The 144,179-nt window shown below is 40.4% G+C and overlaps 1 protein-coding gene across 1 annotated transcript; it reads left to right on the plus strand.

The window, feature by feature from the left end:
• Window positions 1-3,521: 3,521 nt before the first annotated feature.
• Window positions 3,522-113,599, plus strand: ERP44 (endoplasmic reticulum protein 44). Its single transcript, XM_039359872.1, has 13 exons — window positions 3,522-3,964; window positions 4,982-5,148; window positions 7,639-7,746; window positions 14,496-14,535; window positions 15,381-15,496; window positions 78,414-78,598; window positions 82,683-82,798; window positions 83,594-83,651; window positions 91,531-91,647; window positions 101,088-101,199; window positions 101,662-101,803; window positions 108,899-109,001; window positions 111,367-113,599. Exons 1-13 carry the CDS (start codon window positions 3,522-3,524, stop codon window positions 111,466-111,468), a joined length of 1,809 nt encoding a protein of 602 aa, XP_039215806.1. The 3' UTR covers window positions 111,469-113,599.
• The last annotated feature ends 30,580 nt before the right edge of the window (window positions 113,600-144,179 follow it).

Below are 144,179 nucleotides of genomic sequence, written 5' to 3' on the forward strand. Positions count from 1 at the left end.
GGAATGGAGGCCTTCGTTCCTCCCCCTCCCTCCCACTTCCAACCATAAAGGCTTGAGGCTGAAGGAACTTGCTTCCCCTCTGTAACACAGCCCTCCTTCTCCTCTTGGACAGCACTGGGCTCAGCTGCTCCTCAGCCCTCCATAGTTCCCCATTGCCTGGAAAAGCCTCTGGATGCGCCCGAAGGCTAAAAACGGCCGTTTGCAGCTGGCACGTATTCAGAAGGCTGATTACCTCTTTTCCAGCCTTTCTTCATGGTAGGAGCCAGAAAGAATTCCAAAGCTCTGTTTTTTCGTCTCAGAGGGCTACTTGGTTTAGGGTGGAAGGGGGTGCTGGCAGCAATACCCCCAGACCTCGTAGGGCCACCATTTTGGTTGTTGCGGCCATTTTGAGTGTGGCAGCCTTTTTGAGTGTGGCAGCCTTTTTTGGTGTGGCCACCATTTTGAGTGTGGCTGCCTTTTTGTGTCCCTTATTGGGACTGGGTTTTCTTGAGGCCGCCATCTTGGGGCCTGCTCTGAGCCCTTTTCTCCCCTGCGGCCCCCATTTGAGGCCTCTGGAGCCTCAGATTGCACAGGGACCCTGCACGGCCACTGTTGCCTCAGAACAGGCCTGCTAGCCTCCTGAGGCCTACTTCCTTCATCTGCTCTAAATATAACTTTACATAACACCATTCCAAGGCCTGTCAGACCTCAGTCAGTATTTGATCTCCACAGCCACTCAGGCCTGCAATATATCCATTTCACAGCCTGCTTAGCAGCTTTGGCTCTATCTGGGTTGTTCTTTCATGTCCATTTAATCTCCTTGGAGTCAATTTCTGGGTTCTTGGTGTCTCCAGGTCTTCCCTGAAAACCAGGATTAGTCTATTGGGATCCTGAGCTTAATTATATTAACCGCTCTGTCTGGATACCAGGTGTCCCCTACCATGTGCCTGTTCTTATCCACACAATCAGCTCTATCTGGATTCCAGGCGCCCCCTATAGTGCGCCCATTCTTATCCAACTAATAGCAGTCTCCAGATACCAGGGGTCCCCTATCATGCTCCTGTGTTGCCCGAGGATGGAGGATGCTAGGCCCCCCACAAAGGATATCTTGCCGTCCTCCTCGACTGCAAAATGCCACAAATCCTCTAATCAAGAGGCCACAGGTAAGAACTCTGCCAAGGCCAGGTCTACCTCAAAAACCTCCAGTGGAGCTGAAAAACAGGCCACCAGGTGACACCAAGCCCTAGAGAAGGAATTCTCTAAAGCACAGAAGCTAGCCAGGTTGGAGACCTCACAAGTCGAAGTGCCTTCTTTTGATCTGCCCCTGGGGCCCTCCGCTTCTCCACTGGGGATATGGTCAATAGGGGAACCTCTCCTGTCTCCTGCACTGGGGGACATGGACAGGGTTCATCCGATCATTCAGCCCTCTGCTCCACGGGCTCAACACGTGGCCTTGTGGCATTTTGCAGTCGAGGAGGACGGCAAGATATCCTTTGTGGCCAAGTGAACCGGTCCCCCTCCCCACGCAGGACCGCCTGAGATGATTGCACAAGTGGTAGAGCGTACTCTTGAGGCCAGATCGCAAGAGGCTAGGTCACCCGTGGTCACCTTTCTACCCACCCACCAGCTGACTACTGAGTCCTATCATGCACCTTCTTCCCTTCGCAGTCCATTTACTCTGGGGACTCGTCATCTCATGGGTATCCCCTGCCTCTTTTCCCCTTCCATGTAGCAATGAGAAAAAACTTTATAACATTGTGCAGGACCTGGAGATGGTTCTGGAGGTACCCGCGGTAGATGAACCTTTAGGACCCCTTGTGTCTCCAACCGTCATTCCTGGCGACGTTTCTGAGGCCCTCAAGGCTGAGGATCGTAAATGTGAGCTCTTTCTGTAGAACACATCAAGCTGCGGCTTGGGCTATCAGAGCAGCTACCTCTGCATCCTTTTTTAACAGATCTGCTCTCCGCTGGTTTAGACAGCTTCAGGCCAGGATACCAGCAGAGGATATCCGCACGCATCAAGATCTAAATAAGATGGTGGCGGCTACAGAATATGCTTCCAATGCCACCCTCCAGGCCACCAGATTTTCCTCTAGAGCCATGGCATCCAATGTCACTGGCTGCCATATGCTGTGGTTGAAACATTGGCACGCTGATGCCAAGTCCAAATGGCGCTTGTCAGCAGCCCCTTATCAGGGAGGGAAATTGTTTGGTGAAGCTCTGAATCCTTATCTCACTGAGAATAAGGATAAAAGTAAGGTCCTCAATCACCTCCTTAAATAGTCGGACAAACGTCCCAACACCTACTCACGGAGGCAGCCCTTTCGCGCTGGAGCCAGGTCCAACTACTCCCAGCCCAACCGTTCTTTCCCTATCAGACAAGACAGACAGGACAGACAGTCTGAAGACAGGTTTCCAGACCCAGACAACAATTTCAGGGCAAATGGCCCTTTCGCGGGAGCAGCCACCTATTCCGCCGATCCTGGTGACTCTCAGGCGGATCCTCCCATCGGGGGCAGACTCTCTTTCTTTGCCTGCCAGTGGGAAGCCACCACCACGGATGCATGGGTCCTAAACACCGTGCGTCACGGACTGTCCCTGGAGTTTATCTCCAGCCTCCCAAATCATTTCATTTCTTGTCCCCAACTAAGAAATCCAACAAAGAGGGGCCATTGGTCACCTCTTAAACATACAGGTCATAGAACCGGTGCCATTGGATCAGAGAGCTCGGGGATTTTACTCCATCCTCTTTGTTGTCCCCAAGGTGTAAGGGGGATGGAGAGCCATCCTGGATCTAAAAGGATTAAACTATCATCTTGCATACTGCAAATTCAAGATGCAAACGCTCCAGTCCATCTTGGGAAGCATAAGAAGGGGGGACTTCCTGAGGTCTATTGACCTCACGGAAGCTTACCTCCACCTCCCCATCTCTCTCACCCACTGCCGGTTTCTAAGATTCGCCCACGGGGGACATCATTATTAGTACAGGGCACTCCTGTTCGGCATATCCTCGGCTCCGAGAGTCTTTACCAAGATCCTGGTGGTTCTAGCAGCTCACCTGAGAATGGTGCCAGTCAGAGTCCAGTGCTACCTGGACGACATTCTAATCCAGTCATTATCGATCCAGGCCGCTCAGGCGGATCTCGAACTGATAATAATGCTGCTCCAGAATCACGGGTTCTCAGTGAACTTCTCCAAGAGCCATTTGGTCCCCACAACAAGGTTATTACACCTAGGGGCCATCATAGACACAGTGGAATGCTGGGTCTATTTATCCCAAGAACGCCAAGACAGCATCAGGGAGTCGATTTTCCAATTGCACAGGGGTCAAACCAGCCTCTCCCAATTACAGGGGAAGCCTCTCCCAATTACAGGGGAAGATGATCTCGGCCATTGCGATTGTACCTTGGGCCAGGCTTCACTCCAGGAACCTTCAGTGGTTCCTGCTCCCCTTCCAGAGACTGAATATCAGTTCCTCCAATCGAAGAGTGAGATTTCCGCTTCACGTTTCGTGATCCCTCACATGGTGGCTCTCGTCGGCCATGCTCAAGAGGTCTTACTTCACCCTTATAACTGACGCCAGCCTATTCGGCTGGGGAGCACAACTTCACTCACAGTGGGCCCAGGGCCGTTGGTCCTGCTCCGACCTTTGGCACAATATCAACTGGCTAGAGCTCAGGGCCGTACACCTGGCCCTGCGCCATTTTCACAGCGCAGTAGCAAAGCGTCACCTGTTGGTCCTCATGGACAATGTGGCTGCTAAGGTACATGTGAACCGGCAAGTGGGCACCCGATTTCATGCACTCTTGACTGAGGCACTCCTGCTGGGTTCCTGGGCAGAAGCCATCCTGGCCTCCATCAAGGCCAACCATATTTCAGGAGAGGCAAACACTCAGGCCGACTTCCTGAGCCGGGCGGTGGTGGACCATTCGGAATGGCGCCTGCACCCGAGGATCTTCAGGGTGATCTGCCATCACTTTGGATTGCCAGTTCTAGACCTTTTTGCCTCTCCGACAAACACCCATCTCCAGTGATTCTTTTCCCGCTTTCCGTCTCCGGGGGCGGAACGAGTGGATGCTCTTCGGAGACTGTGGCTGGAGGGACTGCTTTACGCCTTCCGTCCTCTTCCTCTTCTTCCGGCGGTTGTCCACAAGCTTCTTCGGGAGCAGACGGAGGTTCTTCTAGTGCAGTGTTTCTCAGCCTTGACAATTTTAAGGCATGTGGACATCAACTCCCAGAATTCCACAGCCAGCACATGCCTTAAAATTGTCAAGGTTGAGAAATACTGTTCTAGTGGCCCCGTATTGGCCACGGAGACCATGGCTTGCCGACCTAGTGAACCTCTCTCTAGCGGCCCCATGGAGGATTCCCCCAGATCGGGTCTCACTCAGCCAAGGGACCCTTCTTCATCCAGATCCCCAATGGCTCCAGTTAGCCGTATGGCACTTGAGCGCTCGATCCTGTCCCAGGAGTCCTGCTCGCTGGGGGTCATTACCGTAATCCAGGCCTCCTACTAACCGTATTTATGAGGCCACGTAGGAGGGTTCTCCAACCACTTGACCATTCCAGACTTGACAATTCCACATATATTGGATTACCTTCTACAGGGTCTGGAGAGGGGCTTGGCTCCAAACACATTGCGCAGACAAGTCGCTGCTCTTTCACTGTACTTACCTGTGACTCAGTGGTTTCCCTAGGGCATCATCCCTTGATCCTCTCGTTCATCAAGGAGGCTACTAACACCACGCCCCCTGTAGTGCACAGGTATCCCTCTTGGGACTTGCTGCGAGTTCTTCGGGCTCTAATCAGACTGCCCTTTGAGCCCCTCAAGACATGTGTTATACGCTACGTATAGCACAAGGTTGCATTCCTGGTGGCAATCACGTCTGCGAAACGAATATCAGAATTAGCGGCACTTTCAGTCAGAGATGACTTGTGCTTTTTTCACCAGGACCAAGTGGTCCTTTGCCTTTCTTTCTAAGGTCAATTCTCTTTTCCACAGGACTCAAGAAATCGTACTCCCAGATTTCTGTCCTCACCCATCTCATGCCCTGGAATGGCAATGGCACCTTCTGGACGTCCGCATTGCGCTCCATTACTATATCTCACGGACAGCTGCCTTCTGCAACTCTGAGGCCCTCTTTGTCTCCTTCCATCTTTCTTTCAAGGGTCAGAAAGTGTCCTCCTCCACGATTGGCAGGTGGATTAGGGCGTGTATTGTGGGGGCATACCAGGCTGAATCATTGCTGGTTCCACGATGGGTAATGGCTCACTCAACCCGTAGCGCGGCTACTTCCACGGTCTGGGCCACTCAGGTGTCAATTGAGGACGTTTGCAGAGCAGCCACATGGTCTTCACCATCTTCTTTTATAAGGCTTTACAAGATTGACAGGTTTGCCTCGGCAGAGGCCTCCTTTGGTAGGAGGGTTCTCCAACAGGTCGTACCTCAAAGTGCCATGCCGGACCGGCCTGCTCCCCTCCCTCAGGGACAATAGGCTTTGCTATGTCCCATTGGTGGATTATCCATCTCCAGTGCTGGAGAAGGGGCGTTGTCTTATCTGAACGCCTTTTCTCAGCACGGAGATGGATAATCCACTCCTGCCATTGCAGGTTACTTAGGCCTAGGGCTAGATTTATGAGCCAACACGTCTTGCTGTCAGTCATGGCTTTGCCTGCGTCGAGACTGGGACACTCTAGCCCAGGACAGGCATTGCAACTTTGGCTGACTTGATCTGATTGGGCAGGAACACAGTCTAAACCAGTGGTTCTCAACCTTTTTATACGGCGACCCTGGTCATAAGGATGCGCCGTGCATGCGCGGCGCCACCCCATGCACAATGCACATGTGCAGCGCCATCCCCATACGTGATGCACGGCGGCGCCCCATGCGCAGCACGCATGCGCGGCGCCGCCCCTGAGGGAAAAAATGGCAGATTGCATTGTTTGGCGACCCCCGTAAAATGGTCATTCGACCCCAAATGGGGTCGCGACCCAAAGGTTGAGAACCACTGGTCTAAACTCATTGGTGGATTATCCATCTCCGTGCTGAGAAAAGGCATTCAGGTAAGACAACGCCCCTTCTGGCTGTCATTTCTGACACCTCTTTTGTGTATGGTAGGCTTCGTTCTTGCATGGTGGTCAGCTGTGTGTTGTGTGATAGTTTGAAATCTTTCTCTGTAATGACTATCCCAAAAACTTTGTATTTTGACACACAGCATCCAAACCACCACACATCACACAACTAACCACCACCCAAAAATGAATCCTACCATACACAAAAGTGGTGTCAGAAATGACAGCCAGAACTTTCTAACCCCTAGGAATAATGATAGCCCACAAACCCATAGCCACACTCCACCAGGAATTATCCAGAATCATGGGAATGAATTATCTAGTCCTTTTAACCTATAATTCTATGATATCTCAATATAGAATTTCAGGAAAAATCTTGCTTTCTCAGCAGCCAAAATCTTGAAAACTTAAATAGTTAAAATAGCCAGGAAGGGGTAATAGGAAATTATATCCAGATAGCACTAAGCCTTTCTTTGGAGGAAAATGAAGTTTTGGCAGTTTTGAGAAGGGTAATGATCTGCCTACCATTTAAGAAGCCAGCTCTGAATCCAGTGGAGATTGACAATTATTGTTTAATCTCCAACTTTTGAGGAATTGAGACAGATCAACTATATGGCATATATATCAAAAACAATTAGGAAGCAGTAGAATGCAACTTCCAATATCTGCAAGTGGGCATCTCACACTGCCCAGAGGCTACCCTACAAGGATAAATCATGCATTGCAACGATCACTTGGAGGTAGAAGATACTTCTAATGTAATTCTGCAGGGATTGCCTATGTGACTATGTAGGATAGATGGGGAGGAATCTTACAAGAACACAAGCAGTCAGAGGAGGAAATCCAAACTCATTAGTGGCCTCACATTGCAATGAACAAGATTTTGCAGCTACTAAGGTTGTTGGCCAAGCAGGGAGAAAAATAGCTAGGGAAATGATTGAAGCCTGGGAAATGGACTCCTTGTCAGTCAAAAAGAGTGCTTATTTACCACTAGCTTATCAAATACTTAGAAACATGGCCTATTGGAATTCTGTGCACTTGGGACAGCCCTTGAAAAGCATTTGGAAGCTTTAGCTGGTCTAGAATGCGTAATATTAGAGTTGCATGAGCTGCACTGACTCCCAGTATGCTTCCAGATGCAATTCAGGTACTGTTTGTAACCTTTAAATTCCTATATTGCATGGAGCCAGATTATTTATAAGGTTGCCTATCTCTGATTCTGCCCATCTTTATTAATTCTAGCAGAGTGGGCATGTTCTGAGTCCCTTCAGTGAAAGAAATTACTAGTAAGTAGAAAGTACTCTTAAGAGCACTGATTAAATAAACTTGTCTTGGTTTCCTCTCACTTTATGTATTGTATGAGCAGGAATAATAATTGTATTGTGACAGATTATATCAGTAATTTGTTTAGTGAACTAGAATCTTCGACAATTTGTGTTTCATCCTGGGGGAGGAGTCTTTCCTGGAGAAATCCATTGGGTACTGGGAAGGAGGACAAGGACAAAGCTAAACTCTCTTAATGCATGTGATATCTGAAACAATTTTGGCCATGCTAAAATGTTCTAAACTATGTATGTATGGAAGGTTAATGGATTCATTTTAAAGTGTCTATATTCTTGCAGATATCCTCTTTTTTTCATCCAACACAAAGTGAAATAACAAGCCTTGACAGTGGAAATATAGATGATATTTTAAGTAAGTATTGTTTAATGGTTATTTATTTATTTATTGCCTTGATTCATATAGTTTCCTATCTCACACTTTTGACTCTTGATGACATAGACAGGATGACACTCAACAACCAAAGAGAACAATAAGAATAAAAAACAATACTCCAATAGCACAGTCAAGGACAATGAGACTGAGATCACATAATTTTAGTCATGTGAAAGAAACCACAGTGATGGAGTCAGTCATCTATAGGACCCATGCCTAGGAAAGAGTTAGATCTTCAAGGTTAACAGGAAATTAGTAAGATTGGGCCAGATAAATAAGGCCCACTTCCTTAATACATAATAGATGGGAACCAGAACATGGTCAGCCTGCCAGATCTAGTGAGTTAGACAGAAAAGAAAATGGAGAAAAGTGGCTCCATGCAATTAAAGGCTTTAATCAGGAGTTTGAATTGCAGCCAAAAGCCTACTGGGAACCAAGGCAGTTCTTGGAGCAGTGGTGTAACATGAATAAACTGAAGTGTTCCCATAACTGCTTACACAGCCACAGTCTGGACCAGCTCTATCTTCTGAGTGCATTTCATGGGCAGCCTTAAGTACATTGCTGTAATTCAGGTGATGATCAAAGCATGAATGACCTTGAGTAATGTGTCATGGTCCAAGAAAAGTGTCAAGATGAATCTATGCAAAAGCTCTGCTCGCTGTGTCTTCTTTATATTCCCTGAACAGGAACCATGAGTATAGGAGGACCACCAAATTTCATATGAGATTCGTATATAGCAATGCAATATTTGGAAAACCTTTGGATTTGGGAGGCTTTGAAACCCAAAGTCACTTGGTTTTTATTTTATTTATTTACTAAACTTATATGGCCATCTATCTCATAATGATTCTAGGTGGTTCACAACAATGCATTAAAACATGGTTGAAAACAAAATACCCTCCAGGCCCCATAGCAAACATCCTTGCAGCTCAACCCCTACATAGACAAAGCTTGAGGGAAAGATCCAAGTCTCCATAGCCCTCCAGAAGACTAAAAGGGATCCCTTGGATCTCAGATGGGAGGCTATTCCAAAGCGCTGGGGTGGTAACCAAAAAGATGCACCTCTGAAGTTCCATTAGGTGGCAATTTTTAAGGAGGGGATTTAGAGTATACTCACCCTATTTAACCTAGCAGAATAGCCAGGTACCCTCAGATAGAGATGATTCTGCAAATAACCTATGCCCTATACCCTATGCCACGTAGAACTTTAAAGGTGTTAACCAGTACCTTGAATTGCACCTGGAATCTAGCATAGCTCTTGCAGTAGTGTTATTCAGATGAGACACAAGATATAGGGCAAAACTGCACGTGCCTCTCCAGTCTGGATCAGTTACAGCTTCTTGATAGTTTGCAATGGCAGCCCCATTAGAGCACATTGCAGTAATCTAAATGGGAGATGACTAAAACAGAGGTGGTTTAGAAAGATTTACTGTTCTAGGAATGGGTACAACTGGTGTACAAGTTGAATTTATGCAAAGGATTCCCTTGCACACTGCTACCTGCTCTTCCAGCAGAAACCTTGAGTCCCAAGAGGACTCCCAAGTTGTGCCCCAGATCTGCCAGGGGAAATGTTACTCTGTATCATCTCTGAATCAGACATGTCAACTTTTCTGACAATGAGGTTGGGGAGGGGGTACCCACAACTATTTTGTCTTTTAGGGTTGACTCACAGCTGATTTCTCTTATCCCAGAGCCTTACAGCCTCAAGGCACTGAGCTAGTACCTGCATATAATTTGCCTAATATAGGATAGAGGTGGGCATCATCAGCCTACTGGTGATACTGAATCCCGTGCTGGTGGATGACTATAGATCTTAATTAGGAGGGGAGAGACATAATATGATAAACCCATATAATAGGAGCTCTGGCTGAACTTCTCCCCCCTCACTAGCATTGACTGATAGCAATCACAAAAAACCAGCGCAGAACAATACTCCACTCCCAATCCTCGGGGCTGGTCAAGAAAATACTATGGTTGATAGTATCAAAACTTGGTGAGGGATCCAGAAGGAATAGAATGAATGAGCACACTTCCAAAATCCCAAGTCCTCTACACATCTACAAGTATGGCCAATGCTATCTTGATACTATAGCTCAGTCTGAAACTTGACTGAAAATAATCTGCTTCATCAAAGGCCCTCTGTAGCAAAGAGCTTACCATCCTCTTGCCATCCTTTGAAAAGGGAAGATTGGAATGGAAGTTATTCAAAGCCATAGGGTCCAAAAATGGTTTCTTGAGGAAGGGGGAAACCATTACCTATTTCTTCTCACATATGGAAGCATTTACCATGGCTTGAACCTGCCACCTCCCAGGACGTTGTAACCAAGTAGGAGGGCAATTGATCCAGACTACACGTGACACAGCTCATAACAGTATTGGCTATCTTAAGCTCTTCCAGATAACCAAGTGAGGCCATGTCTCAGTCATTTCCATTGGATCTACCCAGACTGAGTTACACGCACTGAAGTTGAATGGCTTTATCTGACAGATATGTAGGATAATCTTTACAGTCACCATGCGGGGGCTTAACTGTCTCTCCCCCACCATCACTTTAGTCACCCAAAACTAACTTCTGCCAGCCATCTGTGGACACAATCTCTCCCACCAGGCACTGAGAAAGAACATTAACAGCATCGTCAGCTTGGATAGAGATGTGCAGTTGATAACTAACCCCATGCTGATGGATGATCTCACCCAGCAACTTCATATAGAAACAGGAATGGGAAGAGCATGGGACTTGGGAACCCCTATAGAGAAAGAGACTTTTATCTCTTCTATTAAAATTAACTGGACCTGGTCCTGGAGAAAGGAGAAGAACTACCATCATATTGTATCTCTCGTTCTCAACAACCTGAGTCAGTCCAGAAGAATAACATGATTGATAATTGAAAGTTACTTAGAGATTAAAGAGAGTGAGGATGGGTCTACCACCCCTATCAGAAATCATCCACAAGTCAATGCTGTTTCAGTTTCCGTATGCAAATTGAATAATGACTGAAAAGGACCCAGCTAAGATCTTCCTCCAGATCTTTCTGAAGTTGCAGTGCAACAGCCTTTCTAAATGGACTAAACCTGTCCATTTCAGTTGGGGCCAGTGATGATTTTTTGGTGGGGAATCCCCTCCTTAAGCATCAGTGGAGCAACCTCTCTCTGAAGAATTAATTCCCTACATCTCGACCTAATCACAGGCCTTGGCCAGGCAGGAGGACATGAATCTAAGTTTCAGGTAACTGAACTCATAGTCCTAAGGATCCGTCCACTTCCACATGACTAATAGAATTAAACTCATCCCAGATAACAAAGCAAACTCCACTCTTGTATCTTTGTCAACTCCATAGGACCTCCCGGCCAGCAATGTCCAGCCAGCTCAGCAAAACTGGACAATTTTATCCAATAGATGACTATGTTATTCCTCACCAATGGCCTTAAATGTATGTCCATCTTATCCAGGAGGGAGGAAGTCCTGAGCAATTACTCTTTCTTATATCCTGTCAGATTTACTCTTTGTTATCATCCAGCAATGTTTAGGCATCTCTTTGGCTATTTTATTAGTTGGAGCTTCTCTGAAAAGAAGGCAGCATTAGGTTCCATGGATAACAAGAGGTAGTATAAGTGTAACTGATTCAGAGGCACAACCATACCTTCATTCTAGCAGTAACCAAAATCTTAATCAAATGGGCACCCAGCCTTTAAGAAGCCCCAATCAGATGCCTTCAGCAGATTGGCATAATAAATCCTTTTCACTGTGTTGAGCAGCCCTAGAGCGCTTAAAGCAGTGGTTCTCAACCTTTTTAATGCCGCGACCCCCAACTGGTTGTAAGTCAAGGATTACCCAACATGTCGTAAGTCAAGGACTACCCAACCGGTCGTAAGTCGAGGACTTTTCCCGGGAGCGCCGCACATGCGTGGTGCCGCCCCCTGCGGTGGCCGAGGCGTAGCTGGCAAGCGGCAGAGATGGAGCAGGCCGACCACTGGCTGGGCCACCAGCTGGCCCAGCCCAAGGGAGGTAAGGCGCCTGCCAGGCCCCACGCGCACCAGCAACCCTCCCTGTGCCCGCTGGCCTCCCACCTCCCACCCCTGGCCCTCTTTTACTTACATTTTTAGTAGTTGCTCAGCAGGGAGGGGTGGAAACTTTCAGACAGCTTGCCTTCGCTGCAGACAACTTGCAGCACTGTTTGCAGAATGAGACTTTGGGTGGGCTCAGCAGGGCAGAGACAGCCTGGCCAATTCCTATTGGCTTTTGAAAGCCAATAGAATTAGACTCTATTCAAGAGAGTCTATTCTATTGGCTTTCAAAAACCAATAGAATAAAAAGGAGTAGCATAGCTAAGGAAAAGGGGAAAAAATGGCGGACTGCATTGTTTGGTGACCCCCATGAAATGGTTGTTCGACCCCAAATTGGGTCGCGACCCACAGGTTGAGAACCGCTGACTTAAAGCAATCAGAAAGTGATAATCACTGCCACTTTCCTAAGACAAAACCTAGATCCAACACATGACCATCATGTGTTAGATCTTAGGTGATCTGGATTAGATCTATATTTGCTACTGTATGATGTCCATAGACTCTTGAGTCATATGGAATTTGCATCCAAGGTTGAAGCCTATGAAATTTCATTGACAACTTGGACACTAAAGTCAAAAATTTAGATTTGGAAGTTGCTATCTCACAGCGAGGCTGATACAGTAACAACAATTGATTCCTAAAGCCCAGCTTTATATATAGCGTTTTGCAACCAATCTGCAAGACAGCACCTATGAAACCCTCAACAGTAGCTGGAATGATAATAGTTACTCCACTACTCCTACTCTGTACACTTGGCTAATCTAATGCCACATCTGAAATCAATATGGCCAAATTTCTCAGAGAGGAAAGCTCCCAACCCCAGTCTAGGTCTTGGTAATAAACAGCTCTCTCATTTGCAAGTCACAGATGAGAAGAGTTTTATTACCAGCTGAACTATAATTCAGTAACAGTAATTAAAAGCCCAAAACTCCAACTGTCCATTGACAAGATATTGGGGGAGAGATTAGGGAGGTAGAAAGCAAGACGTAGGAGCTGCCAAGAGTTAATGAAAGATGGACAGCCATATATATATTTAAAATAAATAAACCAGTATAAGAAACTGCCTATCCTCCATGTGTGACCACCCTCATATCCTACCATGTCTCTATCTGCCCATAATTTCATGTTCCTTTTTTCCCCATGTCCGCCTCCCAACTAAACCTTCTACCTCCCTAAAACTAAATTTATGTTAAGTTCTATTCCTGAAGTTGATTGTGAATTCATTGAGATAGGCTTTGATTGAACAAGCCAGATTTTAAAATACTCTAGTATTTAATGACTACATTATTATTCATGTGAAATCTTGAGAATATTTGCACAATATTGAAGGAAAATATTTAAAAGCTAATAACATTTATAAGTAGGTAATGCTATAATGCTAAATTAAAATCAGATTGCATGAGAGGTTTTAAAATATTACTCTTTTGGAACTTTATTATTGCTAGGAAGAGAAGGGAAGCTTCCATTGGTAATACAAATTCCAAAGCAAAAACCTTATCTATGTTGTTATGCTTTAGTCACACTAAATTGGTTAATGAATCTTACTGATTTTAGTACAGCTATGGTGTGTCTAATCATGCTCTGAAAAATAATTCTTTGTAGCACCTTCAGAATAGGTATTATAGGATGACTATATGGAGCAGCTTTTTGCAAACTTTTAAAGCTGCTGTGTTTTTTCCCAGGTTACTTGTGTGGCACTAAAGTAGCTGCAGTTTTCAAAGCAGCTATATGAACTTGGAATTTTTTTTTAAAGTATTTTCACAGCCCAAATCCCTTGTTTTGTCTGACTCAAAAATCTTTGGTTACATTTAAGAGCTAAAATAGAGGATAGGAATCTATTATCTAAAATACATATTAAACATTTGGTTTTATTTTTATCCCTTGTGACTTGGTTCATGATTAATGAACCTTAATCCCATATACTATGATAGCTATCTACTGCTGGTCAAGTGAAAATGTAGTAAAGATCCTAAAGCATTCATAGGGAATTTGGGGCTATTGTTCTACTTTCTAGTCTGTGTAACTCTTAACTTTGGAGTGTGAAAGTCTATGTTTGAAACTTTGGAAGATTGGTGTGGGTGCTCTCACAAAATGATTGCCATGTTGGATATTGTGCAGTTACAAACATTTTGTTTCCCAGATTAATCAGGGTAAAATAAAGAAATCTGGACCAAATCATTATAACAAAGAAACTTAAATTCCTCAAAGCTCAAAGTTAAAGTTCCAAAATACAAAGCAACTTGTTACAACAGAAAAAAATGTGGATTCTTCTCTTTCATAGAAGACAAAATTAATAAAGTTCAGAATCAAGTAAGTTCACCAGAAATTGAAGACAAGGCAAGTTACCGCATCAAATACATGCCCCAGCAAAACCTAATTTTGATAGGCAAAGCTAATTTGCTCTGACTTATCCGTTGCTCTCTCAACCCTCCATAAAACAGATACAGAACAAAAACAACTAAATAATTAGTTTAAGTTCAGTTAACCTAATAATTCTGTAATAAAAACAGTATTACTTTTTACGAATTCTGATTTATCCAAATGTTGCTTGCTGCCCTTCTGGAAATGATAATATCATTATTCTTTTTCTGTGCTGTTGATTTAATATTTTACATGTAGGCTTTGTGATGTCACAAACATTAATTAATTTTTCTTTTTCCCAGACAATGCCGATGTTGCATTAGTGAATTTTTATGCTGATTGGTAAGTATTTCTATACAATCATATATTTTTAGTAATATAGAAATTGGGATTATTTTCTGCTTTTAAAAGCATTTATAAATGTAAGAAAAACAGAAACTTTGAAATATAAATTTAGTACTTTTCAAACTAAATATATGATCACACTTTTTCTTGTCAGTATTCTTCAAAGGTACAGTATATTGTATTGGGGTTCAATTATGAGCAATTCTAATTATACTTTATTCTTCAGGAATGTTCTCATGATACATAGGGATTTTTTTCCTTCTTATTGTCAAGAGAAATAAATAAGAGAATATAAAGAACAGTGGCTGGAATTGGGTATGTCTAGTTTAATGAAAAGAAGGACGAGGGGGGACATGATAGCAGTGTTCCAATATCTCAGGGGCTGCCACAAAGAAGAGGAAGTCAAGCTATTTTCCAAGGCGCCTGAAGGCAGGACAAGAAGCAACGGATGGAAACTAATCAAGGAGAGAAGCAGCCTAGAACTAAGGAGAAACTTCCTGACAGTGAGAAAAATTAATCAGTGGAACAGCCTGCTTGGAAGTTTTTAAGAAGAGACTGAACAGCCATTTGTCTGAAATGGTATAAGGTTTCCTGCCTGAGCAGGGGGTTGGACTATATGACTTCCAAAGTCCCTTCCAACTTTATTATTATTACTTTAAACCCCTTCTTCAAAGATTAGGAAGATATTCAGATTACCTTGGTTCATTGATTTTTCTGTATAAAGAAATCTCTTATGTAATGTACTGTAGAACATTTGCTTTCAGTAATTCTGTGTGATACTATAATGTGAAATCCTCTAATACCTTATTTTTAGAAATTGCCTCTTATTTAATATCTTTCAGGTGTCGATTTAGTCAAATGCTACACCCTATATTTGAGGAAGCTTCTAATGTAGTTAAAGAGGATTTTCCAGATAAGAATCAAGTTGTATTTGCCAGAGTAGATTGTGATCAGTACTGTAAGTAAACTGCTTTAAGAACTTGTTTATGTTTTAAATATCTAGTTGTAAAAATTTAGTTATTAGAATAAGCTAAGATCTTGCAGATCTTGAACATAGATATGTTGCTGATTTAAGAAATTGATTATGTGCCATAAATATGAATTTTTAGCAAGCAAATATATAGATTTCTCTCTGTAACAACCTGTCCCTAATTTGATATTTCAGGTCTTCCAATGGTGTATCTATCACCATTATAATTGAGTCAATCTACCTTGTTTATCATAATTACCTAAAAATTACATTTTTCACTTTTAATGACTTCTTCATTTCTTCAAAGCTGCTACTGGACTCTAGTCAAGAATCACTTCTTTCATTTTTTCCAATATTAGGATTCCACTTTTCTGTAGAAAGAATATTTAAATGTCTTGTGTTGGCAAGATAAATTTCTCTGTATTTTAGTTTTTTGAATGTGGCTTATAATTAGCATTTAGAATTATTCATTTTGGAACAAATTATATTTACAATGTAGATATCATCTTTCCCTATGCAACTGCAATGCCTACAGGAAACAGAAATAGGACCTTTTTTGTAACTGCATTCAGAATGGTCAGCGTAACATAGCTGTCTTATTTTGATGTACAATTGATCAAGTATGCTACAGATTTTAGCAACTGGTCTGCTAAGGCACAGCAAATGATAAGGAATTATTGATGACTTTTATTATACTTGATGTCTAGTAAAAAATATTTTCCTGCTTTTAGAACTAATATAAATATGTTTTTCTGTAGACCTTAATGTGATTCTAGAAAGGTCTTAACTCTTTTTTATTACTTTAATCATATTTCTAAAATTAGAATAGAAGCTGTTATAAGACCTATGTTAGTTGAAAATTAAATACCATATTTTTATTAAAACATAATTTAATGAATACAATGATAAATGATCTGTAATAGTATGGAAAAGGAAGTATTAAAAATGATATCATATTCGATAGTGAATGTTATGTCCTAAAAGTGGGTAAGTAGTAATCAAGAACAAGTCAATCAATCATGTAGTCTCCTTCCAGTTGAATGAAGTTCTGCTGCTAATGAAGTGAGTTGTGGAATACTAAAAAGTGTGCTTGGAATATAAATTTACAATGTGATGTTACTGCACTATAACACTGCACCCATTTAATTTTTCTACATATCTTTTATTAAGCATTTTTTAAAATAGATCTTTGGTCTCGCCTCCATCCTACCTGTAAAGGATAATAATGACATAACATTAGCTTGGGCTATTCTGGATAAGGATTCTTAGCCTTTTGTTTCCTGCCAGTTGAAATCTCTATTATGTCAATAATAGAGGTATTTTTTAAAACGATGCTTAGGCAGTCATTAATTCATCTTCAGTAAAACATTTAAATAATTGGCAATAGTAATAAGACTACACGCATGGCAGAGCAATTTGAATTCTGTAATACAAACTTCATGTGATACTGTGAAACCAAACGACTGTAACATTTTGTATCAGTTGAAGTTTCTGCTTTGTAGCTGCGTAACCCTCCATTGTTCTCATAATAGAAATCAAGCCAGGATTAACATTCTTAATCCACGTAACAGTATATATACCATTGTTCTGAGGTCACTTTTATGTATTTTTGGTCTTCTTCTTTACTTCCTTATTTACCACTTTGGGTGTCAAGGAGATACATACAAAGATTTGACTCTTGCACTTCTTGCGGCCTCAACCATTGTTATTTGATGCTGCTGTAGTGTGTCTTTGATGTTGTCTCTCTATCTTTTTCTGGGTTGCCTTCTCCTCTTTTTCTTTTTATGTTTGCCTTGTATGATATAGAACAATGTTTCTCAACCTTGACAATTTTAAGGCATGTGGACTTCAACTCCCAGAATTCCACAGCCTGCAATGCAGGCTGTGGAATTCTGGGAGTTGAAGTCCACATGCCTTAAAATTGTCAAGGTTGAGAAACACTGATATAGAATCCCCAGACATTCTCTCCAGATGGGCAAACTACTTCATTTGCCATCTTATAAGTAATTTAATATTGGTTCTATTCCAGTACTTTGTCTTATAATCTCACTTCTGGTTGTATTCTTTCTAGTCACTCCTGAAGCTTTCCTCAAACATCTCATTTTCGTAGTAATTAACTTTTGTTTATGTTTTATTGCAAGCGTCCATGTTTGGCACTGATATGTGGGAATGAATATGCTTTGTATGAGATGCTTCTTTGCACTAATTGGTACTGCCTTGTTTTATAGGAGTGGAGCTAGCTCTCCCAATACTTGATTTGCCTTACTGCATCATATGTTAATCTCTTCATCCATTTTTCTTTTTTCAGTAAATGTTGTTTCTAAATATTTCAACTCTGATACATGTTTTTATGCAACCCTCAATTAGAACAGAGCTGGAAAGGACCTTGGAGCTCTTCTAATCCAACCCCCTGCTCAAACAGGAGAGTTTATACCATTTCAGACAAGTGACTGTCCAGTCGTTTCTTAAAAACCTCCAGCGATGAAGCACCCACAACTTCTGATGGCAATCTGTTGCACTGGTTAATTGTCCTCATTGTTAGGAAGTTTCTCCTTAATTCCAGGTCGCTTCTTTCCTTAATTAGTTTCTATCCATTGTTTCTTTTCCTGCCCTCTGGTGCTTTGAAAAATAAGTTGACCTTCTTTTCTCTAGAAAAGGCATGTCAAACTGCCAGCCCACGGGCCAGATGTGTCACGCCAAAACCGCACCCATCCCATTGCCGGCAATGGGGGAAATGTCCCGATACATCGTGCGACGTCATGTGACGTCGCGGGCATATTCATTCTGCTCTAGACTAAGCAAAGTCAAATCCCGCAACTATTCTTCATATGTTTTTGTCTTTAGGCCTTTTTGCCTAATCTGTACTTGTATCTTTGGTTTTTCCTGCCCTAGTGTAAAATCTTGTTTTTTTCATTTTGCTGGATAGGGGCCATTGTTCAAGTCTCTAAACATGTTTTTGGATTCTGAGCTTGTCTTCTGCCGTGTTGGCTAATTCTGCCAGCTTAGTTGCAAAATCTGATGAGCTCCCCTTTTATTCCCTTATCTAAGTCAGTGCTTTTCAACTTTTTCACAGATTGTACCACTTTTAGGATGTGGCAATATTCAAGTATCACCAGTCACCTTGCAAGATGTCAAAAACTTGATGACCCCCCCAAAAAGGAAAAAAGTGATAAACTAAGGTAGTCCTTGACTTACAACAGTTTGCTTAGTGACTGTTGCAACAACACTGAAAAAGTGACTTATGACCATTTTTCATACTTATGACCTTTGCAGCATGCCCAGGGTCACGTGATTTAAATTAATTATTAAATGCTATTAAATGCTTTCTCTTGGTCTAAAAATTTATTAAAGAGATTCTTTGGTAGTCAGTATTCTTTTCTATTAGTTGTTTAAGCATAAAAATTGCATCTGTGCAGCTTCTGTTTCTTTTAAAGTCCTTCTGCTTATTGTGGTTTTATAACTGGTCTTAACAGTATCCCAGGATTATGTGATTCCCTTTTGCAACCTTTTGACAAGCAAAGTCAATGGGGAAACCAGATTCACTTATCAACTATTGTAAGGACCCACCCCACTTTTGCATCTTAAGAAGACAGAACTCTTGGAATAGTTCTTCCAACAGGCATCCTTTATTAAGAGAAAATGTTGCAGGCGTTCTAGACAGGACTTGGGGTCCAAGCTCTCCCATTCAAGGTTTTAAGGGGTTCCCCAGTAGCCCCACCCAATCACCCCTTTCTTCCAACGACAGTCTCAGGCATTACACTCCCGCCCCCTTTTCCTTACTGCCGGCTGGATGGAGACTTCAGAGAGAACTACATGAAGGTAATAGCCCCATTGTTATGGTTAGTCCTTTTGGTGATATCTACATCTAGTTCCTTTGAAGTGTACCAAAGGAAGTGAGGGCCATAAAGCCCCTTTGTTCACCCCCTTCCCTTCCTCGTAGGGCAGAATCCAGAGAAGGCAGAAATGGGGTTTTCTATAATTGATAACTAGAGATTAAATAAAATTGGATTCTGACAACCATGTTATTAATAACTGCAGTGATTCGCTTAACAACTGTAGCAAGAAAAGTCGTAAAATGGGGCAAAACTCATTTAATAAATTTCTCTCCCTTCTCCTTTTATATCCTCTCCTCTTTCCCCCTTCTCCTCTTATATCCTCTCCTCTCTCCCCTCTTTTTTATATCCTCTCCTCTCCTCCTTCCTCCTTTTATACCTTCTCCTCTCCCCACCTCGTTCTTTTATATCAGAGGTGTCAAACTTGAGGGCTGCATCAGCATTGTGGGTACTGTTGGGGGGGGAGGAGTGTGCAGCTATGTGGCCAGCTCTACATCGCTCAGGTCAGGGGGCATCTGTGGGGGGGATCCAATGCTCTCTGGTGGAGGGGGTTAGGGTTAGGCTCCTTCCCTCCCTCCTTCCCTCTTTCTCATTCCCATCTCCTTCCTTCTCTTCTCTTCTCCCTTTCTCCACATGGCTTCACTCTCAAAAAACCTTTTCTCTCTTTCTCATGCACACATCTCTCCAAAATTCTCCCCATTCTCACGCACACATTCTTCCAAATCCTTCCCATACTCATGCACACATTGCTCTAAAATCCTTCCCATTCTTACACACACATTCCTCCAAATCCTTCCCATTCTCTCTCTCTCTCTCTCTCTCTCTCTCTCTCTCTCTCTCTCTCTCTCTCTCTCTCTCTCTCTCTCTCTCTCACACACACACACACACACACACACACACACACACGTCCCTCCAAATCCTCCCCATTTTCATACACATGTTCCTCCAAATCCTTCCCATTCTCACGCACACATTCCTTCAAAATCCTTTCCTCTCTGTCTGTCTGTCTTTGTCTGTCTGTCTGTCTGTCTGTCTGTCTCTCTCTCCCTCCCTCCCTCCCTCCCTCCCTCTCTCTCTCTCTCTCTCTTTCTCTCTCTCTCTCTCTCTCTCTCTCACACCACTTCTCTGACAAAAGCCTTTTCTCTTCTGCCTCTTTCTCTGGCGTGTTTTTTCTCTCTCAGTCTCCTGGCAAAACTGCCTCCTTTTATATCCCTTCCTGTCTCTGTCCTGCGCTGCGCTGCGCAGCTTTGGCTCATTCCCTCCCCCACTATACTGGGCTGGGCAGGGCCGCGTACTACCTTCCAGATGCCAGTGTACCCTGGTCTAGGGGTTGAGAAATTCTTTGAAATGATCTCTCTACCTTTCTGTTATTTTATTCTGATGATTCTATTAGTGGTCTTCTTACCATTAATTATTTCTGTGGGGTTATAATTTTCTCTTTTCTGTATACTTTTGATTACTTAGTAAAATATTCTGCAGGCTGTTCTCTCATTGTATTACCCACTCTACCACTGAAATCTTCCATTACATACTGTATACTGTTAGCTTCTGCTTTCTCTACCTCCTCAAATAGTTCATCAAAGAAATCATCCTATTTTTCTTCTGTGTATTTATGATTACATGGGGCATACAATTGTGTATATGTTTCAATTTGCTCCCCTCTTTAAAGTATTATTATTTTCTGTCCAAATAGTTGTTGATGTCTAGTATGCATTTTGCAGACATGCATTTTCTATGACTAGATGTAACAAGATGTCCATTCTTTGCTGTGTCCCTTCTTGAGTAGATAAATGTATTCTTTATTAATTGTCTTACTAGCAGGTCCTTTGTGTCTTATATTGATTAGTCCTATTATCTCAATCCCTCTTCTTTCCATTATTTCCAAGATTTCTTCTTTTTTATTTCCCAGGCCAGTTGGTTGTATTCAGAATTCCTGTTTTATATTTCGCTGTCCTATCTCTTGGGCCTTTGACATTGCTGCAATCATTTCTTATTGGATCAGTCTATTTGTATCTCATTTGGATTTGTGTAGCTAGATATTATCCATTGCCGGCGTGCTAGCTGTGTCCCAATTTCACTAGAGCCCCTTTAGCCAGGCTGTTTTCAGGGTGACTTAGGTGTAGACATTGCTCTATAATAGCTGTAATCCCATGTAGTGCAGGGCTTTTCAACCTTTTCACCGATTGTAACACTTTTGGGATATGGCAATATTCGAATACCTCCAGTCGCCTAACAAGGTATCAAAAACTTGGATGTCCAAAAAAAGAGAGGGGGGGGGGAGTGATAAAGTACAGGTAGTCCTCGACTGACAATAGTTCACTTAGTGACTGTTCAAAGTTACAATGGCACTGAAAAATATGACATGACCATTTTTCACACTTATGACCGTTGCAGCACCCTCAGGGTCACGTAATTTACATTCGGGTGCTTGGCAACTGATTCATATTTCTGATGGTCACAGTGCCCCAGGGTCATGTGATTCCCTTTTGCAACCTTTTGACAAGTAAAGTCAATGGCTGGGTGGTGAGACCAGCTCAACATCGCTCAGATCAGGAGGCGCCTATGGGGAGAGGTGGGGCTGTGGGGTCTCCAGTAGAGGGGGTTGGGACTGAGGTGAGCACCAGGGCATCATCCACCAAAGGAGCCTCGCACCAGGATCCTGCAGCTCAACTCAGTTCAGCCTCACTTCCCCGAGGGCGCATCTGGCTGCACTTACCTCCTCCTCAAGGCTGCTACTGCTGTGCTCACTCTCCTTGGCCAGGTTGCTAATGGTGGGTGCAGGAGGGCAAATTGCATGGGTCAGAGGGAGGCCCACTCCCTCTATGTAAGGACACCCAGCTTTACAACCAAAGCATTCTTCGCGATATGATGGGAGACCACCAGGATTGGCCAGGAGGAAGGGGCAAGGGGATGGCAGAAAGGCTGCTGGTGGCCAAGTACTAAGGCAGGACTTCTCTCAGAGCTTCCCTCCCTCTCATTCCAATCTCCTTCCTTCCTTCCTCCCTTCCTTCCCCTCCCTCTCACCCTTCTTCCCTGTCTCTCCTTCCTTTCCTTTTCTTTCCTCCCTCCCTCCTTCCCTGACTCCTTCCTCCCTCTCTCCCTCCCTTCCATACCTCCCTCCCTCCCTCCCTGACTCCTTCCTTCCCCTCCTTCCCTCCCTTCTTCCCTTCCCTGCTTTTTTTTAAGTTGCCAGAGGCCAGGTTGTTCATGATAGGTGCAGGAGGGCAAATTGCATGGGTCAAGGGTGGCCTGCTCCCTCTCTATGCAAGGAGACCCAGCTTTGTAACCAAAGCATTCTTTGCGATAGGATGAGAGACCACCAAGATAGGCCAGGAGGAGGAGGCAAGGGGATGGCAGAAGGGCTGCTGGTGCCCAAGTGCTAAGGCAGGACTTCCCTCAGAGTTTCCCTTCCTATTATTCCAATCTCCTTCCTTCCTTTCCCTCCCTCCCTCCTTTCCTGACTCCTTCCTTCCCTGGCTCCCTCCTTCCTTCCTTCCTTCCCTCCTTCCTTCCTTCCTTCCCTGACTCCTTCCTTTCTCCCTCCCTTCCTTCTCTGCTTTTTTTTTAAGCTGCCAGAGGCTCCGGGCAGAGGTGGCAACAGGCAGGCATTGATTGGCAGAGGCTTCCCATTTTCACCCCTCTCTCTCTCTCTCTCTCTCTTTTTTTTTTTTGTAAAAATTTTTATTTTCAACTTTACAATACATAACAATCTTACAAATACTTCAGATAAAAAATAAAACAAATTGATACATGCCACATTCGGTCTTGCCCGCCCATTTCCTCCCAAACCACATCCCACCTCAAACCAACTTACTTTTTTCCCTCTTTTTCTTCACTCATCCCCTCTCCTCCTCCACCTCCACCTTCCTACATACTTCTCACCTTCTTCTCCTTCCTCTTGATGCAGTCCAGGGGAAATGCCCGAGCAGTTCCTCTCTCAAAATTAAAAAATTAATATTATATACAATAAGACTATTTCTACTTTATCTGAACTACTTAAACTTCAACCCATCCACCCCCACCCCCCACCCCCACCCCCAACTTCCCAGAGCAAAATACAGGATTATGCAAACATATTAAACATAATCTATTTAAGTTTACTAATTATACAATAAACAAAATCATAAAAACCCTTAACTCTCTTCAAACTTTAACATCATAAGTTTATAAACAAAATCATTACTCATAGAATAAGTGAAACTTTGTAGTTCCATATTTCTTCTGAACATATTCTATCCATCTTCTCCATACATTAAAATATCTCTCTTCTGAATGGTCCTTTAAATAAGCAGAAATTTTAGCCATTTCTGCTAGATTAGAAACCTTAAATACCCATTCTTCTAAAGAAGGCAGAGTATCCTTCTTCCAATATTGACCCACCAGTAATCTTGCTGCTGTTATTAAATTCAACATTAAAATAGTTTCTTTAACATTAAAGTCCACGAAAATTCCCAAAAGAAACAGTTGGGGAGTAAACTTAATCTTCCTTTTAAAAACCTTTTGAATGTTCCACCAAATCATAATCCAGAAGGCTTTAATAACTTTACAGGTCCACCAAACATGAAAATAGGTTGCATCCAAGCAACCACATCTCCAACATTTAGGTTGCAGGTTCGGGTACATACAAGACAACTTTTTAGGATCCAAATGCCATCTATAAAACATTTTGTAAAAATTTTCCCTCAAATTCTGGGCCTGTGTAAATTTAACATTTCTAGTCCACATTTCTTCCCATAAGTCCAACGAGATCGTTCTTGAATATTCTGGACCCATTTAATCATACAATCTTTAACTAACTCTGTTTCTGAATCCAATTTTATTAACTCATTATAAATTCTTTTAATATGGGCACATTTCTGATCCTTGATCTGAATTACCAAATTTTCATCTACTAAAGTAATTCCCACCTTCTTATCCAAAGTCCATCTCTGCACAACTTGCAAGTATTGAAACCACGATTGTAAAATGTTTTCTTGCCTTAACACATCAGAAGATTTTAATTGCCAATCAGTACCCGACCAAATAAGTAACTCTTTATACGAAATGTTGTCAAAATTCACCCCCTTAGAAACTCCCTGGATTGCTTGTCCAGGGATCCCCCAAATAGGTATTTTATAATTTAACTTATAATAATATTTTTTCCAAACTCAACGTAAAGCATATCTTAAAATATGTGACTTAAAGACCAAATCTACTTTCTTATCAAAAATTAAATATGCATGCCAACCATATAATAAATCCCACCCTTCAAGAACAAGAATATCTCTATTTGTTAAATTGAGCCAGTCATTTACTAAAGTTAAAGTGGCCACATCATAATATAATTTCAAATTTGGTGCTTTAAGTCCACCTCTTTCTCGAACATCTTGTAAAATCTTAAACTTTACCCTTGATTTCTTCTTGCCCCAAATAAATTTATTAATACCCTTCTGCCACTCATCCAAATTAGCATCCTTCTTTAAAATGGGTATCATCTGAAACAAAAAAAGAAACTTTGGTAGAACATTCATCTTCACTACTGAAATTCTCCCCAATAACGATAGTTGTAGCTTTTGCCAATCATTTAAATCTTTTTGAACTTTAACCCATAAATGCTTATAATTATTCTTATACAATTTTCCATTAGATATTGTAATATAAACTCCTAAATATTTAACCTTATTAACTATTTCATAACCGGTTATTTCAGCTATAAAATCTTTTCCCTTCCTAGACATATTTTTCAATACTATTTTAGTTTTATTCTTATTTATCTTAAAACCAGAGACCTGTCCATACTGTACTAAAATTTCAACCAAATCTTTGACTGAATCTGTTGGATGGGATGTCACAACCAAATCATCAGCAAAAGCTCTCAGCCTATAATCAATTTTACTTATTTTTATTCCTTTTAATCTAGATGAATCTCGAATTTTAATAAGTAAAATCTCCATTGTTAATACAAATAACAAGGGGGATAAAGGACAACCCTGTCTTGTACCTTTTCCTATTTTAAATACGTCTGTTAATCCCCCATTAATTATAATTTGCACCAATTGTTGTTGATAAATGGCCTTGAGAGCAGACAAGAATTTATCTCCAAAATTCATTTCCTCTACAACTTTCAATAGAAAATTCCAATCTAATTGATCAAAAGCTTTCTCAGCATCTATAAATATTAAAGCATAGGGATTTGGTTGTTCTTATCCAAATACTCTATTAAATTAATAATTTGTCTTACATTGTTTTTCATATATCTCCCCATTATAAATCCAGATTGGTCAGTATGAATCAATTCTTTCAAAACCTGCATTAATCTATTTGCCAATATCTTTGCAAAAATCTTATAATCTGTATTTAAAAGAGATATAGGCCTATAATTTCTAGGTTGGGACAGATCCTGGTCATCCTTTGGAATTAATGATATGAAGGCCGTTCTCCAGGATGGAGGTAATTCTGCTCCAGATAAAATATCATTAAAAAGTACCTTTGATGGTTCTATCATTTCTTCAGATAACATCTTGTAATAAATCGCTGTTAACCCATCAGTACCTGGAGTGTTACCAACCTTCAATTGTTTAATTGCAAAAATAATCTCTTCAGAAGTAATTAAACCATTAATCCCATCACATTGATCACTCATGAGTCTAGGAAAATGTGCTCCCTGTAAATATTTTTCTATATCTGAAGTTTGTGTACTTTCACTAGCATATAATTTAGAATAAAAATCTAAAAAAGACTTTTTAATCAAATTTTGTTGGTAGACTTCTTTACCTTTATAAATTATTTTATCTATAATGCTCGATTTCTGTTTCTTACGTAATTGATAAGCCAACCATCTACCAGGTTTATTTGCATTACAAAATGTATTATGTCTCACATACCTCAAATTAGTTGCCATTTGATCTGCTAATAACATATTAAATTGCTCCTTCAACAAAGTAATAGAAACTTTTAACTTATTGTCCATTGGATTTGATATTAAAATCTTTTCCTTACATTTAATCTCATCTTCAAGATCTTTACGTTTCTGGGTCTGTTTATGTCTGTGAGCATTGTTCATAGAAATCAAAACCCCTCTCATATATGCTTTACAAGAGTCCCATACCATTGGCATCGAAGTACCCTTATTCATATTTCAAGCAAAAAAATCCTTTAAATAACCTTTACATCGCTGTATATTCATATCTAAATAAATTCTCATTCAACCTCCAAGTCCTTCTAGTTCTTTCTTCCGATGAAATTTCCAACCATACCGGACTGTGGTCTGAAATTATTCTAGGAAATATCTTGTTATTCTTCACCCTAGAAAGGAAATCACTAGTAACCAAGAAAAAATCAATTCTAGAATAAGATTGGTGTCTATCCGAAAAAAAAGTAAAGTCTTTTTCCTCAGTATTCCGTTCTCCCCAAATATCTCTAAGTTCCAAATCATCCTTTAAGTAAAAAAAAAACAACATTAGGAAGTCTTGCATGGTTAGAAACTTTAAAAGGACCCTTCTTATCTTCACTTGAGTCTAAAACATCATTCCAATCTCCCATCATAATAACTGACTTATAATCCAAAGAAGTTAATTTCTGGTGAATCAACTTATAAAAATGTTTTTGTTGTTGATTGGGAGCATATAAACCAACCAAAAGAGTTCTCATATCATTTATTAGTAAATCAATAATAACATATCTTCCTTGTAAGTCAAAATCAATTAACCTCGGTGAAAGCTCCTTTCTCACATAGATAACTACTCCTTTTTTCTGCAAAGCAGGAGCTATAAAATGTATCCCCAGCTGGGGATTAAACAAATATTTTGGATCTTTAGAAATAATAATATCATTTCTGTGTTGTTTCAAATAATGAAAGATTTTCTTTCTCTTCTGTGGAGAGTTAAGGCCATTAACATTCCAGGTTAGAAGCTTTGCCATCCTTGGCAGGATGAAGCCTTTGGAACAAAGCCTCTAGATTTACAGTCGATGATCTCTTTGGCCTTGCTCCTCCCACCGGCTCTGAAATAGACTGTGGTAAACTTCCATCATCTGCCTTTTGTTGTTGTTGCTGTTGTTGTTGTCTTTCTCTACATTTATAAGCAGCGCGTGTCATTCTCTGTTCCCTTGGGTCTTCTGTTATTTGCAAATTCTGTTGCATAGCTTCAACCAACAATTCTTCTCCCAAAGATGGCATTGAACCTACAGACAACTGTGCTTCTGCCTTGCTCTCATCTTTCTTTAATCTTGGAGATGGTGGTGAACTTGCTTTTAAAATAGTAACATAAAAATCTCTTGCTTTTGAAACTGTATTAAGATGGTATCGTGTACCAGTGTAAGTCACCACTATCCTCACAGGTATGTCCCATCTAAATTGAATTTGTCACTTCTTAAGTTCTTCAGCCAAAAAAGCGAAGTCTTTTCTTTTTCTAAGAATTTTAGAAGGTATTTCCTTTAAAACTATCACATCCTGAGCTGCAATCTGAAATCTTTGTTTATAGAAGGCCTGTATAATTTCATTACGAAGTGATTTTCTCACAAAATAGACCACCACATCTCTTGGTAATTTCCTCTGTTTTGCAACCCACGAATTAACTCTAAAAATGTTTTCAATATCTTTCAACATTTCTTCAGGATCAATTTCCAAAATAGAGGCCAGTTCTACTGCAATTTCTTCTCTCAAATTCTCCTTAATGTTTTCCTTCAGGCCCCTTATTCTCAAAGCACGTTCCATTTCTCTGTATTGTGACATTATAATATCATTCTATGTGGCATCCACATTTTCTTCTATTTTTTCTAATCTATCTTGTAATATTTCAACATTACCAACCACTTCATCCACCCTGTTGTCAATCTTTTCCACAAGGCCAGCAAGCCCTTGGAGTGCCAAAACAATATCTTTCCTGAGCTCATTACTTTCTTGAGCCAAAAGCTCTGCTGTTTTTTCTAGTGATTTTTCCAAAGTCTTATCTAAGGCATCTTGTAAGTCCTGAAGTGTAAGTACCTGAGGTGGAGGCGAAGGTGGAGAAGGTTTAGGTTTGGGTTGTTGTACAGTCAGAGTTACTGGAGAGGCAGTTGAAGTTTTAGAAAGAGAAGAAAGTCCAGGACGTTTTGAAGCCATTTTAAAAAAAAGGGAGGGGTTTCCCCCCCCTTCCCTTTTTCAAAAAATAATAATATAAAAACAAAGGAGAAGAAAAAAGCAATTCCCCCTTAAAAAAGGGGGAATAAGAATTTTTCCCCCTTTAAAATAAACCAAATCTAAAACTTTGTTGCCAGTTTAAAAATAGAACGTAAAAAATGGAAAGTAAAAGTTCTCAAAGAAAGAAGATGACAAAGAAGGAGGATTCCTCCGCCATATTTCTTCACTCCAGTTAGAATAGTAACAGGAGTAGATATTAATTCAAACTGAGTTAGGTTTAAAGTAAAATCATCAATTGTTCTCTTCCTGATAACTCTGTCTGCTTTTGAGTTAACTTACAGTTCCCATCAGATAGCAGCAAAGAACGAAGGGATCCAAGGAAACGGAGGAACACCCAGACTCCAAGGAAGCTCTCACTTCACCTCCCAGAAAAAAAAAACTGGGAAAGCTGTGAGGCTTTACCTCTATCCAGGCAAAAGCTCACCTCCCTCCCTTCACCCGGGAGGGAAGTTTCAAGCCGCAAAACAGCTGATTGTTGCTGTATTTACAGCTTTTACGATTTCCCAGGACGGGCAGCTGTAAAACAGCGGCCATTGGCATTGACGCAACCACAGGAAATCTTCACCCCTCTCTCTTGTCATTGCCTCTGCATGGCTCTCAGCTCACCTCTCCCAGATCCGCTCACATGTTTGTGTGTGCATGCACACACGCGGGGGAATCTTACCCCTTGCAGCCCCATGCCCTCAACCGAGATCTTCTGCAATGGGAGGCTGCAAACTAATGAAAGCTGGGGGTTTTTTTGGAGTACTTGTTTCTTTTTTCTCAACATGTCGCTGATTAAATCGTGCCCTGCCCCCCTCAGCTCCCACCCCCAGCCCCGTGGACAGCTGCAAGAAGCTCCCATCATAGCTTCTCTTACCTCTCTTGTTCTTTTCCTCCCCGATGTCACAGTGTAAGGCTACAAGAGGTGAGACTCCCCCCCCCACGCACACGCACACACAGACACACACAAACACGTGCACAGGTTTGGGAGAAGTGAGCTGAGAGCCACGCAGATGCCCTTCAGGAGCAGAGGCACTGGGAGGAGGGGTCAAAATGGGAAGTCTCCTCCCTGGAGCCTTGGGCAGCTTAAAAAAATAAACCTGTGAAGCATCAGAGCGTGGCCCCCAGGGAAGCCCAGGCCCCGCACGCTTGCTCACCGCCTCCTGCGCGCATTCAGGGTGTGAGGCGGCCCATTGCTGGTTCCAGGGCTGGCCTGTGGATCTAAGGCTGAGCATCTTCTGGCTTTGATAGTAGCTATGGAATTGTAAATCAGCACGTGGTTGGCCTGGGCTAGCCTCTTTTCTTTCTGAGCGGTCAGCAGGAATGCAGAGCACATGCCCAGGCCCAAGGCATCTACAGCCCTTCGCTGGCCCTTACCCTTCAAAAACCTCTTTTTACATCCTTTCCTCTCTCCCCCCTCTTTTTCCGTGCACCTCCAGCTACATGCTGCTTTCGGAACTGCCAATCAGCAGGAGCACGGCACTGATCCTGGGGCTTCTGCTGAGCCCCAACAGGCCTGCACCTCCAGCTGTTTTTTCCTCAGACTTCTGCAGCGCTGCCACACTTCAGCTCATTTGTCCTTCCCCCCCCCCCCGCTACCACTTCTCTAGGAAGGTCACGTGCTATCTGCCAGGTGCCAGAATACTACAGTGGTACGAGTACCACCGGTTGAAAAGCCCTGATGTAGTGCATCTACTTTAATCCTAAAATTATAATACACTTTTAAGAGTATTTCCATCTTATTTTGATTCAGTTTCAATTTATTTTCCCTCATCTAGCCAATTATTTCCTATAAAGAAAGCATTCAGGGAAATCTGCCTTTCCCTAGTGACCTAGACAAACATACAGGAAGTCCTCGCTTAACGACCGGTCACTTAGTAATCATTCAAAGTTATAACGGACACTCCCAGAGGTCCTTCAAATGACTGCATCCCCCTTCTCATGGTCACATGATTGCATTTTGGGTGGTTGGCAATCAGCTCACATTCATAATCATTTTCAGGATTCCATTGTCAAATAATTGCAATTTTTGGCACTTTTTGCCAGTTTCTGGAATTTATTTCCAATTCCAGCAAAGACACCTATTGGAGTAAACAGATATGCTTAATGGTCACAGCATTTGCTTAATGACCGCTGCAAAAACATAATAAAATTAGCAGGGTTACACATGGTGACCCATTTAACAACCACTACATCATATGACTGTAATTCCATGTTCAATTAAGGTTGTAAATTGAGGATTACCTGTAAATACATTTTAGTGCCATCAATAGATTAGTAACAGCTTAAAATTTCCTGAAAATCTGACTTAGTGGTTTCATTTTTTCCCCTTTTTTATGACCTGTAATCCTTAATTCAGGGTAGAATCAGGACGACTGAATGGAATTGAGCATTTACTGGTCAGTTGCTCTTTCCAATGCCTGTGCGGAGTTCGCAGCAGATATTTTCTCTTTGTGCCCTGAAAGAGGTGCATCTGTGCTACCTAGCATTGAATTCTCAACCTTCCAAATGGGAGGTGAGTATCTTCACCACTTGCCTACAATGCAGCTCCATCTTAGTGATTTCATATATGTTAAAATAGACAAAATGGAGAACAGAATGTAGACTTGAGGGATTCCCAGATACCATCCTCAATTTAATCAGTAGTCTTTGAGTGACACAATCAACATTCCCTGATATAAATGGAACCATTACAAAGCAATGTCTCAGTTCTCAGATTGTCAGGTACCATGATTAATGGTATGGAAGGTTACTGAGATTATTTTCTCTCTCTCTTTTTCTTTTGAGGATGTCTGCAACAACTGTTATTGATGTCATAATCATTTTTAACAAACGGCTGGATCCATAGGATAGAAAACTTTAAAAAATCACTTTTTCTCTCCTAAATGCCCTCTGGGCCTTCTTGCCTTAATTCAGCTACGTGGGTTAATAATTCTCTCTACCATTGCTAATCTTCCAGGGTTTCATCCCTCTTTTTATATCCTAAATCTGGTGAGTCAGAGAGATTGGAGATTAAAAATGCAAAAAGTGAAATACCACAGGTTCCTGGTTGTGTGACAAGATGTATATGATCAGAGTCCTGTTGTCCTTGGAAACTAGACGAGTGGAATGGAAGGGAGGTCTCTAGGCCAACCCCCTGCTCAGGCGGGAAACCCTATACCATTTCAGACAAATGGTTGTCCAATCGCTTCTTAAAAACTTCCAGTGTTGGAGTATTTACAACTTCTGGAGGTAAATTGTTCCACTGGTTAATTGTTCTAACTGTCAGGAAATTTCTTCTTGGTTCTTCTCTCCTTGATTAGTTTCTATCCATTGCTTCTTGTTTTGCCCTCAGGTGCTTTGGAGAATAGCTTGACTTCCTCTTCTTTGTAGCAACCTCTGACATATTGGAACACTGCTATCATGTCACCCCAAGCTCTTCTTTTCATTAAACTAGACATACTCAATTCCAGCAATCGTTCTTTATATGTTTTAGCCTCCAGTCCCCAATCATCTTTGTTGCTATTCTCCAGCATGGAAAAGAATGGAGAATCCATGAATGGGTTAAAGGGGTGTGGCAACTTGATTGATTTGGTCTGATTGGGCTAAAGAAGTCCTCTAGCCCAATCAGACCAAATCAATCAAGTTGCCACACTCCTGCTGGACTGGATCTTGCTCCAGTTTCGATTTGGCCTCAGCCCAGGAGGGACGTGGAAACTTGGCTCCCAAAGCGAAAATTTTAGGAGGACAGGTGGTATTTCCTTTTGTTTGCTTCCCATTTGTGGATTTTTCATTCTCTTGCCATCTGGTCAGCGCTGGGATCAGCGCTATCCCAGTTTGGCAAGCATTTCCAAAGAGGCCTTTTAGCTTCCCTGAGGCAGTCTTCTCCGTGCATTGTTAGCTGATCGTCGCGATTGCCGTTTTAAATGCGACGTGATGAGACTTTTTTCCTCCGGATTCATGGTGCCTTACTAAAATCTCCTTCTCTTCCAATTTGTCGATATCTTACTATTTACCCGGCAGAGGGTTGTTCCCCTTGATTTCAGCTACAGCTTTCAGTTTTCCTTCGTCGGCTGGCATGGCCGCCATTTTGGACTACCACGTGGTCCACAGCCGTCCTAGTTTCATTGTCCTTATTCATTTCTCAAGTTGTTTTCTCCCTGGCTGTTAATTTAATTGCTAATTGGATTCTTCAGTATATGCTGTGGGGGTGACTGATTAAATTTCTTTTAGTCCCCACAGCGTGATTTCGTCAACAGGGCAACCCTTCCCAGGAAGGTGCCTTTTTGGCAGGAACACCCTGCAATTCATAGTAATCTGCATTTGAATAAACACTGCTTACCTCTCCCAGCCTTGAATTGTTCCTTCTTTCAGCTGGGCTCAGTTGACTATTCAATTATAGCATGTTACCGCTGCCTGCATCTAATGAACCGGCCACTCTTTGGTTATAGCCGCCACTAAGTGAGGCATGAAGGATCCATCACTAAATAAAACAAATTAATAATAATACTAACAATTTCGTTAACAACCTGTTAACATCATCAGAGCCCTTTGCTCTGATGATGTTAACAGGTTGTTAACGAAAGCTAGGCAATTAATTAAAAAAGCCTTTTATCTTACCTCCCAGAGCTCTTTATTTTTATCTGATTGACTTTAAATATATATGTGTGTGTGTGTGTGTGTGTGTGTGTGTGTGTGTGTGTATGTAGGTCTTTGGTTATTCGGGTTTTCTCCCGTGTAAAATTGGAAGTGTCTTGGCGACGTTTCAATGAAGTCCCATTCGTCATGTTCAGGCTGGTGTTTTCAGCTTCATGCTTCGAGGAGCAATGTGTGGTCTTAGCTGTTTCTTCCTTTTAACTGCCAGTGGAAGTATGAACTGATTGGGTGGGAGCTTGGCTGTGTTCTGATTGGGTGGAGGTGTGTTCTGATTGGTTAGGGGTTTGGCTGTGCTCTGATTGGCTGGGGGAGTGTTCTGTTTGGGTGGGGGCTTTGTTGTGCTCAGGTTAGTCTGAGTTGCAGGGGGGGTTAAAGATGGTGGGCTGCCTTGTTTTTAAGGCTTTAAGAACATAAGAACTCAGTCAAAAAAGAGGAACCAACATCTTCCCTGGTCCAACACCTTAAAGCCACAGGACATGAAATTGACTTTAAAAATACCAGAACTATCGCCAAAACTGAACATTTTAATAACAGAATAATCAGAGAAGCCATCGAGATAGAAAAATGCCCACACAGCATGAACAAACAAGATGATACCTCCCGCCTACCAGCCATTTGGAAACCTGCCCTTATTGACAAACGACTCCCTAACACAAAGAATGACACCAGACCCACATTCACTAAAGCCACACAGGATGTCACCACCATACATCCACGCAAAAAGCAAACCCAAAGCCACACCGATGATGAGGCACGACCACAAACCAGAAGCCAGACCACAGATGCATCATTAGCCACTTTAAACCCCTCCAATCCATACATGAAGCAAACTGACACCCACCATGAAGATGAAGCACGACCATGAACGCGAAGCCAAAAAATAGCAAGGCAGCCCACCATCTTAAACCCCCCTGCAACTCAGACTAACCTGAGCACAACAAAGCCCCCACCCAAACAGAACACTCCCTCAGCCAATCAGAGCACAGCCAACCCCCCAGCCAATCAGAGCACAGCCAAACTCCTAACTAATTCGAACACACCTCCACCCAATCAGAACACAGCCAAGCTCCCACCCAATCAGTTCATACCTTCCCTTTCAGTTAAAAGGAAGAAACAGCTAAGACCACACATTGCTCCTCGAAGCACGAAGCTGAAAGCACCAGCCTGAAGATGACGAATGGGACTTCGTCGAAACGTCGCCAAGACACTTCCAATTTTACGCGGGAGAAAACCCAAACAACCAAAGACCTACATATATATATTTATATATATATATATATATATATATATATATATATATATATATATATATATATATATATATGTCTTTGGTTGTTCGGGTTTTCTCCCGCGTAAAATTGGAAGTGTCTTGGCAACGTTTCGACGAAGTCACATTCGTCATCTTCAGGCTGGTGTTTTTAGCTTCTAGCCAAGACACTCATCTCCAGAACAAAACGCTTAGCTGACGAACAACACCTAAAACCCGAACTACACACTCTCACCAATGTACTAACATCCAATGGATTCCATAGAAATAAGATTACAAACCTAATCCAAAAAGAAACCCCCACCAAAATCCAAGACAAAGAACAAGAAAACGGCAAAGCCCTCCTCCCATACATAAAAGGCACCACAGACAGAATCAGTAAGATCCTCCATAAACACAACATCAAAACAGCATTCTGCACAAACAGAAAAATATCCACCATCCTTAGAAACCCCAAAGATAAAATTGAATTAGAAAATCAAGGAGTATACGAAATCCCATGCACCACTTGTCCCACCACATACATCGGACAAACCAACAGAAGAATAAGTGCACGCATTGAAGAACATAAGAACTCAGTCAAAAAAGAGGAACCAACATCTTCCCTGGTCCAACACCTTAAAGCCACAGGACATGAAATTGACTTTAAAAATACCAGAACCATTGCCAAAAGTGAACATTTTAATAACAGAATAATCAGAGAAGCCATCGAGATAGAAAAACGCCCACACAGCATGAACAAGCGAGATGATACCTCCCGCCTACCAGCCATTTGGAAACCTGCCCTTATTGACAAACGACTCCCTAACCCCAAAATCTTAAACCCCTCTGCAACTCAGACTAACCTGAGCACAACCAAACAGAACACTCCCCCAGCCAATCAGAGCACAGCCAAGCCCCTAACCATTCAGAACACACCTCCACCCAATCAGAACACAGCCAAGCTCCCATCCAATCAGTTCATACCCTCACTGGCAGTTAAAAGGAAGAAACAGCTAAAACCACACATTGCTGCTCAAAGCAAGAAGCTAAAAACACCAGCCTGAAGATGACGAATGTGACTTCGTCGAAACGTTGCCAAGACACTTCCAATTTTACGCGGGAGAAAACCCGAACAACCAAAGACCTATATACAAATACCCGCGAAAACCTCAGAAAACAAATATCGAACCTCTACGGGGAGGAAATCCACCATCTGACCAGGACCTATGAAAAACTTGAAGTCCAAAGAGCTTCCATTTTATGTGACCTCGCATTCCTACGTAACTGCCGAGATCAAAATCTAATCCCCACATGTTTCCAACTGAAATTCCACTCCAACTCTGCAGCCACCAAACGGATCCTGAAAAGAACAGAATTGGCCCTAATCAGAAATGAACTTCACACAAAAAGATTCCTCCTAGACCGAATTAACAAAGATCTCCTCACACTCCACCTCAAACTCAGCAACAAGATCCACCCCGCACTTTGGGACAAATCCAAACAACTCGCCGTCTGGAGAGCCGAAACACAGACCACCCTCAAGACAGATACACACACCAACAAACTCCGAAGACTACAAGAACGCCAGAAACAAACCCCTCCTCCCTCACAGCCACACATGAAACAAACAGTGCATAACATCTCAGATAGGATCCTCACCAAAGCCGAAACCAATGTCCTTTCCAAAGGATTCAACTTTGCAGTCGCTCCCAAACACATCCCCACTGAAACCATTATATGTGGAGTTGAAACCAGCCTGACCAAAATCAACCCCGATGACGCTAACAAAATCAGACTCAAAATCACCAACATCCTCTGCACCAGCAAGCCACCCAAAAGCAACTTACCCAAAGAGGAACAGACAGCACTACGTAACCTGAAAGAAGACACCAGCATAATAATCCTACCAGCAGACAAGGGCAACGCCACGGTGGTTATGAACACATCTGACTACCAAACCAAATTAACCAACCTACTCCAAGACTCCACATACAAACCCCTAAATACAGATCCCACCACCTACCTGGAAAAAACCACCAGAACCAAGATAAAAGCCTCCCCCATTAGCGAAGAGATCCAGCAAAGAATCATTCCCAGAGAGAAATCATCCAGATGCCCTAAACTCTATGGTCTCCCCAAGATACACAAAGAAGGAACCCCACTCAGACCTATAGTCAGCTCCATAGGCTCACCTCTACAAAACCTAGCCAAATTTCTCGCCAAACAACTACAGCCCTATGCAGAATCCATCACCTCACACGTAAAAAACTCATTCCAGTTTATAGAGATCATAAAGAAACAAAGCTTACAGCCCAGCGACCTACTAGTGAGCTTCGATGTCATATCCCTCTTCACCCAAGTGCCTATCAAAGAAGCCTTGACAGCTATTCAAAACAAATATAACCCCCCCAAACACATCTTAGATCTGACCAACCACTGCCTATCCAACACATACTTCATCTATAATGGACAAAAATACAAACAAACAGAAGGAGCACCCATGGGATCACCCCTCTCACCTGTCATTGCCAACCTCTACATGGAACACTTTGAAACCCAAGCTCTAGAAAAATCGGATCACAAACCCAAACTCTGGCTCAGATACGTAGACGACACCTTCATAATCTGGCCACATGGGAAAGAAAAACTGGACAACTTCCTCACACACCTCAACAGCCTACACCCCAAAATACAGTTCACCATGGAAACAGAAGCTAACAACCAACTTCCCTTCCTGGATGTCTTAGTCTACAAGAAATCCAATGGCTCCCTAGGACACACCATCTACCAGAAGAAAACACACACAAACCGCTATCTGCACGCTCTCTCACACCACCACCCAGCACAGATCAACTCTGTAGCCAAGACACTCATCTCCAGAACAAAACGCTTAGCTGACGAACAACACCTAAAACCCGAACTACACACTCTCACCAATGTACTAACATCCAATGGATTCCATAGAAATAAGATTACAAACCTAATCCAAAAAGAAACCCCCACTAAAATCCAAGACAAAGAACAAGAAAACGGCAAAGCCCTCCTCCCATACATAAAAGGCACCACAGACAGAATCAGTAAGATCCTCCATAAACACAACATCAAAACAGCATTCTGCACAAACAGAAAAATATCCACCATCCTTAGAAACCCCAAAGATAAAATTGAATTAGAAAATCAAGGAGTATACGAAATCCCATGCACCACTTGTCCCACCACATACATCGGACAAACCAACAGAAGAATAAGTGCACGCATTGAAGAACATAAGAACTCAGTCAAAAAAGAGGAACCAACATCTTCCCTGGTCCAACACCTTAAAGCCACAGGACATGAAATTGACTTTAAAAATACCAGAACCATTGCCAAAAGTGAACATTTTAATAACAGAATAATCAGAGAAGCCATCGAGATAGAAAAACGCCCACACAGCATGAACAAGCGAGATGATACCTCCCGCCTACCAGCCATTTGGAAACCTGCCCTTATTGACAAACGACTCCCTAACCCCAAAATCTTAAACCCCTCTGCAACTCAGACTAACCTGAGCACAACCAAACAGAACACTCCCCCAGCCAATCAGAGCACAGCCAAGCCCCTAACCATTCAGAACACACCTCCACCCAATCAGAACACAGCCAAGCTCCCATCCAATCAGTTCATACCCTCACTGGCAGTTAAAAGGAAGAAACAGCTAAAACCACACATTGCTGCTCAAAGCAAGAAGCTAAAAACACCAGCCTGAAGATGACGAATGTGACTTCGTCGAAACGTTGCCAAGACACTTCCAATTTTACGCGGGAGAAAACCCGAACAACCAAAGACCTATATACAAATACCCGCGAAAACCTCAGAAAACATATATATATATATATATATATATATATATATATATATATTTTGTTTTCTGAGGTTTTCGCGGGTATTTGTATGTAGGTCTTTGGTTGTTCGGGTTTTCTCCCGCGTAAAATTGGAAGTGTCTTGGCGACGTTTCGACGAAGTCCCATTCGTCATCTTCAGGCTGGTGTTTTCAGCTTCGTGCTTTGAGCAGCAATGTGTGGTCTTAGCTGTTTCTTCCTTTTAACTGCCAGTGGGGGTATGAACTGATTGGGTGGGAGCTTGGCTGTGTTCTGATTGGGTGGAGGTGTGTTCTGAATGGTTAGGGGCTTGGCTGTGCTCTGATTGGCTGGGGGAGTGTTCTGTTTGGTTGTGCTCAGGTTAGTCTGAGTTGCAGAGGGGTTTAAGATTTTGGGCTGCCTTGCTATTTTTTGGCTTCTCGTTCGTGGTCGTGCCTCCTCTTCATGGAGGGTGTCAGTTTGCTTCATGTATGGATTGGAGGGGTTTAAAGTGGCTAATGATGCAGCTGTGGTCTGGCTTCTGGTTTGTGGTCGTGCCTCGTCATCGGTGTGGCTTTGGGTTTGTTTTTTGCGTGGATGTGTGGTGGTGACCTCCTGTGTGGTTTTTGTGAGTGTGGGTCTGGTATCATTTTTTGTGTTAGGGAGTCGTTTGTCAATAAGGGCGGGTTTCCAAATGGCTGGTAGGCGGGAGGTATCATCTCGCTTGTTCATGCTGTGTGGGCGTTTTTCTATCTCAATGGCTTCTCTGATTATTCTGTTATTAAAATGTTCATTTTTGGCAATGGTTCTGGTATTTTTAAAGTCAATTTCATGTCCTGTGGCTTTAAGGTGTTGGACCAGGGAAGATGTTGGTTCCTCTTTTTTGACTGAGTTCTTATGTTCTTCAATGCGTGCACTTATTCAAACCAACAGAAGAATACACTTCAGTGGGCTGTAGCCATATCTCCTTCAGACCCGGACAGCTTCAGCGATCTGCTGGAAAACTCCTGATGATTATGGCAGACAACACCATTCCACAGGCTTCCACCTCCAGTGGAAATAAGAAACACAAGTCATCCAACCAAAAAGCGGCCGTGAAAATGAAGGCCAAAACCAAAAGAACATCTAAGGCAGGCTGGTCGCAGACACAGGGCATTAGAAAGGCAATTTTCCAAAGCCCGAAAGCGGGCAGCGGAAGGTTCGATTCCCTCAATTCCTCCCCTATTGCATCAACAGCGGGGGACCCCCGCCCCTCGTCCTTCGTGCGGGCTTGGTCTCCAGAACAGGATCTAGATCAGGATCTCTCACTTGGGTTCAGCCAGGATCATCTTTCTTTTTTTGAGCAGGATGTAAGAGTGCGGACCCAGGATCCGCCATCAGGGGCCAAGCTCACCCCTCCCACAGTGGCGGGTGGAGTCTCGCAGAGTTTCTCCCTTGCGGGTCCATCTCAGGCTCCGTCAGCTTCATTCACTCCTACAGCGGTAGGACTCTACCCCCTGGAGCAACCTTCATTTACAGACCAATTCCAAGCCATGATTTCTCAGGCTGTTACTCAAGCTTTGGCTACTTCAGCGCATGCCCCAGCGACCCTGGGGATGTCACACCCTCTCCTTTGTGTGGGGACTTCACGGTCCAGGGATTATCAGTACCCGGATCCGGCTTCTCCACCACATTCCTGTGGGAGCGAGGTATCCGAATATTTGGAGCAGGTCCTCAAAGAGGGTCAAGTGGTTGGATGAGGAGGAGGCGCATACGGAGGCCCCTCCCTTGGTAGGTTTGTTCAACCCTACTTCTTTCTCCTCTCTCTTATGCAAGGCCTGTGCCATTGGAAAGATCGAACCGGAAAAGATTCTGGCGCCTGATCAGACACCCAGTCAGTTTACCAGTCCACTGTTCTCAAACCTGTAGTGAAACTTCAACAGATTCCTTGTCCTCCCATGTTTCTGAAATCGATGCAGGATCAATGGGGTTCCCCAGGCACCTTTTACGCCCTTGGGGGGATTCGAGTCCCTTACTCCCATCCTTTCAGAATCCAAGATTCCAGGCGACATGTCGGAGGCGCTGAAGGCCAAGGACAAAAAATCAGACGTTTCCTTCCGTAGGACACCCCAGGCCTCGGCGTGGGCGGTAAGAACTTCCACATCGAATTCTTTTTTCGTCAGGATTTCTCTGATCTGGCTACGTGAACTCCAGTCCAGAATCTCCCCAGAGGAGGTAAGGTACACCAGGACGTGACCAAGTTATGGGCGGCTTTGGAATACATGGCAGACGTATCTCTCCAATCAGCTAGATTCTCTGCCAGTGCCATAGCTTCCAACGTCGCCTCACGTAGATTATTTTGGCTTAGGAATTGGTGTGCCGACACCAAGCACAAATGGAGGGTGGCTGCGGCCCCGTACCAGAACGGTTGCCTCTTTGGGGCGGCCCTCATTCCGTACCTGGGGGAAAACAGCAAAAAGAGGAGGGTACTTTACCATTTGTCCAAAAGATTGGGCAGGCATTTTGCCCTTGTCCTCCCTTTTGATTGAGATCAGAACCGATCTCAGGTAATGTATCACAGCCCTTTCCAGCAGGACCGGACTGTTCCTTGGACCGGTCCGGTTACAGGGACAGACCCAGACAGCAGATCCCGAACAAACATCTTTTTTGAGGCAGGGGAGGTCGCCCTTTCCGTAAGTCAAGGTAACTTGGGGTGGACTCCTCCCATAGGCAGCAGATTGATTTATTACATTCGCAAATGGGAGGATACCACCATGGACGCTTAGGTGCTCACCACCAACAGGGACGGCTTGTCCCTGGAATTCATGACAACCCCCCGCCTCCTCACTACATCACCTGTCTCCTGTCGCGGAATCCCGTAAAAAAGGGCCTCATGCAGGAAGCCATTCAACATCTCTTACGCATAGAGGCCATAGAGCAGATACCATCAGACCAACTGGGACAGGGATTTTACTCCATCCTATTCATAGTACCGAAATCTTCAGGGGGATGGAGGGTGATACTGGACCTCAAGGTTTTAAACTCGCATCTGTCATATCACAGGTTCAAGATGCAGACTCTTCAATCCATCTTGGCCAGCGTATGGGAGACTTCCTGACATCAGTAGATCTTACAGAGGCATACCTTCATTTCCCCATTCATCCGAATCACAGAAAATTCCTCAGGTTCAGGTACTCCAACGATCACTTCCAATACAAGGCTCTCCTGTTTGGCCTATCATTGGCCCCCAGGATTTTCACCAAGGTCCTGACGGTACTTGCCGCACATCTCAGGTCGGTCCCAATTCGCGTTCAGTGCTACTTGGACGACATCCTAATCCAGTCGTCCTCTGCACCGAACGCACTGACGGATCTGGAGCTAACCATAGGGACGCTTCAGGGTCATGGTTTCTTAATCAGTTTTCAAAAGAGCCACTTGATTCCAGCCACTTGCCTATTGCACTTAGGCACTATAATAGACACGGCACTTTGTCAAGTATTCCTATCGCAGAAGTGTCAAGTCAGCATCCGTACTCTGGTCCTCAAGATCCACAAGGAACAACGAGTGACCCTAGCCCTGCTTTCCCAACTGTTGGGGAAACTAATTTCCTGCATTGCCATAGTTCCTTGGGCCAAACTTCACACAAGACAGCTCCGATGGTTCTTACTCCCCTACCAGAGGCGGGGCATAAGCTCTTTTCCCCGGAGAGTACAAGTTCCAGCACAGACGCTCAGATCCCTTCTCTGGTGGCTCTCCCCAGCCTTGTCCAAGGGATCCCTTTTCAGAGAGCCGTGACCTTGACCACGGACGCCAGTCTATTTGGCTGGGGGGCACACCTCCAACATCAATTCGCCCAGGGCCGGTGGTCCCAGCGGGACCTCAGACAAAACATCAACTGGCTGGAACTCAGTTCTATATGCCTGGCACTTTGCCACTTCCGCAGAACGATTGCGGGGTGCCACGTGTTGGTCCTGACAGACAATGTGGCGGCAAAGGCTTATGTCAACCGGCAGGGCGGTACTTGATCGTGGGTCCTGATGTCTGAGGCCCAGTTACTGGGATCATGGGCGGAGCGGAATCTCCTTTCCCTGAAGGCAGAGCACATTTCAGGGGATTATCTGAGTTGCTCTACGGTAGACCATTCAGAATGGAGTCTGCATCCACATCTTTTCAAAGAGATCGTGCAGCGGTTCGGTCAACCAAGTGTCGACCTATTTGCCTTCCTGGTGAATGCTCAGATCCCACAGTTTTTCTCCTGTTTCCCCTCTTGGGTCGGAGGGAGTAGACGCTCTCCGCAGCCCTTGGCCTGTGGGACTACTATACTCCTTCCCACCATTTTTCCTGATTCCAGCGGTCATCAGAAAACTGTTGCAGGATCAAGCGTAGCTGATATTTGTGGCCCCACACTGGCCGAGGCGACCATGGTTCGCGGATCTTGTGAGCCTTGCCATAGCTCCTCCATGGAGGATTCCTCCAGATCGGATAATCCTGCTACAAGGGTCATACGACACCCAGACCTGCAGTGGCTCCATTAACCGCATGGCATCTGAACGCCAGTTCTTGATGTGGGGTTCGTACTCCTCAGGTGTGATCTCAATGATTCAGGCCTCTCGGCGGCCGGCGACAAATCGGATTTACGGTGCCACTTAGAGGAATGTCTGTCACTAGTGTGATCGAAATAGTTTGTCCATTTCTTCTGTTACTATTCCAAGAATACCCGACTATCTATTGGAGGGCATGGATAAGGGCCTAGCACCCAACATTATCCATAGGCAGGTGGCAGCTCTTTCCACAATTTTCACCTGTGCCAATTCCGTGCCGTTGTCTCAACATCTGAGGATTCATTCCTTTATCAAGGGGGTTACAAACAGTAAGCCTCCTGTAGTCCATCATTATCCCACTTAGGAGTTGCCTCCAGTACTACAGGCTCTTACTAGATCCCCTTTTGAACTCATAAGATTTTGCACACTGCGCCACTTATCTCTTAAGGTAGCCTTCTTAATATCTGTGACATTGGCAAGGCGCGTCTCAAAATTAGCAGCTCTTTCCTTAAGGGAAGACCTGTGCACCTTTCACCAGGACAGAGTGGTTTTGCGGTTGGACCCCTCATTCATTCCTAAGGTTAACTCCTTATTTCATAGGGCACAAGAAGTTGTGTTGCCGGACTTTTGTCTTAACACATCACATGACTTGGAACGGAAATGGCATGCTCTGGATGTTCACAGGGCCCTGCGATATTACATTAAGCGGACAGAGGCCTTTCGTAGATCAGAGGCGCTTTTTGTATCTTTCCATCCAGCTTCTAGGGGACAGAAGGTCTCTTCCTCTACTATTGCCAGGTGGATCAAGGCCTGCATTGTGGAGTCGTACTGGGTACATTCCCTGCCTGTTCCATTTGATGGTGCATTCCACATGCAGTGCCTCTACATCAGCTGCATAACACACTCAAGTTTCTATCATTGACATTTGTAGGGCGGCAACGTGGTCTTCCCCTTCCCCCTTTATCCGTCATTACAAGCTTGACAAATTTGCCTCTGCAGGGGCCTTCTTCGGCCACCGTGTTTTATAACAGGTGGTTCAGACAGCGTCGACACCTGACCAGCCTGTTTCCCACCCGTAGCAATACATGGGCTTTGGTATATCCCATTCGTGGATTCTCCATTCTTTTCCATGCTGGAGAAGGGGCATTGTCTTACCTGAACGCCTTTTCTCAGCATGAAGAATGGAGAATCCATCCCCTCCCTTTTCTTTGGAATTCACAGTTAGGTCAGTGTCAGAAGACTGGGAGCCAACACGTCACACAGTCATTAGCTTCGCCCTTTTTCGAAACTGGGGCAAGGTCCAGTCCAGCAAGGGCATGGCAACTTGATTGATTTGGTCTGATTGCGCTAGAGGACTTCTTTAACCCATTCATAGATTCTCCATTCTTCATGCTGAGAAAAGGCGTTCAGGTAAGACAACGCCCCTTCTCTGCACTCTGTCTAGAGTCTCAATATCTTTTTTACATCATGGTGACCAAAACTAGATGCAGTATTCCAAGTGTGGCCTTACCAAGGCATTATAAAGTAGCATTAACATTTAATGTGATCTTGATTCTATCCCTCTGTTGGCTTTTTTGGTAGCTGCCACACACCGCTGGCTCATATTTAAGTGATTGTCCACTAGGACTCCAAGATCCCTCTCACAGTTACTACTATTGAGCGAGGTACCACCTATACTGTACCTATGCATTTGTTTTTTCTTGTCTAAATGTAGAACCTTACTTTTTTCACCATTAAATTTCATTTTGTTAGATAGTGCCCAATGTTCAAGTTTGTCAAGATCCTTCTGTATCTTAAGCCTATATTGAGTATTGGCTATTCCTGCCAACTTCGTGTCATCTGCAAATTTGATGAAATCCCCATCTATCCCCTCATCCAAATAATTTATGAAGATGTTGAAGAGTACTGAGCCTAAAACAGCCTTGGGGTACCCCACTGCATACTTACCTCCATGTAGATGCAGTTCCATTGAGGACTACACATTGAGCCAATTAAAAAACCATCTTATGGTGATGTTGTCTAATCCACATTTTTCTTTTTTATCAAGTAGTAGCTTGTGGTCTACTTTATCAAATGCCTTATTGAAATCCAAGTAAATTATATCCATAGCATTCCTCTGGTCCACTAATTTTGTCACCTTGTCAAAGAATGCAATAAGATTTGTCTGGCATGATCTGTTTTTGACAAACCCATTTTGTCTTTTGGTTATGACTTTGTTTGCCTTTAGGTGTTCACTGATTCATTGCTTGATTATCTTTTCCAGAATCTTCCCAGATAGGATAGGTCTGTCATTTCTTGGATCTATTTTTTTTCCTTTTTTGAAGATGGGAACTCTATCAGCTCTTTTCCAGTTTGCTGGTAGTTCCCCGGTTCTCCAGGATCTTTGAAAGTTATAGTTCAATGGTTCTGAGATCACTTCTGCCTGTTCCTTCAGAACCTTGGGGTGCATACAATCCATCTGGTCCTAATGATTTGACAGGTGCTCACTTAACTATTTTTTTGCCTATTTTAACTTGTGTTCCTAATTTGTTTTTTAATGGTACCATCTTTGATAGAGTGGACTGTTTATTCATTCCTTTGTGTAAATGAATTAAGTAGTTCTGCTTTCTCCCTATTGTTTGTCATCTTCTTGCCACTTTCTCCCATTAATAGACCAATCATTTCCTTGACTTTTTTCTTGTTTCTTACATGTTGAAAAAAGCTTTTTTTTTGTTATTTTTGACTTTTTTCTCAAGTCTTAGTTAATTCTGAACCTTAGCTTTCCTCACTTCATCTTTGCAGGCTCAGGCTATCTGCTGATATTCTGCCTTAGTTATGTGCCTCTCTTTCCACTTTTTATACTTATCCTTTTGTCTTTCAATTTATCAGAGAGTTCTTTATGCAGCCATGGTGGTTTCTTTTGAGAGCTGTTAGTTTTCTTCTTCATTGGTATTGTGTTAGACTAGGCTTTTATAATTTCACTTTTCAGAATTTCCCAAGCTTCTTGAGTTGTTTCCCCCTTGAGGATTCTCATCCATGGAATCCTTCCCAAGCTCTCTCTAAGTTTATTGAAATTAGCTCTCTTAAAGTCCAAGATTCTAGTTTGATTATGTTCCATTGCTTTTGCTGGCATAATGTTGAATTTCAATATTGCATGATCACTCCCCTCCAAGATTCCTGTAGCTTCACATCTTCTATCATTTCATCTCTGTTGGTGAGAATTAAGTCCATTATGGCTGATCTCTTCACTCCCTTCTTTACTTTTTAGCAGACAAAGTTGATTGCTAGGTTTGCCAGTAACCTGTTTGATCTTCCACTTGGTGCGGAGTTTGTCTCCCAGTTGATGTCAGGGTAATTAAAGTCCCCCATTACTACTGTGATGTGCTTCCTACATACCTTAGTTAACTGACTAGCAAAAACTTCAACTATTTCCTTGTTTGGTTGCGTATACACTTAAGGCAATGTTGTTTTTTTCTCCTTTTATATTGATCCAAATGCATTCAAGACAATTTTCATCATTGTTGTGCTCTATTTCTATAGAGATGTAGTTATTTCTTTTATATAGTGCAACTCCACCTCCTTTTTTATTTGGTCTGTTTCTTTTAAATAATTTAAATCCCTCTAGCTGTATGTTCTATTTGTGGTTTCATCCCATCAAGTTTGGTAATGGCAAAAATATCATATCTGCCCTCATTTGCTTGAATTTCTAATTCACCCTATTTATTGCTTATATTCTGTGCATGTCAACTCTACAACGAACCTGGCTGTAGCCATTTTGCTCATTCTAGGTTGCCACTAGAATGGGACGGGGTGTGGAAGATTTCTACTAGTTTAAACATTTTACTGTCCCTTAGGAACCAAGGTTCTTTCTGTCTATTAGATGGGGGGGGTGAGCATTTGGTTAGAAAGTCCACCAAACCCTTCTATTGGGGAATGTAGCTGATTGCATAGCATTGGGGAGGGAAGTTCAACTTTGTATTATTGTCTCTCTTTGAAGGGAATTTCAGACTTGGTTTCAATTTTGACTGTGCCGATACTATATAACCAAATAAACATGTTCTTTGAGAAAATCTCAAACCTTGGAGTTCTGATTTATTTGGTCTTGTCTATTGGAACCTTGACATTAAACCAAGTCTCACTCAAAATGCTATTTTGACTGGGGTGCTGAGCCCTGGCTGCCTACCCACCACTTTGGGAGGACAGCAAAGACTCAGTGAAGATCTCGCTATGAAGAAAAAAGAGGATTCCATCATTGGTCACAGCGGGAATTCGGCTGTCAGAGTGCAAGTGTGATTGCTATTCCTACACCTACCCTGGCAATACCGCGATGGTGAATGCAGTGACAGCCAATTTGGAAGTGGGTGACCAATCTTCATGACAAAGGGACTCCAGAATTGCTGGATGTGAATTTGTTTATTGAACAGCTGAGGGTCAGATTTGAAAATGAATCCCAAGCCCTGCAAGCAGAAAAGGAGATCCATCGCTTGAGGCAGAGAGGTTGCCTAGCAAAAGAGTATGTTCGGGAGTTCCAGCGAGTCGCTAGATGCCTGGGACAGTGGCCAGAGCGGTTGCTGATCCACTGTTTCAAGTAAGGGCTGGACTGTGACCTATTCCAGGCATGCATCTAATGGGGAATCCCAAACCAGCTACAATAATGGTATATCATGACAGTAACCTTGGACATCGAATTGGATCATGTCAAAAGACCAATTTCCACCAAGCCAAAACCGAGAACAAAATGAAATTCAATGGTGAAAAAAGTAAGGTTCTACATTTAGGCAAGAAAAACCAAATGTACAGGTATAGTATAGAGGGTACCTTGCTCAATAGTAGTAACTGTGAGAGGGATCTTGGAGTCCTAGTGGACAATCACTTAAGTATGAGCCAGCAGTGTGCTGCAGCTGCCAAAAAAGCCAACACAGTGCTGGGCTGCACTAACAGAGGGATAGAATCATGATCACATAAAGTATTAATACTACTTTACAAAGCCTTGGTAAGGCCACACTTGGAATACTGCATCTAGTTTTGGTCACCACAATGTAAAAAAGATGTAAAAAAAGATGTTGAGACTCTAGAAAGAGTACAGAGCAACAAAGATAATTAGGGGACTGGAGGCTTAAACATATAAGGAACGGTTGCTGGAATTGGGTATGTCTAGTTTAACGAAGAGAAGGACAAGGGGGGACATGATAGCAGTGTTCCAATATCTCAGGGGCTGCCATAAAGAAGAGGAAGTCAAGCTATTTTCCAAAGCGCCTAAAGGCAGGACAAGAAGCAACGGATGGAAGCTAATCAAGGAGATAAGCAACCTAGAACTAAGGAAAAACTTCCTGACAGTTAGAACAATTAACCAGTGGAACAACCTGCCTCCAGAAGCGGTAAATGCTCCAACACTGAAAGTTTTTAAGAAGAGACTGGACAACTATTTGTCCAAAATGGTATAGGGTTTCCTGCCTGAGCAGGGGGTTGGACTATATAACCTCCAAGGTCCCTTTCATCATCATCATCATCATTATTATTATTATTATTATTATTATTATTATTATTATTATTATTAGTCCAGAGAAGCACCTGTTTGGATGGCAACCCCCAGCCACATCATCTGCCAACACTCCTCAAGCAACTGCCAGGGCTCTCATCAAATGCTTCCAATGTGGGCAGCAGGGTCAATGTGCTGCTGAGTGCTTAGCCCCTGCGCCCCAAGCCAAAGCCGCACTGGTTTTTACTGTGAAGCCAAAAAAATCACTGCCATGAGCAGGATGGGAGAAGTCTAATTGGGTCAAACAGGACAAACTGTCCAAGTCTCCTCTTTACCCCAGGGGAAGCAAGAGCCTCATCTGAACACCTACCCCTACCAGGGCCTTACGATAACAATGAGGATAGTGAAGATGACCCGATGGTAAGTTGACCCATCCTACCTTTCACTATTCCTGCCAAGATTATAGTGCCAAAGATGGGCCCAGGCAGATATAGACATTTTAATAGACTCAGGCTGCACCAAATGCCTAATCAACCTGCCCACAGTTATTAAGCTGGGGATTCGCACCAAATTACTGCTCCTAGCCATGAAGTTTGAACAGGCAGATGGGTCACTTATCGGAGCTTCCCCAGCAACCTACCTAACAGAGCTATTGTGTTTAGAGATGAGACAGCATTGGGAAATCATTCATTTCATGGTGGTCCCTAAGATGAAAGAGATTGTGATTCTAGGCTAGACTTGGCTTGACAATATTTGGTGGGAGAATGGTGTGCAAACTCTGAGATTAGCCTCGGGACCTCTCCCTCTAACTGATCTCAGTGAGATAAAGAGGGCTGCTGCCATTTGGAACACAGGGGAAGCCTATAGAGACGTTAAAGGCTGACATGAAACAATTGCCAGGGATCCAACTTATCCCCAGCAAGTATCATCATTTGGCAGAAGCCTTTAGTGAAAAGAATGTGACACCCTTCCCTCTGACCAGGCTGTGGAATGCACAATTGAAATACTGCCAGGAGCCAAACTTCCAAAGTCCAAAATGTAGTCCATGATGCCTAGAGAGATGGAGCAGCTGTGGGACTATATTGAGCAGAATGTGGCCAGAGTATTCATCCAGCCTGCAAAATCATGCGTGGCTGCCCCAATGTCATTTAAGGAGAAGAAAGATGTGTCTTTAAGGCTCTGCATGGATTTTAAAGGGTCAGTGTAGAAAATATGTACCCCCTTCCTCTGATGAAAGACATGTTAGCCCACTTGGCCAAAGGCAAAATTTTCACAAAACTGGACTCAAGGGAAGCCTATTACCGGATGTGGATTAGGGAGGGGATGAATGGAAGACAGCCTTCAATTGCCCATTAGAAAGTTTTCAGTTTTACAGTGATGCCTTTTGGACTCTAAGGAGCCCTAGCTGTGTTCCTACAACTGATAAACCAAGTGCTGCATGATCACCTATACAAGGGAGTTTTGGTTTGACGATACTATCTATACTGAAACCATGGAGGTGCACGTCACGTTAGTCCAGGAGGTGCTCAAGAAGCTATTGAAAGCTAGCCTTTATGCTAAACTTTCTAAATGCAAATTTCATCAAATACACTCAACTACTTAGGCTTCTGAATCTCTAGTGAGGGAGTAGAAATGGACCCTCCAAAGTCAAAGCGGTGCTGAAATGGCAACATCCGTGGATCTATAAGCAACTTCAAAGTTTTTGGGGATTCATTAATTTCTATTGACAATTCATTCCCTCCTTCACAAAAATAGCTATGCCCATTACTGACTTATTAAAAACCAGAAAAGGAAACCCTGGCCTTGTCAAGCTTTACAATGGACTATGGAGTACCATGCAGCATTTGAGCAATTAAAGAGACTGTTTGCAGCAGAACCAGTTCTTAAACACGTTGACCTTGAGGAACCATTCATCATCTAAGCAATGCCAACGATATTGCTGTGGGCGCTGTCCTCCTACAAAAGAACACTAGGGATCTACAACCCTGTGCCTACACTTCAAGAAAACTTTTAGAAACAGAGAAGTGTTGTGCTTTTTGGGAGAAGGGGGCTTTTGCGTTGAGATATTTTAGTGCCATTTCTTGGAAAGGAGCAAAGTGCCTTTTGAGTTTTGGACTGATCATAAAAATTTAAAGGCACTGAAAACACCTTGAAAATTATCTCCTAAGCAAGTTAGGTGGGCACAGTACTTCAACCATTTTAATTTCATTCCCAAATACCTCCCTGGGGAGAAGAACTTTCTGGCAGATGCTCTGTCTAGAATGCCCCAATATAAGAGCCACCGAGAGGAGGTTATTAATTCCATCATTCCTCTATTCCAGTCAGCATCTCAGATAATCATGAGAGGTCAAACGCAGAGGAGATCCAACAAGCCTGATGGTCAATTAATGCAAAAATCAAAGGAACTAAAAACAAATTCTTGGTTCAACAACAGTAGATTGCTGTTGACCTATTGAGGTGGTCTAGCCTGGAAGTGCTCCACACTGTACCTTCCAGTATCCCTTAGAATTCAAGCCCTTCAGTGTAGTCAATATTCAAAATAAGCCAGTCATTTTGGATTTTTGCAAACTTTGCATTTGGTGCAGCAGCAGTTTTGGTGGTCAGGCATGAAAAAGGACATTGAAAGTTATGTACAGAGCTGTGCCATCTGTGCCGCTATGAAAAAGTGTACTGGCAAGCCCCTGGTCTGTTACAACAAGTGGCAGATCCTTCCCAGCCTTGGGAGGAAATAACCATGGACTTTATTGCAAAATTGCCAGAAAGCAGGTGGAGCACTGTGATCTGGGCTGTCATTGATCATTTCTCGAAGCAAGCTCACTTCATCGCTTGTTCGGGACTCCCATCTGCCCAAAAGCTAGCCAGGTTGTTTTTGAAACTCATCTATCGACTTCATGGGCACCGAAATGGATTATATCAGATAGAGGAGTTCAATTTACTGCAAAATTCTGGAGGGAGTTTGTGAAACTCACTGCGTCTACTCAGGAGCTGTCATCTGCTTTTCATCCAAGTACAAATGGATTGGCTGAACATATGAATGCACATGGTGGAACAATACCTCAGATGTTATGTTTATTACCAACAGACTAATTGGGCAGACTTCCTGCCTTTTGCCGAAGTGGCATACAACAACACTGTACACAGTAGCATTGGACTTAATCTGTTTAAAATAGGATTTTGCCTCTATGCCTGAATACCCCCAGGAACCTCCTCCTTCACAAACCTTAGATCAGTGGGTAACATTTTGCAAGCTGTTTAGGCCAGCATAAAAAAAGCTAACCTAAGCTGCTAAGAGGAATACAGTACAGGCTGATAAACAATCTCCCAAGAAACCATTTCATGTGGGGGGAAAGGTTTACCTCTCCACTAAATATCTAAGATTAAAATTACCAAGTAGGAAATTGAGACCTAAGTTCCCTGGTTGTTTTCCCATGGTCAAAATTATAAATCCTGTCACAGTTTAGTTGCAACTCCCATGACTATTAGGGAAAGTTCACCGAGTCTTTTATTGCAGTTTGTTAAAACCAGTCACAGAATCATCCTTGCAGCTGATTCCCAAGAAAGCACCTGGCCCCATTCTGGGAGAAACTCATTATGAAGTAAAATGTATTCTTGACTCCAGATTGTATAAGGGAAAATTACAATATTTGATCGAGTGGAAGGGCTTATCGAGGCTACCTAGGTAACTTTCAACTTTGTATTATTGTCTCTCTTTGAATGGAATTTCACTTTTGACCATGCCAATACTATGTAACCAATAAACATGTTCTTTGAGAAAATCTCAAGCCTAGGAGTTCTGATTTATTTGGTCTTGTCTATCTTGTCTACCTTGACAGTGCATTGGTGTATAGACATTTGAGTTCTTTTTGACTGACCCTGTGTTTACTTTCTATATAACCTGTGTTTTGCCTGAGTTCCTCTACTTCCTTACCACCTGTTTGCTTAGTGCACTTGGTATGGCACTCACTATTAAAAGCTTGATTTTGCTTGATAGCAAAATTGATATTTTTATCCGCACAAACCTATGTTACATGCACTGATAACCCTATTAGTTTTAGATTGCTGGGGACAGAAATATTCTATATCAATTAACTCACTGCCTCTACTGTTTAGTTTAAATGTTTCTCCAGAAAATCTGTGAGTTGAATGCCAAGTAACTCAGTCCCTATTTTTGATGGATGCAAACCATCTCTTTTGTACAGTTTTTCATTGGACCAGCTGCAGAGATCGTGGGTAATATAACCAAAACCTTTCCCTTTACACCACTTCTTTAGGCACACATTGAACTCCGCTATACACTGGCCTTTTTGTTCCTTATGTACTGGCCTTTTTGTTCCTTATGTACTGATAAAACCTCTGAAAAAGTAAGCCTATAGCCTATCCTACTAAGTTCCGGCCCCAAGCTCTGGAAATCATTCTGCACAGAGAGTACACCTTTTTGGGATAGATCATTCATGTCAAGATGTACAATAGCATCAATTTCACAATCGTTATTGACTTTCTTGACTATCTTAAAAATATGCCTTTTGTCTCTGCTGGCAATAGCACTTGGCAGACACTTGACCTCTTTCAAAATCTCTGTATTCTTTCTTAAACTTACATCCCTTACAATTGTATCAAGGCATCTTTTATCTCTTTTTGGATGCCTTGCTCTTCTTGCATGACTGATGTGTAATATCTGATTCATACTTTCCCCTATCCAAAACAAGTTCTTCGTCTTGGACCAGGATCCCCTGCTTATTTGAGTTATCATCATCACAACTACCTTAATGATGCCACCTTAGTATCCCTATTAAGGTCAGCAAGGGCATTGTATCTGTTATACAGGGACACAGCAAAAGCTTTGTTTTTATGGTTCACAGCTCTCATCCTGCCAGATCCCATGGTTGTCCGTGGCATTTTATTGGTCCACTAACTTAGTTACTTTGTCAAAGAATGCAGTAAGATTTTCTAGGGTGATCTGTTTTTAACAAACCCAGGTTGATTTCTAGCATTAACTTTGTTTGCTTCTAGGTGTTCACAGATCTTTTGCTTGATTATCTTTTCCAGGCTCTTCCCAGATATTGATGTTAGGTCTGTGATTTCCTTGTTTGTAGTTTCCTGTATCCATTTTTCCCCTTTTCTGAAGATGGGGACCATATCATCTCTTTTCCAATCTTTTGGTAGTTCCCTGGTGCTACAGGATCTTTGAAAGATGATTCAGTGGTTCCAAGATCACATTTGCCAGTTCCTGGGATATAATCCATCTGGTCCTGATGATTTGAACTTGTTTAGAGTGGATAGGTGTTGTCTTATCATTTTGTTGCCTATTTTTAGTTGTAAAAGTTGTAAGTCACTCAGTGACTTACATTCCTAATCTTCCTTTTTATGGTATTGCTTTTTTTCTTTTTGTGCAAAGAATGAATTAATCAGTTCCACTTTCTCCATACTACCCGCCACCTTCTTACTATCTTCTCCCATTAGCTGATTAATCATTTCCTTGACTTTTTTCTTGTTTTCTACACATTGAAAGAAGCTCTTTTTAAAATTATTTTTGACATTTGTGTCAAGTCTTATTTCATTCTGAGCCTTAGTTTTCCTGGCTTCATCATCTTTGTAGATATATGTTGGTATTTTTCCTTAATTATGTGCCTCTCTTTCCATTTTAGATACTTTTTCTTTTTGTCTTTCTGTTTATCTTTGTTTCTGTTTATCAAAGAGCAAAGATTTCTTTGTTCAGGCATGCTGGTTTCTTTGGGGGTCTCTTATTTTTCTTTTTTATTGGTATTATGCTAGACCAGACTTTTATGATCTCAGTTTTTTTAGTTTCCCAAGCTTCTTGAATTATTTTCTCCTTAAGGATTCCCATCCATGAAATCCTTTTCAAGTGCTCTCTTAAGTTTGTTGAACTTTCTTCTATTGCTTTACTTGCATTATGTTGAATTCCAATAACTCATAGTCACTCTCCACCTTTAACTTTCAAATCATTTCCTCTCAGTGAGAATTAAGTTCAGTATAATTGGATCTCTAGTTCTCTTCTCTTATCTTTGGGACACATCGTCTGCTAGGATTGTCAGGAACTTGTTTGTTCTTTCATTAGTTCAGAGTTTATCTCCCAGTTGATGTCAGGTAATTAAAGTCCCCTATTACTGTTTTAATGTGCTTCTTGCACATCTTAGCATTTTTTTTTTTATTTCCCTATTTGGGTGTTTTGTAATATACTTTTATTGCAATGTCATTCTTTTTTCCTTGTATATTAACTCAAATGCATTCTAGAAGGTTTTCATCATTATTTTGTTGCATTTCTATAGAGTTGTAATTATTTCTTCTATATAGTGCTACTTCTTTTTTATTAGGTCAATTTCTTTTGAACAATTTGAATCCCTGTAGCTGTACATTTCAGTCATGATTGAACAGAAGAAAAAGTGCCCTATTTCTAGCTCTGTGTTTCTGTCTGTCTGTCTCTCTCTCTCTATGTGTGTCTCTGTCTCTCTGTTTGTGTATCTCTGTCTGTCTGTCTGTCTGTCTGTCTCTCTCTCTCTCTCTCTCTCTCTCACACACACACACACACACACAAATACAGAATGACATTGAATTACCAAATGCTATTCCTTTTTCCACCCCCAAAATTCATCAAATGGGGAGCTAATTATATATTTGAAATAAATATTATAGGTTACAAGAACATTTTAGAGAAAATTTAACATCTTAACAAGTAGCTTGTTAGATGGATAAAAACTGAGGCTACACACTCAGTTGCTTATAAGTTGTCCCAAGAAATGAGATCATTCAACTTGCCCTGCACTAAAAAATGATGAATATAATACAACTTTTACTTATTTTTGTTGAAAATAACAATACAGGTTTTCGACTTAAAACAGTTCATTTAGTGGCCATTCGAACTTACCATTTTTCAAACAACCATTGCAGCATCCCTGTGGTCATGTGATCAAAATTCAGATGCTTGGCAACTGATTCATATTTATGACAGTTGCAGTGCCTTAGGCACATGTAATCCCCTTTTATGCTCTTCTGACAAGCAAAGTTAATGGAGAAACCAGAACCACTTAACAACTGTTACTAACTTCAGTGATTCACTTAACAACTGGGCCAAGAAAGGTCATAAAATGGGGCAAATTCACTTAACAAATGTCTCACTTAGCAAAAGAAATGTTAGACTCAATTGTGGTTGTAAGTCGAGGATTACCTGGAGATGGACCCTGAGAAGGTTTGGATGGTGCTGGAATGGGCATGCCCATGCATCCAAAAGCAACACCAGAGTTTCCTGAGGTTCACAATTTTTTATCTCCAGTTCATCCTATGGTTCACCCACATAGCTCTGCCCATCACCAAATTACTTAAGACAAAAGGGGGGGAGAGACCCAAGCCCAGCCAACCCTTAAAGTGGTCAAAGGAATGCCAAGCAACATTTGAAAAACTCAAGTGCCTGTTTGCAGCTTAACCCATGTTGAAACACCCTGATCCAAATGCCCCATTTGTCATCCAGGCAGTTGCCAATGATGTGGCAGTAGGGGCTATATTACTTCAGAAAAAGCAACCAGGAGGTTCTACAATCATGTGCATACATTTCCAAGAAATTGTCAGAGGACACAGAAATTAAAGGATTGAAAATCAAAGATGAAACATATAAGTTACAAGCATTTGCTGATGATTTAGTGTTTATCTTGGAAGAACCTTTAGAGATGATTCCTAAACTATGGGGAAAGATAGAAGAATATGGAGAAATGGCAGGACTAAAAATAAATAAAGAAAAAACTAAACTAATAGTAAAAAACCTCACAGATAAACAAAAAAGGCAAATACTAGAGAAAGCAGAGGTACAAATATGAAAAAAGTTAAATATTTAGGCATTCATCTTTCGGCTAAGTGTTTGTCAATAAAAGAAGACAATTATACAAAATTATTGAAGCAAATAAAGCTAGACTTGGAAAGATGGAAAAATCTGCAGCTGTCAATATTAGGAAGAATTGCTACAGTAAAAATGAATGTGTTGCTGAAGATTTTATTTCTATTTCAAACGATTCTGATAAAACTTGAGAGAAAATTCTTTCAAGATTTAAATTCATTGGTTTTAAACTTTATTTGGCAGGGGAAAAAAGCTAGAATTAAGATGAAAACATTACAAGATGCTAACGAAAATGGAGGTTTTGGGTTGCCAGAATGGATGTTGTATTACCAAGCATCTGTGTTAACATGGGTGAAAGAGTGGATAACACTTAGAAATAAAAGGTTACTGTATTTAGAGGGACATGATTTACAATTGGGGTGGCACGCTTTCTTATGGTATGGGAAAAAATTAAAGCTAAAATATATTTAAAAATTCCAGGGTGGTTATCAACGATGGAGGCATTTATATATCCAAACTTGGTAGACTTTGAAAAAATATGGATATTCTAGATATTGATGGGAAATTAAAATCTAAACAAGAACTGGAAAATCAGGGAATTAACTTGTCCTGGTGGGCACATTTGTACAGATACAAAGTAGATATGAAAAAGATGTAAAAATGTATGGATTTTATAAGGATCAAACTGTGTTTGATAAGATTTTGTTAACCTCAGATGAGAAATTAATCAAGAAAATGTATAACTTTTTGTTAGTTTTGGATATGGAAAGTGAACAAGTGAAAGAAACAATGACAAGAAGGGCAAAATTTTTTGGCTATAATATAGGATTAGAAAAATGGCAAATGTTATGGGAGAGAAATTACAAATTAACAATGTCAATCTCATACAAAGAAAATCTGTATAAAATGTTTTATAGATGGCACCTGCCACTAGCAAGATCAGCAAAAATGTTTAAAAATATGTCAGATAGATGTTGGAAATGTAAACATAACATAGGCACATATTATCACATTTGGTGGAAATGTGGTAAGGCAAAGGCCTATTGGAGAAAGATACATATGTGGTTAGAAAAAATATTGGGTGACAAGTGGATTTTAAACCTGAACTTTTTTTACTAGGTATTATGCCTGAAAAGACTAATAAGCAGAAATTATATTTAATCTTACACATTACTACAGCAGCGAGAATAATTTTTGCACAATACTGGAAAAATGAAGGACTGCCATCAGAAGAAGAAATAATCAGGAAAATATTGAAATGTGCAGAGATGGACAGATTAACTATGAGGTTGAAAGATAAAGAAGATACAGACTACTATCAAATTTGGAACTTTTTTATTCTTGGCTAGAGGAAAGAATGAAGGATTAGGAATTGAACATGTATTAGCATAGCAAACTCCAGACAACTTGTTGTTGTTTTTTTGTTTTTATTGAAAATTTTTATAAATTTTAACAAAAAAAACAGAAGAATAACAATACAACAACAACATAGACAAGAAACTAAACAAAACAAAACAAAACAACCCTTTCCCTACCCCCCCCAAAACACCCACTCCCTCCCCCCGCCCGGAGCTTCCCAGAGCAGAATATAGGCTTAATTAAAAAAAAATAAAAAAGTTATATGAAAAAAGAGAGTATAACTAAGATATATGTATGTATATAAAAATAAAAGTTATAAAAAAGCTAAATAATATTTTTTATATCCAATTTAAATTGTATAAACTTTATCCATTTATCCCAAACAGCAAAAAATTTCTCTTGCGATTGTTCTTTTAAAAAAGCCGAAATCTTTGCCATTTCCGCCAAATAAGACACTTTAAGAAACCATTCCTGCAGAGTAGGCAAAGATTCCTTCTTCCAATATTGTCCTACTAACAGCCTTGCAGCTGTAATCAAGTTTAACGTCAATATAACCTCCTTTGTGTCACAATCAGTAACTATACCTAACAAAAATAATTGTGGAGTAAATTTTACCCTCCTTCTAAAAATTCTCTGAATATTCCACCATATCTTAATCCAAAAGGCTTTTATATTTCTACACGACCACCAGATGTGATAATAGGTGCATCCAAACAACCACATCTCCAACATTTAGGCTGTAGGTCAGGGTACATAAAAGACATTTTTTGTGGGTCAAGGTGCCATCTATAAAACATTTTATAAAAATTCTCCCTTAAATTCTGTGCTTGTGTAAATTTAACATTTCTCACCCAAATGGTTTCCCAGGTATCCAGTAGGACTGGTTCACCAAAATTTTGCGCCCATCTGATCATACAATCTTTAATTAATTCTGTTTCTGAATCCAATTCCACTAAAACCCCATAAATTCTCTTAATATGAGTTAGTCTTTGGTCCTTCACTTGCTTAATAAGATTTTCATCTTCTCTGAGAAAACCCACCTTACGATCCATCTTCCATCTATCTACTAATTGCCTATATTGAAACCAAGAATAAGTAATGTTTTCATGTACTAACTCTTCCAGTAATTTTAACTGCCAATTTTGTCCATCCCATCTAAGTAACTGTGTATAAGACACCATGTCCATTTTAACACCTCTTTTTATTCCTTCCATCGCATGCCAAGGTATAGCCCATAGTGGTACTTTAAAATCACTTTTATAATATTTTCTCCAAACCCTAAGTAAAGAAATTCTTATGATATGAGATTTAAAAGCCCGATCCACTTTTTTATTAAATATTAAATAGGCATGCCAGACAACTTGTTGATTGGAAAAATTAACATATGTTGATGAAAAAAAAATCAATAAAATCTTTACTCGGAAAAAAAAAATTGTCAGAGGAGTTGGCCGGTCTGGAAAAAGGAGGTATATGTTGTGCAATGGGCCCTTCTAACCTGGAGACCCTTTCTTGAAGGACCACAGAAACATGGAAGCCTTAAAAATCCCAAGGAGGCTCTCCCCAAAACAGATCCGCCGGGCTCAATATTTCAATCATTTCAATTTCACACTCCGCTTTCTCCCAGGAGAGAATTTTTTTTAGCTAATCTCCTTTTAAGTCTGTCCCATTACAATATGTCTAAGGTTGAAGTTATTAGACCAGTCATTTCCTCCCAACAGTTGGAAGCCCCAACCATCACCAGAGCACAAGAGAAGAAAAATCCCAAATGCCAGATGAATTGCTCACATCTCTGAAGATTATATTAGAAAAGAATAAATGGTTCCAACAACACCAAGCCAATTGCACCATGTGAGATGATTTAGCCTGGGTGGGGCCCAAATTATATGTCCCAGAGAACCAACATACCATGATCCCTCCCCAAAAAGTCATGACTCGGAAATGGCAGGGCATTTTGACTTTGTAAAAACCCTACACTTAGTTAAATGCCAATTCTGGTGGACTTCTTTGAAAAAAAGACATTGAACCCTAGGTGGCCAGTTGCCCCATCTGCTGCTTGACTAAAACTCTAAGCACTCTTTCAGCCAGTGTCAAAGCCCCAAGCGCCCTGGAAGGCGATCTCTTAAGGACTTTATAGTGGAATAACGGGAGAGTTCAGGAAATACAGTAATTTGGGTGGTCACCAGTCCCTTCTCCAAACAGGTAGACTTTGTGCCATGCTCCAAAATCACTTTGGCATGCACACTGGCCAAACTATTCGTACAACATGTTTACTGACTCCACAGAGCCCCTGAACGAATCATTTCCGACTGCAGAATTACTTCACAATTTTTTCAGGAATTTTTAAAATTGCTGGGCACTGCTCCAGGACTTAGCTCCTTCCATTATCCACAAATGAATGGGTTTGTGCAAATGCATGAATGCAGTCTTAGAACAATACCTGACATGCTACATTAATTATAACCAAGACAACTGGGCAAACTTGCTCCAATTTTCCAAGGTAGCTTACAATAACGTAATGCATAGTAGCACCCAGGTTCATTCCTTTCAAGGTCACTATGGCTCAGGACATTGTAGCCATGCAAAAATTTCCCCAGGAAAAAGCACAAATTACATCACTAGCAAAGTGGATTGTGGAACTTCAAAGCATCTGGCCGGCTATCTGCAAAGCGTTAGAGGAAGCAAGGGAATCTTATAAAAAGCATGCTGTCAAGAAACGAACCAAGCCAAAACAAACTTTTTAATATGAATGACACTTCTACCTCTCCACCAAATATTTGCATCTAGGCAACTGTAGAAAAAACTAGGCCCAAATATGTTGGCCCTTTCCCAATTAACAAAATCATCAATTCAGTAGCAGTTCAGTTGGACTATCAAAAACGCTTATATATGTTCACCAGTCTTCCACTGCAACCTATTGAAACCAGCAATTACCTCTCCCCTATGTCCTGCAATGAAACCACAACCAACTGCCATCCTAATTGAAGGAGAACATCACTTTGAAGTAAAAGAAATTTTGGATTCTCATAAGCACAGAGTTCAGTATCTAGTAGTGTGGAGGGACTTTCCACTTTCAGAAAAAGAATGGGTAGACACCCAACATGTTTGAGCGCCTAAATCTCTCTGAAAATTCCATGACAAGTATCTAGATAAACTCCATTGAATTATAAATAGGTTCATTTTCAATTATTTTTCTTTTCTCTTGTTCTCTACAGGACTAAAATATTATCAAAGTGGGCCAAATGTCGCTGCCATCTTCAGCTTCTTCATTGGCATCCTGCCTTAAATTTCAAGGGAGGGGGATGGAATTTGGGGAAATAAGAATCTGGCATGGGAATGGAGAAAACAAAAGGAGGTAGGGAGACAAGCTGATAAGAACCAGAGGTGTCGAATCAGAATAAGCCAGCCACCAAGGATGCATGGCCTGGGAACAAAATGCAAAACTACATCAAGAGGCGCCAAATCTCAAAGCAGTTCTCAAAACATCAAAAAGGAATACTATTGGACACTGAAGATTAAGGGGGGGAGGACTAGGGAAAGGAAAAAGTGCAAACTTTGTATAGGGATACTCAGATCTAGCTTTACTTTGCCCAGGAGTGTCAAAACTCGATTTCATTGAGGGCCGCATCAGCAGGGAGGCATGGCCGGAGTGGTTGTGCCAACTGAATGGGTATGGCCAGAATGGACATAACCAGCTCAACATTGCTCATGTCAGGGGGGCTGGGGGAGATCCAGGGGTCTCCAGTGGAGGGGGTTGGGACCAGGGCGGGCACCAGGGCCTGATCCATTGGAGGAGCCTTACTGACCTCGGACTGTGCAGATGGCAGTGTGGGCTACCTGGGGCCTTGGGTGGCAGGTGCTCAGTCCAGCCATTGAGCTCCTGAGGTGCTCACTGGAGGACAAGGTTGGATGACAGGGTCAAGTGCGTAGAGGCCATGGCATGGCACCACCCCTGCCCAACCACCTCCTTTGCTTCACCAGTACACACAGAGCGTGCAGGGGCAGACTCTGTCCGGCAGCAGCCAAAGCCCACTGGCCCCTTGGCTGGCACACTTAGGGCTCTGCAGCTTGCTGCGACCACCAGGCCAGCCCTCTAAGCAGTAGGTGCGGCAGTGGCAGCAGGCAGAGGCGCAGGGGGATGGGAGGCACATGATCCAGCCCGCTGGATGCACCTTCTCCATCCCATCTTCTGTCTTTAAGGCTGCCATAGTTGAGACGAGACAGGCGGCCACCCGGTTCATCCAGCAGGCCAGATCATGTGCCTTCCCCCTGCACCTCTGCCTCCGGCCTTCCAAGCAGCAGGTGCAGTGGCAGCACCTGTAGCAGATGGAGGCAGAAGTGTGAGAGTAGGTACACCCACCAGATGCGCCATGCGGCCGTGCAGCTGCCTATCCTGCCCCAACTGCAGCAGCTGCAAAGACAAAAGGTGGGAGATATGTACATCAAGATGGATCTGTCAGACCCCAAAACCCTTTGCCTACTCTCTTTTTCTTCTATTCTTTTGTGGCCTGCTATTCTGTTGGGGGGAGGAGTGCATGGGGGATTATGTTGGTAACTACAAATTTTTGATGGAGGAGCTCCAGGCAGGACAATGGGCCAAAGACCTCCTCAGCCTTGAAGCCAGTGAAAGCCTCTCCAGGGACCTGGAAGCGGCTGGACCACCTGGTGAAGAAGATTGAGCCAGATGGTCATTTAGAGTTGGAAAAAGGAATGCTGGGAGGAGAAAGCCCTGAAAGTCACCTTAACCTGGGAGGTGGGGTAAGAAAAAAACCAAGAAGAAGAATCCAGAGTCTGCCCTCCCGGACAAAGATGCAGAAAAAGAAGAACCCAAACTGGGATCTATGGAAGCTATAATGGAGTATGTGAAGAAAACCCTCGATGACTTTAAAATATGAATGAAAGGGGGCCACAAATCAGAAGAAGAGTTGGAGGAGGAGGAAGCCGAAGAGGGAGAGTCGGAGACTCAAGAGGTAGCAGCTGCCGGAGCCCAAGCTGCAGCACACCCCAAAGGTGCCCACTACAAGCCACCAGGGCCAGACAACCCCCCCCCCAGCCAGTAAATGTGAAACCAATCCCAATTGGGACAAAGTTTGATGGAGACCCCAAAAGGCTGGGTTATTTCCTGGCGCAGGTGTTCACCTACATGTAAATCTATCAGAGAACCCTGCCCATGGATGTAGAGAAGGTACGTGTGGTTACTTTGGCGCTAGAAGGGGCGGTGGCCGATTGGATGGTGACTTTTTACAATTGCAATGCCCCCGAGCTGAGAAACTTCAAACGTTTTATGGCTGCGCTCCATAGGTGTTTTGAAGACTGGCTGGCAGACAAGAAAACCCGGGAGCACATAAAGACCGTGAAGCAAGGGAGAAGACTTGTCGCTGAATACACTGAAGAATTCAAAGAACTGGTCAGCCATCTTCATTGGCCAGAGGAGATCTTGGTGAACTGTTTCTAGGATGGGCTTAATGAGGAGCTGTATAATGCTTGGGGAGCCCCGGGGTGACTTTACAACTGGTGCCTGCTAGCTGAGGAGGTGGAAATTGACTAATGCAAACACCTACACTGTCCAGTGAAGCAGTTTTAAGCCGCAGCCAGAGAAGCGAGGAGACTCCACAAGAGCCACCCCCCCTCTGCCTCACAGCACAGCATGTTTTAAGTGTGGAAAGGAGGGGCATTGTACCGCTGATTGCCATAACAAGACACCTGCTAAGAGAGGGGATCAAACTGCCCTTTTGGACTCAGGGTGTACCCAATGCATGGTGAGCCCAGAACTGGTGGGAAAGATGGGAATACCTCTTAAGAGATTAAAGACTCCCATTATGTTTTGCCAACTGGATGGATCTGTTGTGGGAGGGGTGCCTGCTAGTTTTGTCACCAGACCCTTACGCATCGACCTAGGGAACTACATAGAGACTTTGGCTTTCATTGTGGGTCCTGGAATGGAGTGGCTGTTAGTCCTGGGTCTGGCGTGGCTAAAGAAATGGAGGTTAATTGGAGGGAGGGGCAACTCAAATTTGCAGATGAGTAAGCCCTTCCCATAGCTAGAGAGATTACATCGTGAATTTGCCTCTGCCCTTAATGAGTGAGAGCTGCAAAGCCTTCGAATGGAATACTGAGATTTAGCTGAAGCATTCATTGAGCAGAAAGCAGATGAACTCCACCCTCACTGCCTCACAGTCTGTGCTATTGAAATCATCCCAGGAGCGAAGCTACCAAAACCAAAGATGTACTCTATGGTTCCTGGAGAACTGGAAAAATTTTAATAGGAAAAATTTACAAAGGGATTTTATTGAACCAGATAAACCTCAAGTAGCTGCCCGTGTCATGTTTGGGGAAAAGAAAGATGGATCTCTTCGTCTCTGTGTAGACTATAGAAGTCTCAACGCTGGAAAATGAACTGGAAAAATTTATAAGGAAAAATTTACAAAGGGATTTTATTGAACCAGATAAACCTCGAGTAGCTGCCCGTGTCATGTTTGGGGAAAAGAAAGATGGATCTCTTCGTCTCTGTGTAGACTATAGAAGTCTCAACGCTGTGTGTGTGGAGAACATGTACCCCCTATCTTTAATAAAAGGTGTGTTAGCACACCTGTCAAAAGGGAAAATCTTCTCAAAACTGGACCTGAGGGAAGTTTACTATTGCATAAGGATTAGAAAGGGAGATGAATGGAAAACGACTTTTAACTGCCAATTAGGATGTTTCCAATTCAAAGTACTCCCATTTGGTCTGCAGGGGGCACCTGCCATCTTTATGCAATTGATAAATGATGTGTTGTGGGAGCACCTGTATAAAGGGGTTCTGGTCTACGTGGATGATATCCTCATCTACACTGAAATGAAAGATGAACACATTAAATTGGTCAGAACTGTTTTGAAAAAATTACGCTCTGCAAAACTGTTCACCAAGTTATCTAAGTGTGAATTCCACAAAGAGCATATTGGTTACCTGGGTATCGCATATCCCATGAGGGAATAGAGATGGATCCAGGAAAGGTGAAGGCAGTGCTGCATTGGGCTACCCCAAGAACCAGGAAACAACTCCATAGTTTTCTGGGGTTTGCCAATTTCTATAGACAATTTATTCCATTGTTTGCTCAGATTGTCCTCCCTATCACCAATCTGTTAAAAACCAAAGGAGGGGATAAACCAAAAATTAGCCAGCCACTAAAACGGACAGGTGAATGTCAAGCAGCATTTGAGAAACTTAAAAAAATTTTCTCCATGGAGCTAGTCCTGAAGCATCCAGACCCACACTAGCAATTCATCATTCAAGCTGATGCCAGTGATGTGGCTGTGGGGGCTGTTCTCTTATAAAGGAATAAAGAAGGGAGGTTACAACCTTGTGCATACACCTCTAAGAAACAGTCAGACACCGAACAGAGATGGGCAGCATGGGAGAGAAAGCCTATGCGGTATGGTGGGCTTTACTTAACTTGGAGGCATTTTCTTGAGAGACATAAAGTACCATTCCAGATATGGACTGATCATAAAAAACCTAGAGGCTATGAAAACACCCAGGAAGGTGGTCGCAGCATTTTCACAGATTTAATTTCATGATCCATTACCTGCCAGGGGGAAGAATTTTTTAGCTGATGCCCTATCAAGACTACCTTAATACAACAGTAAGAAGCCTGACATAACTAAACCTCATCAACTAGCTGCCCCAGTCACTACCAGGGCAGCCTCATCAACTAGCTGCCCCGGTCACTACCAGGCCTCAAGCTAGAGCAAAAGAACCAGAAAATAAAACTTTACTGCTGGAATTCAAACAGGCTTTAAATAATGATGAATGGTTTTGTAATCATAACAATCTATGTGTACTCAAAGATGGATTCTTTTTAACTTCTTCCTCCTCTAGTTCTTCAGACGCTCCTACAACACCCGTCTCTTCTTGTTTTTTAGGTTCTGGATCCCCTTTTTCCAAAAAGGATCTATGCTTGTCAAAAAATTCTGCTTTAAGCGGGGTATCTAATCTGTATCATTTCGAGTCCCAGAAAATTAATATCCCTTCTGGAACCAGCCATTTAAAATTCACTCCATTGTTAATCAATTTTCTGGTTAAAAACTGGTATTCTCTTCGAGCCTCTCTTATCCTTCTGGGGATTTGCTTGAGCACTAGTATTTCTTTTTCTTTGTATTTCAGCAGTTGATCTCTTACTATTCTGAAAATCTCATCTCGCATAGATCTTTTAAGGAATCTTAACATGGACTTCCCTGGGAACTCTATTTCTTCTGGCATAACTTGAGTTGACCCTGAAGATCTGATCTATTTCTCCTTCCATTTGGGCCTTTCCGATTCCTAAAAGATCTGCAAGTAACTCAACTATCAATTCTGACAGATTCTCATCCTTTTCTTCTATTATGTTTTGAAATCTTAAGAAGTATGATGCTCTTTCCATTGCTATCACCGTGAGAGAATCTTCCAATTCTGCATTTTTTTGGGGCCAGTCTTTGGTTCTCCTCTTGTATGGATTCTAGTTTTTGATCCATTTCCACAGATTTATCTTCTATCTTTTGGAACCTTTGTTGGTTATCTGTTTGAAGTTTTCAATTTTTTTATTCATATTGGCAAAATCATTTTTCAATCTTCATAATTTTTGTCGAGATCCTTTTTCAAATCTTCATAGTTTTTAGTCAAAGATGCCGCCTGGGCTGCAATTGCCTGCAATATTGCCTGAGTGTCCTTTTGTTGAGCTTCCATTTTTTCTTGTTGTAACACTATAGTAATTGATTTTTGGTAGACTGGTGGAGGTCGAGGTGAGAGCAGAAGATCCTTTTCTCCCAAGTTTAGTTTGAGGTGCTCATTGTTAGGTTGCTATATTATGTTATAATCCACCAGGAGGCCCAATGACCAATTGTAATCCAATAAACTCCTATTGCTAGGAGGGGGAGTCAGGAAAAAATAATAAAAAGGAAAAAATAATTCCATTTAAAAAAGAGGATCAAAAAAATATCCAAGAGAAAAGCCAGCAAAGGAAAAAAAGAAGAAAATGAGAATAAGTAAAAATGGAAAAAGAAAAAAGACAATAAAGAAAAATATATATCCAATTTATAGTCCACCAACTTGTACTCAAAGGCAAAAAGCCACAAAAAGGAACAAAAAAAAGTAAGGTTCCTTAATAATCAGTTCTTCCTAACAAGTTGTTTCTAATCCAAGGGAAAAAAATGACACAAAATATCATATATATAGGCTAAATAGTCTATGCTGTGCATGCAGAGTAGATCAAAGAGAAAAACAGAAGAAAAAAAAGGAAACCTCTCTCAGCTGCTTTCAAGATCAGATAAGGATATCTGGGCATACAGCCAAGTGTCTGGGCATAGAGCCAAGTTCCTAGTCTGAGTAAACATCAAACAAAGAGTGTGAGAACTATAATATATCTTTCCTGGCACTTGAGTTAAAAAAAAAAAAAAGAGGCACTCCAGAGTGAAGAATAAAAAAAGGAGCATTTGTAAAGTTTTAAAAATAGACAATTACAATGGCTTTTCTGAATTGTAACAAAAAAAGAGAGTCTTTAAAGGGGCAAGTTTCCCAAATTTCTATTAAAACTTAAATAGTTTTACCGTATTGAAGATTTAGTTTTCAAAATAAAAGTAGCTTAAACCGTCGCTTATATGCAGGAGAGGGGAAGAGGGAAAACTCCACCACCTCCCTAAAGGCTTCATGCTTGAACTAAAGACAGGGTATTAAAAAGAAAAAGAAAAAATCCACCTTCAGCAGGAAAGCAGAGCCTGTTCTCACCCGGCTCAATTGCTTGCTATCAGTCAGTGCTGTTTCTCCGTCTCCGATGAACAGCTGTTAATGGCGGATCGCATGATTGCAGTCACCTGGAGATTCCAGGGGCTGCTTTGTCTTCAACAGGTCCGCTGCCGCCGACCCGTGGTCCTCAAAGATTCTCCCTTCACTGGCCACCTCTTTGGGGTGGCATTCGGCCCAAAAGGGCCCACCATCAGATGAAATTCAGACCTGGGGAATGGAGCATTTTTTCCCCTGGGTCTAGCCTCAGCGACCTCACCGGAAATCTTTCACATCTACCATTTCCATGGTGTCCCACATCAGATTATTTCAGATTGAGGGGTCCAATTCACTTCAAAGTTCTGAAGAGCTTTTCTAGATCTTTTGGGTTCTAGTCAAGGGTTATCATTTTCCCATCATCCCCAGACAAATGGTGGGATGGAACGTCTGAACTTGGTTCTAGAACAATATCCTAGGTGCTTTATTAATTATCAACAAGACAATGGTCGGATTTACTCCCTTTCACTGAGGTTGCCTACAACAATGCAGTACATTCCACTCCCACTTGTAACTGCTAATTGCTAATAGCATATTTTTGTATTATGTTTTTGGCATCTGTGATGGCTACTCATTTCTATTTTAATTATTTTAAGTACCTTCTCTTTTTCTAAGTGTCTTAGATACCTTAACGTCTAATATATTGCATAAAAGGGAATAATTTCAGTTAAGTTTTTCATTGTCGGGTATTTTTCCAGTTTTAGCATCTCAAGGGTTGCCTTCTGTTGTGCCAGATTAATTTTTGCTACTGTCAGCATATATTTTAATAAATTGTGATTATTTTCATTTATGTACATTGGAATCATACCTAATAAAATATTTGTGGTTTTAATTCAGATTATATTTTCAGAATGTTTTGGATATTTTGATTATTTTTGTTCCAGTACTTTTGACTATTTTGTATAATTACTACATGATAAAATGTTCCTTCTTTGTTGTATCATTTCCAACATTTATCGTTTTATACCTTGTCATACTTTGCAATCTTTGACAGAGTTTTCTCTCAAATTTATTTTTCTCTGGATAAATAGATCAGCAAAGTTTGGTACTTTGTTAAGCAGTATACTATAACTATTTTTAAAAGAAAAAAATAAATTGTATGAAGCCAGAGGCTTGGTGGTCACAAAGAATGGTATCTATAGTAATGTGACAATTCATAATTCTTTTCTCAATTAGCTTGATTTTGTAGAAATCTTACACATTTTTTTATATTGAAGGAGAATTTCTCGAGTATATATTTGAAATGGAGACCAAAACACAGTTTCAAGGAAACAGAAATTGGTTTATTGATAAGATCAATAAAAGGATTCCCTGCAGATTTTACTCTGCCAGTCATTGCCGACTATAAGGGACAGTGTTCATCTCTGTTTCAAGGCCATTGAGCCAGCACTGTCCGAAGACATTTCCACATTCATATGGCCAGCATGACGTCATGAGCGCTGTTATCTTCCCACCAAAGTGATACCTATTTAGCTACTCATATTTGCATACTTTCAAACTGCTAGGTTGACAGGAACCAATGCAAGGACGGTAGCTCACCCCTTTGTCTTGAACCTGGGCTGCCAGCTTTTCAACCAACAAGCCCAGCTTCTTAATTGCTGAGCCACTGCACCACCTAATAATAACATTATCAGCGGCAAAATAGAGACAATACAACTGTCTTAATGCAGATTATTTTGTTTGATAGGTTTTGGTAAATAATAAGTTTTGAAATAATTCAGTATGCGTCAAAGTAATTAATAAAGTTAACCTTACTGATTGCCTTAATATATCCAGTGTGCAATAAGGAGGATAAAGGATGAAGTAAAACGACCCCTATATAGTATATCCTTTGAGGGGTCCTTGATGCTTTCTGAGTTTGCTTGTTTTCTTGCAGACGTTTCATTACCCTAACTAGATAACATCATCAGTGCTAGAGTATATCCTTTGATTTTAAAAAAAAGATTCTAAAATATAGTGTAAAATTATTATTTTAGTTTAGCTACTATCAAAAAAAGTGAGTTCCCAGGGTCAATTGTTAATTCTAGGTAGCCCAATTTGCATCCTGTGGTTAATACTTTTACTTACGTTGTTGGTGTTATTATTTTCATTGTGCCTGAGAATTTCTAGCATCTGAATATTTTTGTAATTGAGTTAGCAATGAATGTTCTTTTATAAGGGGAACATATACAAGTTGGGGTTCTAAAGTGGACTCTAAATTTTCTCTTGGATATCGCATATGGGTCTATGTGTTTGTGTGTGTATGTATGTTATTTAAAATAAAAAGTCATATATAGAAAAGATAGAAATTTCTCCAGAAAAATTGAACAGTTATGTTTTTTCTGACATCTAATTTGAATTGGAAATAAAATACAAGAAATAATATTTGTAGAGTTGTTGCATACATAGTAATTTGCTAAAATGATTGGTCTGTCAGTAGAAGTATTTAAGAGAGAAAGTAACTTTTTAAATTTCTAAACCCAATTTCAATTTAAAAAGCATATGAGCCACTGATTCTAATGAAAGGCATTCTGTCTCTTGAAATTATGTATTCTCTTGGTTCGTGTAAGCAGGATCCACTCTTCAAATTCTTCTTCAGGAGAAAGAGCCAACCTGACCTCAAAGTTAATCTTTTTTATTATTATTAAAATTTTTATAAAGTTTTTACAATAAAATCCCTCCCCACCACCCTCCCTCCACCCCCCCTTAACCCTCCCCCCCTTCCCAGAGCTGAATACAGAGCTAAAAACAGCAAAAGAAAAAGCATAAAAATTAAATAAACATCAATCAAGTATACATAAATCCTAAAAAAAAAAAAATTAAAAAAACCCCTTAACTCCATTACATTAAGATCAACATTAAAATCAACAAGTCTAACTATAACAACTTTACTCTATAAATTATTCAAAAGCTAAATAATACTTTCTAATCCCATATTTATTCTGAACAAAATTTACCCATTTTTTCCATACAGAATTATATCTCTCTTGTGAATGGTCTTTCAGATAAGCGGAAATTTTAGCCATTTCTGATAAGTAAGAAACTTTAAAAAACCATTCCTCTAAGGTAGGCAAGGAATATTTTTTCCAATATTGCCCAATCAATAACCTTGCCGCCGTAATAAAATTCAACATTAAAGTAATCTCTTTACTATCACAATCTTCAACAATACCTAACAAAAATAATTGTGGTGTAAATTTTATTCTTCTATTAAATTTTCTTTGAATATTCCACCAAATCTTAATCCAAAAAGCCTTTATATTTCTACATGACCACCAAATATGATAATATGTTGCATCCATACAACCACATCTCCAACATTTGGGCTGTAGATTAGAATACATACGAGACATCTTTTGTGGATCAAGGTGCCATCTATAAAACATTTTATAAAAATTTTCTCGTAAATTTTGAGTAAACTTAACATTCCTCACCCAAATTATCTCCCATGTATCTAATGAAATCGGCTCTTCAAAATTTTGAGCCCACTTAATCATACAATCCTTAACTAATTCTGTTTCTGAATCCAATTCCACCAAAACATTATAAACTCTTTTTATATGGGCTCGATTCTGATCTCTAATTTGTTTCACCAAATTCACATCTTCCGCTATAAAACCCACTTTTTGATCTATACTCCATCTTTCCAATAATTGCCTGTACTGAAACCAAGAATAAATGATATTTTCTTGCATTAAATCCTCCATTGATTTTAGTTGCCATTTATTCCCTTCCCACTTAATCAATTGCTTGTAAGAAATCCTGTCCATTTTCACTCCTTTCCTTATCCCTTCTATAGCATCCCCAGGAATTCCCCACAATGGTATTCTAGAATTTAATCTATAATACTTCTTCCAGACGCGCAATAAAGCAATTCTTAAAACATGGGATTTAAAAGCACTATCCACCTTTTTATTATAAATTAATTTTATTAATTTTATTATAAATTAATAAATTATAAATTATAAATTTAATTTATAAATTATAAATTAATAAAATAATTATAAATAATTATATGGGATTTATTATAAAATAATAAATCCCATCCTTCCAAAAAAAGTATATCTGAATTTATTAAGTTAACCCAATCACTGATCAAAGTCAGAACCACCGCATCATAATACAATTTTAAATTCGGCACCTTGAGTCCACCTCTTTCTTGAACATCTTGAATAATTTTAAGCTTAACTCTTGTTTTTTTCCCAGCCCAAATGAATCTATTAATACCCCTCTGCCATTCTTCTAAATTTGCCTCTTTCTTTAAAATGGGTATCATTTGAAACAGAAAAAGAAATTTTGGCAGAAGATTCATTTTCACCGCAGCAATTTCCCTAACAAAAATAGTTGCAGTTTCTTCCAATCATTCAAATCCTTCTGCATTTTAAGCCATAACATTTCATAATTATTTTTATAAAGTTTTGCATTAGAAACAGTTATATAAACGCCTAAATATTTCACCTTTTTTACAATTTCAAAAGCTGTCAAATTAACTAACATTTCCATATCCAAATTAGACATAGAAACTTGCCCATACTGGTTTATAATCTGCAACAACTCTACTATTGGTTTAGACAAAGTAACAACCAAATCATCTGCAAAAGCTCTTAATTTATATTCTCCCTTATTAACCATTATCCCCTTTATTTTAGGTGATTCACGAATTTTAATCAACAAAATCTCTAATGTTAAAACAAACAGCAACGGAGACAGAGGACACCCCTGTCTTGTACCCTTTTCAATTTGAAAAACCTCAGATAAACCTCCATTAATTATAAGTTGCGCTGATTGTTTTTGATAAATACTTCTAAAAGCTTGCAAAATTTTTTCCCCAAAATTCATTTCTTCAACCAACCTCAACATAAATTGCCAATTTAACTGATCAAAAGCTTTTTCCGCATCTAAAAAGATCAGACCCACAGGGATCTGATTATTTTTATCCAAATATTCTATTAAATTAATAATTTGTCTAACATTATTCTTCATATATCTCCCAGTTATAAAACCAATCTGATCAGTATGTATAATTTGATTCAATACAATCATAAGTCTATTAGCCAAAATTTTTGCAAAAATTTTATAATCTTTATTCAAAAGAGATATAGGTCTATAATTTTTAGGTAAAGTAAGATCCTGATCCTCTTTTGGAATTAGAGATATAAAGGCCTTTTTCCAAGATAGAGGTGTCTCCGAACCCAATAAAATTCCATTAAAGAGTTCCTTTAAAGGCTCAATCATCTCCTCACTTAAAGTTTTATAATAGATTGATGTCATTCCATCCGTACCAGGTGCTTTACCAACTTTTAATTGTTTAATTGCCGTAATAATTTCCTGTGAAGTAATTAACCTATTAATCTCATCTCTTTGATCATTAGTTAATTTAGGAAAATGAGCATCTTGCAAATATTTATCTATATCCAAACTCTGAACCTTCTGGCCCATATATAATTTTGTATAAAAGTCTAAAAAAGATTTTTGTATCAACTCTCTCTGAAAAACCACCTTACCATTATAATTTATTTTATCTATAATTCTTGACCTCTGTTTCTTCCTTAATTGATAAGCTAACCACCTGCCAGTTTTATTTCCATTACAAAATGTATTATGCCTCATAAAACGTAAATTAATTGCAACCTGGTCAGCCATTAACATATTGAATTGTGATTTAAGCAAATTTATAGAAGCCTTTACATTCTTATCCAAAGGATTCATAATTAATATTTTTTCTTTAATCTCCTCCTCCAGATCTTTACATTTTTGCATTTGCTTTCGCCTATAAGAATTATTCATTTGAATCAAAACCCGCCGCATATAAGCCTTACTTGCATCCCACACCATTGACATTGAGGTTCCCTTAAACATGTTTAAAGTAAAAAATTCCTTTAAATGTTCTCTAAATTTCAATACATTTGCTTCATATCTAAATAAATTTTCATTCAACCTCCACGATCTTCTTTCCTCCTTTTCAGGAATTAATTCTAACCATACAGGACTATGATCAGTTAGTGTCCTTGGAAATTTTTTTACAGTTTTAACACTAAAATATAAATCCATAGTAATAAAAAAAGTCAATTCTTGAAAACGATTGGTGCCTATCAGAAAAAAAAGTGAAGTCCCTCTCTTCCATATTGCGCTCCCACCAGATGTCTCTCAATTCCAAATCTTCCTTCAGTTCAAAAAAAGCCTTTGGTAATTTAGCTTGCTTGAGAAGAATAGAGGATCCTTTCTTATCTTTTTATGTATCCAAAACACCATTCCAATCTCCCATCAAGATCACTGATTTATAATCCAATGAGATCAAGTAGAAGCTTATAAAACAGTTTTTGTTGTTGATTAGGAGCATACAAGTCCACTATAAGCAATTTCTTTCCATATAACACCACTTCAATCATAACATATCTTCCTTGAGAATCTGAATCTATTAATTTAGCTGACAAATTTTTCTTAACATAAATAACAACACCCCCTTTTTTTCTCTGGAGCAGAAGATACAAAATGAGAGCCCAATTGGGCATTTATCAAATATTTTTGATCCTTTGAAATAATATGAGTTTCCTGCAAGCAAACAATGTCATTATTATACTGTTTCAAATAATGAAATATTTTCTTTCGTTTCTGAGGAGAATTTAAGCCATTAACATTTCAGGTCAGGAGCTTTGCCATCTCCTCCAGCTGCAAGCCTGGAGAAGACTGCTTGAAGATCTAACATCGAGGATCGAATCGAAGATCTCTTAGGTCTTGCTCCTCCCACAGGCTCAGAAACAGATTCTTGAGTAGGCTCTTTTATGCCCATTTCATGTTGCTCTTTTTCTCTTCGTCTATGAGCTGCACGGGTCATTCTCTGCTTTTTCATCTCAGCAGACTGCTATACAACCTGTAATTTTCCTGCTTTCATTGATGCAGCATCTCCAGCCAGTTGCTCTCCTTCTTTCATATCAAGAGCTTTAAAACATAAAGGTGGTGGTGAGCGAGCTCCCAGGACAGACATATAAAACTCTTTTGCCTTTGCAACTGTATTAAGTCTATAACGTGTCCCCGCATGGCTCACCACAATTCCAGTTGGAATATCCCATCTAAATGGCATCTGCCATTTTTTAAGTTCCTCTGATAAAAAGGCAAAATCTTTCCTTCTTAAAATTTTTGATGGAATCTCCTTCAAAATTATCACATCCTGAGAAGCAATCTGAAATCTCTGGTTGTAAAATGCTTGTATTACTTCATTACATAAAGATCTTTTTCCAAAATAAACCACCACATCTCTTGGTAAATTTCTCTGCTTTGCAGTCCACGAGTTAACTCTAAATATTTTCTCTATTTCCCTCAATATCTCTTCTGGTTCCCTCTCAAGTATCACAGCAATATCATTTGCCACCACCTCCCTCAAAATTTTCTTGCATATTTTCCCTCAAGCCTCTGATTCTCAAAGCGAACTCCATTTCTCTATACTGAGACATAAGAATTTCATCCTGTGAAGTCTCCACTGTTTTTTCCACATTTTCAACACGGTCTTCTAATAAATCCACTTTATCAACAACATCCTCAATGCAATTATCCAACTTTTCAACAACAGAGGCGAGTCCTTGCAAAGCCATTACTATATCCTCCCTCATAACTCTATTTCTCTCTTCCAAAAGTTCCTTCATTTCTTGTCTAATTTGACATACAACATTACCCATAACATCTTGAATATCTTTTACCGTAAGTGATGGTACCGGTGGTGAGGGTGGTGGTGATCTAGCTTTAGGTTGTTGAACTGTAAGTATTGCCAGAGAGGAAGCCACCTTAGGCACAGCAGAAGTTGCTTGACGCTTCGAAGCCATCTTAAGAAAAACTTTTCTCCAAAGAAAAAATCCAGAAGACCAGAAAAAAAAAAGAGGGAACAAAAACCCTCTTATAATTATAAATAAAAAAGGGAAATGATAATATATTTACCATTCTCATGCAGCCATTAAAGGTCCCAAAAATAACCACTTTATAACAATCAAAAAAAATTGCATGAGAGGAAAAAACATCTCATCGCCATTTTACTTTTCCCTTATAGCAAGAACAAAAGAAACTCTTCTTCCAGGAGTTAAAGTTCAAATTAAACTTGTAAATCAATTCCCCTGATCAGCTCTGTCCACTTTCAAAGTTAACTCACCAGTTCACATAAGTTGCGGAGGTGGGAGCTGCGTCTTGCTTCGTCCCCCGAAAAAAAAAGGGAACAAAGGCGTCTGAGTCGCGGAGTTTGCCTAGGACTCCATGGGAGCTCACCCTTCGATCCCGAGAAAAGATCTCGAGATCATAGTAGCTCTATCACTATCCTCAAGGCAAGAAAACTCACCTCTCTCCCTTTGCCCAGGAGAGAAGCTTAAGCCGCGGGACGGCTGATCTTCCCTTTCACCGCGGCTTTCACACGAACTCAGGCGGACAGCTACAAAGTAGCCGCCATCGGCACAGAACAACGCCACCGGAGGTCACCTCAAAGTTAATCTTATTAAACCCAAAAATGTGGAAGATTACTTTTTTATTATTTTCATCCCAATGGAATGTTGGGAAAATATTACAAGAAGGCTCAGGAATTAATCTGCCTGCCTATCAGCAGGATAACTGCCAGAAAATAAAAGTAGATACAATTCAATTTGGGATGATGCAAAAAAAAAAAAAAAACTGTTAAAATGAGCCAGATTGAGTTTTAAAATGGCCTAAAGCTGTCAAGGTTATTTATTAATTTTATTTATTTATTACATTTCTATGCTGTCCATCTCCCCTACAAGATGACTCTAGGTGACTTACAAATTATTGAATTGTTTAAATAAAAATCCTCAGTGCATTCTTGTGGGAGAAACAGTTGAACAGTAACTCAGAATGCTGCTCACTGCTATACGTATGGCTATGTAACTTGTTTAATACTTGTTTAACATGAATTTGTGCCTGCTAGTTGGAAGTAAGGAGGCTGTTAGCTTTGGCAGAATTCTGATTTGAAGGATACAATGGATCACAAAAACAAAACATGGAGAGTTTGTGTACAGTTTTATTTCAGGAGTGTATCCCTCATACTTTTGCTTTTTATCACATCCATGGCCTTATAAATGTATGAAGAATTAATTAGGTTTGAATTATGGATTCAAGTCTGAAGGGTAGGTGCTCAAGGCAATATGATTGAAGTAAAGCGTGCATAAGAATAAATAAAATGCTTGGCAAATGGTTCCTTATTGAGATGGGAATAAGATGAGCATATATGATGTTTCCTTGGTTGTTTGATATATTTATGGATAAATATTTAAGGAATGCCAATAGTGATATTGAGAGTGTGTTAATTGAGATACCAAATGCAGATAATGCTGTGATTTGGTTGAGAATCAGAATGTTTTGTAGTGAATGTTAGATAGATTGCGTGATGCAGATGCAGTAAGAATAAGAACCTGAAAATATAATAAAAGACCAAGATAAATCATGTTTTACAGGAATACTGGGGACAGGAAAAATTAGATATATAAGATGGATTTCTATTATTAAAGATGGAGAAATCAGGAAATTTTAGGACAGAATTGTGTTGGTAGAAAGGTAATTGGTAGAAAGGTATTTTCTCTTTTGTGAGGAATGGATGTTTATTGAAAGAAGCAAAAGGACATATAAGAACATGCTTCTGCTTGCTCTTCAACATGGAAGTGAGAGTTGTCTGGACACCTTAAGAAAATCTGCAAGATTGTGTTACGGAGGTCTCTAGCTAGCCATCCTTGAAGCCATTGCAATATATTTTCCACAAGTCCTTCAAATCATTGATTCTTGAGGTCCAACTTATTTTTCAAAGTACCAGAAGGCAGGACAAGAAACAATGGATGAAAACTAATCAAGGAGAGAAGCAACCTAGAACTAAGGACAAATTTCATGATAGTGAGAAGAGATTGGACAGCCATTTGTTCAGAATGTTATAAGTTCTGCTTGAGCAGGGTGTTGGACTACAACAGAGGTCCCCAACCTTTTGAGCACCAGGGACCGGTTCCATAGAGTGAGGTTTTTCTGTGGACTGGAAGGGGCATGGTTTCATGTACTGTGCCTGCATCCTGCGGATGGGGCTTTGCTTGTTTGCGCAGCCTGGTTTCTGGCATGCCACGGCCCGGTGCCAGTTCACAGACCAGTGATTGGGGACCCCTGAAGTAGAAGACCTCCAAGGTTTCTTCCAACTCTATTATTCTGGAGCTGAGTTTCCCTGACAGAAGATGGCAGCAGCTTGCAACTTTTCCTGCCTGCTTCTCCATGGATTTTGTGGAAAAGTTGGCAGAGAAGATTGCAAATAGCAATCATATGAATGCAGGGTGCTCGGCAACTGGAAACTTGGCAATGTGTGAACAAGTTGCCAAGCACCTAGATAACAATCACATAACTGCAGTAATAGACAAAACCCTAGAAATGCCTTATGGGCCATAAAGATCCATTTCAAAGGCCATTGTAATTTCAAATGGTAGTTAAGCAACCAGTTATATTTTGAGGACTACTACTATATTATACTACAAATACTATTTTGTTGACACTAGAAAAAACACCAGTTACTGTACCTTATCTGTATTGGATAATGGGACCTTAATGGGGCCACAGGGGAAAAATAAGATCAGAAAGTGGTTACAAGAGAAAAAATATTGGGAAATACTGCTCTAAAGGAGTTCTTTATCCAATGAACTTTATCATAATGCTTTGTAAAATAAGTAAAACCTTTAACTCTGTTTCTTAATGCCTTATCAGTGGTCTTATAAGAGGAAGACTGGAGCTAACTTTAGTGGGGTTGTCTCAAAATATTCTTCATGTATGAGGAGGAAATCCAAGTAATATCTTTTGTGTATGCTACTTTAGAACACTGATGATTGGTTTGGGTAATGAAATGTCTACAAGGAAATGTCAAGCTCAGAAAATACCAAGGACTCCTTACAAGTCTTCTCTTTCCATAATTGGCAAAAAGTACTTTATTATTTTGGTATTGGGATCAATGCCTGGAGGTTTGCTTTGACTAGTGCATTTTATTAACCATTATTTTGTTTATAGTTCAAGCAAACAATTAAAAAATAGGAATGAATGAGTTTTGAAGTGACCATGAAGAAAAAGTATGCACTGTACAAAAAACAGAGGTTTTAACAGACTCATTGTTTGTAAATAAATGGGGTTAAAGGAACAAACTTTAAATACTTCTGCCACTATCTTTCTTAAAAGATGAGAAAATGTAATTTTGATTCCTTTTAAATTGTATATAACATTTGAATATACATGTTTTCAAATACTTCATAATTGTTTTTCAGCTGACATAGCTCAAAGGTATAGGATAAGTAAATACCCAACCTTGAAGTTGTTCCGGAATGGGATGATGATGAAGAGAGAGTATCGAGGTCAAAGATCAGTGACAGCAATAGCAGATTATATCCGGCAACAGAAAAGCAATCCAATTAGAGAAGTACTAAGCTTGGAAGAAATTAACTCTCTTGATGTGAGTTTGTATGCATATAAGTGTATGTTGATTGCCATATATAAATTGGAAAATGTATGTTTGCTGCTTAGCAAATTATATTTATTTTCTCATTTAGTTGAAGACTGTTTAGAAATCTTATAACCTCTGTTATAATACTTTTAATATTTTAAACTTTTAAAATGTTTTTAAAATTAATGTTAATTTTAATATCTTCCTTGGTAGCATTGCAAATATTGTAGAATAATTTTAGTTATGTGATTTACATTGCCATGAAACCAGACTTATTAGTCATATAATTTGTAGTGCTAAAATTTCCAAATTATTGTAGTCATGGATGGGGACAGCCACCATGGCAAAGTGGACAAGGGACTGGATTAAGACAGAGGTGAGCCAGATTTAAGTCTACCATCAGCAATCAAAGATAAACTCAATCATTCCCTCTCTATCCAACCAATCTTCTCTCCCATGGGGAAAAAATAAAAGGAGTATTAAATATGACTTGCCGTCCTGATTCCTAAAGAAATGAGGTATACCTTTAACAAATAGTCATTATAATCTTATCATGGACTCCTGTAAATGTGAATAGGTATGCAGAGAATCTTGAGGTTTATGTGTGTTTCAAACCCAAAAATATATTTGGATAGACATTTATCTACTGTATAAATTCTATAGTCACTCTTTTATTTTTTATGTATATAAGTTTTATTAGTTTTTATAGGATTAGGAATGAGGTGGGGTTGGGATTTGGGTTAGGACAGGGGTAGGCAACCTCGACTCTTTTATGACTCATGGACTTCAACTCCCAGAATTCCTTAGCCATTTTGGGAGTTGAAGTCCATGAGTCATAAAAGAGCCGAGGTTGCCTACCCCTGGGTTAGGGTTGGGGTTAGGATTTTTTCAATAACATTCTCAATATTTAGCAAACAGCGTCATGTCGGGGTTCATGTGTTTAACAAACAATAATAGACAATAGCTAATTATCATCAACAATATGTTAATTGCTCGATAGTCTCCTTGCTAATATATATTCAAAGTTACATATCACATTCCTTTCTCTCTAACTCATTTTTCTAGCCATTGACAGAAATTACCCCATGTTCTAAAATACACTGAGTCTTCTTTCTCTTTTATCTTTAAAGTCAATCTATCCATTTCTAAGAATTTTCTTAATTCTTCCTCAGTTGGTAAATTTTCATTTTTCCCTGTTGGGCAAATACAATTCTTGCTGCAGTTAGTACGTGTAAAATTAAATATATACAATCTTTCTCATAATTTGCTCCTATTATTCCTAACAAAAATAATTCTGGCTTAAAGTCTATTTGTTTTTTAGTTATTTTCTCCAACCAGAAATGTATTTTTAACCAAAATCTTTTTGCTTTAGGGCAGTGTTTCTCAACCTTGACAATTTTAAGGCATGTGGACTTCAACTCCCAGAATTCCACAGCCAGCATTGTTGGCTGTGGAATTCTAGGAGTTGAAGTCCACATGCCTTAAAATTGTCAAGGTTGAGAAACACTGCTTTTAGGGTATGTCCACCAGATATGGTAATAAGTACTTGGTCTTTGTTTGCATTTCCAACACTTATTTGAAGTATTTTTAAACATTTTTGCTAATCTCACTGGTATTAGATACCATCTGTAAAACATTTTAAATAAGTTTTCTTTATATGCCACTGCTTTAGTTAATTTGACATTTCTTTCCCATAATATTTGCCAGTCTTCTAATTCTATATTATATCCAAAGCTCTTTGCCCATATTATCATTGTTTCTTTTACTTGTTCTTTCTCCATCTTTAAGTTTATTTATAGAGTTTCTTAATCAACTTTTCATCTGTTTTAACGGTATCTGGTCAAATTCTCTCTGTTCTTTATAGAATCCCATTATTTTAGCATCTTTTTCATATCTCGTTTTGATTTGCCACCATGATAAATCAATACCTTGTTCTTGTAAATCTTGTCTGTCTTTCAATTTTCCTTCATTGTCCAAGATATCTTTATAGGTCACAACTTTATCATAATTAATTAAATTTGGGTAATCAAAAGCTTCCATTGTTGAAAGCCATCCAGGTATCTTAATGCAAAATTTATATAAGAAGTGCATTTCTTATAAAACAGTTTCGAAAATATCTATGTATTTTATTCTTCCCATATCACAGAAAGGCATGCCAATCAATTTGTGGTCATGCCCCTCTAGGTATAATAGTCTTTTATTTCTAAGCATTATCCATTCTTTAACCCATCTTAAAATAGTTGCTTGGTAGTATAATATCCAATCGGGCAGTCCAAACTCTCCATTTTCTTTCCCTTCTTGTAGCATTTTCAGTCTAATTCTAGCTTTTTTTCCTTGCCAGATAAATTTCAGTATTGTTGTATTCAATTCATCAAAAAAGACTTTTCCCAGTCTTACAGGAATTGTTTGAAATAAAAAGAGTATTTTTGGTAAGATATTCATTTTCACTGTTGCTGTTCTCCCCAGCATTGAAAGTTGTAGGTTTTTCCACTTTTCCAGGTCCAGTTTTATTTGTTTTAGCAGTCTTACATAGTTATCTTCTTTTATTGTTACACATCTTGCTGTTAGGTAAATTCCCAAATATTTAACTTTTTTAACTATTTGAAGATTTGCATTTTTTTTGCTAGTTGGTTTTTTTGTTTTTCCGTTAGATTCTTTGTTAGCCCTTTAGTCTTTTCTCTGTTTATTTTCAATCCTGCCACTTCTTCAAATTTTTCAATTTTCTTCATAAGTTTAGTGCTTGTTTCCAGTGGATCTTCCAATATAAAAACCAAGTGCAAATGCTTGTAGTTTATATTTTTCATCTTTTATCTCCAGTCCTTTAATTTCTATATCTTGTCTGATGTTTCTGTTCAATACTTACAGTGTTCGTATAAATAATAATGGAGATAGTAGGCATCCCTGTCTTGTACCTTTTTTAATGTTAAAGTTTTTTGTAAAATCTCCATTTACAATTATTTTGGCTGTTTGTTTACAGTAAATTATTTTAATTACATTTATAAAGTTTTCTCCACAATCTGTTTCCACTAGTTGCTGGAACATGAATTACCAGTTTACATTGTCAAACGCTTTCTGTGCATCAAGAAATATTAAAGCCATCTGTTTCCCTGGATGAGTTTCATAATACTCTTAACACATCAAGAATCATTCTTAAATTATTTTTTATCTGTCTTTTAGGTAGAAAACCATTTTGGTCTGAACGTATAAATTTGATCAAAAATTTCTTTAGTCTTTCTGCTATTATTGAGGCAAAAAAAAATTATAGTCTACATTTAATAGTGATATTGATCTATAGAGTCTTCTTTGGGTATTAAAGTAATATTGGCTTCAGTCCATGTATTTGATATTTTAGCCTCCAGGAGTATTTCATTACATAGTTCTTTCAAAATAGGACTTAATATGTCTTGTAATAATTTATAAAACTCTGCAGGTGTATCCATCTGGACCTGGAGTTTTATCATTTTTTTGCCTTTTTATAGCTTCTATAATCTCCATCATTGATATTTTTCCTTTTAAGATATTTTGAATATTCTCTAAAATTTTTGGTAAGTCTGCTTTTTTTAAATACTGCCGTATTTTTTCTTTTGGAATTTCCTCTGCACTATAAAGTATCTCATAATAGTCCTTAATATTTTTTTTTAATTGTATCATTTTGAAACTGTAATTCATGTTTGGGATCTTGCAGTTTATTTATCAGTTTTTTTCTCTTTTTCTTTTTTCAGTCTATATGCTAACCATTTCCCCAGCTTGTTAGCATTTTCAAAAAAAGTTCTGTTTAGCCCTTTTAATCTTCATAAATGAAAATGGATATCTTCTACACAGACACATGTAAAACATTATTTTGATGAAAATATAGGTTCTTAATCAAAATGGATAAAATAACTATTATTAATAAGATTAATACCTTCAAGATTCTCTGCACATTTTTTGTTACAAGGGTGTACTTGAGATCCTGGACTATGATTTTTTTTGCTAATATTACATTTGATTCTAATAGACATCATCTGTTCTGTTTAAAGAACTATAGAATTAATGAAAATACTAATTTTTTAAAGGGTGAGTTAGAGTGTTATGTATGTTTTATGTGTTACAGCGCAGTAAAAGAAACATTATTGGCTATTTTGAACAAAAAGACTCTGATAATTACAGGAACTTTGAAAGAGTAGCAAGTGTTTTGCATGATGACTGTGTCTTCCTAGCTGCATTTGGGTAAGCTTTTTAAATATATGAATTGCAATAGATTAAATATAAGTATATTAATTATTGAAAATATAACTTTTATCCTTATGAATTAACACATGATTCCAGAAAGTTTTATATTAGCATCCTTTCTTTAACAATGGTATGAAAACAATTTTAAAAAATATATTTTTCAAATTTGGTCTTGAAACTAGTCTCTCCATAAAACAGCAGCCCTAGTACTATTATCTGTATCTTCCTTATACACATTCAACCTTGGAAAATCAGCCTAGGAGGCAGAGAAATTGAGGAGCCCTTATGTTTGTGGTGGCTTGGCGCAGTGGTTAGAATGCAGTATTTCAGGCTAACTCACTGCTCACTCCAGAAGTTTGATTCTGAACAACTCAAGGTTGACTCAGCCTTCCATCCTTCCAAGGTTGGTAAAATAAGGACCTAGATTATTGGAGGCAATATGCTGACTTTGTAAACAGTTTAGAAAGGGTTGTAAAGCACTGAGAAGCAATATATAAGTCTAAGTGCCATTGCTGTGTTTTCAGATAGGAAACTAGAGTTTTAAACTTAATTAACTGGTCTGTTCACTGCAATTAGCACTTAGAGTAATAATCAAATCAGGATGTGTTGTTTGAATAAATATATCCTTGTGTGGGGTAGAAAAGCAATTAAATTAAAATGATGGCTAAAATAAATGATACTTTAGCATGATATCTGAGTTCAGCCAGTGACTAAAGATTTGTTGCTATTCCAGTATTTATTTTCTTATTTTGTACCCTAGAATAGTAAGAACAAAATTATTTTAATCCTTAGGTCTGTTTCCAAACCAGAACGATTTAGTGGGGACAACATAATATATAAGCCAACAGGGGTAAGTTTTTTTTCCCCTACCTATTAAATTTGATGAAATGTTTAAAATTAGCCCAAATCATTAAAATTATGCATACAGGTAGTCCTCATCTTATAACCCCAAAAATTATGTTGCTAAATGAGACATTTATTAAGCGTGTTTTGCCCCATTTTAAAGACTTTTCTCACCACATTTGCTAACTGAATCACTGCAATTGTTAAATTAGTAGCACAGTTATTAAGTGAATCTGGTTTCCTCATTGTCTTTGCTTGTCAGAAGGTTGCAAAAGATCACATGACTCTGGGACACTGCAACCATCCTAAATGTGAATCAGTTGTCAAGCATCCAAATGTAAATTACATGATCATAGGGATGATGCAATGGTCATAAGTGTGAAAAATGGTGATAAGTCACTTTTTCAAGTGCCGTTGTAACTTCAAATGATCACTAAGCGAACTGTTGTAAGTTGAGGACTACCTGTATATGATGCTAATAACTGGATTTCATTCTTTTTTTAAAAGTTTTTTATTTATAATATAGTTAAAACAAAGATGGATGTAACGTAACATTCCAATGTAAATATTCCTAACAATTTGTTCCTCATCATACATATAATTCTTAATCTCTATATATACATATTTTTCTATACAATACAGTCTCTAATTTGCTTCTCCACATACTAACATATAATTTTATATATTTCTATCTTAACACTAATTTAAAACTTGAACAATTCTCCTTGATTCACACCAACAATAGAATTTGTCCCAGATTTCAAAGTAATCTGACTCCATCTTGTCCTTAATTTCCATTGTGAGCCTATCCATATCAGCACACAATAAGATTTTATATAAAATCTCTTCTTCTGTTGGAATTTCTTTGTTCCTCCAGTTTTGTGCATATGCCAATCTAGCAGCCGTGAGAATATGTAGCATCAAGTAAAATATCCCTTTGTCGTATTTGTGCATAGTTATGCCGAGTAAGAAAAGTTCTGGTTTTAACTCTACCTCTATCATTAGTATTTCTTCCAGTCATTTTTTTATCTTGTTCCAAAAGTCACGGGCTTTTGAGCACTCAGGTATAATTTGCTCAGATAGGTAGCATTTTCTAGGCTTCCAAATAATTATTTATATTTCATTTATATTTCTTCTTGATCTCTATACTTCATGGCTTTCTGCAGCTATCCAAAGAATCACAAAAAAAGTCTTTCTTACAGTTAATAGTTTTTACTGAAGTAGTCTCTAGATTTTTTTGTATCTATTTAGTTTTTAAGTTCATTTCTAATTATTTATTATTTTCTTAATAGATTTTTTTTTAATCTTGGGGTACTGTATGGCTCTGAAGGCTTTCTTTCAGAAATATACTAATTAAAACAATACACTTGCACATATAATAAAATTCTCTGGTCTTATCTGCTTACAGACAAAAGATTTGTTTTAGTAGATACTTGCAGCATTTCCAGATTACTAAACTGAACAACTCTGTTTTTTCTTGTGGGCCATTGTCAGTACCTTGGGCAATTTATTTAAAGCAGGACATTTTTTTATTCTAAATCATTTTATAGGTCTAGTTTGTTAGTTTCTGAACTTAAATTTGGTCCTAACAATTGGATCCTAGAAACTAAAACTGATATTAGAGTTTCTCAGATTCAGAGCATCAGACTCTATAACAGCGATTCTCAACCTGTGGGTCGTGACCCCATTTGGGGTCGAATGACCATTTCACGGGTGGTCGCCAAACAACGCAGTCCGCCATTTTTCCCCCTTTTCCTTAGCTGTGCTACTCCCTTTTATTCTATTGGCTTTTGAAAGCCAATAGAATAGACTCTCTTGAATAGAGTCTAATTCTATTGGCTTTCAAAAGCCAATAGGAATTGTCCAGGCTGTCTCTGCCCTGCTGATCCTGCCAAAAGTCCCATTCTGCAAACGGTGCTGCAAGTTGTCTGCAGCGAAGGCGAGCTGTCTGGAAGTTTCCACCCCTCCCTGCTGAGCAACTACTAAAAATGTAAGTAAAAGAGGGCCAGGGGTGGGAGGTGGGAGGCCAGCGGGCACAGGGAGGGTTGCTGGTGCGCGTGGGGCCTGGCAGGCGCCTTACCTCCCTTGGGCTGGGCCAGCTGGTGGCCCAGCCAGTGGTCGGCCTGCTCCATCTCTGCCGCTTGCCAGCTACGCCTCGGCCAGTGCAGGGGGCGGCACCACGCATGTGCGGCGCTCCCGGGAAAAGTCCTCGACTTACGACCGGTTGGGTAGTCCTCGACTTACGACCGGTTGGGTAGTCCTCGACTTACAATTGGTTGGGTAGTCCTCGACTTACGACCGGTTGGGGGTTGCGGCATTAAAAAGGTTGAGAACCACTGCTCTATAATTAGACAGAGTTCTTACACCAAAAGGATAGATCTCATTCCAAAAAGAAAACTCCCAAGAGTTATATTACCAATCTTTGAAGCATTCACTTTATGGTAGGCCTTTTTGCTGTGACATCGTAGTATAAGGGATTGATTTTTGAGAATCCAAAAGTTGATACCTTTTTAAAGATTTTTGATACTTTAATTCAAGTCATAGTCATGTTGTTAAAAAAATGTTAACTTCTCTGTTGCTTACAGAATGATTACCCTTATCCATCAAATGGTAGTGCCCAATTTTCCTATCACGCAATACTCATTTTTTTGGCTGGCATTGTGATTGAATCCTAGAACCTTCAGTAAACTATCACCAGCTCTTGGATTAGAAACAAAATCAAGCCATTTTCATCCAAGTAATTATATAATGTGAAATTGCAAAAAAGTTATTTCTTCTTACTGTAAGGACCCACTTTGCATCTTAAGAAGACAGAACTCTTGGAATAATTCTTCCAACAGGAATCCTTTATTAAGAGAAAATGGTTGCAGGCATGCTAGACAGGACTTGGGGTTCAAGCTCTCCCATTCAAGGTTTTAAGGGGTTCCTCAGTAGTCCCACCCAATCAACCCCCCTTCCAGTGATAGTTTCAAGTATCACAATTCCACCCCCTTTCTTCTTTCTTCTGTCTGGATGGAGACTTCAGATAACTACATGAAAGGCAAATACCCTTCTTTGGTATGCTAACGCTTGAGGTTACAATAAACACACATTCAGCTCTTTGAAGTGTACTGAAGGAAGTGAGGGCCATAAAGCCCCTTTGTTCTCCCCCTTCTCTCCCTCTTATGGCAGAATCCAAAGAAGGCAGAATTGGGAGTTTCTATATTTGATAATTAAAGATGAAATATAATTGGATTCTGACATCCGGCCCCTCTTAAAAATAAGAGAGATTCACCTGAAAGAAAACAAAACAGGTATAAGACTTAGTCAGGCTTGTTAGGATACTCTGTGTGAAACTTCTTCAATAGCTTCGGGGCTCTGACATGACATTTATGGACCCACTCGTTTTGTGAGGGAGGGAGGTGTTTCCAGGCAACTAGGTACTGAGTTGCTCCATGATATCTTCTAGAGTCAAGGATCTCTTTTATTTCGAAGTGTTGTTCGCCCTCCGAGCTGTCATCTGAGGCATCCACCGGCCCTGTGGTGTAGGCAGGAGTTCTTTCCCTTTGGTGAGCAGAGGTGGGGGTTTCTGCAATTTCCATCATTCTCATGGCTGTTTCTTTTGGCTTAGCTGAATACTTTCTGGGTTTGTTGATTGGGGATCTGTCTGGGTTGTGCTGGGGGGCCTTTGAGCGGCATTCTACAGCTCGATGCCCTTCTCTTCCGCACTTGAAACACTCCATTTGCTTCTTGGCTGTATCCGATGATTTCACCGGTTGGTGTGTCAGCTCAGGCGGGGGGCGGCTCCATTGTTTTCCTCGGCGGTGCCTCTTCAATATGTCGATCTCTGCTTCCTCTGCCAAGACGTACCATTCCTCAAGTCGATGTGGGTCCCCTCGGGGCAGGCAAGCATCATATAGATCATAGTTTAGTCCGTCTTTGAAATGGCCAAGGAGGATGTCTTCTGGCCAATTCAGTTTGCTGGCAATGGCCCGGAATTCTTGTGTATACTCAGCCACTGGGCGTTTGCCTTGCCTCATCGTTGTTATTCTTTCACGGGCTTTGCGATCAGCCAGGGGGTCTTCAAATCGTCTTCTCAAAGAGGACATGAAACGGTTGAAGTTACTGAGTTCTGGGGCATTGGAGTCATGCAAGTTCACTACCCAATCCGCAGCTGGTCCATCCAGGGCAGATTGCACGATCCGGATGCGGGCTTTGTCGCTGGGAATATCCTGCCCATATTCCTCCATGTAGCTGAGGACTTGGGTTAGGAAAAACCCCAAGCGTGTTGGCTCCCCTTTGAATTTCACCTCCAACGGTGGACGTCTTGGAATGGATCGGTGCCTCTGTTGTGGTAGTGTGTCCAGATTGCCATCTGTGGTCCGGTAGGGGGTGGGGGCTCCTGGATCAGTAGATGTCCCTGGGGTTGCAGGTTCCACGTCCCCCTCGGTGTCTCTCCCTTTGCGGCTCCAGGAACTGGGGCGGCCGTAGGGCTCAGTATTCTCCTCTCCTAGGGAGCTGAGAGTTCTCTTCATCAGGTCAATAGCTTTCTCTAGGATCCAGTCTGAGTACGGTGCCCAGCTTCCTCCCTCTTCACTTGCGTGCAGGGATTTCTCCATCTCCTGCTTCCATTCTGGTTGCTTGGTCCCCCGTCTCAGGGTCACCTTTCTTGATTCCTTTCCCCACTCACTTTTCTTTCCAACGCCCATCGACCAGCGAGGCTTGTGGTCCTGTGTCTCCACCACTTCTTCTCCTGAGGAATCTGGCCTCTCGGATCCCAACATCTGGCAAGGTTCCAACTGGGTCAGCGGCTCTCTTTCCAGGGAGTTTTCCCCCTCTCTTGCTCCATTGTCTGACATGGTAAATTTTTGCAAAATCCCCCGGCAAGGGTCTCCCTTCCAGGTGGATTAATTTTGCAAGTCCTGTCTAATGTAAGGACCCACCCCACTTTGCATCTTAAGAAGACAGAACTCTTGGAATAATTCTTCCAACAGGAATCCTTTATTAAGAGAAAATGGTTGCAGGCATGCTAGACAGGACTTGGGGTTCAAGCTCTCCCATTCAAGGTTTTAAGGGGTTCCCCAGTAGTCCCACCCAATCAACCCCCCTTCCAGTGATAGTTTCAAGTATCACAATTCCACCCCCTTTCTTCTTTCTTCCGTCTGGATGGAGACTTCAGATAACTACATGAAAGGCAAATACCCTTCTTTGGTATGCTAACGCTTGAGGTTACAATAAACACACATTCAGCATTCAGCTCTTTGAAGTGTACTGAAGGAAGTGAGGGCCATAAAGCCCCTTTGTTCTCCCCCTTCTCTCCCTCTTATGGCAGAATCCAGAGAAGGCAGAATTGGGAGTTTCTATATTTGATAATTAAAGATGAAATATAATTGGATTCTGACATCTACTCTGTTTTCCATATAAACTCTAATTTACAATTCAGACATGTAGAATATGGTTAATCATAAGCAGGTTTCTCCCAGAAAATCAGAAATCTAAAAACATACAATACTTTTAAAAAACAGGGTTAGTTATTCAAACAAAATAGATACCTTTGCAAATATAACAAACCATCTTTGCTCTAATTGGTAATATTTGCAAATTTGAGGAGACAATAAAATGCAACAGCTGCTAGATAAATAAGACAAGTTTTCAATACAGTCCCCTCCAAGGAAATTGCAATGTGGTTACAACTATTAAGCGTATATTTCCCAACTGTGAGGAAATGAAACGTTCTGGAGAACTCTAAATTTTTTTTTTTTTAATGATAGCAAACTGATTTTCTGAGATGGTCAGTTTTTTTTATTTAACCTCTAAACTAGAAGCAGCTTGTGCTCTGAATGGAATAGATCTGTATGGGGGCAAGATACATATTTGAAATACCATAGAATGCTTCATTGTTGAAAAATACCTTGTGGAAAACAATCAGACCATTTCTAGGGTAACTATATTAGTTCAGTCTGTAGAAAGAACAAGTATTGTATTACCTGAATGGTGCATTTTACACATCCCTATGTGCATTTTACACATTCCCTGATCATAATCTTCTCACTGACTCCTTTATTTTTAGAAGCTATAGTCTGCACCATGCATTGCTTCCTGAGAAGAGCAATAAATTTTCTAACCATTAATGGGTGGAATATTAAATTAAAATTGTATGACTGAATCTTTTCCTATCAACAATGTCTGTTGATTCTGTCCATTCCCTGACAAGGACAACTGATTACATATGGCAGTGATTTCATCTTCCTTACTGTAACATTTAAAAAAAAAACATGTCAAAGAATGACACCTTCTGTGTCATTCAGTGTCTATCCTGATAGATTAGGGAATTTTAAAAAGAACAGAATAACAGAATTGGAAGGGACCTTGGAGTCCAACTTCCTGCTCAAGCAAGAATCCCTATACCATTTCAGACAGATGGTTGTCCAATCTCTTCTTAAAAACCTCCAGTTAATGGAGAATCCACAACTTCTGAAGGCAAGTCATTCCAATTGTTCTAACTATCAGGAAATTTCTCTTTAATTCTAAGCTGGTTCTCCCCTTGATTAGTTTACATGTATTGCTTCTTGTTCTATTTTCATGAGCTTTGGAAAATAGGTTGATTCCCTCTTATTTGTGGCAGTCCTTAAATATTGGAACCTTGCTATCATGTCACCCCTGATCCTTCTTTTCATTAAACTAGACATACCAATTCCTGCAACCGTTCTTCATATGAACTGTTTTTCATATGTTTAGTCCCATAATCATCTTTGCTGTTCTTCTCTTTCACTCTTTCTAGAGTCCTCAACCTCTTTTTTTATATTGTGATGACAAAAACTGAATGCGCTATTGCAAGTATGGTCTTATCAGAGCATTATATATATGACATACATTATGAAACTTCCTTGGTTTGTGGCCAGATTTGGAAAGTATTTATTCACATCTCTTGAATGCAAATCAGATAATTATTTATACTTAGGCATAACTAAATAGACTAGTCTTAGTCCCTCAGATAATTAGCTAACAATTAAGAATGTAATCCAGAAAGTTCCTTATCCTTTTTATTCTGCAAACAAAAACAAAAAAGCCATAGCTTTCTTTGGGGGCTTTTAGAAATTTGCATTTTGACATGAAGACTTCATAAGAAAAGAAATTAAAAAACTATAACCTGCTGCCAATTTACTTCTGTTTCCTAATTATTTATATTTTCAACTATATTTCCTACTATTCTTAATCTTGAATAAATATTGTGAAAATCAGTTCTATTATTCAATTTCTTGAACAATTTTCTTGATAGTATTTATTTATTCAATTTATATCACTATCCATCAATCTGAGAAACACTGGATGATGAACAAAATAAAACCATAACATTAAAGCCAAAAAGAAACAAAATGAAGACTACTGTAGAATTTCTACTTATCATATACATTCATGCAACAGGTCCAGTAACAAGCATTCCTGTATTTAGGTATTTACTTCTATAGAAGAATTAAAAAAAAGCAAAGCAAAACAAAGAATTTGCAGTATGTTAAGATAATATCAGTGTTTTAAAATTTGTTTTTGGCGTCATTTAAAGAAGGCTAGATTTTCAATGTACATATTTCTAAATAGTATGATAAAGTGAACCCTTCTCCCACTTGTTATAGTGTGTTGGTATTAACTATGAGTGATTCTGTGAGTTTTCAAGCCACTGAAATACTGCTACTGATTGTTGCTGGCCATAGCATGGAAGCATTTTGTAATGAGCTGCTACAGGTCACAAATGTTTATAACAGAATGCCTTTAGTGCCTTGTGATATAGCCTCTTAGTTATACTTTGTTTATCAAATTTAGATACTGCCCATCTCACCCTTGGAGATTATAATATTATATTACTTCTCCTGTGTTAATTTATGCTTAATTTTAACATCATGTTTTAACAGGAAAATGCTCCAGATATGGTTTACTTGGGTTCTATGACTAATTTTGACTTGGCTTATGCATGGACTCAAGACAAATGTGTTCCTCTTGTTCGTGAAATTACATTTGAAAATGGAGAGGTAAATACTATCTGGTTATTCAGGCCTTTTATTTAAGGGATAAATGGTTACAAATGAAATTGATTTAATCCAAAATTAAGTGTCAAATGCCTTTCATTACTTTATAAAGCCACTTATTTTAAGCCTATTGGAGGATAAGCCAACTCTAGAATTTTTAACCAAAGTAGTATAAAAAATGTACCACCCACAGATAAACTAATTCTCAAACATTTTGTATATATTTTTACTATGTTCTGAATGACTTCATTTGTATCAATAAATGTAGTTTACCAGAACAGATTAGATTTTAAATTTTCACAATTGGCTTAACCATTGGTGGTATATTTTCAAGAAATTTTAATTTGGCTTATCTGTGAGTACTATAAAAATGCATTACTGCATTTACCCACAGATAGGCCCATCCATGGATAAATCAAACCCATTTTTTGTGTATTTTGGAACTTAAAATTTTAAGTTTATCTACATATATAGAGAGTATTTATGCATTTCCAGAATATCCTTTCCTGCCTAAGTTGTCAACTAACAAAAATTACTGTGTGAGCTTCAAAATAGAAAATTTCTTCTCAGAAGCAAGTAAATAAAAGCATTGAACAATATGATGATGATGATGTCTGTTACGTCTGGAAGTCCAGTGTGAATGTTTATTACAGATAGAAAGGCTGCTCTGGACATGTTTGAGCTGCAATGTAAATGATGAACAAAATGAAGAAAACTATATGCTCTTTATTTGCTTTTTACAATGTATAAGATACCAACTAGTTATGATTATTTTTTGAGTATTTTTCAGAATTCCAGACATCAAAAACATCTTTTGTAACTGATATTCTCTATTTCTCTTTGTTACTCCAATCTTTCCTTTCTGTGAGAGGAGGAGGGGGAAAAAAACAAACAATTTGTGTAAACAATTCCCCCCTTGCAAAGTAGAGAGATCAACTTACACTGATTGTGATGATGATTACAGAATTCGTGAAATTGGTTGTAAAGTTGTTTTTTTCAGGAATGTCATAACTTCGAGTTCTCACTGAATTAATTAGGCATTCTGTAAGTAAGAACTTAAGAATTTGAGAGACCAATTTGAAATATTTTTTTCCTTTGAGAAGGGATTTATGAGTGGGTAGGAGAGTGGTATTCCTATTGCCTAAGCAATTTGCGAAATCTGTATGTAGAAGTAATCCTCAATGTAACAACTATAATTAGGATTGGGAATTCAGTCATGCTTTTGTTTTGCGGCAGTCATTAAGGGAACCCATTAATTTAAATGGGCATTTATGTTGGAAACTGGAAAGAACAATCATAAATCACAGTCTTTTTTTTTATTGAAAATTTTTAAAAGTTTTTACAAATAAGGAGAAAAAAAAATAAAAAAACAACCCTACCCAACCACTCCAACCCTCCCAGTCCATCCCCCCCACCTTCCCAGAGCTGAATATAGGCTTGATTAAAATTTCTAAAAATCTTTAAAAAAATTTAAAAAATATAAACCATTAATATATCTAAATACATTACCTAAGCTTATAAGATAATTAACAATAATATATATGTAAAAACAAAACAAAACATAGATATTAAAAAAGAAAAAAAATTACTTAAAAAGAAAAAGAATAAAAGAGAAAAGAAAGAAGAAAAGATATATATATATATATATATATAAAAGAAGTAAAATAAGATGAGATAAAAATAAAAAATATAAGGAAGGAGAAGAAAAAAAAATACAATCTATAAAATATTAAAATTTATATATAGGTTATTGAAAAACTAAGTAATATTTTTTATATCCAACTTATGTTGTATAAAATCTATTCATTTTTCCCATACCGCAAAAAACTTCTCTTGCGATTGCTCCTTTAAAAAAGCCGAAATCTTTGCCATTTCCACCAAATAAGAAACTTTAAAAAACCATTCTTGCAAGGTAGGCAAAGATTCCTTCTTCCAGTATTGCCCTACTAACAACCTTGCGGCTGTGATTAAATTTAACATCAGTATAACCTCCTTAACATCACAATCAGTAACAATACCCAACAAAAACAATTGTGGGGTAAATTTTACCCTCCTTCTAAAAATTCTTTGAATATTCCACCATATCTTAATCCAAAAAGCTTTTATATTTTTACACAACCACCAAATATGATAATAAGTAGCATCCAAACAACCACATCTCCAACATTTAGGCTGTAAGTCAGGATACATACGAGACATTTTTTGTGGATCAAGGTGCCATCTATAAAACATTTTGTAAAAATTCTCCCTTAAGTTCTGGGCTTGTGTAAATTTAACATTCCTCACCCAGATGGTTTCCCAAGTGTCTAGTAGAACTGGTTCACCAAAATTTTGTGCCCATTTAATCATACATTCTTTAATTAGTTCTGGTTCTGAATCCAGTTCTACTAGCACCCCATAGATTCTCTTAATATGAGTTCGTCTTTGGTCTTTTACTTGTTTAAAAAGATTTTCATCTTCTCTAAGCAAACCCATATTACGATCTATCTTCCATCTATCCACTATTTGTCTATACTGAAACCATGAATATGTAATATTTTCATGTGCTAAATCTTCCAAAGATTTTAAGTGCCAATTTTTACCATCCCATCTGAGTAATTGTGCATAAGAAACACTATCCATCTTAACTCCTCTCCTTATCCCCTCTATCGCATGCCAAGGTATAGCCCATAAACCCGAAGTAAAGAAATCCTTGTAATATGAGATTTAAAAACCCGGTCAACTTTTTTATTAAAAATTAAATAGGCATGCCATCCAAAAAGTAAATCCCAACCCTCCAAGTGGAGTATTTCTACATTTGTTAAATTAACCCAGTCACTAAGTAATGTTAAAGCCACAGCATCATAATACAATTTCAAATTCGGTACCTTGAGTCCACCTCTCTCACGAATATCTTGCATAATTTTAAGCTTTACTCTTGGTTTTTTCCCTGCCCAAATAAATTTATTGATACCTTTCTGCCATTCATTTAAGTTAACCTCATTCTTTAGGATAGGTATCATTTGAAATAAAAAGAGAAACTTTGGCAGGACATTCATTTTAATCACCGCAATTCTTCCCATAAGGGATAATTGCAACTTCTCCCAATTTTTCAAGTCTCTTTGTACCCTGACCCACAACCTTTCATAATTATTTTTATACAACTTTGCGTTAGAAACAGAAAAAGTAACCCCCAAATATTTTATCTTATCAACAACTTCAAAATCTGTCAAGTTAACCAAAGTCTGCTTATCCAAATTAGTCATATTTTGGGGTAATATTTTAGTCTTATTATTATTAATTTTAAATCCCGAAACCCGTCCATATTGGTAAATCAATTGTAACAACTCTACTACAGAATAGGTAGGTTGAGACAAGGTAACCACCAAGTCATCTGCAAAAGCTCTTAGTTTATATTCTTTTTTATTAACTTCTATTCCTTTTATTTCCTGGGATTCTCGAACTTTAATCAGCAGAATTTCCAAAGTTAAAACAAACAGTAGTGGTGACAATGGACATCCCTGTCTTGTCCCTTTTTCTATTGTGAAAACCTCTGACAAGCCCCCGTTAACTATAAGTTGTGCCGTTTGTTTTTGATATATAGCACCAAGAGCTTGTAAAATTTTTTCTCCAAAATTCATATCTTCAATTAATCTTAACATAAACTGCCAATTCAATTGGTCAAAGGCTTTCTCAGCATCTAAAAATATCAGTCCTGCAGAAACTTGGTTATTCTTATCTAAGTATTCTAGTAAGTTAATAATTTGTCTAACGTTATTCTTCATATACCTGCCAGTTATAAAACCCGTTTGGTCCTTATGTATAAGCTGGTGGAAAACCCTCATAAGCCTATTGGCTAAGATTTTTGCAAAAATCTTATAATCTACATTTAAAAGAGATATAGGTGTATAATTCTTTGGTAAAGTAAGATCTTGATCTTCTTTTGGAATTAAAGATATGAAAGCTCTGCCCCATGACGGAGGAATCTCTAAACCCTGTAATATATTATTAAAAAGCTCACATAAAGGTTGAATCATCTCTTCTAACAAAGTTTTGTAATAAATAGATGTCAAGCCATCCGTACCCGGTGCTTTACCTAATTTTAATTCCTTAATCACTGTCACAATTTCCTCAGTGGTAATTAAACCATTAATTTCTTGTTTCTGATCTTCTGTTAATTTGGGAAAGTTGGCTTCACTTAAATAATTATTTATATCTAAAATTTGTACATTAGTACTCTTATATAGTTTTTGATAATAATCTAAAAAAGATCTCTTGATCAACTCCTTCTGGTACACCAATTTACCTTTATAATTTATTTTTATCTATAATTCTCTGTCTCTGTTTCTTTCTCAATTGATAAGCCAACCATCTCCCTGGTTTGTTGGCATTACAAAATGTATTTTGTTTCATATACAATAAGTTAGTTGCGGTTTGATCAGCCATCAACATATTAAATTGTGTTTTGAGCAATTTTATAGATTCTTTAACCTTTTCGTCTGTGGGATTTAGAATCAGAGATTTTTCTTTTAATTTAATCTCATCTTCCAAATCTTTACATTTCTGAATCTGCTTTTGTCTCTGAGCACTATTCATTTGTATCAAAATCCCACGCATGAAGGCTTTACCTGCATCCCATACCATTGACATTGAAGTTCCTTTATGCATATTTAAAACAAAATAGTCCTTTAGATGTTCTTTTAATTTTTGAATATTCTTTTCTTGTCTAAATAAATTCTCATTCACCCTCCACGATCTCCTCTCCTCTTTTTCATCAACCAACTCCATCCAGACTGGACTGTGATCTGTCAACGTCCTAGGAAAATTTTTTACATTCTTTACCCTAAAATATAAATCAGTTGTAATCAAAAAAAAAGTCAATTCTTGAAAAGGATTGATGTCTATCTGAAAAGAAAGTAAAGTCTCTCTCCTCCTGGTTGCGTTCACGCCAGTAGTCTCGCAGCTCCCAGTCCTCTTTCAAGTCAAAAAAAGCTTTGGGTAGTGGAAGATCCTTTTTTATCTCTTTGTATATCTAAGACACCATTCCAGTCTCCCATTAATATCACAGATCTATAATCCAACAAAGTTAATTTCCGATGCAACAATCTATAAAATTGTTCCTGTTGTTGGTTTGGTGCATACAGTCCCACTAAAAGTATTTTCTTACCATATAAACCAACTTCAATCATAACATATCTCCCTTGAGGATCAGATTCTACCAAACAGGCTGATAAGTTTTGCTTAACATAAATAACTACACCCCCTTTTTTCCCCAGGAGCTGAAGATACAAAATGAGATCCCAAACGAGAATTGACTAAATATTTTTGATCTTTAAGTAAAATATGTGTTTCCTGCAAACAAATAATATCATTATTATGTTGCTTTAAGTAGTGAAAGATTTTCTTTCTCTTATTCGGGGAATTAAGGCCGTTAGCATTCCAAGTCAGGAGCTTTACCATCTCCCTTAACCAGAAGCCTGGAGAAGACTGCCTGAAGGTCTGCCATTGAAGAATGTGTTGCAGAACTCTTGGGTCTTGCTCCTCCCACCGGCAACAAAGCACTTTCTTGGAGAGATTCTTTAACTTCTTTCTTTTGTTGTATCTTTTCCTTGCGTCTATGTGCTGCACGGGTCATTCTTTGCTCTTTGATTTCTGTTTGTCGCAACCATTCGGTCTGTAACTTTCCAGCAACCATCACACCTAATCCTTCAGACTGCTGTTCCGCATCTTTAGCATCCAGAACTTTCTGCATCATAGATGACGATGAGCCTGCTCCCCGGACCGAAGTATAAAACTCCTTTGCTTTAGCGACTGTGTTAAGTCTGTAACGCGTCCCCGCATGGCTCAAGACAATACCATCGGAATCTCCCATCTGAATGGCATCATTCTTGTTTTAAGTTCATTGGCTAAAAAAGAAAAGTCTTTTCTATTTCTTAAAATTTTAGATGGGATCTCCTTTAATATGATAACATCTTGAGCAGCAATCTGGAACCTCTTATTATAAAAAGCTTGTATGATTTCATTGCGCAGAGATCTCTTTGCAAAATAAATCACAACATCTCTTGGTAAGTTCTTCTGTTTTGCGACCCAGGAGTTAACTCTGTAAATTTTTTCCACTTCTCTACGTAATCCATCTTTCTCCCTATTCAAAACGATGGCAAGGTCATTAACCACAATCTCTATCAAATCTTGATTCATATCCTCTTTCAAACCCCTGATTCTTAGGGCATATTCCATTTCCCTATACTGAGACATAACAATATCATCTTGTGAAATTTCCATCTTTTTTTCCATACCTTCAAATTTATCTTCCAGGATATCAACTTTGTCTACGACCTCTTCCACTCTAGAATCAAGCTTCTCAACCACAGAGGCCAATTCTGATAGAGCCGTAACTATATCTTGCCTCAAAATAGTATTATTCTGCTCTAAGAGGTTCTTCATTTCTCCTCTAATTTGAATTTTGTTCTGATCAAAAAACTCCTTCATTTCCCCTTTAGTTTCAGATTTGTTCTGATCTAGAAGCTCCTTCATTTCCTCTCTGATTTGGGATACAGCATTTCCCATTATATCTTTCATATCTTGTACAGATAATACTGGCAAAGGAGGAGAAGATGGTGGTGTAGCTTTAGGTTGTTGTACTGGTAAGATTGCAGGAGAAGAAACCACCTTAGGAACTGTAGGAACTGCTTGCCTCTTTGAAGCCATTTTTTTAAAAGGATCTTGTTCCCTCTTTCTTCCTTCTTGAAAAAAAAAATACTAGAATCCTCAAAAATTAAAAAGGAGCAAAGGAGAGTCCAAAAGAAACTTTAAAACCACAAAACCACTTTCAAAAAAAAGTTTAGAAAGTTTAAAAGAGAAAAAGCTATATAGTCCATTACATTCCGTTTAACTTGCTTCTTTCCGGGGGGAAAAAAGGGGGGGGCACTTTCAAATCGCCATTTTACTTTCACTCTCCAAACCGACAAAGAACAAAAGAAAAAGAAATCAACATAAACTAAAAAGCAAATAAAACTCAGTAAGTAAAATCCTTTATCCGGCTCTGTCCGCTTTAAAAGTCACTCACCCGATCGTTTTAGGTGCAGAGATGGTAGCGGCGTTTCGCTTTGCTTCCAAAGAAGCAAAAACAGCTGGGAGGCGGAGATAACACGAACTCCGAGGGAGCTCTCTTTTCACCCCCCAAAAAGAAAAGTCCTGGAGGGTTTAAGAGGCTCTACCTCCATTCGTGTACTTCTCTACCCTCTCCCTTCGCCCGGGAGGGGGATTTCGAGCCGCGGGACAGCTGGTATACGCTGTGCTCCGCAGTTCTGACACCGTCCCAGGAGAACGGCTACGATGTAGCCACCATCATCGACGCTGACCACCGGAAGTAATGCATAAATCACAGTCTTGTGACTGCAGAACACTGTGACCAGTCATAAAGCTGACCTGCCCAACATACAGTCACCTGACTGTGGAGTATGTATGTGACCATTAGTGGTGGCCAGGGTGCTTTACAAGCCATAAAGCACCCATTCCGTAGCCATCGTAACTTCAAAGAGTGGTTCCTAGTTCACCCCCTCCTCAAACACCCATCACTTGTTCCCACCTGCCCCATTTTCCCATCTTCCCTTTTTTAGAGAAAGTGGTAAAAAAGGTAGTTGCTTGGCAGCTTTAGAGAGTTCTAGTTGAAGTGGATTACTTAAATCCCTTTCAGTCAGTATTCAGTATTCTGGTCCGGTTATGGGACAGAAACAGCATTTGTCGCACTTGTGGATGATCACTGGCAAGATCAGGATTGGGGTAGTACAAGTATCCTTGCTTTCCGTGACCTCTCAGCAGCCTTCAATACCACTGACCATGGTATTTTTGGGGGCCAGCTATGGGATCTGTGGCTGGTGGCATAGTCTTGCATTGGCTCATTCTCCTTTCTCCAAGACTGGTCCAAATCAGTGAGATAGGAAGTGAGAGAGCCAGCCCATGGACACTCTTCTGTGGCATGTCACAGGGCTATTCTCTCCATTTCTTTTTAACATTTTAACATCTACATGAAGCCTCTGGGTGAGATCATCTGTCATTATGGTTTGAGGTATCATCAGTATGCGAATGATACTCAACTTTATATCTCTACCCCTATTATACCCAAATAATACCGTTGCTGCCATTTTACAGTGCGTAAGAGGCTTTTGGGCCTGGATGGGGGACAACAGACTTTGACTAAACCCTGGTGAGACCAAATGGCTTTTGGTGCACAAAGCTTCAATATCCGGGATTTTAAACCAATTCTGGATAGGATTGCATCTCAAACAGACCTAGTCTGCAATTTGTTGGTTCTCCTGGACCTGTAATTCCAGCTTGAAGAGCAGTAACAGAGCAGGAGAGCTTTTGCACAACTTTGGGTTGTGTGCCAGTTGTGACCTTTCCTGGATCAGGAATCCCGTACTCAGTCATTCAAGCCTTGGTCACTCCAGTTTGGACTATTGCAATGCATTCTACATGGGGCTATCTTTGAAAGCATTTGGAAGTTTTAACTGGTGCAGAGTGCAGTGGCATGTGCAATCTTTGCAGCTCCTAAAGTGGTCCATGTTACATTATTGTTCTGCAAGTTTCACTGGCTGTCATTTTGCTTCCATGTGCAATTCAGAGTGTTGGTTACCTATAAAGATCTGCATGGCATGGGTCCAGGTTACTTGAGGAACTATATCATCGGTGCTGGCAGAGGAGATATGCTTCAGATCTTGTTATTCAAGGAATTGTGTCTAGTGGGTCCAGGAGAAGAGCCTTCTCTGCTGCAACCCTATTCCTTTAGAACATCTTGCTCTCTTGAGGTGAGATTGGTTCCCACTCTTTTGACCTTCTGCATGAGCCTGAAAACCTGGCTCTGTCAGTTGGCTTGGGGACTTAATGGGGGAGTACTAAACTAGAGGTCATTGATCGACTAAGAGCAACCTCCACCTCTTCCCCCTCCCCAGTACATTCTGATCTCTTCCTCTCCATCTTTGAGTATAAAGAGTATAACGCCTTTGAGTTATAACCTGTATTTTTATTGCAATTTTATTGTGATTTTATACATTTACATGTATACTTATGGTTTTGTTTTGATATTGTAAGCTGCCCAGAGTCACCTTGCAGTGAGATGAGTAAAAAATAATAATAAATGAAATAAATAAAATGACTGGTTATAAGTTGAGGATTACTTCTATATCAAGTAGGATATATAACTTTGTTTTCTTGAGGAAGTTAACATTAATCAGTAAATATATAGAATTATTTTTGTTCAATCCTTATATTTATTTATTATATTATTTTTAATGAGTATAAAACTTTTGATTAAATTGGTGAGATAGTATTTTACTAATTTCTGATTTATCCCTTATGTACTCATCCCTCATTAAGAGTGTATGTGAGTATACAGCTAAAACCTGTACATTAACTAAAAGTTAGTAGAAAATTGATGGTCTATTAATATTTTTCTTTCTATATAGGAATTGACAGAAGAGGGTCTTCCTTTCCTTATACTCTTTCATATGAAAGACGATACAGAAAGTTTAGAAAGGTTCCAACAGGAAGTTGCACGACAGTTAATAAGTGAAAAAGGTAGATGTTTGCTGTAATTATGTATATATATATTGTATTATGTCTTTTAATTAATTGAATTAGGTGTTAGGCTGTTAGTTTTCTCTTATGCACAGGAATGATAATTATTGATACTGTGTTTTCTTATTAGTATAATATTTCAGCTTAATACTCTTTTACCACTGAAAAAATTAAGGCTTATTCTTATGCACATTTAATGGAAAGTCAGCTATTACAACCTACTAACTTTTTAAAAATTCTCTGAAGATCTAGTTCTAAATAAATCTATACTAAAATTACATTGTTTTCCTAAACAGCATATTTAACCTATTTATGTTAATACAAAATGGTCTTATCAACAACTTTTGTATATTCAAAATACTTTTACTCCAAACTAGATATTTACATATATTGTGGTGATTTACCCTTATGTTCTTATATTACATTCTCTAAAAATCTTACAATTTGCTTCTAAATTTCAAGGTACCATAAACTTTTTACATGCTGATTGCGACAAGTTCAGACATCCTTTGCTCCACATTCAGAAAAGTCCAGCAGATTGTCCTGTTATTGCTATTGATAGTTTTAGACATATGTATGTTTTTTCAGACTTCAATGATTTGGCGTGAGTACATGTTTTCTTTCATCTTTGGTCATATAGAGTTAGAAAAAAGGGAAAAAATATTTTGGAAGGGAGAGGGTAAAAATCTTTTTTGTATTCAGTTGTATCATAAAAATTAAGTCTAGAGAACATTTTTTCATAGAAAGATTTCCTTGGGGTAATGTTTTTGGAGGATTTGATGACAGTGGGGGATGGGGCAGAACTACTGCGTACTTATTTACATACATTTCTTACATACCTCATTCAGCTCATCTTTGTACCACCTGTTACTACTTTTAAGGAGAGGAAGTAAATAAATGTAAATGGTAATCATTAAACTATCTTTTATGGGATTATTTACTGATTTATTGGATGTATCTCTGCTGCAGTAAAGAAGATTCTCAGCAACTTTCATCAATACAAAGTAATAAAATGACTATTATAAAATAAAAAACAAAAAATATAATATACAAATGTTAACATGAATTCGTATTTTATTCATCAATTCATATTTTAAATGCTTTATGAGAAGCTTAATTTTTAACAGCATACAGAAAGCCAACCCTGCAGGTAAATCAAATTCCTATGGGGCAGACTGTTGCTAAGTGCAGGTACTCCAATTGTAAAACTATTGCTTGTGAGCCTGTAAGGACCCACTTCAGTCCCACATCTTAAGAAAGCAGAACTCTTGGAGATGTTTTCCTCCAACAGGAACTTTTATTAAAAATGGTTGATAGCAGGCATAATAAACAGGATCTAAGAGATTCCTTTGCAGATCAATACTTTAAAGTGTCCCCAAGCAAACCCCACCCCACAGTTCATCCAGACGGTTCAAACCGGCCAATCCCCAGGTGTTAACCCTATCGTCGAAAGGGGAGATAACATCAGTCCGGCTCCGGTCATAGCATGCTGTTCAAGCAGCTCTTCATACCTCCTTTTGAGAATGGAGAAATAAGCCAGGCTCTGAAGGTTGTATTTCTTTCTCCCCCTCTTTTCCTAGCTGACAGGTTAGGGAGAAGAAAGTTCAGAGAGAGATATAGTGCAGGAAACAAATTGTTACATTGTAGCCGGCAGCAGACACAAGCAATAAATGAAGTAAAGGGTTACATTGTAGCGAATAGAGGAAGGGAAAGCAATAACCCCGCAGGTACATCCCCCCTCCCCCTTGGGAGTATGGCAGAACCCAGGGGAAGATGAGATTTGTTTTTAGGTCAGAGAGGCTAGGTAGAAATGAAATAGGAATGGGTTCTGACAGAGCCCCATTCCTCTCACTTTATAGAAGTATGTAACCATTACAAGTTTCTTCTAGGTCATATATTTCAGGTAGGTTGAAGATAATTTGTTTGTTTGTTTCATTATATGTATATAGTCCCCATCTCACAAAACATGTAAAATAAAAAGTCATAAAATAAATATTATTTTTATAATTATGTATTAAAAACATAAATCAGTATTAATCAGTATTATTGTTAACAGAATTATTAGAAGGTTTGATGTTATAGACAATGCAGCCACAACATGTGATATGTTTTGAAGGCCAGAAGCATTTTACAGGCCATAAAGACTCTGTTTCAGGCCTGGTATAATTTTAAAGTCTAAAAGACCGTTCGTAAGTCTTGGATTTACTTGTACTGTACATTAATTATAGAAAACAATTCTGCATTCATCTGCAAATGAACATATCAGTCCACCATTGTGCTCAGTCACAAAACTTGAGTTTACAGAGGAGAATCACTTTAAGCTGCTTCCAACTACTCCCAGGTCCCCACCTTTAGTCTCTCAAAGGATATGCCATCACATCTATACTGTTCTATCTTCATAATTATTTTTCTGAGCAGATTTCTAAACAAAGCAGTAGATAGAAGTAGCTACCATATTTATTTTGCAAGAATGGCTTCAAAGCTTCACAGAAAAATTTGTTAAAATCAAAGATAATTCTGGAGATTGGTGCTGAACTTTGAGTATGCCATTTCTTCTTTAAAATTCTTTGGAAAGGTTACACTGAAGCAGGAAGGCTTGCACACATCAAAGAAGGGGTTTGTGGATTGGTTTGATAATTTGTTCTGATTAATTTTTGTTTTTTTTATACTTATAGTTGAGTTTTTTATTCTTGAAATTCTGGCAGTTACAATTCTATCTTCACATAGTCTTTAGTGTATGGAAAAAATAGATTATCTCAGAGGAAATTTAAATTGATGTCCTTTTAACATTCATTTCTGTTCTTGCAATTACTTAAGCAGAAGAGCTTTCAGAAACATTTTTATCAATATAACTTACAGATAGCCATTTGTATTTTATAAACTCTGCATTTGGCACCTAATGTTCTCTGCAGTATTGTGGTGAGCAAGGAGTTGAAGGTAGCAAGCTCTATGGGAATTAATAAAGAGGCAAAATGCTGCCATGCTTTTAGGCAATCACAAAAGAAAAAAGAGATAGTAGGATAATTTGTCTCCCAGTTATAATTCAGTTCCTGATCCTGCATTATTAACCCTAAAAATATCTTGAATATGTGAAATGTCATTAATATGAATTAAGAAAGGTTAATATTTTTGTTTAGATTTTGAGCTAATCTTTTGAATTTAGTGTAAAGACTTGCCTGCTCCTTTGTTTAAACTATGGAATAGCATTCCAATGGAGGTACTCAATTCCCTCTATTTGCCTGCTTTTAAATAATTTTTAAATTAAAAGCCATATTGAGATATAAAGAATGGTGACTTAATTTCCTTGACAATGTTTAAAGAAACAATGGTTGGAAACTGATCAAAGAGAGAAGCAACCTGGAATTAAGGAGAAACTTCCTAACAATGAGGACAATTAACAAGTGGAACACCTTACCTTCAGAAATCATGGATGCTCCTTCACTGGCGATTTTTAAGAAGAGGCTAGACAGTCATTTGTCTGAAATTGTATAGGTTCTCCTGCTTGAGCTGGACTAGAAGCCTTCCAGCTTCTATTCTATTCTATTCTACTCTACTCTACTCTACTCTACTTTACTCTACTCTACTCTACTCTACTCTACTCTACTCTATTCTAAATGAGCCTACTCTAGGCTTAATTATGTATATACTTGCTACTGTAGCTCTTATAATGATCATGAGGCTGACTAATGATTGAGATGATTTGATGATTTTTACTGTATTTTCTGGCGTATAAGACGACTTTCTAAACCATGAAAATCTTCTCAAAAGTTGGGGGTTGTCTTATACGTCAGGTGTCATCTTATAGGGCGGGTGCTGAAACGCATCTCCCTAGTCCGGTTCATGGTGTCCTGGGTACCTTCTGCTTCCTCCTCTCCCCCCCCATACTTGGCCTTCCCGGGACCTCTGCCCATATTCCCATGCCCAGAGCAAGAGAGGAAGCGCTGCTTTCTGGGCATCGGAAGGAGCTTCCCCCTCCCAGCCCCCCGTCCACCCGGGCCAGGGCGCTCCTCTGGACCGGGATTGGGGGTGTGAGAATTGCAGTGCGCCTCCTTTCCTGCCACCCAGCCTGGCCCGGCTCACCCTCCTGCAGGATTTGGCCCTGGAAAGGCCGGAATAGCCGGCCGGCCGGGGAGGCTGAGCAGCCCCAGCGAGGGAGCTGCTCCCGCCCCATGGCTGGATGGCCAGGAATCCCATCCAGCTTGGGGGCCACCTGACCGCCGCAGGGGTGTCCACATCAGCTGCCTCCTGGTGGGCCCGCTAATTGTGGGCTCCCGGCCGGCTTTCTCTGTGAGTCAGGTGCCCGGGACTCCGTGGAGCCACCCCTAATTGTGCCCCATGAGGGCCCAACCAAGCCCAGGCCTGACCTCCAAAACACCGCTTGCCCGAATTCTTTCTGCCTCCTCTGCCTTGTGGCCCAATTGTGGGCGTCGTTGTGCATCTAATCACCAAACGCCTTTGAAATGCAGGCCAGGAGAAATCTCATCCATCCCGCCGCCGAACTGAGTTAGGACCAAGGGAAAGGAGGAGAAAAAAGGAAAGCAGGCAGCGCTTTGCTAGAATTGAGGGGTCGGAAGCTTTGGAGCAGGAGTGTTGACGGGGGAAAAGAGAGGCTCTGCTTTTCAGGGGCACTGTCTTACAAGCAGCCCAAATCTCGGCCCCGCGTTCAGCCACCCCACGTACGAAGGCTGCCACGGTGGCTAGCTAGTTTTCTGTCGTGGCGCAAACTCAGCCACGTCGGCTTCCTGGATGCCAGCACCAGGAAGCTGGGCTCGATTCCCCTGGAGCTGTTGCGGAGCGCAGCCAAGAGCGAGCCACGCAGCCGCCTTGCCTGTCCCGCCCTGCCAGCAGCGCCCCTGCCAAGCCTTCGCTGCAAAGCCCTCCCCCCCTTTGCCCCACCCGAGGTCCTCCAAGCAGTGTCCAACCAAACAGCTAACAGAAGCACCTCGTCACTCAATATATTGGTTTCTTTTAATATAAAAAGTGCCTATTAAAAATTCCTTCATAAAAAGACCAATTGGGGTGCGGGAGAGGGAGCAGTAAAAGAAAAAAAAGAGTGGTGGTGGGGGGACTCGGGGGCTGGATGAAGACGATTTTTTTGGGCCAGGGAGAGGAATCAAGCAAGCAGCAGCGGCTTAGATGGTGCCAATCCGGAAGATTTGAGTGTGTTCGTCTCCAAGCAACTACCAAGGCTGGTATATTTGCATAAATGGACAACACAGGATGGGGTGGTTCCCCCCCTTTTTTTTCTTTTCTGCACAATCCACAAAGCTGCACGGAAGTTTCCAAAACAGAGAAAGGAGGGAATAGAGAGCAGGACACAAGGTGTTTTTCTGGGCACAGCGCCGCTCTTGCTGCACTAACGCTGCTCCTGGACACTTGCCAGAGCTCATCATAAGTCTTTTTGGGAAGATCTCGGCAAGGGACAGCACTAATAAAAGTATGGTACTTTTGGAATGTGGCCAAAGCAGTCTATAACCTGATCTGAGCGGTCTAAAACACTCAGATCAGGTGACAGACTCCCTTGAAGCAGCCCCCTCTCCCTGCTCTCTATCACATTGCACTACCGCTCGGATCGTCTTGGAGACAGGGAGGGCTAGGCAGGCAGGGAGAGCTGACCCATCCAATCCAAGCAGGCTTTGTATACAACAACCAGCCAATCACCGGTAAGGTACATTGCTTGCCATGATTGGCTGGTTGTTGTATATTGGGTACATACAATACAGCACCAGTATCTGTACCAGTTCATACAGTACAGCACCAGTACATACAGTACAGTATACAAATGTCCAACAGTCAAGACCCCATCATGGCTCCTCCAGCAAGAAGAAAATATGAAGCCAGTTTCAAACTTAAAGTTGTAAACTTTGCCATGGAACATAATAACTGCGCTGCTGCAAGACAATATGGAGTAACAGAAAAGATGGTTTGGGACTGGAAAGCAAATGAAAAAGCATTAAAGAGTATGCCAAGGGGTAAGTTGCATTAAGAAGAGGCACCTCACATTGGCCAGAACTCGAAAAACATGTAGCAGACATGGTGAATGAGCATTGCCAAAACGGTTTGTTTGCACGTCAGTGGGCCAAATCTAACCCAGATCACAGCAACAGATTTAAGGCCACTGTATCCTGGTGTACTAGATTCTTGGGAAGGCATAATATGGTACTGAGGCAAAAGATGAAAATTGCACAAAAATTACCTGCAGATCTTGATAGCAAAGTAAATAGTTTCCATTGATACATAATACAACAGCGCACTAAACATGGCTATGCATTAAGTAGTATTGGAAATATGGATGAAACTCCAATGAATTTTGATATGGTTGGAAATAAAACTATCCATCAAAAAGATGAAAAAACAATTTTAATTAAAACAACAGGACATGAGAAGTCCAGTTTTACAGTGGTACTAGTATGCACAGCTGATGGTGCCAAACTGAGACCAATGATTATTTTTAAAAGAGAAACAATGCCGAAACTCAAGTTCCCTGTTGGTTGTTTTGTACATGTGAATGAAAAAGGCTGGATGGATGAAGAAGGGTTAAAGCTATGGTTTGATAATGTATGGAGCAGGCGACCAGGTGGACTTATTCAAAAACGTAGTCTACTGGTGTGGGATATGTTCAGGGCTCATTTAACTCCCAGCACCAAGCAAGGGCTTGCAAAAATAAACACAGAGCGGCAGTTATTCCTGCAGGATTGACATTGTTGGTACAGCCGCTGGATGTGTGCTTAAACAAGCCATTTAAAGATTGCATCCGAGAACAGTGGAATGAATGGATGGTTAGCGGCGAAAAGTCATTCACAAAAGGAGGAAACATGCTTGCTCCACAGTTGGATGTTTTGTGCAAGTTTGTCATAAAAGCCTGGAATGATATTGATGCAGAAACAGTAATCAAGTCTTCCAAGAAGTGTGGCATATCAAATTCATTAGATGGTATGGAGGACGACTACTTGTGGCAAAATGAAGAGGAAGCCAAAGCTGAGACCACACCATCTGATACGGAATTTGATCCATACGATGACTGCCTTACAAATGTATCACAAGATGGCATTGATGTGCTTATGATATCAGATGACGAACAGGATGATTTTGAAGGCTTTTAAAGGGAAACTGTCACGCCACAAAACCTGTAAAAATAGCTTGCAGTTATGATGGGCGTTGCTGACTCGCCAGGGACTTGCCCGGCACTTGCTCTCTTTATTGTTTGTTATCTTCCTCCTATCATCATCAGTTCCAGTTTGGTTGACAGCTTAGAAAACAAACAGCATGGCAGCTCCCGTGGGTTTATTGTCTTATCCTTCCTTTCAGCTTTAGAGTGAATTAGGAAAAATTTAATCTACTTGCACTGTTTTATGTTTACATGTTTGATGACAAACCGCCTTATGTTTATAAGTGACAGTTTTCCTGCTAAGTACCCGCATGTCATAAGCATTTGAATTAAAATTACCATATTGAAATCAAATCTGATGTCTTTTAATTTTTATTTGGTGTGCGTTGGAAGAGGGGTAGTCTTATACAGCGAGTGTAGCCAAAACTATATTTTAACTGGAAAAGTTGGGGGTCGTCTTATACGCCCAGTCGTCTTATATGCCAGAAAATACGGTATATCTAATCTTTATTATATGGTATTTTGAGTTGGATCTTATGCTATCTAAAGTGCAGTGTTTAATATTACTTAAAATGTGATATATCATTGCAGTGTTCCTGGTAAACTCAAGCAATTTGTACTAGATTTACACTCTGGGAAATTGCACAGAGAGTTTCATCATGGTCCAGATCCAACAGATATAGCACCTGGTCAGGTAAGAAACAAAGTATTCCAATACATCTACATTAAGAGAACATTGGAATTTTGTAATGTCCAAGTAAAATTTTAATTTCTCACATGAAAGCTGGATAAATTTCAAAAATAGAGCAGGATAGGATTAGGCAGCTCAGGAAATAAATGTTAGTACAGCCTGTAATGCTTTGGAATATGGGTCAGCATACCTGTAGAACTTGACATCAGTTTTCTAAAGCAAGCATATATTTCCCCAATGTCACTTTACAGGGAAACCGCTTCTTTAATGAGTTGTTGACAGATGCTACATGAATAACTTCAAGTGTTCTAAACTTTTGTAGGCTTCAAGTCTAAAGCATCGCACAGCCTATAATAATTAAGGGCAAATAATTGTTTGCTTGCTTTTTTTCTCAGCAAGATTTGAAATAATTCTTGATATAATCCTATGTCACTTTGATTCCTGATAGGATTTAACTTTCATTCAGCAGATTCTTCCAATAATACCTCCAATCACAATCTTCCTTTCTTCTTCTTCCTTGATTTTTTTACCAGAGAAAAAATTGTAACTATTTTGAAACCTTCAGGGTTATAGTGATGGAAGTAGAGCAAATCCAAGTCCATACTTAATGGTATAATTCACCATATGATTTTGACTCAATCAGTGTTTCTTAAGCCAGTTTTTATCATTGATGTAGACAAATTGGAGAAGGAAATATATTTATATCATTTTGAACTCATACAGTACATGCATCTGACATATTTTTTAAATATATGCATCTGTTGATTCCTAGTATATCTTCCCACTTTTTTGCCTAGAACAAAATCTCTCTCTCCTCAAAGCTGTAGTTCTAGCTCTCCACTTAGGTTTTAAAACAACTAACTTTCTATTTTATTGCTTTCTTCTCATTGCTTGTCAGAGTTCTAAAATGGAAAAAAAAAGTTATTTCAATGCTTGCAGAACAAAAATGTTTCCTGGAAATCAACATCTAGTCAATTAAAAGCTAGTAACAATGTTTTAAGACAACATCAGGATCAGTCTTCCAAATAGCCTCATTCTATTTGCTTTTCTTCCATATGGGGCTAAGGAGTTCTTTGGAACCCAGTTGATACAGCGTCCCAGGAAACCTATTCTCACAGTCATAACAATTATCACAAAATGTTCAATTAGCAACTCTGAGTACCAGCCTACACCAGACTTTATTTGTCAGAGCTTTACCTGAGCTCAGTCATGCTTAGCAGCACTTTATTCTAAAAATAGAGGGTAATCTTGAATGCCCTTTGGGTAGAAATGTAAGGTTTTAATTCAGACAATAAATATATAACAAACCAGAGAGTTTTTTTGCTGTAAGTAATTATTTTGCTCTTTTGCTCCTTTTCTGCTTGTAACCATCTGTATATCAATTGTTTAGCATCCATTCAAGAAGATGGATTTTAATATCTTACTGTTAAATTGGATTCCATGACAGGAGAAGCTAGTGGGAAAAATAAAAACAGCACAGGAAGCTCATGTTGGTCACATAAAAAGTTCAGTGAAATCTGAACACAAAAAGGGAAGTAGGAAGGAAAAGTTAGTAAGTGGTGTCAGAAAAGCTAAAAATCAAAATACAATTGATAAAGGATACATATAAAAAACCCTAAATATTCCAGAATATTCAAAATAAAAGAAATTAAAAGATTCAGGATACCATCTACTCAGTGAATAAGGTAAAAGACCACTGGAGAAAAAGAAAAGTTAATATTAATTAAGCCCTATTCTGGCTTCGTCTTCTCCAACAAGAGGGCATGTATTCTGTGAGGCGGTTGTGAAGAATATGATTGAAATTTGTACTTTTATGTCATTGTTATCTCTCTTGGATATGTGGAGATATAACTATTCTGCAGAGAAAGAATATACCTACTATTCTTCAGTTCATTAAAATAATGGAAAGATAGATATGTGTTGGATTTCTAGTTCATTGTTAATAAATTTTATAGACCTGGAGGTGGCAGCTCTTACTTACATGGTTAATAATCTAATAATTGTAAGGCTAAGCAGATGAACTCGTAGATCAAATATGGAGACTTAATGACTTATTATTATTACAAAAGGATATTAAACTAATTATTAGCAGGAATTAAAGAGCTTCCAAAACAATTTAATTTGTGATGTATCACATCCCCTTTTTGTTCAAGTTGAATAAGGTGTCAGTTGACTATGAAATTGCATTTCAGGTTTGCCTGTGATAAAATAACACAGAAAAGGTGACTTGCCTAAGGCAAGCATTTGTTGGACTAGCCTACACTTAGCAATATTATTATGTTGATACCACAATTAATTGGTACTGTGTCTGAATCTTTTATCTTTAATGTTTATCACTTGTTCTAGAAGATTGTTTTATTCTTTTCAGCCACTCCAGGACATAGTAAGCAGCCCACCAGAGAGTTCATTTCAGAAGCTAGCACCTAGTGGACATAGATACACTTTATTGCGGGAAAAGGATGAACTCTGAAGACTTGAAAACAACATTCAGTCAGCAGTTCTAACTCCTGTGGGGTGGAAATAGGAAACCTATATTTTCTTAAATTCTGTTTGTTTTATTTTGAATAATATCTTGTTTTTCTGTGCTCCCTGGGGTTTGTAAATATGTGTGGGCCACTTTTGGACAGCATCTTTCCAAAGTTTTTCTTGCTGCAAATTGATGTAAACCTTTTCTAAACAAATGAAAGTGTTGTCAATACCAGCAACATGCTGTTAACTTGCACTATCCAATTAAACAAGACTTCTTGTTTTTCATTGGTGTAATCTGGTGGTATGGTTGTCTTACCTTTTTCCTCAAGTGAATATAATTTTGTTAATTTGCTATTGAAGGAATATCCTGAATTCTTGGGTGGGGAATAAATTGCAATTTTAAGAATTTGTGTGATGCTACCTTACTTATTTTTTACCATATAATTCATTTTAAAGTGGAAATGAAATGGAGAAAATGTTCAGTGGGGCCCATTATTGTTTGCTGAAGTATTTGTGACAATGAGGGAAAATTGTTAAACACACGTCCTTTAGCTTAAAAAGCAAAATTACAATAAATAGATTTTGGGAGAGTCCCTCCTTCTCACATCCCTTTTTTGAGAACTCTCCATTTTTTTTAAACAGTTATTAAGTTAACATAATATTCTCTATCCCATGACTCCTTATTTAACTCTAATTATGAATACTCATATATTGATGAAGTAATAATTAATAGAAATATGACTGCAAAAACAATATTTTGCCATTTATAAATAGATGCATAATAACATTTTGATGTTCAAAACATTTTTGAGACTATAATAGAAAACATTAGTGGAAAATCATCATTTTTTAAAATCGAGAAGATGACAGCAGTTAGCCAATCTTGAAAAATCATCTTGTTAATATTTGAATGATAGACCACCAAGAAAGGCTATAGTTAGTCTGGGAAGTTGGAAAATAAAAATGGAAGAAGATAATTTCAATACTATCATATTGTTACTGAGAAAAATATGTGGTAATGGAACCACACTCAGTTTAAAAATAGTTTTAAATATATTATTATTGTTATGGGGTTCTTGGTGTGCTTTGAGCTTGGTTGGTTGTTTGCAGACATTTCATTACCCATCTAAGTAACATCATTAATGCTAGTGAGTGTGAGGAATGTGAATGGGGCAAACCTACTCTTGTCTACAGGCAAACAACAAAGCTCAGAGAGCACCAAGGACTTTACATTTCAATCTTATACCACGTCTATTCTATTCTATTATTATTATATTAATTACTTGGTTAATGAATTTTGAATGTTCAGAATCAACTTTATTTAGAACATAATTATAATTATGATCAGTCTTGAGGCAGAGGCTGATCAGAATTTCTAAAAATAAATGAAACATTAGGTTTTTAAAGAGTATATAATCCTATAAACACAGTCTTAATTTATAGTATACAATCAATACATTTTTAAATTCCTTTCTGTTTTCAAGATCAGGGCATTGTCTTAGAATACATGAAATTACTATATTTCCTTCACAATTAAAACAATTTGAACTACTGATAGTTGTGGATTTCCATACTACAGGGCTAAAGTGCTGCCCCTTAATACAGTGTATGTTTTCAGACAAATCAGATTCTTTCTAATATTTTGAACTGACATATTTCCTCAGTTACAGCATGCTTTATTTGTTCTGCAAGTGTTCATGTGTTAAAATGTATGATAATAAATAATTATTAGAATTTTTCAACCATTTCTTTCATGCAAATTGTTAAATAACAAATAATTTTGTGGAACACATTGTTTGCTCAGTACGCAACACTATAATTACAAGTGCCACTGTGTGCATGCTCCAAATAATGTCTATGGGTCAGCCTGATTTTTAAAAATTCAAATTTTAGCCTTTTAAAATATTTTTTTAGTTTTGATGTTTGTATCACAGTTGTGAACTACTAAAACCCATGGAGCTAATTAATGAATAAAAAAGAAAAAAGTTGGACTTTCGAAACCTTTCTTTTTCCCCCCAAGAGATCACAGTGTTTCTCTGTTATACATTAAAAAAAAGTAAGCAATTTAATATTTATTTTATTTCATTTAATATTAATATAAAAACAGAATAAAGAACAGCCTGTTGAATAAATGGCATACAGCATTTATTTATGTGTTTGTAAAGAAATATACACAAAATCATACATTTTGTCTAATTTTTATATCTATTTGTCTAACATGACATTGTAGCCTAGTTGGTTAACTGCACTTGATTTCATCTTCTGCCCTTGAAATTGCCCCTTCTACTTTGCAATAGAGCAGTGATTCTCAACCTTCCTAATGGCGCGACCCTTTAATACAGATCCTCATGTTGTGGTGACCCCCAACCCCCCATCCAGCTGGCCAGGGGATCAAAAACTTGACCAAAAAAAGAGGAAAAAATGGGAAAGTATAGGTAGTCCTCGACTTATAACAATTCGCTTAGTGACTACTAGAAGTTACAACAGCACTGGAAAAGCGAATTAATGATCATTTTTCACACTTATGATTGTTGCAGCATCCCCAGGGTCATGTGATTTACATTCGGATGCTTGACAACTGATTCATACTTATGACATTCACAGTGTCCCAGGGTCACGTGATCAATCGCCAGGGGGCACGGCCAGCTGATCATTCAGGTTGCAGAGTGCCTGCAGGGGGGAATCTGTGGGTCTCTGGGGTGGGACTGGGGTGGGTGCCTGCCTTCCTTCCCTCCCCTTGTCCCTTCCTTCTTTTCTTCCTTTCCATCACCTCCCTTAGTCTCTTCCTCCTTCACTCCCTCTCTCCCATTGTCCCTTCCTTCCTTCTTTCCTTCCTTTCCTTCACCTTAGTCTCTTCTTCCCACCCTCTCCCATTGTCCCTTCCTTCCTTTTTTCCTTCCCCTCTCTTAGTCTCTTCCTCCTTCCCTCCCTCTCTCCCATTGTCCCTTCCTTCCTTCTTTCCTTTCCTTCCCCTCTCTTAGTCTCTTCCTCCTTCCCTCCCTCTCTCCCATTGTCCCTTCCTTCTTTCCTTCTCCTCCCTTAGTCTCTTCCTCCTTCCCTCCCTCTCTCCCATTGTCCCTTCCTTCCTTCCTTTCCTTCACCTCCTTCTTAGTTTCTTCCTCCTTCCCTCCCTCTCCCACATTGTCCCTTCCTTCCTTCCCTTCACCTCTTTCTTAGTTTCTTCCTCCTTCCCTCCCTCTCTCCCATTGTCCCTTCCTTCTTTCTTTCCTTCCTTTCCTTCACCTCCTTCTTAGTCCCTTTCTCCTTTCCTCCCTCTCCCATTGTCCCTTCTTTCCTTCCCCTCCCTCTTAGTCTCTTCTTCCTTCCCTCCCTCTCTCCCCTTGTCCCTTCCTTCCTTCCTTCTTTCCTTCCTTCCTTTCCTCTTTGTCCCTCCCTTCCCTCCCTTCCATTGTTCCTTCCTTCCCTCTCTCATTGTTCCTTACTTCCATCCCTTTTCGTTCCTTCCTTCCCACCTCCCCCCTTGCTCAGGAAGGGACAAAGGGAGGGGGATAGGCTGCCAGCGTGGCTGGGGGCTTTGCTGCCGGCAAACCTGCCTTTGCACAGGCAGAGACAGGAGAGCTCTGCCCAGCTCACTTGCTCAGCTTCGCCGAAAGATGTGCCGCTTGCTAAGCTAGCAGAAGCTCCAGGATCAGCGCCGGGCTACAGCTGATTTGCGCTTCTGCTAAATTAGCAAGTGGCTAGTTTTCTATCAAAGCTCGAGCAAGTTTGCTCGGCAGGAGTCAAGGAGAGCAGCTACAGCTGCAGAAGCGCGGATCAGCTGTAGAGGCTCACCCTGATCCTGGGCAAGAAGGAAGGACGGAAGGGACAAGGGGGAGAGGGAGGGAAAGAAGGACAAAGAGGGAGGCGAAGGAAAGGAAGGAAGGGACAATGGGAGATGGAGGAAAGGAGGAAGAGACCAAGAGGAAGGGAAGGAAAGGAAGTTCCAGCCAGGAGAAGCTTGCCAACCCGGCTGCCAAGAAACAAGAGTGCAAAGCCAAGGAGAAGAAGGTGGCAGTTTCCTCCCAAAGGGGGCTCTTTTTCTCCACCTGTTCCCTGGGTTTGTGGGGAATTTCTCATCACCAATGCTAACGTGCTGCTTCGAATCTGCCACGAGCTTTCTCGCCCCCTTTCCTTCCCCCCCCCACTTTCGTGAGGATTGTGGCACCCTTGGGAAGCCGATCAAAGCTTAGGAGAGGAAGAGGAGTCCCTCCTTCCCTCCCTCTCTCCCTGTCAAGCCCCGGCGGGCTCAACATGAATGGGCGGAGGAGACGAGGACCAGCGGGGTGGCAAAGGAGACCTGCAGCTGTCGCCAGACCTCCTGGCTGACAAGCGCACGTTCAGGGGTCGCCAGCTGAAGGGTGCAGGAGTTGGGTGCTGCGTGGCCTCCCCTTGGCTGTCCTGAGTGCACGAGAAGAAGTCAATCCGGTTGCTGCACAATGAGTCTCTGGGGAGGGCGGGGCCTTACTCTGTGCCTGCGCTCTTCATGCGCCCCTTGCAGGACACATTTGGTAGTGTTCGTGCAGACTGCCCCCAAGCAGCATATTTTCCAGAAGGGGGGAGGGAGAGAAGGCGGTTGACAAGCCCTGCCTAAGACCATCGGAAATATGTGTTTTCTGATGGTCTTAGGCGACCCCTGTGAAAGGCTTGAGCGACCCCCAAAAGGGTTGCGACCCACAGAGTTATGTTTTTCACACTAGAGTTTTTATGTTGAAAAATATCCATGTTTTCAAATTTAAATAACAACAGGTATCTAATCTTAATTCCTAAACAATTTTTATTCAGGCTGTCATAGCTATTATCTCAAAGGTGTTTTTTCAGTTGTGATGAAAACTGATGAGAAACAAAACATTTTATTATTCTTCCTCAAGGAAAAAAACAATCCAGCTGCCTTTTGAAAAAGCACCTATGAGACAATTATGACCTGGTTGATTGCTACTTTCCCTTTGGTTTCTTTTGTGAGGACAATAAAAACCACATGGCTTGAACATAGTTTTGTGCATCAGTGAGAATATCACTTCAGGTATCACTGGACTACTGTTGCCAACAAATATCCCTCCAAAAAGCTTATGGTAAAAGATGTTGGAACTACCTAAACAGCTACAGATCTCTCACCCTTGATACATATTTAAATTGTAATCTCTGACAACTGTATAAATATGAAAAACTTCTTATCAGCTTTGTTATAGTCATTCAGTGAAGTATATGTGTCAAATTCTAAATCTGAGGCCCCATCGAAGTTATATGATTTACAAAAATGCTACCAATATAGGAAGGATTATAACTACAATGGTCTCACTAACATTTATATTCTGAAATTGCATCTTTTTTTTTCATATGGAAGTACATTGTATCTCACATATGAACTGCTGTATATGATACATGCATGTAACAACTAGGCAATTAAGTCAAGAAACTAGGAGCACAAGTAGTGTTTTCATCAGTATTCCCCACAAAAGGCCAACACCCACTGAGGAAAAAAGAATTTTAGAAATAAACCATTGGCTAAAGGGTTGGTGTCACCAAGAAAACTTTGGTTTCCTGGATCATGGACTGTATTTCCTACAGGAAGGACTCTTGGCAAGGGATGGGCTACACTTCACGAAAACAGGCAAGAATGTACTTGGAAAAACTGGCCCAACTCATCAGGAGGGCTTTAAACTAAAACCGAGGGGGGAGGGTGATCAATCTCTAGAACCCAAAACCAATCGCAAATCCCAAGAAAACAAATCAAACAATGAGGTAGGCAGTGATGAAAAAAGAAAATACAACAACCAGGAGATATAGGAAACATTCCCATGGACAGGCATAAAAGTCTTAAATGCTTATATACAACTGTTCAAAGCTTGAGGAACAAACAGGGCGAACTAGAAGCAATAGTACACGAGGATGGGTATGACATAGTTGGCATTACAGAAACTATGGTGGGATGAAACCCATGAATGAAATGGACTGATGGATGGATACAAATTGTTCAAAAGAAACAAATCTACAAAAAGAAGAGGGGGAGTTGCACTATATGTAAGAGAACACTACATATCTGCAGGAATGCACATCATCAAAGATAGAATCTCTCCAGAATATATATGGGTCAATATAAAAGGGGGAAAAAGTGACTTTGCCATAGGTGTATATTACAGGCCACCCAACCAATCAGAAAAAAATAGATGAACTCTTTGCCAAATAGTTAACAAATGCATGTAGGAAGCATACCACAGTAGTAATGGGAGACTTCAACTATCCAGATATCAACTGGGAGACAAACTCTGCAGTGAGTGGGAGATCAAGCAGATTCCTAACCAACCTAGCCGACAACTTTGTCACCCAAAAGGTGGAGGAGGGAACTAGACATAAAGCTATACTGGACTTAATCCTTACAAACAGAGAAGAAGTGATAGAGGGAATCAAAATTACCAGAACCTTGGGCGAAAGTGACCACGTCATACTGGAACTTAATATAATGCAAACAATAGCAATAGAAAACAATCCAACCAATGTCCTAAACTTCAAAAGAGCCGACTTTAACAAACTCAGAGAGAACCTAGGAAAAACCCCATGGATGAAAATCCTGAAGAGTAAAGAAAGCATGGGAAACCCTGAAAAATGCGATCATAAAAGCCCATATCACCACAATACCACTGAGAAAGAAAAACAAGACATTCAAGAAGAAACCAACATGGCTGTACAAAGATCTCTGTAACAAACTAAAAGAAAAATGACAAATACAAAAAATGGGGGATACATAACTAAAGCCAATTATTAGCAGACAGCCAGAACATGCAAAGATGAAGTCAGGAAAGCAAAGGCTCAGAATGAACAAAGACTTGCAACAGAAATCAAGGACAATAAAAAAAGATCTGATGTGGTTCCTATCTTCAAGAAAGGGGAAAAAACGGACCCAGGAAACTACAGACCAATCAGTTTAACATCAAAACCTGGGAAGATCCTAGAAAAGATAATCAAAAAACAGATCTGCGAACAACTAGAAGCAAACAAAATCATAACTAGTAGCCAGCATGGGTTTGTTAAAAACAGATCATACCAAACCGATCTCATCTCATTCTTCAATAAAGTAGACAGCGAAACACAGTGGACGTAATATACTTAGATTTCAGTAAAGCATTTGATAAGGTAGACCACAATCTACTCCTGCGTAAGCTAGAAAAAGATGGAATAAACAACATCACCACCAGATGGATCTGTAGCTGGCTAACAAACCATACTCAATGAGTAGTCCTCAATGGCACTACATCCACATGGAAAGAAGTAAGCAGAGGGGTACCACAAGGTTTCGTCTTAGGCCCAGTACAATATCTTCATAAATGACTTTGATGAGGGAATTGAAGAGGAACTCATCAAATTTGCAGATGACACCAAACTGACAGGAATAGCCAGAAGACAAATTTAGAATCCAAAAAGATCTTGGCAAACTTGAACAATGGGCCTTATCCAACAAAATGAGTTTCAGTGTGGAGAAAAGCAAAGTCTTACATTTACGCATGAAAAACCAAAGGTACAAATACATATTGGGCAGGACCTGGCTTAAAAACAGTAACTGTGAGAGGATCTTGGAGTCCTAGGGACAACCACTTGACTATGACCCAGCAGTGTGCAGCAGCAGCCAAAAAAGCTAATACAATCCTGGGTTATCTAAACAGGCATAGAATCAAGATCACATGAAGTATTAGTACTGCTTTATAAAAACCCTAGTAAGACTACACCTGGAATACTGTCAATTTTGGTCACCATATCACCAAAAAGATGCTGAGAGTTTGGAAAAAATTCAGAGAAGAGCTACTAAGATGATCAAAGGTCTTGAGACTAAAACATTTGAAGAATGGCTATGGGACTTGGGTTTGGCTAGTCTAAAGAAAAGAAGAAATAGAGGAGACATAATAACAGGCAGAGAGAGACCACGAGAGGGAAGGACAAGAAACAACGGTTGGAAACTGATCAAGGAGAGAAGCAACCAGGAATTAAGAAGAAACTTCCTGACAGTGAACAGTTTACCCCCAGAAATCGTGGGGGCTCCATCACTGGAGATTTTTAAGACTAGACTAGACCACAGGTCAGCAACCTGCGGCTCCAGAGCTGCATGTGGCTTTTTGAGCCTTCCCCTGCGGCTCCCAGCCTCCTCTGCCATTTTCAGAGTGAGACAGAGATAGAGAGAGGTGTAAGACGCTAAGAAAAAGACGCAGGCATGTCTTGAGCAGAGGTTTGAAGCTGCATGACACAGCTTGACAAACTCTGAGTTTATTGCTTCTTATATAATTGTTACATACATAGGCTTTATCATTAAATGCTGACAAAGGTTTCTTCACTGGAAAATGTCTTCATGTAAGCACCTATTTTCTAGTAACACATTACATGGTCAAAGATCAGGTAAAGAGCAAACAGGAGAAGGAACTAACAAAGGCAGGAAAAGATAGGAAGTAACTTAAGCATATTATCTATTTAGGTAGGTAAGCCACAGAGAGGCACTTGCGCTTCCCTGCTTTTCTCTCTCTCTCTCTCTCTCTCTCTCTCTCTCTCTCTCTCTCTCTCTCCAACAGGAAGGGCAGGAGAGAGCTAGCTAGCTCAGCTATGCTGACTCAGGAATTCTGGGAATTGAAGTCCATGAGTCATAAAACAGCCGAGGTTGCCTACCTCTAAGTTTGTTGGAGAACAGCTTGAAGCCAGCTTGCCAGGTAAGCAGAAGATCGGAGAGAGGGAGAGAGAGAGAGAGGGAGAGAAAAAGAGAGAGGGGGGGAGAGAAAGAGAGACAAAGAGAGAGAGAGAGAGAGACCCTTCTGACATGTAAAATGAAGATAATACTGCATATATCCTTTTTTACCTTTATTATACACACACACACACACTTATAATAAAGGTAAAAAAGGATATATGCAGTGTTAGCTTCATTTTAGATATCAAAAGGGTTTTGCGGCTCCCAGTGTTTTGTTTTTGGTGGGAAACGGGTCCAAGTGGCTCTTGGAGTGTTTTGGGTTGCCTACCCCTGGACTAGACAATCACCTGTCTGAGATGGTATAGATTCTACTACTTGATCAGGGGGCTGGACTAGAAGACCTCCAAGGTCCCTTCCCTTTTGGGTTGCCTACTTCTAGACTAAACAATCACCTGTCTGAGATGGTATAGATTCTACTACTTGATCAGGGGGCTGGACTAGAAGACCTCCAAGGTCCCTTCCAGCTCTATTCGATTCCAACTCATCAAATTTGCAGATGACACTAAGCTGACAGGAATAGCTAACATCCCAGAAGACAAGTTCAAGATCCAAAAAGGTCTTGACAGAATTGAACAATGGGCTCTATCCAACAACATGAAATTTAATTACAAGTACATTAAATTAAATTAAAGTACAAATACAGATTAGGTGAAATGTGGCTGAAAGACAGTAACTATGAGAGAGATCTTGGAGTCCTAGTGGACGATCACTTAAACATGAGCCAATAGTATGCGGTAGCAGACAAAAAAACTAATACAATCCTTGGTTGTATTAACAGAAGCATAGAATTAAAATCACATGAAGTATTAGTATCACTTCATAAATCCTTAGTAAGATCATACTTGGAATATTGCATCTGAAGATTGTCGACAGGCAGCAACTGTCTGTTACACACCTTTCCAAGTGACTACAGGACAGAGCTTCAATCCAATGCCTGAATTACCTGTCAATGAACCTACCATCCCTTCCCTTAAGGAATGGATCACACAATTGCAATGACCAGTTGTCAGAAAAGCCTTAGACAAAGCTAGAGAATCCTATAAAGCCCAGGCAGATAAAAAAGGGTGTAACTCAAGCCTTTAGGGTGGGGGATAGGTTCCTGCAGTCCTTGCAGCCCTCCAAGAAGTTAGGGCCAAAATTTGTGGGACCCTTCCCTATTAAACGAATCATCAACTCAGTCATCAACGCATCATCAACCCAGTCCCTCCATCATAATCTATCATGGTGGAAGGTGAACAACATTTTGAAATCAGGGAAATCTTAGATTCCAGAAAGCACCATGGATACACCCAAAACTTAGTGGCATGGAAGGATTTCCCAGCATCTGAGAATGAGTGGGTAAACAAGAAACACATGAGGGCCCCTAGATCAGGGCTTTTCAACCTTTTCACCCATTGAAAAAGTGATAAAGTACAGGTAGTCCTCAACTTACAACAGTTTGCTTAGTGACTGTTTGAAGTTACAATGGCACTGAAAAAAGTGCCCCCCAAGCCACAGCCGAGCAAGACACTTGCCTGCCCGCCCGGGCACACTCTTCCTCCTGTCCGAGGTTTTCATTGTTGTGAGCATTTCTGTTGAGGATTGGCAGTGGGGTGTGTGTGTTTGGTTTTTATTCCCCACATCTGCTGGGTGGTTGCAGCAGGTTTTGGTCATTTCACATGACCCTGGGACACTGTGACCGTCATAAATATGAATCAGTTGCCAAGCATCTGAATGTAAACCAGATGCTGGAGATGCTGCAACATTCTAGCTGATTGGAGCTTCTTCTGGGCTCAGCAGAAGTGCCAGGATCAGTGCTGTTTTCCAGCTGATTGGTGCTTTAGGGCTCAGCAGAAGCACCAGGATCAGCGCTGAGCTCCAGCTGGAGCCTGGTGCTGATCCTGGAGCTTCTGCTGAGCCCTGATAGTCCCGAAGAAGTGCTAATCCTGGCGCATCTGCTGAGCCCTGACAGCCCTGCAGCTCCAGCCATCTCTTGCTCAGGTTTGTGCAGTGCTGTCACTGGTTCAGCTCATTCACTTACCCTGCTACAACTTTTCTAGGATGGTTGCATACCACCTGCCAGGTGCCAATGTACCATAGGTGGTACCTGTACCACTGGTTGAAAAGCCCTGTCCTAGACTGCTCAAATGTTTTCATACTGGTTACCCTGATAAACCTGACTAACCAGTATGTTTCATTTTCTCTCCCTGTTATTGTTTTCTCCAGGTGGATCTCTTTTTTTTAAGGGGGGTCGCATGTCAGACCCTCAATGTATTTCTTTCTTATACTTTCATTTTCAAGTTCTGCCATTCTCATGGAAGCGGTTTCTTCCAAAAGGAGCTTTTATTAGGAGAAGCTGATAATAGACATAATAGACAGGATGTGAGGGTTTCCCACCAGATCGATAGGTAAAAGTATCCCAAGCATAACCCCATCCCATAGTTCATTCAGTCAGTTCAAACAGGCCAATCCCAAGGTGTTAAGTTTGTTGTGAGAAAAAGAAGATAATATCAGGCTGTCTCCAGGCTTCAGCGATGTTTAGGCGAGTCTTCGCACCTTCCCTTGTGAATGCAGAGATAAAGCAGTTGCCGGAGGTACATTCCATTCTCCCCCCTTTACAATAGGGGAGAGAAAGTTTACAGAGGAGAAATGCAGAAACAGTGAAATGTTACATTGTAGCAATAGAGGAAACAAGGCAATAACCCTCAAGTGCTTCCCCCTCCCCTCCAGGAGTATGGCAGAACCCAGGGAGAGGAAAGAATGCAATTTGGGTTTAGAAAGAAAGAAAAAGAAAAGGCCCTTTAAAATATAGTTTCTGACATTCCTCCTCCTTCTGCGGGTGGACCGTGGCTTACCGAGCTGGGCGGCGCCTTTCCCCGCATGTGTCCTCAGGCGGAGGAGCCGGGCAGCTGCAGCTCTTGCTCCCATCCGGCCTCCATCTGCCCGAGGCCTGAGCTTGGTGCGCCCAGCTGGACAGCAATGGGCTGGAGAGTGCGGGATGGCAGCAGCTGCCCCGAGATGAGGGATGAGGGGTAGGCAGGGTGGGTGCTCCCAGTGGAAGAAGCAGTGTGGAGGCTCCGTGCCCAGTCCAGCCCAGCCCCGGCATGGCACAGAAAGTGAGGGAGCAGCCCCACATGTGTCCCTGTGCATGAGTGTGCCCCTGCCCTGTCAGGCAAGCAGAGCCGTGGTGGCTGCCTGACTGCAGTCTTCTGCCATAGATGTGCACATGCCGCTAACCCACATCCCAGGGCAGCTGCTGCTGTCCCGCGCAGCCTGTCGCTGGCCAGCCAGGTGTGCTGAGCTCAGGCCTCGGGCAGATGGAGGCTGGAGGGAAGCGAGAACTGTGGCTGCCCAGCTCCTCCACCTGAGGATGCATGCGGGGAGAGACGCCACCTGGTTTGGTAAGCTGTGGTCCGCCCACAGAAGGAGGTGGAAGATGGAGGAAGAGAGTTGGCCGGGGACACACGGGGGGAATCTGACCAGCCCCAGCCTGGAGGGGGGAGAGGCTGAGGAGCCAGAAGGGAGGCAGGCATTCTCGGGAGTAGCCACTCTCCCCACCTCCCCCCCCCGCACTCCTGCAGAAGGGCTGGCTGGCTTCGGAGTCACCTGGGTAGACCTGGGCGCGTATCTGCCCAGCGGCACTGGTGGGCCCGGCCTTCCTTCCTTCCTTCCTTCCTTCCTTCCTTCCTTCCTTCCTTCCTTCCTTCCTTCCTTCCTTCCTTCCTTCCTCTCTCTCTCCCTTTCTCCAAAGTCCAAACTTACGTGTCCTCCTTCCCCTGCTAGCCTTCTGCAAAGCGCAAATGGACACTGCGTCCTACTTGTATTCTCCAAACTCATGCTCATCATTGCTTCCAAAGGCTGTCTGCTTGCTCACTCGCTCTCTCGCTGCACTCCTGCCAAAACCTGCTTTTATAGGTTCCCCTCTTCCCGCCCAGCTCTCGCAGCTGTTCCCGTGAGAGCGCTGCTATATTTGGTTTCCCTGCCCTCTCCAGTTCCAACTAGTCAGGTGCATGTGGAGAGGGGGAGGGGAGCATCCCTCTGGTGCGCATGCCAACAGAAAGGGCTTTGCATGCCCAGTCTGGCACGCATGTCATAGGTTTGCCACCATGAGTATAGGGCAGTGGTGGCGAACCTATGGCACAGGTGCCAGAGGTGGCACTCAGAGCCCTCTCTGTGGGCATGCGTGCCGTTGCCCCAGTCCTAGGCTTTTAGCTGGGTTTTATAAAACCTTTTCGCTTTAGGCCTCTGTCGCTGTGTGCAAAAACAAAGGTTCACTCTGTCAATTTCCACTTCTCACGGGGAAAAAAAGATCTTGCAAAGTTGGAATTGATTGAACTTTTTAGCCCCACCCAGTCTGCCATTATTACCACAGCCATGCCCACCCAATTGGCCACACCCAGCCAATGGGCCACACCCATCTGGCCCCTGACGATGCATAAGTGGGTTTTGGGTTGCAGTTTGGGCACTTGGTCTCTAAAAGGTTCGCCATCACTGGTATAGGGTCTCCTGTTTGAGCAGGGGGTTGGACTAGAAGTTTTCCAAGGCCCCTTCTGGCTCTATTCTGATTGATGAGTCAATCTTGAATCCTGTCAAGATCGGACTCCAGGCTGTAGGCACTACACTTAACCACTGCGCCATCAAAATATTTAGGACACCGTAATGAAAAATAAGACACATTGATCTTTTTAGAATTTAGATGAAGAGTTGACAATTTGAATTTGACTTTTCTGTTTAAACTTTTGGAAGATATGAATTCAGGGGAGAATTTTATAAAATGGTCAAAACTGATTTAGGTTACACAAAAGCACATATTAACAGAGAGCTAACAAAATCTTGTAAAATATTAAAAGGAACAAATCAATAAAAACCATCTGTACATGTATGGATTAGGTGTAAACTGGCTCAATAGCACTAACTGTGAGAGGGATCTTGGAATCCTAATGGACAGTCACTTAAATATGAGTCAGTACTGTGCAGCAGCAGCCAAAAAAGCAAACACAATCTTAGGTTGGATTAACAAAGGATCAAGATGATTTGAAATATTAGAACTGCTTTATAAATTGTTCTTCTCTTGATTATTTTGGTTTTTTGAAGTACCGAACAGAAATATAAGAAAGGCTGAGAAGATTATGGGAGTAAAAGTTTAAAAAGAAATGTGTAAATTTTGAGTTTTTGTAAATAACTTGATGTTGGTTTTGGAAGATGCTTTAAAGGGAATTGAAATATTAAATTAAAAGAATATGATATATCAATGATTCTTCTATATATAATTGTCAGAGAGGCTTAAAGTAAATAAAATGATTTGTTTTGAATACTGTAAGACTAAATTTGAACTAGAATTGTGCATAAATGATGAACATGTAATTCAGCACACAACCCTACATTTCTTGCAAGGGAACTACATTTTGTGAAAAATTTATCCTGATTTTTTCAAACCCTGAGATTAAGTTAGCAAATTTGTTAAGCATTTTTTCTATTCCCTTATCTCATTTTTAAAAAATGTTTACTGGACCAAAAGTCTCTCACTGTATACTTTCCCCATATAGACATAGATTCCTTAAAGACTACATGTTGGAGTTAATCTTGTGTTCACTTATTGATGGAAATATGTGTTCAACTACGAACAATAAAAGTCCTATTGTCCATGATAGGTTACTTTAAATCCAACCCGGTGTTGCCAAACTTTTGAAAAGTAAGTTATAGCATATTATGCACAATTTTCAAACTAGTCAGAATCTACCAAGTCCCCTAGCTTTAGTGCTTCAAGATTATAATCTTTCCTGCATATTAGCTCTTTGAATTCCTTTAACAGAGGATGGATAAGCATTAACTAAACTCTCAACTTTTTGTTCTTGTTAATATGTTCTTGTCAGGATTTTAAATTGATTCAGAATGTTTTACTTATATGAATCAAAAGTAAGGCAAGATGTTCAATAAAGTATTTTTAAAATGTGATATGGGATGGGAGAATAGGGAATATTTTTTTTTAAAAAAATGCATCTCCAGTTTTCATTTGTAAGAATATCTACTCAATTGAAGGTCAGATAATTCATGCTAGGGCACTTTTGAATCCAGCTCAGTATTGCAAACTCTTGAAAAGTAAGTTATAGCATATTATTTCTCTGATCTAAAATTGGAGATCCAATTTTACACTAAGCTGAATAAAGCAGTTTTCAATGCTTGCAAAAAAAATTGTTGAGGAAAAGAATGGTGAATGCTTGTCCTCTGAATGCTATTGCACTTTATGGAATAGCCACTACAATCAGAATTGTGTTCAATATCTTAGAGAGAGATATTGGTTTTGACTCCTGCTTTAAGAATAACTCCTGATCAGTAAAAACAAGCCAAAGCAATGTACACCCTCTTCAGGAAGTGAATAATCTCTCTGTAGTTCAAGTGACTTTAATGAAGAGAAGGACGAGAGGGGGACATGATAGCAATGTTCCAATATCTCAGGGACTGCCACAAAGAAGAGAGAGTCAAGCTATTTTCCAAAGCGCCTGAAGGCAGGACAAGAAGCAACAGGATGGAAACTAACCAAAGAGAGAAGCAACCTAGAACTAAGGAGAAACTTCCTGACAGTTAGAACAATTAGCCAGTGAAACAACCTGCCTCCAGAAGCAGTGAATGCTCCAACACTAGAAGTTTTTAAGAAGAAACTGGACAGCCATTTGTCCGAAATGGTATAGGGTTACCTGCCTGAGCAGGGGGTTGGACTTGAGGACCTCCAAGATCCCTTCCAACTTTATTATTATTATTATTATTACTATTATTACTATTATTACTATTATTATTATTATGGATCATCGCACAGTCAGCCAGATGTTCAAACTGGATTTGGCATTTTGTCTACCTATCGAGTCCTTACCCAGGACCTCGGATAGGCAGATGTGGATGTTTGATGGTTATTACAGATATCGTTGCAGGATGGAAGCAGTTCCTAGTAAGGCCGCCTTTTGCAATTGACTAATAGCGAATTTGTCAACGCCAATGGTGTTCAAGTGGTGCTCCAGTTGTTTTGGAATTGCACCCAAGGAGCCTATCACTATTGGTATTACCCTTGCTTGCTTTTGCCATAGTCTTTCTATTTCTATTTGTAGGTCTTTGTATTTTGTTATCTTCTTCAGTTCTTTCTCTTCTATTCTGCTGTCTCCAAGCACTGCCACGTCCACTATCCAGACTTTTTTGTCTTTCTTATCGACAATTGTTAAGTCTGGGGTATTATGTTGCAGGTGCTTGTCTGTTTGAATTCTGAAGTCCCAGAGCAGTTTCATTTTATCATTTTCTATGACTTTCTCTATTTTATGATCCCACCAGTTTTTGCTTACAGCAAATGATATTTTTTGCAGATCTTCCAATGCACCATTGTTGCTACTTTGTCATGCCGCTGCTTGTAGTCAGTCTGTGCAATCTTCTTGCAACAGCTTACCAGGTGGTCCACTGTTTCTTCAGCTTCTTTGCATAGGCGGCACTTACTGTCTTTTGCTGTCTTCTCAATTTTGACTTTATATGCATTTGTCTTTAAGGGTTGGTCTTGTGCAGCCAGAATTAGTCCCTCAGTCTCTTTCTTCAATTTTCCTGCTCTTAGCCATTGCCAGGTCTTGTTATTATCTGCTTTCCCAGCTATTTTTTTAATGTATTGGCCATGTAGTGCTTTGTCTTCCCATACCTCTATTCTGTTCTTCATTTGGTCTTTCTTGTAGGTCAGTGTGGTCTCTCCAGTAGTCAGTAAGCCTTCCTGATATACTAATTTCAATGCATCTTCATCATTGTTCTTCAGATATTCTTCCAAAGCCATTTTTTCTTCTTCAACCATCTGATGTACTTGTAGCATTCCACACCCATCTATTTGCCTTGGTAGATAAAGTCTGTCAATGTCACTGCGTGGATGAAGGGCATGATTCATTGTCATTATTTTTCTGGTCTTCCTATCCATGGCTTTTAGTTCTGCTTGAGTCCAGTCCACTATTCCAGCTGTGTACCTAATGACTGGAATTGCCCAGGTGTTGATTGCCTTTATGGTATTTCCTCCATTGAGTTTGGACTGTAAGATCTTCTTCACTCTCTTGATGTATTCACCTCTAATCTTTTTCTTGACTTCAGTGTGCTTGATGTTATCAGCTTGAAGAATACCTAAGTATTTGTAGTAATCTTCCTCATCCAGACTCTTAATGTTATTTTCGTGGGGCATCTTGATTCCTTCAGTTTTCACCACTTTTCCTTGTTTGATAGTAAGTGTGGCACATTTGTCCAAGCCAAACTCCATAACAATATCTTGGCTATATATACAGACAGTGTTGAGCAGCGATTCTATTTCAGATGATGTTTTTCCATACAGCTTCAGATCATCCATGTAAAGGAGATGGGTTAGTCTGGTAGATGTTTTTGATGTTTGATAGCCATTTCCTGAGTTATTCAGTATTGTTGACAGAGGAAACAGTGCAATAACAAATAGTAATGGTGATAATGAATCTCCTTGAAATATTCCTCTCTTGATATTAACCTCTCCCAGCCTCTCACCATGATCTGCAACTGTGTCTTCCATTGTGCCATCGATCTTTGCACAAATTTTCTGATGTTTCTAATGACTCCTGTTATTTCTAGGCACTTGATTATCCAGTCATGTGGCAGAGAGTCAAATGCCTTTTTGTAGTCAATCCATGCCACATTCAGGTTGGTTTTCCTTTTCTTGCAGTTTTCCAAGATCATTTTGTCTATTAGGAGTTGATCTTTTGTTCCTCTGCTATTGGGACGGTTTCCTTTCTGCTCAGGTGGAAAGAGATGATGATGATGATAATTATTATTATTATTATTATTATTATTATTATTATTATTATTATTATTATTATTATTACTGTAGTACCAAGCATGCTTAGGACATAAAGCAACTCCCTCTAAAGCTGGACTAACTATAACCTTCAATGATTTCCTTATTTTAATTTCTCATGACATACTATCACTAATACTAAATGTTTTGTTCTAATCAAATTGAAATACTCCACCCTTTCAATGTGCACTGTATCAAAGAATTATGCTTCAAAGGCTTTTCAGTAAACAAGATTTATTCCAAACTTTATCAGAAAGGAAAGAGTGTGGACAGGAACCTCTTTCCAGAGCTGTTTGTAATACAATATTATTGGTTTATGCACTATGAGGGAAATGACCTTCTTGTCATTTATTTTCTGGGAATTAAATCCAAATGTTTCTAATATGACTGTCTTCCAAGAAAATAAACTATTGTTGATAGCCCCTTCTTCTTGGGGTTTTCATCTAATGTTTTGCACTGTCAGGCTTTCATATTTCACAGTGAGCCAATAATTTAACCCTTTGCTAATTTTGTGATATTCTATTAGAAGCAGAAATAGAGCATTCTATGAGGAATCTTTAAGCAAAGTAAGTTCTTTTTTGGCAGTTTGGCTGTGACAGAACACTATGAGAAAAATTGATTTCCTTTGCTGTCCTCCCCCTACCACCTATGTGTCATTTCTTTCTTATTTCCCTAATTGCTAGTTTCTTTGCAGTAAAGACAGGCAGATCAATGGGGTTAATATAGAAGATTGCTAGGAGGCCGAATACCATTGATTGATCAGCAGGAGAAGAGTCCTACCTTCCCCAAGTTTTTGGTTTCCTCTTCAACATTCACAGCAGCTCTGTTGACATGATCTTCAGTCCTGTCAATCTTCTCCTGCTGAGTCTGAATGCAAAAGAATTACAAGTGAGGTTTCCCACTGGGAAACAGCAGTAAGCCAATACATACCATTTTAATGTCTGTAAATCAGGCTCCCACAGAAGCTTTCATCTGCTACTCTCTGCCACCAGCAGCCTCAATGGCAGTTCATTAATAGCTTCTGATTAGCTGTACTGAAAGCAGAAAATTACACAGAGGAATAAATTTAGCTAGTAGGCAATAAAATAGGGCAATATTATGTGGGAGATGGTTAAAAGTTAAAGAAAATGACTGTTAAACCTTATAATTCAATCTAACGGTATATGAATAAGTGAGCTTACAAAACAAAGAAAAGTCAAAGATGTATTATGTGCTGTTAGAATGCTATAATGTCATTCTATGTCTAGATAATCGACTTCTACAAATACATCGTCCTTCTCCAGGCCAGCCTGTTTTGAAGAAAAATAGAATATTCCAGAGCTAGATGGACTCAATACAGAACATTTTGTATCTCTTTACCTTTAAACTCACAATTTTCATTTCTAGTGACAATTATGGATTCTTATGTAAGTCATGTTCTCCTAATTATGTGGCTAAATCTTCATACTATATAGTTTTCAGGGGTTTTTTGTCTTCATTCATTAATTGGATTATGAATCCTAAGATAAAAACAACTTGAGCTATCATTTTTATTGGATACATGAATTTATTTTTTATCAGGCAATAGCCTTACATTTTTCTTAAAATGTTTGCAGGAATTTTTCTCATATAAAAGTAAGAATTGTTATATAGGATTAAAAAATCTTTTAAAAATGGATCTTTATTTAACAGATAACAGAATAACAGAGTTGGAAGAGACATTGAATGTCTCAAGCAAGAGACACTATATACCATGTCAGACAAATGGCTGTTAAATCTATTTTTAAAAACCTGCAGTGATGCAGCCTCTCCAATTTCTGAAGGCAAGCTATTGCCTGATTAATTGTTCACATTGTGAGGAAATTTCTCCTTATTTCTAGATTGGTTCTTGTCCTGACTTCAAGTGCTTTGAAAAATAGGCTGATCCTCTTTCTTTGTGACAGCCCCTGCTATCATGTCATTCCCTGTCTTTCTATTCATTAAAATAAACAACCAATTCCTGTAACTGTTCTTTATAGTTTTAGCCTCCAGTCCTCTAATCAACTTTGTTGCTCTTCTGTGCACTCTTTCTAGTGTCAATATCTTTCTTATATTGTGGTGACCAAAACTGGATGTAATATCCCAAGTATGGTCTTAACAAGGCATCATAAAGTGATATTAAAACTTCATGTGATCTTGATTTTATCTCTCTGTTAATGCAGCAAAGAATTGCATTCATTTCTTTGGCTGCTACAGCACACAGCTGGCTCATATTTAAGTGGTTGTCCACTAAGAGTCGTAGAAGCTTCTCACAGTTGCTGCTATTGAAGCAGGTACCATTTATTCTATACTTGTGCATTTGTTTTTCTTGCCTAAGTGTAAAACCTTAGTTTTCTCACCACTGAATTTCAATTTGTTAGATAGGGCCCGGTGTTCATGTTTTCAAGATCTTTTTGAATCTTGATTCCAGTAGTAGAGAACATCAACAAATTCTACACTGAAATTCAGGAAACTCTGAAACAAACTCCAAAGAAAGACACTATCTATATTATTGGAAATTTTAATGCAAAAGTGGGAGAAATGGAAGAAACAGGAATCACAGACAAGTTTGGCCTTGGTGAATGAAATAAAGCAGGAGAACATCTGATTCAGCTTTGCCACAAACAACAGCTAAACATAATAAACATGTGGTTTGAACCCAAGCAGTGACTATATACTTGGATTTCATCAAATGGAGAACATTGAAACCAAATTGATTACATATTATTCCAAAAGAAATGGAAACGTTCCATCCTTGCTAGAGGAATTGAACAAGATATGCTGGAGGAGAAAGCAATGTGGGCATTCAACCACATTCAAACCCCAGGAGTTGATGGAATTCCTGCAGAGTTGCTGAGACCACTGCCAACAAAAGCATTGCCAAAGTGTATGGAAATCTGGTCAGTGGCTAAAAGAATGGAAAAAGTCAATATTTATCCCAATACCAAAGAAAGGTGATATGAAAGTCTGTTCCAGTCACCAAACCATAGCCTTGCTACTGCATATGAATAAATTTCTCTTGAAGATAATCTACCAACATTTGAATCCAACTGCCAACAGAGAACTGCCTATACAAGCAGGATTTCAAAAAGAAACAGGAACACTGATCATATTGCCAATCTACACTATACTCTGCTCAGGCAGCCACTGTAAGAACAGAATATGGAGATACAAAATGGTTCAAAATTGAAAAAGGCACTTGGTGAGGTGGCATCCTGTCACCTATGCTTTTCAACATGTACACAGAAATAGTTATGAGAAATGCCCTTTGGGGGGAACCTACCTTTGGGGTTAAAATTGGTGGCAGGAATATCAACAACCTCCAATATGCAGATGATGAACATTGCTCACAGAAAGCAAAGAGGGTCTGGAGTGGCTAATCCTGAGAGTCAAAGATTAAAGAGAAAATTTGGACAGCAGCTTAACATTAGGAAAACAAAAAAAATAATAACTTCAGAGAACACACAGGTCAGAGTGCAGATTGAAAATGAGACCATCAAAACAGTAAAGGAATTTATCTTCCTGGGCTATAAAATCGACCAAAGTAGTTACTGCAGCCTGATATTAGAAGGCATATAGCACTGGGAAGAACTGGAATGTCTGGCATGGATGACATCTGGCAGAGTAAAAACATCAACCTCAACAACCAAATGCAAATTAGTTAATACAATAATTTTTCCAATTGCTATTTAAAGCTGAGAAATGTGGACTCTGAAAAAGGCAGACAGAACACATCCCACGGATTGCAAAAACAACAAAGAAGTTCTAGACTCAACGTCACCAAAAATATTACTTAAAACCAAAATCAGCAAACAGAGGTTGTCATACTAGTTATGTCATGAGAGCTGACTCATTCAAAGAGTAAATCATGCTGGGAATGATCAGTGGAAAAAGGAGAAGGGCCGCTCTAGTACCTGCTGGCTGGACACTATAAAAGATGACACTGGGATGAACACAATGAGATATGAAGCCAGTGGTTCTGACACAATGGGTGGAAACTAACCAACCTAGAAGGAGAAACTTTCTAACAGTGAAAACAATTAATGAGTGGAACAGCTTCCCTTCAGAAGTTGTAGTTGCTTCATCACTGGAGATTTTTAAGAAAAGACTGGACAACCATCTATCTGAAATGGTGTAGGGTCTCCTGCTGAGCAGGGGGTTGGACTAGAACAGGCATGTCAAATTGCCAGCCCATGGGCTGGATGCGTCATGCCAAAACCGCACCCACCCCATTGCCGGCAATGGGGGAAAAGTCACAATACGTCGCGTGATGTCACGAGTTTGACAGGCCTGGACTAAAAGATCTCCAAGGTCCCAGCTCTATTCTGATCGACAGTACTTTAGCAACTGATCTTTAATTCCTGAATGAAATCTCAATCATTCCTGTCAAAAAAATTCCTGATTCTCTCTGGCCCAGCAATTATAATAAAGGTTTGATTATGATCATGCTTCCTGTCATGGATTATGTCATGTCCTTCCTTGACATTTTTCCATTACTGTATAGAATTTGAAGACAGCAAAACCAATATGCATATTTTTAGGAGTTCTTCCCACTGGAAACTCCATCTTACTTTATTAGCTGCACACAGTAGCTAAGCTGGTATAGGATTTAAGTTGTAATGGGGGGGACAGGACGTTGGTTATGCAAATGGTGGTAATATGTGAAATAAATAATAAGCACCTCAACAATTAATAAGTTGCAATGTGTTAAAAAGCCTTTGTATTTGTTGAAACCTTCTGAGATTGCCTGAAATCTATTGAAGTATCAAAATGTTCAGCAACAACAATTTGGGATGCTTTCTAAGATGCCAATCATCTGAATTGCTGATGGTAAAGGAATTCTCATATCAATTTCCTCAAAAAGACTTAATAGTATACAAATCATAAATAAAATTGCAATAAATATTATTTTAAAACAAAGAAAGATACTTTTAGAATCCTTCTTACATGGTAGTTTGTAGTAATGATCAAGTTGTACCACTCTAGACATTACCTATCTTATTTTGTCTCTCTTCATAGATCTGTTTTATAGCTAGATGGCAGTAATGATTCTGAGGATGTGGGCAGGACAGTCCCACTCAATGGACTTCTATAATGTTGCTACTTACCTTCTTTCAGCAATCATCCCCATAGGGCAATTGTGGTTATTATCCCATCAACTAGGTGGAAGAAGAGTCCAACCCAGATTTCTGGATGATTGAGGGATTTATATATTACAAAATATTTTTCAGCCAATATATAGTTTAATCCATTAATCCCTGAGATTCCACCATAAAATCAGTTTGATCTGGTGGTTAAGACATTAGGCTATAAACCAAGGGGCCTGTGAGTTCTATATAAAAGATCAATATCACTGAAGCCTGCTTCACAGGACACAGAGGGTACCAGCTGTATTTCATTTTATTCCATGCCCTAGTTATAACTTGCTAACAACAAATGAAAAGGGGAAGAATAATAAAAATACAACTAAAACAGTCATTTAGAAATTTACAGACATATATTTAAGCAAATAACCAGAAAGAAATAGAAATTAAAATATAACTCACTTTTGATATGTAAAGATTACTGTGGGGAAAAATAAAATTGCATAGCCTTTTTTTGAACTGCTTTATTCAGCTGCATGAATTACTTTTTTAAAAAGGTTTTTTTAGATTTTATAGGATTAGGGATAAAATGGGGTCAGGATTACGGTTAGAGTTTAGGCTGGGGTTGGGGTCAGAGTTGGGGTTAGGGTGGGGTTGGGGTCAGAATTGGGGTTATCCCCAGTAATATTTTCAATATTTAGCAAATAGAATATTTTCTGGGTACATATATTTAAATAACAATAATTAATATAATAATAGATAACAATAGTAAATACAACTAGTTATCATAGGCAGTATTAATTAATCAATCCATAACATCCTGTTTATTAATATGTATTCAGAATTACATATCACATTCCTTTCTCTCTTATTTGTTTTTCTAGCCATTGATAAAAGTTATCCCATGTTCTAAAGTAAACTGAGTCTTCTTTCTCTTTAATTTCTAAAGTCAATCTATCCATTTCTGCACATTCTAAAATTTTCTTGATTAATACTTCTTCAGTTGGTAAGTTTTCATTTTTTCGGTACTGGGCAAATATAATTCTTGCTGCTGTTAGTACATGTAGTATTAGATATCCGCTCTCCTTTTCATAGTTAGCTCCTATTATTCCTAACAAAAATAATTCTGGTTTAAAATCTATCTATTTTTTAGTCATCTTCTCCAACCATATATGTATCTTAACGCAAAACTTTTTTGCTTTAGGGCAGTGGTTTTCAACCTTCCTAATGCTGTGACCCTTTAATACAGTTCCTCATATTGTGGTGACCCCCAACCATAAAATTATTTTTGTTGCTACTTCATAACTGTAATTTTGCTACTGTTATGAATCGTAATGTAAATATCTAATATGCAGGGTGTATTTTTATTGTTATGAACTGAACATAATTAAAGCATAGTGATTAATCAAAAAAACAATATAGCAATGCTCGCTGGAGAAACTTACTCTTCCTTGCTCAAAAATGTTGGGAGGGAAGGAAGGGGAAGGAAGGAAGAAAGATTGAAGGGGAAAGGAAGGAGATGGAGAAGGAAAGAAATTGAAGAGGAAAGGAAGGAAGGAGAAAGAGATTGAAAGGGAAGGGATGGAGATGGAAGGAAGGAAGGAAGATTGAAGGGGAAAGGAAGGAGGTGGAGAAGGAAGGAGATTGAAGGGGAAAGGAAGGAAGGAGAGAGATTTAAGGGGAAGGGATGGAGATGGAGATGGAAGGAAGGAAGGAAGGAAGGAAGGAAGGAAGGAAGGAAGGAAGGAAGGAAGGAAGGAAGGAAGGAAGATTGAAGGAAGGAGATGGAGAAGGAAGGAGATTGAAGGAGGAAGGAAGGAAGGAAGGAAGGAAGGAAGGAAGGAAGGAAGGAAGGAAGGAGAGATTGAAGGGGAACGGAGGGAGATGGATGGATGGAAGGAAGGAAGGAAGATTGAAGGGGAAAGGAAGGAAATGGAGAAGGAAGGAGATTGAAGGGGGAAGGAAGGAAGGAAGGAAGGAAGGAAGGAAGGAAGGAGAGATTTAAGGGGAAGGGATGGAGATGGAGATGGAAGGAAGGAAGGAAGGAAGGAAGGAAGGAAGGAAGGAAGATTGAAGGAAGGAGATGGAGAAGGAAGGAGATTGAAGGAGGAAGGAAGGAAGGAAGGAAGGAAGGAAGGAAGGAAGGAAGGAAGGAAGGAGAGATTGAAGGGGAACGGAGGGAGATGGATGGATGGAAGGAAGGAAGGAAGATTGAAGGGGAAAGGAAGGAAATGGAGAAGGAAGGAGATTGAAGGGGGAAGGAAGGAAGGAAGGAAGGAAGGAAGGAAGGAAGGAGAGATTGAAGGGGAAGGGAAGGAGATGGATGGAAGGAAGGAAGGAAGGAAGAAAGGAAGGAAGGAAGGAAAAGGTGCTTTATAACACCCAACAGGGAAAGATATTTTAACCCCTGGTGGCTGATTGAGGAAGCCAGGTCTGTCGGACTGATTTCCAAATAAGCCTGATTGGGGAGGCGGGAGTGTAAATGATGTATCAAAGGACGCTTCCCGTTGCCCCTTCTCCTCCCTTTTTGGCTACCACTGGGGAAAACGCATAGGTGCGTGCTCACAGGGGTAAGAAAGCACAAACGCCCAGATTAAAACTGGTTCCAAATGAAATGCTCCGAGCCGCAAAGCCTTATCCAAAGCGGGCTCCGCTTGAATGATTTCTCTTCCCTTCCAGCCATTTTTTTTGTCCCCCATATCTGATCAGAGCTGCCGCCGGCCTGCACCCATAGCCAACGGTCCCAGACCAGCGCCTTTCCAAACTCTGGAATTGCTTGTGGCGGGGGTCGGGGTGGGGGAGAGGGATCCTTTCTTACAGCTCCAAAATGAGTTTTCTCCTTTGATTTCAGCACCCCATTGCCGTCTCGCAGGAGTGGATTGCGGCTTTATAATCTGCCTTGATTGATAGAAAGCCAGGAGGCAAAAGGAAGGAAGGAAGGAAGGAAGGAAGGAAGGAAGGAAGGAAGGAAGGAAGGAAGGAAGGAAGGAAGGAAGGAAGGAAAGATGGAAGGAAGGATCTTTGGAGAGTCATGTTTTCCGAGATGGTGATGAACTGCAACTCCCAGTATTCCCCACTCTTCCACAGTGCTTTTTAGTGCTGCTGGGGATGGTAGTGCAGTAAGGTCTGGAGACACACACAGATGCCCTAGCAGGGAAAATTGGCCAGGTAATTGCTGCGGCTTCACTTGGAGGCACTCTGCAGCTCCTGAAAATCACTTTAACCAATTTTCCCTTGTTCAGCAAAGGCAACAAGTAATAAAACAAGCAACAGGTACTGGTAATAAAATAGCCCAAATTGTCCTTTCGGGTGCAGATGAAAAGAACCAGGGAAAGGGAAATCGCATCTGTCTCTTTGACCAACGGGAGGAGAAGCTGTAGGAAAAGCGCTGCGTTTCGGCCTGGGCACACAGCCTTGCCCACAGGCAAGGACGCACAAGCAACTCCGCACAATTGCCCGGGGAGGGGGGCAGGCTCTGGCGGAGAGCCTGGCAGAGAGCAAAGCAGTGTCACCTCCGGGGCTTTGGAAGCCGCGTGGAGGATCCGTGTGCCTCGGAGCTGCCAGCTGCCCTCTTGTACCCACCAACCTGGAGCCCCCAATCCTCATCCTGGCACCTCTTGCCCTCTCCCAGCCGCCCCCCGGGACCTGCCCGCCCCTCCAGCCTCATGAGTGCCATTGCAGCAGTGGGGTTGTGGGAGCCCCTTTCCACGCTATGCAGCCTTTACTGCCACGACCCTTCCCCGACTCGTCACACATGAGAAGGGTGCAGCCAGAGCGTCAACTCCCATTCAGAAGCCGCCACCTCCCCTCCCAGCCTGGCCAGCTGGGCGCACATCCGGGCATCACCGCCGCCTGGTCACTTCCGAAGCCCAGAGCCCAGCGAGCCAGGAAGGAGCTGCGCCGGGTGTCAGAGGGCCGAGGCGGCCTCCAATGGCAAGGGAGGTGGGCCAGGCAGTGTGGGGGAGGCTCCAGCATGGCACAGAGGGTAGCCGGGGCAAAGCGTGGCCAGGCAACCAGGAGGTGTGGGGACCAGCTCAGCGCCGCAGTTCAGCTCAGCCAGCAGTGTTGGCTGAGGCAGAGCAGCCCAGCGGCAGCGCCAGCAGCAGCCCAGACCTGGCTTGGCTCAGCCCAGCTGCCCACGCAGCTGAGCCGGCCCAGACTGGCAACAGGGGCGCGTGCGATGGCACTGCGGTGACAGGAGCAGGCACTGTCGGAGAAGGGTGCCCTGGAGGCAGAGGAGCCGGAGGAGGAGGAGGAGGAGGGCAGCAGCCGGATAGAGGAGCAGTGTCTCAGTTCTTAAGACCATCAGGAATATGTGTTTTCCGATGGTCTCAGGCGACCCCTGTGAAAGCGTCATTCGACCCCCAAAAGGGTCACGACCCATAGGTTGAGAACTGCTGCTTTAGGGCATGCCCACCAGATATGATGATAGGTACCTGGCCTTTGTTTACATTTTCAGCAATTATTTGAAGTATTTTTAAACATTTTCGCTAATCTCACTGGTGTCATATGCCATCTGTAAAACATTTTATACAAGTTTTCTTTATATGGCACTGCTTTAGTTAGTTTAATATTTCTGTCCCACAGTTTTTGCCACTCTTTCAATTCTATAGTATATTCAAAGTTCTTTGCCCATATTATCATTGTATCTTTTACTTGTTCTTCTTCCATCTTTACATTTAGCAGAAATCTATAAAGTTTCTTAATCAACTTTTCATCTGTTGTTAACAATATTTGATCAAACTCTGTATGTTCTTTATAACATCCCGTTCTTTTCATATCTCGTTTGAATTTGCAAATATGACCACCATGCTAAATCAATACCTTGTTGTTGTAAATCTTGTCTGTCTTTCAATTTTCCTTCATTATCCAAAATGTCTTTATAAGTCACAACTTTATCATAGTTAATTAAATTTGGGTAAGCAAACGCTTCCATTATTGAAAGCCATTCAGGTAACTTGATATAATTTTTTTCTTTTATTTTTTTCCATTCTAAAATAAGTGCATTCCTTATAAAATGGTTTTGAAAATATCTATATATTTTGTTCTTCCCATACCACAGAAAGGCATGCCAGCCAATCTGTAGATCATGCCTCTCTAGGACTTGGGGGGCCAAGCCCTACAATTCAAGATTTTAAGGGGTCCCCAGCAGCCCAGCCCAGCCCACCATCTTTCCAGCGGCAATCTCAGGTGTTACATTTCCACCCCCTTTTCCTCACTGCCGGTGGAAGGAGACTTCAGAGAGGAGCAGATCAAAGCTGATGGCCCCATTGTTAGTCCTTTTGGTGAAATCCACATTCAATCCCCTTTGAAGCTGTAGTGAAGGAAGTGAGGGCCATAAAGCCCCTTTGTTCACCCCCCCTTCCCCTTCATCGTATGACAGAATACAGAGAGGGCAGAAATGGGGTTTTCCATAATCGATAACTAGAGATGAAATATAATTGGATTCTGACATCCTGCCGCCTTAAAAATAAGATAGATCCACCTGAAAGAAACAAAACAGGTATAAAAGTTAGTCAGGCTTGTTAGGGTACTCTGTGTGAAACTTCTTTAATAGCTTCGGGGCTCTGACATGACGTTTATGGACCCACTCGTTTTGTGAGGCAGGGAGGTGTTTCCATGCAACTAGGTACTGAGTCGCTCCATGATATCTCCTAGAGTCTAGGATTTCCTTTATTTCAAAGTGTTGTTCGCCCTCCACCATGATTGGAGGCGGTGGTGGGGGGATTTTTGGCCGTAACGATGACTGATGCTCTCTTTTCAGCAAGCTGCAATGAAAAATTGGGTGTATTTGCCTGAGATTTTTGGGTAATTCTAATTCAACTGTTACTGGGTTTATGATTCTTTTAATTGGAAAAGGCCCTATATATTTTGGTCCAGGTTTTTTACAGGGTTGTAGGGACTTTAGGTATTTTGTAGATAAGTACACTATTTCTCTTATAATGAATGGTGTAGGCTCAACCCTTTTTTTAAATCGGCTTGTGCTTTGTATGCCTGCCTAGCTTCATCTAGGGCTTTTCTAACTATTGGCCAGGTATTTTGTAATTGTTCCATCCATTCTTTCAGTGATGGGATGGTCGGTTCATCTGGGGTTAATTCTGGCATGGGGTTGAAACTTTGACCGGTGGCTATTTGAAAAGAAGTGTAACCTGTGCTGGAGTGGACTGCATTATTGTAGGCAATTTCTGCAAAAGGGAGTAGGTCCGTCCAATTTGTTTGCTGAAAATTAAGAAAACATCTTCAATATTGCTCAAGTACTGAGTTCATTTTTTCAGCCCCCCTATTTCCTTGTGGATAATGGCTAGATGTCAGTCCCTGAGTGGTCCCTAAAAGGGATAAAAATTCCTTCCAAAATGCAGACGTAAATTGCACTCCCCTTTCAGAGATGATGCGTTGGGGTACCCCATGCAATCTGTAAATGTGCTGGACGAAAAATTTCACTAAGGCTTTTGCGGTGGGAATCTTTTGGCAAGGGATAAAGTGCATCTGTTTGGAAAACAAGTCAGTAACCGTCCACACTACAGTATTTCCATTGCTTTCTGACAATTCCACTATATAGTCCATGGCTATTTCTCTCCAGGGGGCTGAGGGATTTGCCACTGTTTGTAATAGTCCTGGTGATTTCCCTTGCAACCTCTTTGCAGTTGCACATTTTGGGCAGCTGGCCACGTAGCTTTCTATGTCCCTTTTTATGGATGGCCACCAAAATTGCCGTTTAATTAAGTATAAAGTTTTCACAAATCCAAAATGCCCTGCTGATTTTGTGGAACCATTCGTCTGTTTCCAAACTTTTCCGGAATTCAATTCCAATTTGGCTGTATAGTTGTGGTTTTAATTTAGCATGGGTTCTGGTGGTTACTGGTGCTGCCAGTTGTGACTCTGCCATCATTGGTTTAGAGTCTGTGGCTCGTGTGCTGTTATATTGGGGCATGTGCGTCTGCCAGGAAGTTCTTTTTCCCCGGCAAATGTTTGAGCTTAAATTGGAACTGGTGAAAATGCTGGGACCAGCGGGCTTGCTTGCGATTGAGCTTCCTGTGCACTTTCAAGGCTTCCAAATTTTTGTGATCAGTCCACACTGGAAGGGGATTTTGTTGCCTTCCAGGAACTGTCGCCACGTGAGTAATGAACAAGATATCCCGTATGCCTCTCTCTCTCATACGGACCAGCGCTGTTCTGTTTCCATGAGTTTCTTGGATGTATATGCACAGGGTTGCAATACTCCTTCATCGTTTTCTTGTAATAGAATAGCCCCCACTGCCACATCACTTGCCTCCGCCTGTATTACGAAGGGCGTATCCATGTCTGGGTGCCTCAGTATTGGTTCGGCAGAAAAAAGTCTCTTTAATCTCTCAAACGCTGCTTGGCATTCCATTGTCCATGGAGTGGTTGGCTAGGTTTTACTGAGGATGCCCCCTTCATTTTTAGTAAGTTAGTGAGGGGCAGGGCTATCTGGGCAAATGAGGGGATGAATTGGCAGTAAAAGTTTGCAAGCCCAGGAAACTTTGTAGTTGCTTTCTTGTGCGGGGTGGTGCCCAATCTAGTACTGCTCTGACCTTCTCAGGGTCCATTTCAATGCCCTGTGGGGATATGCGATAACCTAGGTAGTCTATCCTTTCCTGGTGGAATTCGTATTTTGAGAGTTTGGCATACAGATGGGTGGCTCGCAGTTTCTTTAAAACTGCTCTGACTAGATTGACATGTTCCTCTTTTGTTTTGGTGAAGATAAGAATGTTGTCAAGGTAAATAAGGACCCCCTAAACAGGTGCTCCCTTAGAATGTCATTGATTAATTGCATAAATACTGCGGGGCCCCCTTGTAATCCAAATGGCAAGACTTTGAATTGATAGCACCCCATGGGGCAGTTAAATGTGGTCTTCCATTCATCCCCTCCCTTAATCCTCACGTGATAGTAAGCTTCCCTTAGGTCTAGTTTAGAAAAAAAAAATTCCCTTTTGAGAGGTGTGACAACATGTCCTTCATGAGGGGCAGGGGGTATAGGTTGCTTTCACTGATTGTATTCAGGGCCCTATAATCCATGCATAAGCATAAAGAGCCATCCTTCTTCTCTCTAAAGAGGACCGGGGCAGCTACTTTAGGCTTGGCTGGTTCAATGACCCCCTTTGTAGGTTCTTCTTTATGAATCTTTCCATTTCCTCCTTCTCCTTTGGGCTCATGGAGTATAATCTGGGCTTTGGGAGTTTTGCCCCAGGCTTGAATTCAATAGCACAGTCTGTGGGTCAGTGGGGGGGGGAAGCTCATCCGCCCTCTCCTGACTGAAAACCTCAGCAAGGTCTCTGTATTCTGCTGGTATTTCTGGTAGTCCCTTCTCCTCTCCCATGGATGCTTTTTCTGTTCTTGATTCTGGTAGCCCCCTTTTGGCTTTTAAGTCCATAGGGTCTCCCTTCGGGAATTTGATTTCTGCCATCCTCCAATTTACCCAGGGGTTCCATTTTTTTAACCATTCCATCCCTAGGATCACTGGGCATTCCATGCCTGGAGTCACCACAAACGTTATGTACTCATGTTTGCCCAGGGAGAGGTGTATTGGTAAAGTGGCTAGGGTAGCTGGCACCCCCCCTGCTATGGACCCATCTAATTGGCCAAATGAGATTGGTTGTTCCAGTCTCCTCGACGGAATGCCCAGATTCCCCAGTAGTGTCAGGCTAATGAGGCAGCGGGTGCAGCCAGAGTCTATTAAGGCTTTCACCTTCACGGCTTCAGGCATGGGGGGAATTAATATAGTCACTGTCTTGAGGATGGGTGCGATGCGTCCACTTACCAGAGGTTCACCCTCCGAGCTGTCATCTGAGGCGTCCACCTGCGGTGTAGGCTGGAGTTCTTTCCCCCTGATGAGCAGAGGTGGGGGGTTCCACAATTTCCATCATTCTCATGGCAGTTTCTTTTGGCTTAGCTGAAGACTTTCCGGATTTGCTGATTGGGGATCTGTCTGGGTTGTGCTGGGGGTCTTTGGAGCGGCATTCCTCAGCTCGATGCCCTTCTCTTCCACACTTGAAACACCCCATTTGCTTCTTGACTGTAGCCAATGGTTTCACTGGTTCATGTGTCAACTCAGGCGGGGAGCGGCTCCATTGTTTTCCTCAGCGGTGTCTCTTCAATATGTCGATCTCTGCTTCCTCTGCCAAGACGTACCATTCCTCAAGTTGGTGTGGGTCCCCTCGGGGCAGGCAAGCATCATATGGGTCATAATTTAGTCCATCTTTGAAATGGCTAAGGAGGATGTCTTCTGGCCAGTTCAGTTTGCTGGCAATGGCCCGGGATTCTTGTGTATATTCAGCCACCGGGCGTTTGCCTTGCCTCATCATTTTTATCCTTTCGCATGCTTTGCGATCAGCCAGGGGGGGGGGTCTTCAAATCACCTTCTCAGAGAGGACATGAAACAGTTGAAGTCGTTGAGTTCTGGGGCATTGGAGTCGTGCAAGTTCACCACCCAATCTGCGGCCGGTCTGTCCAGGGCAGACTGCACGATCCAGATGCGGGCTTTGTCGCTGTGGATGTCCCGCCCATATTCCTCCATGTAGCTGTGTACTTGGGTTAGGAAAAACCCCAAGCGTGTTGGCTCCCCTTTGAATTTCACCTCCAATGGCGAACATCTTGGAATGGATCGGTGCCTCCATTGTTGGTGGTAGTGTCTTCCATCCAGATCGCCATCTGTGGTTCGGTAGGGGGTGGGGACTACTGGATCAGCAGACGTCCCCGGGCTGCAGGTTCCACTTCCCCCTCAGTGTCTCTCCCTTTGCGGCTCCAGGAGCTGGGGCGGCCGTAGGGCTTAGGATTCTCCTCTCCTAGGGAGCTGAGAGTTCTGTTCATCAGGTCAATAGCTTTCTCTAGGATCCAGTCCAAGTATGGTGTCCAGCTTTCTCCCTATTCACCTGCGTGCAGGGATTTCTCCATCTCCTGCTTCCATTCTGGTTGCTTGGCCGCCCGTCTCAGGTTCACCTTTCTTGATTCCTTTCCCCACTCACTTTTCTTTCCAACACCCATTGACCAGCGAGGCTTGTGGTCCCATGTCTCCACCACTTCTTCTCCTGAGAAATCTGACCTCTCGGATCCCGACATCCGGCAAGGTTCCAGTCAGGGCAGCG

This window comes from Crotalus tigris, unplaced genomic scaffold, assembly GCF_016545835.1.
Source record: "Crotalus tigris isolate CLP2741 ecotype Arizona unplaced genomic scaffold, ASM1654583v1 scf7180000019140.214880, whole genome shotgun sequence".
Taxonomy (NCBI): Eukaryota; Metazoa; Chordata; class Lepidosauria; order Squamata; family Viperidae; genus Crotalus; species Crotalus tigris.

Bases quoted from the DNA above. Each gene is read 5' to 3' on its own strand.
- ERP44 (XM_039359872.1), top strand. From the start codon at position 3,522: ATGCTCAAGAGGTCTTACTTCACCCTTATAACTGACGCCAGCCTATTC. The intron at 3,965-4,981 runs GCCAGTTCTAGA...TCTTTTCCACAG, and splicing joins ATCTGCCATCACTTTGGATT to GACTCAAGAAATCGTACTCC. The intron at 82,799-83,593 runs GTAAGCTTTTTA...TTTAATCCTTAG, and splicing joins GTCTTCCTAGCTGCATTTGG to GTCTGTTTCCAAACCAGAAC.